Source organism: Aquarana catesbeiana, linkage group LG05 (genome assembly GCF_042186555.1).
Source record: "Aquarana catesbeiana isolate 2022-GZ linkage group LG05, ASM4218655v1, whole genome shotgun sequence".
Lineage (NCBI taxonomy): Eukaryota > Metazoa > Chordata > Amphibia > Anura > Ranidae > Aquarana > Aquarana catesbeiana.
This window is the reverse complement of record NC_133328.1, coordinates 231,885,747-232,029,925: the sequence shown is the minus strand read 5'-3', so window position 1 is coordinate 232,029,925 and position 144,179 is coordinate 231,885,747. Positions and strand designations below refer to the sequence as shown.

Here is a 144,179-nt window from a genome sequence, read left to right as displayed (position 1 = left end):
CTTCTGTCTGGTTATCTGGTCTGATAACCACACCTGATCATCATACCTACCTATAGAATTCAAGAGTTAGGGCTGGATAAATTACAAAGTGCAAGGGTCAAGAGCAGAAATAATGTACAGAGTATAGAAATCAGCAACAGGGGTATTTTATAAAAGAAGTGGGCTTGTGTGCAGGATCATAAGTTGGGCCCAGCTTCTAGAATATAAAGTGAGGTGAGTGGCAAAAATTGGGTGTGGCTTTCACTTTGCTGACTATTGAGTATGGCTTAAAAAGATTTACAGTGCAAGGGTTCAGTAGCAAGTGATGCAGAGCTCAGGAATGGGAAAAAAAAGACTTATTTCAAATTGTGGAAATACGTTTTAGAAGATCTGAAGTTTTTTAGGGTAGGAAAGGTCCACTTCTTTTAGTGCTTGTTCAGAATATCTACAATATTTTAGTGTGCATGCACTGAGGACTGGTGTAAAACCCAAGATGTTATATATTGCAGCTTAACAATCATTAGATGTGGTGGCTGAATTAGTTTTATTTTAGGCTTTTCCCTTCTGTTTTCACCTGGTGATCTGGCCAGTGGCACACGTCCTGTATTAGAGTGCCCCCAATCTGGATAAAGGAGCACAGAAGGCACAGCCGATAGCAGCATGGTCAGTCTGGGAAGGAGGGTAGTGTTAGATGTACTACCAGATTTAGCAACACTAACAAGTTGAAGCCAAACTCATGGAAAACAGGATCACACATTCTCCACACTTCAGCACACTGGACTCCTCTACTTTCTGCTCTGCTGTCTAGAGTCAACATGGGAAAGCAAATGAGGAGGACACGCTCTGACACACAGGGGAGTTCTGACACACAGGGGGCTCTGACACACAGAGGGGCTCTGACACATAAGGGGGGCTCTGACACACAGGGGAGCTCTGACACACGGGGGGCTCTGACACACAGGTGGGCTCTGACACACAGGGGAGCTCTGACACACAGGGGAGTTCTGACACTCAGGGGGGCTCTGACACACACAGGGGAGCTCTGACACACACAGGGGGGCTCTGACACACAGGGGGCTCTGACACACAGGGGAGCTCTGACACACAGGGGGGCTCTGACACACAGGTGGGCTCTGACACACAGGGGAGCTCTGACACACAGGGGAGCTCTGACACACAGGGGGGCTCTGACACACCCAGGGGAGCTCTGACACACAAGGGGGCTCTGACACACAGGGGAGCTCTGACATAAAAGGGGGCTCTGACACACAAGGGGGCTCTGACACACACAGGGGAGCTCTGACACATAAGGGGGGCTCTGACACACACAGGGGGGCTCTGACACACAGGAGGGCTCTGACACACAGGGGGCTCTGACACACAGGAGGGCTCTGACACACAGGGGGGCTCTAACACACAGGAGGGCTCTGACACACAGGGGGCTCTGACACACAGGGGGCTCTGATTCCCAACGTCCATGGAAATTGCAGCATGCTGAAATAATGTTTCCCCATCCTTTGTCCCCAGTCTGCACATGTACAGAGCTCTAAGCTAACACCCCAGCTCTTTGCTTGGAATGTAGGGCTGACAGAGCAGGGGAGGGCTCAATAGACTGACAGGAGGCTGGGCTAATAGGGACAGGTATTTTTTTTTCATTGCACCCAGCTTATTTCAGGCAAATAATATAGTAAGTACACTGCTGTTAGTGAGGCATATCCTGTGTTCAGGATAGGAGACAGCTGGCGGGAGTTAGTTAAGCACTGGATCCCCTCCCCATACACAAGTACTAGATGGATCAGCAGAGAACATTAACAACTGAAAAGTCCCAGTATATATTCCCAACATATATAAGAATTGTTCTTCTCTTTTAGTAAACCTGCTCTGCAAAGTAGAGGGCGGGTTTACAGCACAGCCAGGTACAGATGTAAGGCAGTTTGGAAGTAGTGGAGACTCACATGGAAGAAAGCTGACATCCATCCTGTGAGATCTTCTTGTTGGGAGAGCTGTGTGATGTATGCAGGGACGGGAAGCAATGATCGGGACTGCACTGTTGTGTTATCATCTTGCTCCGCCCACCTGTAGAGGAGCTCTCAGTGTCACCGCCTGATCCAGCCAGACTGATCAGAAATCAACCCCGGGAGAGTGAATTCTTCTCCCTCTGTGCCAGGATGTGGTTGCCGCTGTAGAGAGGAGGCAAGCAATATGTATGGGTGCATCCTCAGCCCACTTTTTGGGCAGGCTGTAGCATTGAGTGAAGCCATAACCTAAATATACTCTGCCCAGATTCCTCTACATACTGCTGCAGGCAACCCAGCGCCCCACCCACACCCGCCCAGGGCAGCCACCCCTCCCGCCCACCCCTTGTACCGGCCCTGCCACATACCTCAATATTTAATCAGAGTAGAGACCAGGTTTCCATTTGATTCATTGTAAAGTACTCCCATGAAATAAAGGGTAGACAAAATTGTCCATAGATGACATCACTCCATCAAATATACAAGGACCCGTCCACACTCAATTTAATAAATTAAATGCCAAAGTGTAATGTTCCACTCTATATAGAAATTAAAGCAATAAGAAAAAGACAAAATCAATATTTAATGCAAACAAAGGCAGCATAGAAATGCTTGTATCGTATAGTGTGGCTTACCCTTCATAATATGATACAAACATACACTGGCTAATGACCACGGCTGGAATGGCAGATCAGCGTGCATGGTGGTCATGGCTCTTTATAAAGAAGGGAAATGGTACTCCCAGCTGAGTCATGTGTCCCCCATGCTCCACCCACCCACCCACATGGTATATGGGGGCATTGGGTGGAACGCTTCTCGGCAAATTTGAGGCGTCGCCGACATGCGGCAGAAGTGACAACAGACGTCACGAACTTCCGGGAACTAAATCACACGTGGAAACCCGGAAGTCGCACACCCGCCATACAAAGATAGGGAGGATGCCAGAATGAAATATATAAGACGAATATATACAAACCAAGAAAGAAACAAACATCACAACCAACCGTGTCTCTCAGATAGGCCTTAGTGCTTTGTACAGCAGGTTGAAGATATTTGTCGATATATTCACCCATTCTTGCTGTAATTGATTCTATACCATTAACAATGCGTAGATAATCAGAGTTCTACAGGCTTCTGGAACCAGATATTTAGCTTCATTTTTGTTAAGTATACCTTTTTTGAGGCCCAATTGGACTACTTGTTCCAGCTCTTTTTTCCATTTAAATATAGGATTTCTGGATAGTGTGCAGTATGTGTTATGATCTTCCAATAGTTTCATCATGCCTTTATGGTATTGTTCGGTGGTTTGAATCACGATTCCACCTCCTTTATCAGAAGGCCTAATAACAAGATTATTTCTTTTAATAAGTTTCTGAATGCCAGTCTTAATGATCCTCGGTTCTTCTCTTTTCTTTATGGTTACATTCTTGATTTCTTCCGTCACCAGGTTCTTGAAAACTTCTGTGTGGGTATTGTCCTTGGGTTTAGGGTTATACGTTGATCTATTCCTCAGATTACTATGTAACACTAGATCTTTTTGTGGAGTGCTGACGTTAATAGGTTATTCAATCAAGTATTTTTTGATGTTTAGTTTTCTTATATACTTTTGTATACTTATATACCTCTCAAATTTATCAAGATTTTTCACTGGTGCATATTTAAGCCCTTTGTCCAGCACTACTAATTCTTCCTGGGTGAGCGGTACGTCTGTAAGATTAAAGATTCCCTCTCCTATGTCTCCCTTTTTCGTTTGTTTTCCCTTTCCTGCTTTGCAGCCTCTTTTCTTGTAGGGCTTTTTCTCCTTGTTTCTTCTATTAACCTTGGAGGATGGTATTCTGTTCCTCTCTCTAAAAAAGATTTATTATGACCCTGTTCATGATGGTGGTCATATTGATATCTTGTGTCTCTATCTGTATCTCTCAAGGGGGCATAATAGTTGTACGTATGGATGGGGGCTACGTTCTCTAGGTCTATATGATACATTGGGTGGACTTCTTCCTTCTCTAGGACCATAGTGTTGGTCAGGGTCAGGGCTTCTATCACGTGGTCTGTAATAATCATATTGTCCATATCGGTTATCTCTCATCTCATAGTTGGTCTGGGGATACGCTGGGTGTCTCTCTTGCCTATATGGCTCATATGGAGGGCCTCTTGCATCTCTTGGTGCGTTGTTAGGTCATGTCTAATGAGGTCTTTTGTTATGATTTCTTAGATTATTGGGCTTTTTCCACCCCTGTTGCATAGTGCGCTGTGAATAAGGGGGTTGTTTCCATGTATTATATGGAGTGTTGTTACTAGGGTGTCTGTATCTGGCATCATTTTTCGAATATTTTGGGGAGTCATTCCTAGGTGTGTAATTGCCCGAATGTATACGAGGGGTAACGTGCCGGGGTGATCTGGGTATAGGTGACAGATCGGAATGGCAAGGGTTAATTTTGACCGCCTTTTCCGGAGTGGAAAATGCAGAGATAGGGTCAGTCTGCCCAATCTTATTCTGCCATTTAAATACCAGATCTTTCTTAAAGTCACTGATATCCCTGGAGAATTTTTTACCCTTTCTCTGCTGGACTTCAGCATCCTATCTGGAAAGGTCTTTGTTCAATTGTGCAATGAGACGTTGAAATTCAGCTGTATCTTTATGTGCCTCTAATTATTCTTTCAATTGTGCTATTGTTTGATCCACTTTTCTAATTTTTTTCTGTTTTCTTTTAAGCAAAAGTTGTAATAATTCAATACCCTTGTCATTGAAAAATCTAAACCACTCATCAATAGATTCTTGGTCTATAAGGCCATCGTTAAGAGGGACGTCCCACCTAAGACGCCTAGGCACAATATTAGCCTTGATGTACCTGTCAAAGGTGGTGACATCCCACCGCATACTGACTTTTTTCTCCATATTATGGCGAAGCTTGCGTACCAAGTTGTCGATAATGCTATCTGGTTTTTTATCCTCGCTGTTAAATACTGCATCTAGGTCAACCTCTCTACGTTCTATAAAGGTGAAAATATCCATGACTGCAGCATGGGTTAATAAAGGTGGATATGTGAAAGTGAATGTGAAATAGGAAAACTCCTATGCTGTCAGAAAGGAATATATAGTATAACTCCAAAAATATAGTATAACTCCGTGACGACCAAAGTGGGAGGGGGGCAGGACACAGAAAGGGGGTGCACTCACTTTTTGAAAATGAGTGTGGGCATCAATCCACGAACGCCGAGTTTATATGCCTCAATGGATGTCTTCAATCAGTCCCCGCTCCTCAATGCTCGTCAAATAGGGTGAGTGTATGTGGAGTATAGGCAGAAAGTGCACATAGCATAATCCCGTATAAAAAACAATTTATTAATTTAAAACAATGTGGTAAACTCACATTTAGAAGTAAACTACAGTACATAGCATCCACGAGCGTCAAGCTCGTCTCCTGCCGTCAGTTTGTGACAGTATCCCGTGCTCCAATCCTGACGCGTATCGTCACGTGACTTCATCAGAGGATAACACGGGGTAAAAGTCAATGCCTTTAAATAGTCTCCACATGATGGATGCCTGGCGGCCATTTTTCCGAAGCCCGTCATTGTAATGAATAGCCTCAGTATTAAACAGAGCCATCGGCCATTTTGCTGGGGTCTCACACACAGGCAGACAGTAAAAGAAAAACTGATAGCCATAAACATAATAAGTGTGAAGCCAACTAAAGTGCACAGCAAAATGCAATCGCTAGAAAGCAGTAGCCCACTAGTGAGTATTGAAATGGGTATAAATACACAAACTGGAAATGCATGAAAAAAGAAACGTAAAAAAGAATAAAATATTTAAAAAATATAAAACAAATATATATAAAATGTGTATATATGTATAAAAGGGAATAGGATTAACAAATGAACTGGACATAATCCAGTAGAGAAACGGGGGGGAGGCAAAAAATGGCAAAATCTGGGGAGAAAAAATAAAAAGGGGGGAAATGGAGCTCGGGGAGTATCACAAACTCACTGGAAGGGAATACATAAATATGACAATAGGTAACAGTGCAGCAAAGCAAAAATGTTGTAGATAACCTAAATGTAGACATACCTATAGGTACATAGACTAAAAAAAGGAAGAAATGGGACTGGATATAAGAAATCGCATGGAGAATATTAGTAGGGATAGTAAATTAAAATTCGCTGAGAAAGCATTTTAATTCAAACTTGATATTAAGCCCTTTAGGCACAAGAGTGTCCATAGAAAATATCCATTTGGACTCGAGTTGACTTAGAATCCTCATTTTATATCCCCCACGCCATAGTCTGGTATAGGGTACAATACACCAAAACTTCAGGTGGCTGGGGTTTCTGTTATGGTATTTTGCAAAATGCCTAGAGACATTGTGTTTGTCAAAACCCTTTTGGATGTTTTGGACATGCTCCTTAATGCAAATTCTTAGCAGCCTTTTAGTGCGGCCAATACATTAACCACTTGCCGACCGCCGCACGACGATGTACGTCGACAGAGCGGCACGGGCAGGCAAAAGGACTTACAGGTACGTCCTTGCCTGCCCGCGGGTGGGGGGTCCGATCGGACCCCCCCGGTGCCTGCGGCGGTCGGCAAATCTCCCCCGGCGATCGGTGGTGAGGGGGAGGCCATCCATTCGTGCCCCCCCCCCTCGCGATCGCTCCCAGCCAATGGGATCATTTCCCTGCCTCTGTAGTGTACACAGAGGCAGAGGAAATGATGTCATCTCTCCTCGGCTCGGTAATTTCCGTTCCGGCCCGAGGAGAGAAGACAGGTATGTGAGTGCACCAACACTACACACACAGTAAAACATGCCAGGCACAGAAAACACCCCGATCCCCCCCCGATCGCCCCCCGATCCCCCCCAATCACCCCCCCTGTCACAAACTGACACCAAGCAGGTTTTTTTTTTTTTTTTTCTGATTACTGTATTTGTGTCAGTTTGTGACAGTTACAGTGTTAGGGCAGTGAGTGTTAGGCCCCCTTTAGGTCTAGGATACCCCCCTAACCCCCCCTAATAAAGTTTTAACCCCTTGATCACCCCCCGTCACCAGTGTCGCTAAGCGATCATTTTTCTGATCGCTGTATTAGTGTCGCTGGTGACGCTAGTTAGGGACGTAAATATTTAGGTTCGCCGTCAGCGTTTTATAGCGACAGGGACCCCCATATACTATCTAATATATGTTTTAACCCCTTGATTGCCCCCTAGTTAACCCTTTCACCACTGATCACCGTATAAGTGTTACGGGTGACGCTGGTTAGTTCGTTTATTTTTTATAGTGTCAGGGCACCCGCCGTTTATTACCGAATAAAGGTTTAGCCCCCTGATCGCCCGGCGGTGATATGCGTCGCCCCAGGCAGCGTCAGATTAGCGTCAGTACCGCTAACACCCACGCGCGCAGCATACGCCTCCCTTAGTGGTATAGTATCTGATTGCATCAATATCTGATCCGTTCAGATCTATACTAGCTTCCCCAGCAGTTTAGGGTTCCCAAAAACGCAGTGTTAGCGGGATCAGCCCAGATACCTGCTAGCACCAGCGTTTTGCCCCTCCGCCCGGCCCAGCCCAGCCCATCCAAGTGCAGTATCGATCGATCACTGTCACTTACAAAACACTAAACGCATAACTGCAGCGTTCGCAGAGTCAGGCCTGATCCCTGCAATCGCTAACAGTTTTTTTGGTAGCGTTTTGGTGAACTGGCAAGCACCAGCCCCAGGCAGCGTCAGGTTAGCGCCGGTCGCGCTAACACCCACGCACGCACCGTACACCTCCCTTAGTGGTATAGTATCTGAACTGATCAATATCTGATCCGATCAGATCTATACTGGCGTCCCCAGCAGTTTAGGGTTCCCAAAAACGCAGTGTTAGTGGGATCAGCCCAGATACCTGCTAGCACCTGCGTTTTGCCCCTCCGCCCGGCCCAGCCCAGCCCACCCAAGTGCAGTATCGATCGATCACTGTCACTTACAAAACACTAAACGCATAACTGCAGCATTCGCAGAGTCAGGCCTGATCCCTGCGATCGCTAACAGTTTTTTTGGTAGCGTTTTGGTGAACTGGCAAGCGCCAGCGGCCTAGTACACCCCGGTTGTAGTCAAACCAGCACTGCAGTAACACTTGGTGACGTGGTGAGTCCCATAAGTGCAGTTCAAGCTGGTGAGGTGGCAAGCACAAATAGTGTCCCGCTGCCACCAAAAAGACAAACACAGGCCCGTCGTGCCCATAATGCCCTTCCTGCTGCATTCGCCAATCCTAATTGGGAACCCACCACTTCTGCAGCGCCCGTACTTCCCCCATTCACATCCCCAACCAAATGCAGTCGGCTGCATGAGAGGCATTTTTATGTCCTCCCGAGTACCCCTACCCAACGAACCCCCCCAAAAAAGATGTTGTGTCTGCAGCAAACGCGGATATAGGCGTGACACCCGCTATTATTGTCCCTCCTGTCAATCCTGGTCTTTGCATTGGTGAATGTTTTGAACGCTACCATTCATTAGTTGAGTATTAGTGTAGGGTACAGCATTGCACAGACTAGGACACACTTTCACAGGGTCTCCCAAGATGCCATCGCATTTTGAGAGACCCGAACCTGGAACCGGTTACAGTTATAAAAGTTACAGTTACAAAAAAAGTGTAAAAAAAAAAAAAAAACACAAACAAAAATATAAAATAAAAAATAATAGTTGTCGTTTTATTGTTCTCTCTCTATTCTCTCTCTCTCTATTCTCTCTATTGTTCTGCTCTTTTTTACTGTATTATATTCTGCAGCGTTTTATTGTTATTATGTTTTATCATGTTTGCTTTTCAGGTATGCAATTTTTTATACTTTACCGTTTACTGTGCTTTATTGTTAACCATTTTTTTGTCTTCAGGTACACCATTCACAACTTTGAGTGGTTATACCAGAATGATGCTTGCAGGTTTAGGTATCATCTTGGTATCATTCTTTTCAGCCAGCGGTCGGCTTTCATGTAAAAGCAATCCTAGCGGCTAATTAGCCTCTAGACTGCTTTTACAAGCAGTGGGAGAGAATTCCCCCCCCACCGTCTTCCATGTTTTTCTCTGGCTCTCCTGTCTCAACAGGGAACCTGAGAATGCAGCCGGTGATTCAGCCAGCTGACCATAGAGCTGATCAGAGACCAGAGTGGCTCCAAACATCTCTATGGCCTAAGAAACCGGAAGCTACGAGCATTTTATGACTTAGATTTCGCCGGATGTAAATAGCGCCATTGGGAAATTGGGGAAGCATTTTATCACACCGATCTTGGTGTGGTCAGATGCTTTGAGGGCAGAGGAGAAATCTAGGGTCTAATAGACCCCAATTTTTTCAAAAAAGAGTACCTGTCACTACCTATTGCTATCATAGGGGATATTTACATTCCCTGAGATAACAATAAAAATAATTAAAAAAAAAAAATGAAAGGAACAGTTTTAAAATAAGATAAAAAAGCAAAAAAATAATAAAGAAAAAAAAAAAAAAAAAAAAGCACCCCTGTCCCCTCTGCTCTCGCGCTAAGGCGAACGCAAGCGTCGGTCTGGCGTCAAATGTAAACAGCAATTGCACCATGCATGTGAGGTATCACCGCGACGGTCAGATCGAGGGCAGTAATTTTAGCAGTAGACCTCCTCTGTAAATCTAAAGTGGTAACCTGTAAAGGCTTTTAAAGGCTTTTAAAAATGTATTTATTTTGTTGCCACTGCACGTTTGTGCGCAATTGTAAAGCATGTCATGTTTGGTATCCATGTACTCGACCTAAGATCATCTTTTTTATTTCATCAAACATTTGGGCAATATAGTGTGTTTTAGTGCATTAAAATGTAAAAAAGTGTGTTTTTTCCCCAAAAAATGCGTTTGAAAAATCGCTGAGCAAATACTGTGTGAAAAAAAAAAATGAAACACCCACCATTTTAATCTGTAGGGCATTTGCTTTAAAAAAATATATAATGTGTGGGGGTTCAAAGTAATTTTCTTGCAAAAAAAAATAATTTTTTCATGTAATCAAAAAGTGTCAGAAAGGGCTTTGTCTTCAAGTGGTTAGAAGAGTGGGTGATGTGTGACATAAGCTTCTAAATGTTGTGCATAAAATGCCAGGACAGTTCAAACCCCCCCCAAATGACCCCATTTTGGAAAGTAGACACCCCAAGCTATTTGCTGAGAGGCATATCGAGTCCATGGAATATTTTATATTGTGACACAAGTTGCGGGAAAGAGACAAATTTTTTTTTTGCACAAAGTTGTCACTAAATGATATATTGCTCAAACATGCCATGGGAATATGTGAAATTACACCCCAAAATACATTCTGCTGCTTCTCCTGAGTACGGGGATACCACATGTGTGAGACTTTTTGGGAGCCTAGCCGCGTATGGGACCCCGAAAACCAAGCACCGCCTTCAGGCTTTCTAAGGGCGTAAATTTTTGATTTCACTCTTCACTGCCTATCACAGTCTCGGAGGCCATGGAATGCCCAGGTGGCACAAAACCCCCCCAAATGACCCCATTTTGGAAAGTAGACACCCAAAGCTATTTGCTGAGCGGTATAGTGAGTATTTTGCAGACCTCACTTTTTGTCACAAAGTTTTGAAAATTAAAAAAAGAAAAAAAAAATTTTTTTTTTTGTCTTTCTTCATTTTCAAAAACAAATGAGAGCTGCAAAATACTCACCATGCCTCTCAGCAAATAGCTTGGGGTGTCTACTTTCCAAAATGGGGTCATTTGGGGGGGGGGTTTGTGCCACCTGGGCATTCCATGACCTCCGAAACTGTGATAGGCAGTGAAGAGTGAAATCAAAAATGTACACCCTTAGAAATCCTGAAGGCAGTGATTGGTTTTCGGGGGCCCGTACGCGGCTAGGCTCCTAAAAAGTCCCACACATGTGGTATCCCCGTACTCAAGAGAAGCAGCAGAATGTATTTTGGGGTGCAATTCCACATATGCCCATGACCTGTGTGAGCAATATATCATTTAGTGACAACTTTGTGCAAAAAAAAATAAATAAATAAATAAATTGTCACTTTCCCGCAACTTGTGTCAAAATATAAAATATTCCATGGACTCAACATGCCTCTCAGCAAATAGCTTGGGGTGTCTACTTTCCAAAATGGGGTCATTTGGGGGGGGGGTTGTGCCATCTGGGCATTTTATGGCCTTCAAAACTGTGATAGGTAGTGAGGAGTAAAATCAAAAATGTACGCCCTTAGAAATCCTGAAGGCAGTGATTGGTTTTCGGGGCCCCGTATGCGGCTAGGCTCCCAAAAAGTCCCACACATGTGGTATCCCCATACTCAGGAGAAGCAGCTAAATGTATTTTGGGGTGCAATTCCACATATGCCCATGGCCTGTGTGAGCAATATATCATTTAGTGACAACTTTTTGTAATTTTTTTTTTTTTTTTTTGTCATTATTCAATCACTTGGGACAAAAAAAATGAATATTCAATGGGCTCAACATGCCTCTCAGCAATTTCCTTGGGGTGTTTACTTTCCAAAATGGGGTCATTTGGGGGGTTTTGTACTGCCCTGCCATTTTAGCACCTCAAGAAACGACATAGACAGTCATAAATTAAAGGCTGTGTAAATTCCAGAAAATGTACCCTAGTTTGTAGGCGCTATAACTTTTGCGCAAACCAATAAATATACACTTATTGACATTTTTTTTACCAAAGACATGTGGCCAAATACATTTTGGTCTAAATGTATGACTAAAATTGAGTTTATTGGATTTTTTTTAGAACAAAAAGTAGAAAATATCATTTTCTTTCAAAATTTTCGGTCTTTTTCCGTGTATAGCGCAAAAAATAAAAACGGCAGAGGTGATCAAATACCATCAAAAGAAAGCTCTATTTGTGGGAAGAAAAGGACGCACATTTCGTTTGGGTACAGCATTGCATGACCGCGCAATTAGCAGTTAAAGCGACGCAGTGCCAAATTGGAAAAAGTGCTCTGGTCAGGAAGGGGGTAAATCCTTCCGGGGCTGAAGTGGTTAAAGGACTCCAATACATAAACTGCTACCTCAGTGTTACACCCAATTAACTAGTTGACATCATATTTGGTACCATTACTGTTTGATTGAAAATAGAACACTTTTTGATTCGGACGTTTAGTACGGGTGCAGGCATAACATTGTTTACAAGGGTAAAATCCCTTACCGGTAAAAAGAAAATAGGCATTTTGCAAAATACCATATCAGAAACCCCAGCCACCTTAAGTTTTGGGGTATTATACCCTATACCAGACTATGGCATGAGGGACATAAAGTGAGGATTCTAAGTCAACTTGAGTCCAAATGGATATTTTCTATGGACACTCTTGCACCTAAAGGGCTTAATATCGAGTTTGACTTAAACTGCTTTCTCAGCGATTTTTAATTTACTATCCTTACTAATATTCTCCATGCAATTTCTTATATCCAGTCCCATTTCTTCCCTTTTTCAGTCTATTTACCTATAGGTATGGCTACATTTACGTTATCTACAACATTTTTGCTTTGCTGCACTGTTACCTATTGTCATATTTATGTATTTATCCTATGTATTCCCTTCCAGTGAGTTTGTGATACTCCCTGAGCTCCATTTCCCCCCTTTTTCTTTTTTCTCCCCAGATTTTGCCATTTTTTGCCTCCCCCGTTTCTCTACTGGGTTATGTCCAGTTCATTTGTTAATCCCATTCCCTTTTATACATATATACACATTTATACATATATATTTTTTATATATTTTTTAAATATTTTAAATATATATCCACTGTATCCACTTTAGCTAGATCTCACTGCAGACCATTCCTGGTGTACTGTTTCTAATATACTTCAGGCAGGCAGTTGATTCAGTTAGGTGCAGTGTATTTAGTATATATATATATATATATATATATATATATATATATATATATATATATATGTATATATATATATATATATATATATATATATATATATATATATATATATATATATATATATATGTATATATATATATATGTATATATATATACACAAATACACACATCCCGGCTTATATATATATTATATACTGTATCCTGTGTAGCTAGATCTGACTGCAGGCCATTCCTGGTGTACGTATTCAAATACACTTTCAGGTAGGCAAGCCAGTCAGGTTATTCAGTGATCTGCAGTGCATAAAATATATATACTGTCTCATATATATATATATATATATATATATATATATATATATATATATATATATATATATATATATATATATATATCCACTGTATTCTAGTATAGCCAAGCCTATATCTTACTGAAGGCCATTGCTGGTGTATTATTTCAAATACACTTTCAGGCAGACAGGCAGGCAGGCAGGCAGGCAGGCAGGCAAGTGATTCAGTGATCAGCAGTGCATTAAATATATATACAGTCTCCAACATATATATATCCACTGCATTCCAGTCTAGCCAAGCCTATATCTGACTGCAGGCCATTGCTGTTGTACGTTTTCAAATACACTTTCAGGCAGGCAGGCAAGTGATTCAGTGATCTGCAATGCATTAAATATATATACAGTCTCCAATATATATATATCCACTGCATTCCAGTCTAGCCAATCCTATATCTGACTGCAGGCCATTGCTGGTGTACATTTTCAAATACACTTTCAGGCAGGCAGGCAGGCAAGTGATTCAGTGATCTGCAGTGCATTCAATATGTATACAGTCTACAACATATATATATCCACTGCATTCCAGTAGGGATGAGCCGAACACCCCCCTGTTCGGTTCGCACCAGAACTTGCAAAGAGGCAAAACATTTGCTCAAACACTGTTAAAGTCTATGGGACACGAACATGAATAATCAAAAGTGCTAATTTTAAAGGCTTATATGCAAGTTATTGTCATAAAAAGTGTTTGGGGACCTGGGTCCTGCCCCAGGGAACATGGATCAATGCAAATAAAAGGTTAAAAAAGGACGTTTTTTCGGGAGCAGTGATTTTAATAATGCTTAAAGTGAAACAATAAAAGTGTAATATTCCTTTAAATTTTGTACCTGGGGGGTGTCTATAGTGTGCCTGTAAAGGGGCGCATGTTTCCCATGTTTAGAACAGTCTGACAGCAAAATGACATTTCAAAGGAAAAAAAGTCATTTAAAACTACTCAAGGCTATTAATGAATTTACCGGTCCGACAATACACATAAAAGTTCATTGATAAAAACAGCATGGGAATTCCCCACAGGGAACCCAGAACCAAAATTTAAAAAAAAATGGCGTGGGGTCCCCCTCAAAAACTATACCAGACCCTTCAGGTCTGGTATGGATTTTAAGGGGAACCCCACGCCAAAATTAAAAAAAAATTGGCATGGGGTCCCCCCAAAAATCCATATCAGACCCTTATCCGAGCATGCAACCTGGCAGGCCGCAGGAAAAGAGGGGGGATGAGAGAGCACCCCCCCCCTGAACCGTACCAGGCCACATGCCCTCAACATTGGGAGAGTGCTTTGGGGTAGCCCTCAAAACACCTTGTCCCCATGTTGATGGGGACAAGGGCCTCATCCCCCCAACCCTTGCCCGGTGGTTGTGGGGGTCTGCGGGCAGGGGGCATATCGGAATCTGGAAGCCCCCTTTAACAAGGGGACCCCCAGATCCCGGTCCTCCCCCCTGTGTGAAATGGTAAGGGGGTACAAAAGTACCCCTACCATTTCACAAAAAAACTGTCGAAAATGTTAAAAATAAAAAAGAGACAGTTTTTGACAATTCCTTTATTTAAATGCTTCTTCTTTCTTCTATCTTCTATCTTCTTTCTTCTATCTTCTATCTTCTTCTTCCTTCGGTTTCTTCCTCCATCTTCTTCTGGTTCTTCTGGTTCTTCTTCCGGTGTTCTTGTCCAGCATGTCCTCCGCGGCGTCTTCTTCTCTTCATCTTCTTCTTCGGGCCGCTCCGCATCCATGATGACATGGAGGGAGGCTCCCGCTGTGTGACGCTTCTCCTCTTCTGACGGTTCTTAAATAACGGAGGGTGGGGCCACCCGGTGACCCCGCCCCCCTCTGACACACGCGGACTTGGCGGGGACTTCCCTGTGGCATTCCCTGTGACATCAGAGGGGGAGGAGGGGAGGCCGCTAAAAGAGGGCAAGCAGACTCTGTGTCTACAGCCAACAGTGCTGGTCGTGGACACAGTGCATCCTCAGCATGTGGCCGTGGGGCATGCTTGTCCCTTTTTTTTTTCAGCTGGCCATGTTGAGCCACAACATGCAGAAGAGTTGGTAGAGTGGATCACAAAGCTGTCCTCATCCTCCTCATCCTCTGTCACCCAGGCTAAGACAAGTTTGGCTGCCAATGCAGCTACCAAAGCAGCCTATTCCATCGGCTCAATGGCATCAGTCACTCCTTCCCTAGCCCCACCATCATGTCCTGAGGAGTCCCCCGAACTGTTTGACCACAGTGTCGGGTACATGCTGCAGGAGGATGCGCAGCATTTTGAAGGCTTGGATAATGGTACCCAGGTTTAGGATGAAGGCAGTAACGTGAGCCCAGAGAGAGGGGGTGCCCAAGAAGGGCAAGAAACTGTCAAGCAAGTTTGAAGAGGGAGGGAATGATGAGGTCACTGACTCTACGTGGGTGCCTGATAGAAGAGAGGAGGAGGCAGAGGAGGCACATCTCCAATGAGGCAGGATGCCCTCCAGGGGCCAGCTTAAGGATAACCAACCGACTGCATTCCACCGCAGAGCTCCGCATGTGCAGGGCGTTGCTGACTCCACTCGTTTTTTCAAAAGTTCTTTGGTGTGGGCCTTTTTTAAGACATGTGCAGAAGATCGGACCATTGCTGTTTGCAACATATGTCTGAAGTGTATCAAGCATGGCCAAAACAGCAGCTGTTTGGGCACCACATGCTTGACCAGACATACTGTATGTAGAGCTCCCATGCAGTCCGTTGGCAACAGTACTTAAAAGACCCACACCAAAGAACAAGGCGGACCTCTACGTGGGTGCCTGATAGAAGAGAGGAGGAGGCAGAGGAGGCACATCTCCAATGAGGCAGGATGCCCTCCAGGGGCCAGCTTAAGGATAACCAACCGACTGCATTCCACCGCAGAGCTCCGCATGTGCAGGGCGTTGCTGACTCCACTCGTTTTTTCAAAAGTTCTTTGGTGTGGGCCTTTTTTAAGACATGTGCAGAAGATCGGACCGTTGCTGTTTGCAACATATGTCTGAAGTGTATCAAGCATGGCCAAAACAGCAGCTGTTTGGGCACCACATGCTTGACCAGACATACTGTATGTAGAGCTCCCATGCAGTCCGTTGGCAACAGTACTTAAAAGACCCACACCAAAGAACAAGGCGGACCTCTCCTTGCTCCTCATCAGCTGTTATCTCCAACCCCACTATACCTTCAGTCCTTTCAGAGACCTGCACTGAGAAGAATGAAGGTGTAGAATTAGGTGTCCCAAGCACTTGCGGGCAATTTGCTAGCGGTACACCAAAATCCGATTGTAGCAGGCAAATTTCCCTACCCCAGTTGCTAAACCATCAAAAGAAATTCAGTCCCAGCCATCCACATGCTCAGCAACTGAATGCTAGTTTGGCTAAATTGCTAGCACTCCAAACTGCTGCCTTTTCAGTTGGTAGACTCTGTTCCCTTTCGAGAATTTGTGGAATGTGTGGCAGGTTCCCAAATGTCAATTTTTTTCTCGGAAGGCCATTCCGGCTGTCTACCGGCATGTGGAAGGCAATGTCTTGGCCTCGTTGGACAGGGCGGTCAGTGGTAAGGTGCCTCATGGTCCAGCAGGCATGGACAGGGACGTTACCTTCTTTCATGGCGCAATGGGTAACCCTGCTGGCAGCTGGGAAGGATGCAGGACAGGGTGCAGTAATGTTGGAGCTTGTTCCGCCACCATGCCCCCAAAATGCTGGTAGTGGTGATTCTGCCACACCTCTCTCCTCCACCCCCTCCTCTTCTTCTTCCTCTATGGCCTCTTCCTATGCAGATTTGTCCTTGGAACCAGCAGTGCTCCGTAGGTGTTCAAGGGGCTATGCAAGCACTCAGGTAAAAAGATGCCATGCTGTGATTGAGTTGGTCTGCTTAGGGGACAGGAGCCACACTGGGGCAGAGATTCTGGCAGCTCTGCAGGGGCAGGTTCAGAGGTGGTTGATGCCATGCCAGCTTCAGCTAGGAATGGTGGTTTGCGACAATGTCACCAACCTCCTCTCCGCCCTCCAACAGGGACACTTGACCCATGTTCCCTTTTTGGCTCATGTCCTTAATTTGGTGGTGCAGCAGTTCTTGTGCAGGTACCCGGGTTTACAGGATCTCCTGAGGCAGGCCAGGAAAGTATGTGGGCATTTCCGCCAGTCATATAATGCCAGTGCTTGGCTGGCTGACCTTCAAAAGGAATGCAACCTGCCCAAGAACTGCCTCATCTGTGACATGCCCACCAGGTGTAACTCAATGTTGGCAATGCTGCAGCAGCTGAACATGCAGCAGAGGGCCATCAATGAGTACCTGTGTGAGTATGGCACCAGGACAGGGTCAGGGGAGCTTGTCTTTTTTCGCCACGCCAGCGGCTAATGATCAAGGATGCATGCACTGTCCTGTCACCAATTGAGGAGGTCACAAGGATGATGAGCAGTGACAGTGCATGCATCAGTAATACTGGCCCTCTTGTCTTCCTGTTGGAGCACACGCTGCATGGAATAATGGACAGGGCACTTGAGGCAGAACACAGGGAGGAAAAGGAGGACTTCCTTGCCTCTCAAGGCCCCCTTTATCCTGACAGTATTCCTGAAGGTCCGCCTATCACACAGGAAGAGGAGGAGGAGGATTGTGTCAGCATGGAGGTGGAGCCTGGCACTCAGCATCAGCAGCAGTCTTCAAGGGATCGTTTTCAGTCCCCAGAAACCCATGGACTTGTACATGGCTGGGAGGAGGTGGCTGCGAATCATGTCATCCTTAGTGACCCAGAGGACTCCGGACCGAATGCCTCAGCAAGCCTACACTGCATGGCCTCCCTGATCCTGCAAAGCCTGTGAAAGGACCCTCGGATTCGTTATATCAAGGAGAGGAATCAGTACTGGCTGGCAACCTTTCTTGATCCACATTACAAGGGTAAGGTTGTGGAACTTATCCAGCCTTCGCAGAGGGAGCAGAGTATGAAACATCTTTGGGAGGCCTTGCAGAAAGGTTCATGCAATGCGTTTCCAGAGCCTGGGAGGTTGCAATTTCCTGGTCCTCCTGGACAATGTGTTGCTGAGGCTTCAGTCACAGAAAGAGTGGTGGAGGAGGTGGCCGTCTGACCGATGTGTTCAGACAATTCTCTAGTCCACAGCCCCAAGGTCTGATTGGTTCCAGCCTCTGATTTACTTGGTGCAGGGATACTTTGGGGCAAGATCAGACTTAGAGACCTTTCCAACCGAAAATCCACTGGGTTACTGGGTCTTGAGGATGGATCACTGGCCAGAGCTTGCACAGTATGCAATTGAGCTACTGGCCTGTCCTGCATCCAGCTTTCTATCTGAACGCACATTCAGTGCTGCTGGAGGCTTTGTAATGATCACAGAGTGCGCCTGTCCACAGACTCGGTTGATCAGCTCTCCTTCATAAAAATGAATCAGTCTTGGATCACTAGCTACCAAGCACCTGATGCTGATGTAACCGATTAATTTTTTATGAATGTGAGATCCCTTGAACACTGCCTATGCTGATGCTGAGTGACTATCCTGTTATGCTGAGTGACTATCCTATTCCTCCTCAATGTTCATGTTGATAGCTTCTAAGAACATTCTTGGTTCTGGGCACCAGCACCAGTGCCTAAAGCACAATTTTTCAGCCCCTGTTTAACAGGGACGTGTAATTACAATTTTTGCTCTAATATTTTGCAGTAGGACTTGTTCCTGTGCTCAACTAGAGTGTCTGTGAGGGGTTGCAGTGTTATGGCACCAGCACCAGTGCTAAGGCCCAATTTTTCTGCCCCTTTTTGACATGGGCACATAATTACAATTTTTGCTGTAATATTTAGCAGCAAGACTCGTTCCTGTGCTAAACTAGAGTATCTGTGAGGGGTTGCAGTGTTGTGGCACCACCACCGCCTCCTAAGGCCCGATTTTTCTGCCCCTGTTTAACAGGGGCACGTAATTACAATTTTTGCTGTAATATTTTGCAGCAGGGCACATTCCTGTGCTCAACTAGAGTATCTGTGAGGAGTTGCAGTGTTGTGGCACTAGCATCAGTGCTAAGGCCAAATTTTTCTGCCCCTGTTTAACAGGGGCATGGAATTACAAGTTTTGATCTAATATTTCACAGCAGGGCTCGTTCCTGCACTCAACAACAGAATCTGTGAGGGGTTACAGTGTTGTGGCACCACCACCACTGCCTAAGACCCAATTTTTCTGCCCCTGTTTAACAGGGGAATGTAATTACAATTTTTGATCTAATATTTCACAGCAGGGCCCGTTCTTGTGCCCACCAAGAGTAACTGTGAGGGCTTACAGTGTTGTGGCAAAACCACCACACCACCACCAAAGGCCCAATTTTTCTGACCCTGTTCAACAGGGGCATGTGATTACAATTCTTGATATAATATTTCACAGCAGGGCCCGTTCCAGCGCCCACCAAGAGTAACTGTGAGGGCTTACAATGTTGTGGCACCACCACCAAAGGCCTATCAGGAACCATGAATCAGAGCAAGACAGAAGTATAGTTAAATCACACTTGTTTAATAATAATAATAATAATAAGTTAAACAGAGTAAGCGTAGTCAAAACAAGCTAGAGTTCAGTAACCGGATCAGGTAGTCAGCCAGGCAAATGTCAGAGAGCCAGAGGTAAACGTAGTAGAACAGCAAGCAGTATCGTTGGTGACAGCCATTTTTAGGTCTCTCCAGAGATGCTTAATTGGGTTTAAGTCAGGGTTCTGGCTGGGCCATTCAAGAACAGTCACTGAGTTGTTGTGAAGCCACTCCTTTGTTATTTTAGCTGTGTGCTTAGGGTCATTGTTTTGTTGGACGGTAAACCTTCGGCCCAGTCTGAGGTCCTGAGCACTCTGGAGAAGGTTTTCATCATGGATATCCTTGTACTTGGCTGCATTCATTTTTCCCTCGATTGCAACCAGTCATCCTGTCCCTGCAGATGAAAAAACACCCCCACAGCATGATGCTACCACCACTGTGCTTCACTGTTGGGACTGTATTGGAAAGGTGATGAGCAGTGCCTGGTTTTCTCCACACATACCGCTTAGAATTAAGGCCAAAAAGTTCTATCTTGGTCTCATCAGACCAGAGAATCTTATTTCTCACCATCTTGGAGTCCTTCAGGTGTTTTTTAGCAAACTCCATGCGGGCTTTCATGTGTCTTGCACTGAGGAGAGGTTTCCGTCGGGCCACTCTGCCATAAAGCCCCGACTGGTGGAGGGCTGCAGTGATGGTTGACTTTCTACAACTTTCTCCCATCTCCCGACTGCATCTCTGGAGCTCAGCCACAGTGATCTTTGGGTTCTTCTTTACCTCTCTCACCAAGGCTCTTCTCCCCTGATAGCTCAGTTTGGCCGGACGGCCAGCTCTAGGAAGGGTTCTGGTCATCCCAAATGTCTTCCATTTAAGGATTTTGGAGGCCACTGTGCTCTTATAAACCTTAAGTGCAGCAGAAATTTTTTGTAACCTTGGCCAGATCTGTGTCTTGCCACAATTCTGTCTCTGAGCTCTTCAGGCATTTCCTTTGACCTCATGATTTTCATTTGCTCTGACATTCACTGTGAGCTGTAAGGTGTTATATAGACAGGTGTGTGGCTTTCCTAATCAAGTCCAATCAGTATAATCAAACACAGCTGGACTCAAATGAAGGTGTAAAACCATCTCAAGGATGATCAGAAGAAATGGAAAGCACCTGAGTTAAATATATGAGTGTCACAGCAAAGGGTCTGAATACTTAGGACCATGTGATATTTCAGTTTTTCTTTTTGAAAAAATTGGCAAAAATGTCAACAATTCTGTGATTTTTCTGTCAATATGGGGTGCTGTGTGTACATTCATGAGGAAAAAATGAACTTAAATGATTTTAGCAAATGGCTGCAATATAGCATAGAGTGACAAATTTAAGGGGGTCTGAATACTTTCCGTCCCCACTGTAACTGCAACAAATCTCGGAGGACATTGTTAATAAATTCGTGGAAAACTGCCAGGGCGTTATGCCCCGTACACACGGATGGATTTTCCGATGGAAAATGTCCGATCGGAGCGTGTTGTCGGAAATTCCGACCGTGTGTGGGCTCCATCGGACATTTTTCATCGGATTTTCTGACACACAAAGTTGGAGAGCAGGAGATAAAATTTTCCGACAACAAAATCCGTTGTCGGAAATTCCGATCGTGTGTACACAAATCCGACGGAAAAAGTGCCACGCTTGCTCAGAATAAATAAAGAGATGAAAGCTATTGGCCACTGCCCCATTTATAGTCCCGACGTACGTGTTTTACGTCACCGCGTTCAGAACGATCGGATTTTCCGACAACTTTGTGTGACCGTGTGTATGCAAGACAAGTTTGAGCCAACATCCGTCGGAAAAAATCCTAGGATTTTGTTGTCGGAATGTCCGAACAAAGTCAGACCGTGTGTACGGGGCATTACAAAGGCTAAAAGGCATTACGAGGTACTCATAATGGCCTGTTCTGGTATTAAACGCAGTTTTCCACTTGTCGCCCTCCTTAATCTGCACGAGATTGTATACCTCTCTCAAATCAAGCTTTGTGAAAACTGTTGCTCCCTTGAGGCGGTCACATAACTCTGTAATCAACAGAATTGGGTAGGCATTCCTAATCTATAATCAATAGAAGATCTCAGTTCACAGCTCTTCTTCTTCACAAAGAAGAAACCAGCACCAGCAGGAGACGAGGATTTGTGGATGAAACCTCGAGAAAGTGCATCTGCAACATACTCCTCCGTGGCCTTATCCTCCAAGACTGACAAAGGGTAAACCGAGCCACGAGGGTGTATGGCACCAGGTTGAAGGTCAATTGCACAATCATACGGCCGGTGTGGAGGTAAACTACCAGCTTGACCTTTGTCAAAGACATTGCTAAAATCGCGGTACTCCTCCGGCAGGGAGGAGAGTGAAGAGGTGCACAGGACCTTGGCTACCTTCTGGAAGCATGTCTCACTGCATTGTGGTGACCAAGAGAGAACCTCAGCACGGAGCCAATCAAAAGAGGGGTTGTGCCTCTGTAACCAAGGATAACCAATAACCAGTGGAAACCTAGGTGAGCAAATAACTTGGAATTGGATTATCTCATGGTGAAGAGCCCCTACAGCCATGGAACCATCTCATGAGTCACATGGGCAGGCTGTAGAGGTCTCCCGTCAAGAGCCTCAATGGCAAGTGGAGTGTCATGCAGCTGCAGCGGAATCAAGTGCTGTGATACAAAGACAGCATCAATGAACAGGCCTGCAGCCCCAGAGTTGATTAGAGCCTATATCTCGATGGACGGCTCAGCCCAAGAAAGGGTGACTTCAGAAAGTGACCTGCCTGGCCACAATAAGGGCACAATCTCTCCCTCCTCCTAAAGGCTCTCTTATCCGCAGAGAGACATGTGAAGCCCAAGTGCATGGGTTCATATTCACTGACCGACTTGGTACCAGGAGGCATGGGAGGTGAGGGAGGCATGGGTGGGGCTGCAAAAGCTTGGAGGCAAATGTACAGGAGGCTTCCGCAAGCACTCCCTAAAAGAGAGTCTTTCTCTGAGTCTGGAGTCAATGAGGATGGCAGATGTGATCAACCTCTCCAGCTCAGTGGGTATATCTCGGGTTGCTATCTCATCCTTGATGGAATCCGAGAGACCATGAAATAAAGCAGCCATGAGGGCCTCATTGTTCCACGCAACCTCTGCTGCCAGAGTAGTGAGTAATGGCGTAGTCAGCAACAGTTCTCGTACTCTGTTTGATGGACATGAGGCACTTGGCAGCAGAAGCGGAGCATGCAGGAATGTCAAATACCCTTTTAAAGGAGGCCACAAAGTCAGGTTAACTCAAGACAATAGGCTTTTGTGTCTCCCATAGAGGGTTTGCGAAGGCCAAGGCTCTCTCAGAAAGCAAAGATATCATGAAACCTACTTGCTTCTGTGCATGGGAAACGCCTGGGGCAGCATCACAGAATAAATCTCAACCTAGTTGAGAAACCCTCTGCATTGAACTGGATCACCCCCAAATCGCCGGGGAAGCGGAGCGGAACCAAACATACCTCTTATAGAGGTAATACTCGAGGCGGGTCCCTGCACAGAGACTGGCGCAGCAGCAGGGACAGCCTGTAACACAGGTTGTACCAGAGCAGCCACAGTGGGAGTTTCCAGGTGAGCTGTGTGACTCAAGAGCATTTGTAATGCTATGGCAAACTGATCCATGCAGTGATCTTGCTCATCCAATCTGGAAAAAATATTACCAACAAGTGGATTGACTGTATCTTCTGAATTCATGGCCTTCGCCTACTATCAGGAACCATGAATCAGACCAAGACAGAAGTATAGTTAAATCACACTTGTTTAATAATAATAATAATAATAATAATAAGGTAAACAGAGTAAGCGTAATCACAACAAGCCAGAGTTCAGTAACCGGATCGGGTAGTCAGCCAAGCAAATGTCAGAGAGCCAGAGGTAAACGTAGTAGTACAGCAAGCAGGATCAGGAGCCAGAAGGAATGTCAGCCGAGCAAGGCTTCAACAGGAACGCAGGAGAAAGTCTCTGTGATGTTGACAAAGGCGAAGGCAGAGATCAAGTGAGCTGCACGGCTTTAAGTAGGCAGGACTGACGAGCAGAATCAACAATCAGCTGGGTAGCTGTGGAGAGAGATGGAAGCTGGCAATTAGTCGACAGCTGAGCGGCCAGCCCAGAGAAGGAAGGGCTGAGCCCAGCCCTGACAAGGCCCAATTTTTCTGCCCCTGTTCAACAGGGGCATGTAATTACAATTCTTGATATAACATTTCACAGCAGGGCCCGTTCCAGCGCTCACCAAGAGTAACTGTGAGGGCTTACAGTGTTCTGGTACCACCACCTAAAGTACAAATTTCTGCAGAGTATATACAGGCGGTTCAAACATCCGACTTACAAATGACTCCTACTTACAAATGGAGGGAGACAACAGGAAGTGAGAGGAAATCTACCTCTAGGAAGGGAAATTCTCTCCTGTAAGAATTAATATGGGAAAAAGGTGTCTCCACTGATGCTTTATTATCACCAATCCTTGTTTCCCTAAAAACCCAAAATTTTCAAAATCCAATTGTCATTGGGACAGAAAGTGAGGTGAAATCTTCTGAACGGGGGCACAGACAGCAAAACAAATGTTACAGGGGTGATGATAACCCTTCCTTATGTTATCTAAAAAGCTTAAAAATAGATTTTTTTGTCTGGAGCTACACTTAAAAAATGTACCTGTTCCAAATTACAAACAAACTTAAGAACAAACCTACAGTCCCTGTCTTGTTTGGACCACCAGTATAATGCAGTTCAGAGTATATAGGGCCTGGGGGCCTCATGTCTTTTCTTTTTTTAATCTGGGTGCGGGGTTTCCCTTAATATCCATACAAGACCCAAAGGGCCTGGTAATGGGCTGAGGGGTTATCCATGCCGTTTTTCTCAATAATTTTCATCCATATCGCTGGGACCCGACATTACATTATAGCCGCAAGCAGTTTTAAATTACTTTTATTCCTTAAAGGAATGTCATTTTGCGCAGGGACTGTTCTAAACATGGGAAACACACGCCACTTTACAGGCATATTATAGACACCCCCCAGGTATGATATTTAAAGGAATATTTCACTTTTATTTTTTCACTTTAAGCATCATTAAAATCACTGCTCCCGAAAAAATGGCCATTTATAAAACTTTCTTTTACATTGATACAAGTCCCCTGGGGCATGACCCAGGTACCCAAACCTTTTTTAGGACAATAACTTGCATATTAGCCTTTAAAATTTGCACTTTTGATTTCTCACACTCGAGTCCCATAGGCTTTAACAGTGTTCGAATGTTCACGCGAACTTTCGGTCCGTCCGCATGTTTTGGATGAGAAAACCAAACTGGAGGGTGTTCGGCTCATCCCTAATGAGTACCTCGTAATGCCTTTTGGCCTTTGTAACGCCCCAGCAATTTTCCAGGAATTTATTAACAACGTCCTCTGAAATTTGTTGCAGTTATGTGTAGTGGTTTATCTTGATGATATCCTCATATTTTCCAAGTCCCTGGAGAGCCACCACACAGATGTCTGTCTTGTGCTTCAGAAACTAAGAGAGAACAATCTGTATTGTAAACTCGAGAAATGCGAGTTCCATCGTGAACAGGTTAAATTCCTGGGTTATGTCATTTCCACTGCTGGTTTTTCGATGGACCCAGAGAAACTTTTGTCCGTTTTACAGTGGCCCCAACCCGTGAATTTATGTCTTCTCCAGCATTTCCTGGGCTTTTCCAACTATTATCGGAAGTTTATTCATAACTTCTCGTCTCTGGTCAACCCCCTGACTGATATGACCAGAAAGGACAGTAACCCACAGAGTTGGTCTCCAGAGTCCATTAAGGCCTTTGAGAGTCTCAAGGCTGCCTTTGTTTTTGCTCCCTTGTTGGCACATCCTGATTCTACGTTACCTTTTATCTTTGAGGTTGATGCTTCTGAGACTGGTGTTGGCACCCTTCTGTCTCAACGTTCTATCTCTGAGAGTGCTATGCATCCTTGTGGCTACTTTTCCAAGAAATGGTAATTTAATAGTGACTCCGCGCAGTGGAGATAGGTAAAAATTTGGTTTAGAACTGCTGCCCCCAGAAGCAATCACCACCAAAGTGGAAAGAGCTGAGCTATAAAAAGGTTTCAGGTGTGGGTGTGGCGCTGTTCTGATTGAAAAATGTGCTCTGTGTTACCCTACTATGTTCACCTCTACAGGGTAAAAACAAACAGTTATGAGTATCTGTGACTCAAATAAAATAAATTGAAAATGAAAGTGAATTAAAAAACAAAATCAACCACTTAAAAAATTGGTGTGTTGGTTTGGAAATTCTTACCATGCATTAAAGTGTTTGGTGTAGCTACCATACATGGTTTACATTGCATACATTGGTGTAGAAAAGTGATGGGGGAGGGGGAGGAAGGGGAGGGAGAAGGATAGGGGAGGGATTGGGAAGAAAAAGGGGGAGGGGGATCCAGTGACAGGTGCTTAAAATAATCCTATTGCGATAATCAGCACTTTAGGTTTGAAATGTCAAATTATAAGACAATAATGATTGAAAATAGTCCCATTAACGTGCACAAGTGAAAAGTAGTGCTGGCAGTTTAATCCTCAGTAAGCAGAAATATTCAGTGCAATCTTCTTAATCTTATTTTCATTGGTGACAGTGTTGTATAAATCTCGTGCTCTTAAAGTGCAGACACTCACCAACTCCTTTCACCCCTGCAGGGGTATCATGCAGTCACAGTCTATGCCACTGTGTGGCAGTTCCTGGCACTCTCAGGCTCGTGTTGGTATTTAACATAGAAGAGAAGGGATGCCCATAGCGTAAAAAACGTTTTAAAAAAGTTTTTATTATCCAAATTAATAGAGCGGTACCCACATATTAGCAGCTCATATCAAGCAAGAAAGTATCAAATCGAACCGTCAACAAGTCCTGTGTATCTTGGAGATGATGCAAGATGTAGGTTTAGGCCACGCCCTAAGCGTTTCGTCATTGGACGTCTACGGGAGCGTGACCCTTGCTACACCTCCTACCCTTATATACTGTGTGGTGTTCGTTCTGCACTTGCGCTTATGGGTCTATTGGCGGCCATTTTGCCTGAGCCTATTGCAGACTGAAGTCCTTTGGTGGCCATTTTGCCTGTGCTCATTGCGGACTGAAGTCCTTGCTTAAGCGATATAGACTGCGGTTACGCAGATAAGGTCGTGGATAGTGACACCACAAATACATTCTCCCTATCTGAAAAGGTGCCGCCGTTACTTCCTGGATGTAAAAGTGAAATATTATTACATAAGCTTACTAGGAGCAGATTTACTTAAAGTCACGCACATTATAACCAAGTACTTTACATGTTAACGGTTATACACAACAATATATATGGAAGCAATATAAAAAATATAAAAAATATATAAAATATATAGAAGATATGGAAAAAATATAGAAAAATATAGAAAAAATAATTAAATCAAAATTAATAAATATAGAAAAAATGAAATATAATGAAGGTAAAAAAATGAAAAATCCATTAAACCATAAAAAACATACATAAAAACCCCTGCTTAAAACTTTACCTATTTCAGGGAATTACCTCGATCACATAAATTATGAGGTATCCGGTAAACCCAGATAGCTCCATGTATTTATATTTATATAGTGTAAAGGTGATTAGTTAAGGGGCTAGTATTTTATTTAAAATTATTGGTCCATATGGGTACCATACAGGAGGTAGGGGGGAAAATGACTGATATAAATATAGTAAGTCCATCAATAATACTGTTTTTTCTACAAAGTTACTTTGTGTACTCTGTAAATGTAGTGCAGTTTGTTCATGTTGGCATCTTTCACATTGGTGGTAGGCCATTAAGGGGTACTCTAGAGTTTATGTTACTAAACATTCGACAGATTATATTTGTTTTTATACATTCAGGGTTCCTAACAGATAGATAGTATGTGTGGCCTTTGCATTCTTTAAGGCTATCTATGGCTTCATATAATTATGTTGGGTATATTTCTTTAGTGAAGGAAGGGTATATGTGTGGGAACCAGGGTCATGCCTGATATGTAGGGATGAGCTTCGCGTTCGAGTTGAACCCATGTTCGACTCGAACATCGGCTGTTCAATTGTTTGCCGAATTGCGAACGTTATGGGCCGTTCGCGCCAAATTCATGTGGCGCGTCACGGCCCATAATTCACTGCGGCATCGCAGTGCATTACTGGCTGATGATTGGCTAAGCATGCACTATGACCCGCATGCTTGGCCAATCACAGCGCCGTCAGTAGAGAGAGCTGTAATTGGCTCAGGGGGTTTAGAACACGTCCCACACTATATAAGGCCGCCTACACGGCGGTCCTGTGTAGTGTTTTCCAGCATGCTTAGATAGACAGAGAGACAGTGTCATTTCATTTGAGTTAGTTAGATTAAGCAGGACAGTCAGTGAGTTAGCTGCACTTACAGTGTATTGTGTACATATATGCATACCAGGTGTTGTATATATATATATATATATATATATATATATATACACTGTATTCAGTTTAGCTAGATCCATTCCTGTTATATTCCTACTGAAAGGCAGGCTTGTCTTGTTACAGTATTTACAGCTACCTGAAGAAAATTGCTGGTGTACTTTTGATCCTATTAGTACCACAGTCAGGCAGCTAGACTATTTAGAGTTAGTGTAGTGCGTCCTCCTCACAGTGTTCAGTTAAAGCTACAAGTTAGTTTAGTGCGACCTCTGCACAGCGTTCAGCTAAAGCTACAAGTTAGTGTAGTGCGTCCTCCTCACAGTGTTCAGCTAAAACTACAAGTTAGTGTAGTGTGACCTCTACACAGTGTTAAGCTAAAGCTACAAGTTAGTGTAGTGCGTCCTCCTCACAGTGTTCAGCTAAAACTACAAGTTAGTGTAGTGTGACCTCTACACAGTGTTAAGCTAAAGCTACAAGTTAGTGTAGTGCGTCCTCCTCACAGTGTTCAGCTAAAACTACAAGTTAGTGTAGTGCGTCCTCTGTACAGTGTTCAGCTAAAACTACAAGTTAGTGTAGTGCGTCCTCCTCACAGTGTTCAGCTAAAACTACAAGTTAGTGTAGTGCGACCTCTGCACAGTGTTCAGCTAAAGCTACAAGTTAGTGTAGTGCGTCCTCTGAACAGTGTTCAGCTAAAACTACAAGTTAGTGTAGTGCAACCTCTGCACAGTGTTCAGCTAAAGCTACAAGTTAGTGTAGTGCGTCCTCTGAACAGTGTTTAGCTAAACCTACAAGTTAGTGTAGTGCGACCTCTGCACAGTGTTCAGCTAAAGCTACAAGTTAGTTTAGTGCGTCCTCTGAACAGCGTTCAACTAAAACTACAAGTTAGTGTAGTGCGACCTCTGCACAGTGTTCAGCTAAAGCTACAAGTTAGTGTAGTGCGTCCTCTGAACAGTGTTCAGCTAAAACTACAAGTTAGTGTAGTGCGTCCTCCTCACAGTGTTCAGTTAAAACTACAAGTTAGTGTAGTGCGAGCTCTGCACAGTGTTCAGCTAAAGCTACCTGTCGAAGGTTGGTGGTGTTTTCCTGATCCTATCACTACCGCAGGCAGCTAAATAAGCTACAAGTTATTTTTTTGCAAGCTCTGCACAGTGTTCACCTAAAGCTACCTGTAGAAGGTTGGTGGTGTTTTCTTGATCCTATCACTACCGCAGGCAGCTAAATAAGCTACAAATTAGTTTTTTGCGAGCTCTGCACAGTGTTCACCTAAAGCTACCTGTAGAAGGTTGGTGGTGTTTTCCTGATCCTATCACTACCGCAAGCCTCTAAGTAAGCTACAAGTTAGTTTTTGGCGAGCTCTGCACAGTGTTCAGCTAAAGCTACCTGTAGAAGGTTGGTGGTGTTTTCCTGATCCTATCACTACCGCAGGCAGCTAAATAAGCTACAAGTTAGTTTTTTTCAAGCTCTGCACAGTGTTCACCTAAAGCTACCTGTCGAAGGTTGGTGGTGTTTTCCTGATCCTATCACTACCGCAGGCAGCTAAATAAGCTACAAGTTAGTTTTTTGCGAGCTCTGGACAGTGTTCACCTAAAGCTACCTGTAGAAGGTTGGTGGTGTTTTCCTGATCCTATCTCTACCGCAGGCAGCTAAATAAGCTACAAGTTCGTTTTTTTCGAGCTCTGCACAGTGTTCACCTAAAGCTACCTGTGGAAGGTTGGTGGTGTTTTCCTGATCCTATCACTACTGCAGGCAGCTAAATAAGCTACAAGTTAGTTTTTTGCGAGCTCTGCACAGTGTTCACCTAAAGCTACCTGTAGAAGGTTGGTGGTGTTTTCCTGATCCTATCACTACCGCAGGTAGCTAAATAAGCTACAAGTTAGTTTTTTGCGAGCTCTGCACAGTGTTCACCTAAAGCTACCTGTAGAAGGTTAAAAAAGGGGAATATCATCCAATTAGGTCATAAAGGTTGCCACCATCCCTGATGCAAGGAAATAAGATAACCCCCTCAAAATAGTAGGTGGGACTTTAACGGCAACGGGGTAGTAAAATACAAATTTTAGGCAGGAAGAGGAGGACTTCCTTAGCTCTCAAGGCCCCCTTTATCCAGACAGTGTTCCTGCATGCTCGTCGGTCACACAGGAAGAGGACGAGGAGGAGGAGGAGGAGGATTGTGTCAGTATGGAGGTGGAGCCTGGCACTCAGCATTAGCAGCAGTCTTTAAGGAATCAGTCCCAAGAAACACATGGACTTGTACGTGGCTGGGAGGAGGTGGCTGCAGACCATGTCGTCCTTAGTGACCCAGAGGACTCCGGACCGAATGCCTCAGCAAACCTACGCTGCATGGCCTCCTTGATCCTGCAAAGCCTGCGTAAAGATCCTCATATTCGTGGTATCAAGGAGAAGGACCAATACTGGCTGGTAACCCTCCTTGATCCACGTTACAATGGTAAGGTTGTGGACCTTATCTTGCCATCGCAGAGGGAGCAGAGGATGAAACATCTTCGGGAGGCCTTGCAGAAAGGTCTGTGCAACGCGTTCCCAGAGACTGGGAGGTTTCAAACTCCTGTTTCTGGACAACGTGTTGCTGAGGCTTCGGTCAGTCAAAGAAGGAGCGGTGGAGAAGGTGGCCGTCTGACCGATGCGTTCAGACAATTTTTTGGTCCGCAGCCCCAAGGTATGATCAGTTCCAGCAACCATCTCCAGCATCTGTTTTACATGGTGCAGGAATACCTAGGGGCAAGATCTGACTTGGACACCTTTCCCACCAAAAAGCCTCTGGGTTACTGGGTCTTGAGGCTGAATCACTGGCCAGAGCTTGCACAGTATGCAATTGAGCTACTGGTCTGTCCTGCATCCAGCGTTCTTTTGGAACGCACATTCAATGCTGCTGGAGGCTTTGTAACCGATCACAGGGTGCGTCTGTCCACCGACTCGGTCGATCGACTGACCTTCATAAAAATGAATCAGTCTTGGATCACCACCAGCTACCAAGCACCTGATGCTGATGTAACCGAATAATTTTTTTGAAATCTCAGATCCCTTCAAAGACTGCCTATGCTGATGCTGAGTGACTATCGTGAGTAATTATCCTCTTCCTCCTCAATGATCACGCTGATAGCTTGTAAGAACATTTTTGGCTCTGGGCGCCACCACCAGTGCCTAAGGCCCAATTTTTCAGCCCCTGTTTAACAGGGGCGTGTAATTACAATTTTTGATGCAATACTTTGCAGCAGGGCTCATTCCTGCATTCCAACTAGAGTATCTGTGAGGGGTTGCAGTGTTATGGCACCAGTACTAGTGCCTAAGGCCTAATTTTCAGCCCCTGTTTAACAGGGGCATGTAATTACAATTTTTGATGCAATACTTTGCAGCAGGGCTCGTTTCTGCATTCCAACTAGAGTATCTGTGAGGGGTTGCAGTGTTGTGGCACCAGCACCAGTGCCTAAGTCCCAATTTTTCAGCCCCTGTTCAACAGGGGCGTGTAATTACAATTTTTTGATGCAATACTTTGCAGCAGGGCTCGTTTCTGCATTCCAACTAGAGTATCTGTGAGGGGTTGCAGTATTGTGGCACCAGCACCAGTGCCTAAGGCCCAATTTTTCAGCCCGTTTATCAGGGGCGTGTAATTACAATTTTTGATGCAATACTTTGCAGCAGGGCTCGTTTCTGCATTCCAACTAGAGTATCTGTGAGGGGTTGCAGTGTTGTAGCACCAGCACCAGTGCCTAAGGCCCTATTTTTCAGCCCCTGTTCAACAGGGGCATGTAATTACAATTCTTGATCTAATATTTTACAGCAGGGCCCGTTTCTGCGCCCACCAAGAGCGATTGAGGACTTACAGTGTTGTGGCACTAGCACCACCACCACCAAAGGCCCAATTTTTCTGCCCCTGTTCAACAGGGGCATGTAATTACAATTCTTGATCTAATATTTCACAGCAGGGCCCTGTGAGGGCTTACAGTGTTGTGGCCACAACAACACCTAAGGCCCAAATTTCTGCTGAGTATATAGGGCAGGCCCCTACTTTCTAAACATCCAACTTACAAATGACTCCTACTTGCAAACGGAAGGAGACAACAGGAAGTGAGATGAAATCTACCCCTAGGAAGGGAAATTCTCTCCTGTAAGAGTTAATATGGGAAAAATGTTTCTCCTTTCCACTGATGCTTTATCACCAATCCTCATTTCACAAAAAAACCCAAATTTTCAAAAAACATTTGTCATTGGGACAAAAAGTGAGGTGAAATTTTCTGAAGAGGAGCACAGACAGCAAAACAAATGTCACAGGGGTGTTAAGCCTTCCCTATGTTTTCCAAAAAGCTTAAAATAGATTTTTTGGCTGGAGCTAAACACGTTAAAAATGTACCAGTTCAAAATTACAAACAGATTCTACTTAACAACAAACCTACAGTCCCTGTCTTGTTTGCACAGCCTGTATACTGCTGTTCAGAGTATATAGGGCCTGGTGGCCCCATGCCTTTCCTTTTTTTAATTTAGGTGCGGGGTTCCCCTTAATATCCATACAAGACCCAAAGGGCCTGGTAATGGACTGGGGATTACCCATACTGTTTGTCTCACTGATTTTCATCCATATTGCCAGGACCCGACATTACATTAACCACTTCAATACCCGCCTATAGTAAAATGACGTCCTCTACTTTTACTACTACTACTTTTACTCTACGTTTGGCGCCATTCCATGATTGTGCGCAATTTTAAAGGGTGATATGTTAGGTATCTATTTAAAAAAAAATTGGGCTAACTTTACTGTTTTTTTATTTTTTAATTCATGAAACCGTTTTTTCTCCAAAAAAAGGCGTTTGAAAAATGATTGCGCAAATACTGTGTGAGATAAAAAGTTGCAATGACCGCCATTTTATTCCCTAGGGTGTCTGCTAAAAAAACATATATAATGTTTGGGGGTTCTGAGTAATTTTCTAGCAAAAAAATGATGATTTTTACATGTAGGAGAGAAGTGCCAGAATAGGCCTGGTATTGAAGCGGTTAAAGCCTCAAGCAGTTTTAAATGACTTTTTTTCCTTTAAAAATGACATTTTGTGCAGGGACTGTTCTAAGCATGGGAAACACGCGCCACTTTACAGGCATACTATAGACACCCCCCAGGTACAATATTTAAAGGAATATTTCACTTTTTTTTACTTTAAGCATCAATAAAATCACTGTTCCCAAAAAAACGGCAGTTTTTAAAAGTTTTTTTTTAATTGATACATGTCCCCTGGGGCAGGACCCGGGTCCCCAAACCCTTTTTAGGACAATACCATGCAAATTAGCCTTTAAAATTAGCACTTTTGATTTCAAACGTTCGAGTCCCATAGACGTCAATGGGGTTCTAACGTTCGTGCAAATTTTCGGTCCGTTCGCAGGTTCTGGTGCGAACCGAACCAGGGGGTGTTCGGCTTATCCCTACTGATATGTGTATATGAAAACCAGATGTTCACATACACTGCAATTCTTAAGTTGTACTAGATACGATACATAATGGTGACAATATTGCCCCCTTTCGCCTTGTGCAGGAAGGGAGTCACGATAATTGTTCTGATCAGACAAAACAGAAATTGATGTTCAATTTTGTTCTACGAGGTATGTATAAGATGGAAGCAAGCTGGCCCCATATTCAGAATAAATACTAAATAAAAAATATATACTATATACTCTGCATATGGAATCAGGAATACGTAAGTATGTATAAGGTGGAAGTAGACCCCATTTAAAAAATAAATAAATAAATAAATATATACTATATATGGATTCAAGAAAGTTGGGGTACATCCCATATGTCATAAAAAATATATACTAAGCTTCCTGAAACAAAATATAATATATAATTAGGGTCAACTAGTACATACACGAACCCCACCGAGGGCATAAAGTGGGTCAGGTGTAACAATATTATAGGTCCACACCCTAGGACCGTCATCTCTAATTTTTTATTAACTTAAAATAATACTTTTTATTTGGTTTGAATGGGGGAAAATGTGCTTGGTACAGGTGATCGTATACTTGTGGTACTAGTGGTTGGTAAGAAAACAATTCAGGTCAACGTCTATGTTCATTCCCATTGGTTGGAGGGTGTCTAACTGGAAGATCCACCTGGTTTCATTTTGTGAAATCCTAATTCTTTTGTTGTCACCTTTCCAGTGCCCCTTAATTTTGTCAATAGCATAAAAGACCCCCTACCTCCTGTATGGTACCCATATGGACCAATAATTTTAAATAAAATACCAGCCCCTTAACTAATCACCTTTACACTATATAAATATAAATACATGGAGCTATCTGGGTTTGCCAGATGCCTCATAATTTATGTGATCAAGGTAATTCCCTGAAATAGGTAAAGTTTTAAGCAGGGGTTTTTATGTATTTTTTTTTATGATTTAATGGATTTTTAATTTTTTTACCTTCATTATATTTTATTTTTTCTATATTTATTAATTTTTATTTTATTATTTTTTTCTACATTTTTCTATATTTTTCTATATTTTTTCCATATCTTCTTTATATTTTTTATATTTTTTATATTGCTTCTATATATATATTGTTGTGTATAACCGTTAACATGGAAAGTACCTGGTTATAATGTGCGGGACTTTAAGTAAATCTGCTCCTAGTAAGCTTATGTAATAATATTCACTTTTACATCCAGGAAGTAATGGCGGCACCTTTTCAGATAGGGAGAATGTATTTGTGGTGTCACTATCCACGACCTTATCTGCGTAACCGCAGTCTATACCGCTAAAGCAAGGACTTCGGTCCGCAATGAGCACAAGCAAAATGGCCACCAACGGACTTCGGTCTGCAATAGGCTCAGGCAAAATGGCCGCCAATAGACCCATAAGCGCAAGTGCAGAACGAACACCGCACAGTATTTAAGGGTGGGAGGTGTAGCAAGGGTCACGCTCCCATAGACGTCCAATGACGAAACACGTAGGGCATGGCCTAAACCTATGTCTTGCATCATCTCCTAGATACACAGGACTTGTTGACGGTTCGATTTGGTACTTTCTTGTTTGATATGAGCTGCTAATATGTGAGTACCGCTCTATTAATTTGGATAATAAAAACTTTTTAAAAACGTTTTTACGCTATGGGCATCCCTTCTCTTCTATGTTAAATACCAACACAAGCCTGAGAGTGCCAGGAACTGCCACACAGTGGCATAGACTGTGACTGCATGATACCCCTGCAGGGGTGAAAGGAGTTGGTAAGTGTCTGCACTTTGAGAGCACGAGATTTATACAACACTGTCACCAATGAAAATAAGATTAAGAAGATTGCACTGAATATTATTTCTGCTTACTGAGGATTAAACTGCCAGCACTACTTTTCACTTGTGCACGTTTATGGGACTATTTTCAATCATTATTTTCTCATAATTTGACATTTCAAACCTAAAGTGCTGATTATCGCAATAGGATTATTTTAAGCACCTGTCACTGGATCCCCCTCCCCCCCTTTTTTCTTCCCAACCCCTCCCCTTCCTCCCCCTCCCCCCATCACTTTTCTACACCAATGTATGCAATGTAAACCATGTATGGTAGCTACACCAAACACTTTAATGCATGGTAAGAATTTCCAAACCAACACACCAATTTTTTAAGTGGTTGATTTTGTTTTTTAATTCACTTTCATTTTCAATTTATTTTATTTGAGTCACAGATACTCATAACTACCTGTTTTTACCCTGTAGAGGTGAACATAGTAGGGTAACACAGAGCACATTTTTCAATCAGAACAGCGCCACACCCACACCTGAAACCTCTTTATACTTTTCCAAGAAATTGTCACCTGCGGAGTACAATTATGAGATTGGTGACAGAGAGCTGTTGGCAATCATTTTAGCACTGAAAGAATGGAGACATCTCCTCGAAGGTACCACTGTGCCGGTTCTCATTCTTACTGACCATAAGAATCTCACATTCTTGTCTGAGGCTAAACACCTCTCTATCAGAAGTGCGTGATGGGCTCTTTTCTTGTCAAGTTTCAATTACATTGTCTCATTCTTACCTGGTACTAAGAATGTAAGGGCTGATGCCTTGTCACAACAATTTTCCTCCACTTCCATGCTTCTCCTGAGAAACCTTGTGACTGCTGCTTTGCCCCACAGAGTCTCCGTACTGCCATGCTCCAGACTTACCATTCTCCCAAGGCTGCTGGCCACCCTGGGAAGAATCAACTCTTTTGGGCAATTTCTCAACAATTCTGGTGGCCTAGTCTACGTGCTGATGTAACTGCCTTCATAGTTGCCTGTTCCATGTGTGCTCAGAGTAAGACTCCAGGACACCTTCCAGTGGGCCTCCTACAACCCATACCCAATAGAGAGAGGCCCTGGACACATCTGTCTATGGATTTTATTGTGGAGTTACCCAACTCCCAGGGAAACACAGTTATCCTAATGGTGGTTGACCGGTTCTCACATTGTATTCTACTTAAGAAGTTGCCCACTTCTAAGGAACTGGCTTCCATTTTTACTCGGGAGATCTTCCGCTTACATGGGCTACCCAAGGTGATTGTTTCAGACAGGGGTAGTCAGTTTGTGTCCCAGCCCAGGCGAGCCTTTTGTGCACAGTTGGGTATTCAGCTTGCTTTCTCCTCTGCATATCACCTGCAGTCTAATGGGGCCGCAGAATGAGGCAATCAGTCCTTGGAGCAATTCCTATGTTGCTATATTTATGACCATCATAACAACTGGTCAGACCTATTACCATGAGCAGAGTTTGCTGACAACAGGGCCTTGAATTCTGCTTCCCGATTGTCCCCATTTATGGCAAATTATGGGTTCCATCCTTCCATGTTGTCTGATTTTTGTTCCGCAGAGTATTCCTGCATTAGAGGAGCAACTCCGTGGTCTTCGTTCCACTTGGGCACAAGTCCAGGAGGCTTTGCAATATGCTAATGATAGGTACAAACTCCATGCTTATCGCAGACGCCTGCCTGCGCCTTCCTACCAGGTTGGGGACAGGGTCTGGCTGTCATCTTGCAACCTCTGACTTCGTGTTCCCTCACTGAAGTTCGCACCTTGGTTTATTGGGCCTTTCCGTATTCTTCACAGGATTAACCCAGTGGCTTACGCATTAGACCTTCCTTCTAATATGCGTATTTCGAATGTATTTCATGTCACCTTATTTAAATCTTTGGTCTGCAACTGCTGTACCACCTCGGTGCCACGTCCTCACCCTGTACAGGTTGAGAACCATGAGGAGTATGAAGTACAGTCCATTGTTGACTCCTGTAGGTTCCTTGGGTGCATAGAGTACCTGGTTTATTGGAAAGGGTACGATCCAGAGGAATGCTCTTGGGTCTCATTTCCGGACGTACATGCCCCTGTCCTCCTCCCTGATTTCCATAGATGTTTTCCCCTCAAGCCTGGTGGCCCTCTGAGGGGGAGGGATCGTTGAGGAGGGGGAACTGTCAGGGCTGCGCTCAGCCCTTCCTTCTCTGAGCTGGCTGCTCAGCTGTCGGCTAATTGCCAGCTCCTATCTCTTCACAGTTACTCAGCTGTTGATGATATCCTGCTTGTCAGTCCTGCCTACTTAAGCCATCCAGTCCAGAGGAGCTCTGTCTTCACCTTGGTCAACATCACAGAAACTTTCTCCTGTGATCCTGTTCAAGACTTGCTTTGCTGACGTCCTTTCTTGATCCAGATCCTGCTTGCTGTTCCACTACATTGATCCCTGACTTCTGGCTTCACTGAATATCTGTTCCAGTTTCTGAAGTTTGGCTATGTTTTGACTACGTTTGTTCTTTTTACTTTTAATATTAAACAAGCTTGATTTAACTGTACTTCTGTCTCGGCTTGATTTCATGGTTTATGACAGTAGGCAAAGGCCATGAATTCAGAAGATGCAGTCAATCCACTTGTTGATACTATTTTTTCCAGATTGGATGAACTGGATCACCGCATGGATCAGTTTGTCATGCAGCTCAGGAGCGTTACAAACACTCCTGAGCCGCATGGCTCACCTGGAATCTCTCACTGTGGCCACCCTGGTACAACCTATGTTGCAAGCTGACCCTGCTGCTGCTCCAGTCTCCTACATATATATACACTGCATTCTAGTCTAGCCAAGCCTATACCTGACTACAGGCCATTCCTGGTGTATATTTTCAATGACACTTTCAGGCAGGCAGGCAGGCAGGCAGGTGATTCAGTGATCTGCAGTGCATAAAGATATATATACAGTTTCCTACATATATATCCACTGCATTCTAGTCTAGCCAAGCCTATACTTGACTGCAGGCCATTCCTGGTGTAATTTTTCTAGTAAACTTCAGGCGGTGTTTTGCTAATCAAATTTTACATCATGCCTGGAAGGCCACCAAGGAAAGGCAGATGATCATAGGTGCTAAAAGAGGGCAAGCAGGCTCTGTGTCTACAGCCAAAAATGCTGGTCATGGACACAGTGCATCCTCAGCACGTGGCCGTGGGGCACGCTTGTCCTTTTTTTCGACAGCTGGCCGTGTTGAGCCACAACATGCAGAAGAATTGGTAGAGTGGATCACAAAGCCGTCCTCATCCTCCTCATCCTCTGTCACCCAGGCTAAGACAAGTTTGGCTGCCAATGCAGCTACCAAAGCTGCCTATTCCATCGGCTCAGTGGCATCAGTCACTCCTTCCTTAGCCTCACCATCATGTCCTGAGGAGTCCCCCGAACTGTTCCACCACAGTGTCCGGTACATGCTGCAGGAGGATGCGCAGCATTTTGAAGGCTCGGATGATGGTACCCAGGTTGAGGATGAAGGCAGTAACGGGGTGCCCAAGAAGGGTTTAACTGGGTTTATATGATTTAACTGTAAACAATAAGCCTAGTGCGCAAAAACCACACTTTCTAATAGAAACGGGAAGCTGCCAACATATAAGAGTATACTGACAAAACTCAAAGCGAATCTAAAATGAATAAATATGTGGTGCTACCTCATCTAAAATTATGATGACAAATAAAAATATGTACTATAGGTGATCCAAAATCAAATAACAATAGGCTGAAAAATCTAGGAAATATCCTATAAATAAATAATATAACAAAAGCATAAATATATGCACAATAATAATAAATCCTGGGACTTCACTATAAAAAGTGCATCAGTGCATGAATTAACAATAAAGTCTTGAAGAAATCAGATCAATAGTGATATCATAAATGCATGTGCAAAACCATAATAACGTGACCTCATAGGTAAAAGTGCATAGTGCATAGATGCCAAAAATAAATGAAAAAATCACAGAAAGGCTTCATCCAATGAAATAATAGTGACAACTACAATGATAAACACAAAAAACAATGTGTAAACTCCTAATAATGCCATACACTGTGTATATAATCAGAATTCCAAAAAAGAGACAAGTAGCTCTAGGTGATAATCTGGAAAAAAATCCCCAAAGTGATAAGAAAATTCAAGTGCAAAAAATCAGTGTAAATGAAAGTATAAATGTGTAATTTTTTGGTCCGCAGCCCCAAGGTATGATCAGTTCCAGCAACCATCTCCAGCATCTGTTTTACATGGTGCAGGAATACCTAGGGGCAAGATCTGACTTGGACACCTTTCCCACCAAAAAGCCTCTGGGTTACTGGGTCTTGAGGCTGAATCACTGGCCAGAGCTTGCACAGTATGCAATTGAGCTACTGGTCTGTCCTGCATCCAGCGTTCTTTTGGAACGCACATTCAATGCTGCTGGAGGCTTTGTAACCGATCACAGGGTGCGTCTGTCCACCGACTCGGTCGATCGACTGACCTTCATAAAAATGAATCAGTCTTGGATCACCACCAGCTACCAAGCACCTGATGCTGATGTAACCGAATAATTTTTTTGAAATCTCAGATCCCTTCAAAGACTGCCTATGCTGATGCTGAGTGACTATCGTTAGTAATTATCCTCTTCCTCCTCAATGATCACGCTGATAGCTTGTAAGAACATTTTTGGCTCTGGGCGCCACCACCAGTGCCTAAGGCCCAATTTTTCAGCCCCTGTTTAACAGGGGCGTGTAATTACAATTTTTGATGCAATACTTTGCAGCAGGGCTCATTCCTGCATTCCAACTAGAGTATCTGTGAGGGGTTGCAGTGTTATGGCACCAGTACTAGTGCCTAAGGCCTAATTTTCAGCCCCTGTTTAACAGGGGCATGTAATTACAATTTTTGATGCAATACTTTGCAGCAGGGCTCGTTTCTGCATTCCAACTAGAGTATCTGTGAGGGGTTGCAGTGTTGTGGCACCAGCACCAGTGCCTAAGTCCCAATTTTTCAGCCCCTGTTCAACAGGGGCGTGTAATTACAATTTTTTGATGCAATACTTTGCAGCAGGGCTCGTTTCTGCATTCCAACTAGAGTATCTGTGAGGGGTTGCAGTATTGTGGCACCAGCACCAGTGCCTAAGGCCCAATTTTTCAGCCCGTTTATCAGGGGCGTGTAATTACAATTTTTGATGCAATACTTTGCAGCAGGGCTCGTTTCTGCGTTCCAACTAGAGTATCTGTGAGGGGTTGCAGTGTTGTAGCACCAGCACCAGTGCCTAAGGCCCTATTTTTCAGCCCCTGTTCAACAGGGGCATGTAATTACAATTCTTGATCTAATATTTCACAGCAGGGCCCGTTTCTGCGCCCACCAAGAGCGATTGAGGACTTACAGTGTTGTGGCACTAGCACCACCACCACCAAAGGCCCAATTTTTCTGCCCCTGTTCAACAGGGGCATGTAATTACAATTCTTGATCTAATATTTCACAGCAGGGCCCTGTGAGGGCTTACAGTGTTGTGGCCACAACAACACCTAAGGCCCAAATTTCTGCTGAGTATATAGGGCAGGCCCCTACTTTCTAAACATCCAACTTACAAATGACTCCTACTTGCAAACGGAAGGAGACAACAGGAAGTGAGATGAAATCTACCCCTAGGAAGGGAAATTCTCTCCTGTAAGAGTTAATATGGGAAAAACGTTTCTCCTTTCCACTGATGCTTTATCACCAATCCTCATTTCACAAAAAAACCCAAATTTTCAAAAAACATTTGTCATTGGGACAAAAAGTGAGGTGAAATCTTCTGAAGAGGAGCACAGACAGCAAAACAAATGTCACAGGGGTGTTAAGCCTTCCCTATGTTTTCCAAAAAGCTTAAAATAGATTTTTTGGCTGGAGCTAAACACGTTAAAAATGTACCAGTTCAAAATTACAAACAGATTCTACTTAACAACAAACCTACAGTCCCTGTCTTGTTTGCACAGCCTGTATACTGCTGTTCAGAGTATATAGGGCCTGGTGGCCCCATGCCTTTCCTTTTTTTAATTTAGGTGCGGGGTTCCCCTTAATATCCATACAAGACCCAAAGGGCCTGGTAATGGACTGGGGATTACCCATACTGTTTGTCTCACTGATTTTCATCCATATTGCCAGGACCCGACATTACATTAACCACTTCAATACCCGCCTATAGTAAAATGACGTCCTCTACTTTTACTACTACTACTTTTACTCTACGTTTGGCGCCATTCCATGATTGTGCGCAATTTTAAAGGGTGATATGTTAGGTATCTATTTAAAAAAAAATTGGGCTAACTTTACTGTTTTTTTATTTTTTAATTCATGAAACCGTTTTTTCTCCAAAAAAAGGCGTTTGAAAAATGATTGCGCAAATACTGTGTGAGATAAAAAGTTGCAATGACCGCCATTTTATTCCCTAGGGTGTCTGCTAAAAAAACATATATAATGTTTGGGGGTTCTGAGTAATTTTCTAGCAAAAAAATGATGATTTTTACATGTAGGAGAGAAGTGCCAGAATAGGCCTGGTATTGAAGCGGTTAAAGCCTCAAGCAGTTTTAAATGACTTTTTTTCCTTTAAAAATGACATTTTGTGCAGGGACTGTTCTAAGCATGGGAAACACGCGCCACTTTACAGGCATACTATAGACACCCCCCAGGTACAATATTTAAAGGAATATTTCACTTTTTTTTTACTTTAAGCATCAATAAAATCACTGTTCCCAAAAAAACGGCAGTTTTTAAAAGTTTTTTTTTAATTGATACATGTCCCCTGGGGCAGGACCCGGGTCCCCAAACCCTTTTTAGGACAATACCATGCAAATTAGCCTTTAAAATTAGCACTTTTGATTTCAAACGTTCGAGTCCCATAGACGTCAATGGGGTTCTAACGTTCGTGCAAATTTTCGGTCCGTTCGCAGGTTCTGGTGCGAACCGAACCAGGGGGTGTTCGGCTTATCCCTACTGATATGTGTATATGAAAATCAGATGTTCACATACACTGCAATTCTTAAGTTGTACTAGATACGATACATAATGGTGACAATATTGCCCCCTTTCGCCTTGTGCAGGAAGGGAGTCACGATAATTGTTCTGATCAGACAAAACAGAAATTGATGTTCAATTTTGTTCTACGAGGTATGTATAAGATGGAAGCAAGCTGGCCCCATATTCAGAATAAATACTAAATAAAAAATATATACTATATACTCTGCATATGGAATCAGGAATACGTAAGTATGTATAAGGTGGAAGTAGACCCCATTTAAAAAATAAATAAATAAATAAATATATACTATATATGGATTCAAGAAAGTTGGGGTACATCCCATATGTCATAAAAAATATATACTAAGCTTCCTGAAACAAAATATAATATATAATTAGGGTCAACTAGTACATACACGAACCCCACTGAGGGCATAAAGTGGGTCAGGTGTAACAATATTATAGGTCCACACCCTAGGACCGTCATCTCTAATTTTTTATTAACTTAAAATAATACTTTTTATTTGGTTTGAATGGGGGAAAATGTGCTTGGTACAGGTGATCGTATACTTGTGGTACTAGTGGTTGGTAAGAAAACAATTCAGGTCAACGTCTATGTTCATTCCCATTGGTTGGAGGGTGTCTAACTGGAAGATCCACCTGGTTTCATTTTGTGAAATCCTAATTCTTTTGTTGTCACCTTTCCAGTGCCCCTTAATTTTGTCAATAGCATAAAAGACCCCCTACCTCCTGTATGGTACCCATATGGACCAATAATTTTAAATAAAATACCAGCCCCTTAACTAATCACCTTTACACTATATAAATATAAATACATGGAGCTATCTGGGTTTGCCAGATGCCTCATAATTTATGTGATCAAGGTAATTCCCTGAAATAGGTAAAGTTTTAAGCAGGGGTTTTTATGTATTTTTTTTTATGATTTAATGGATTTTTAATTTTTTTACCTTCATTATATTTTATTTTTTCTATATTTATTAATTTTTATTTTATTATTTTTTTCTACATTTTTCTATATTTTTCTATATTTTTTCCATATCTTCTTTATATTTTTTATATTTTTTATATTGCTTCTATATATGTATTGTTGTGTATAACCGTTAACATGGAAAGTACCTGGTTATAATGTGCGGGACTTTAAGTAAATCTGCTCCTAGTAAGCTTATGTAATAATATTCACTTTTACATCCAGGAAGTAATGGCGGCACCTTTTCAGATAGGGAGAATGTATTTGTGGTGTCACTATCCACGACCTTATCTGCGTAACCGCAGTCTATACCGCTTAAGCAAGGACTTCGGTCCGCAATGAGCACAGGCAAAATGGCCACCAACGGACTTCGGTCTGCAATAGGCTCAGGCAAAATGGCTGCCAATAGACCCATAAGCGCAAGTGCAGAACGAACACCGCACAGTATTTAAGGGTGGGAGGTGTAGCAAGGGTCACGCTCCCATAGACGTCCAATGACGAAACACGTAGGGCATGGCCTAAACCTATGTCTTGCATCATCTCCTAGATACACAGGACTTGTTGACGGTTCGATTTGATACTTTCTTGTTTGATATGAGCTGCTAATATGTGAGTACCGCTCTATTAATTTGGATAATAAAAACTTTTTAAAAACGTTTTTACGCTATGGGCATCCCTTCTCTTCTATGTTAAATACCAACACAAGCCTGAGAGTGCCAGGAACTGCCACACAGTGGCATAGACTGTGACTGCATGATACCCCTGCAGGGGTGAAAGGAGTTGGTAAGTGTCTGCACTTTGAGAGCACGAGATTTATACAACACTGTCACCAATGAAAATAAGATTAAGAAGATTGCACTGAATATTATTTCTGCTTACTGAGGATTAAACTGCCAGCACTACTTTTCACTTGTGCACGTTTATGGGACTATTTTCAATCATTATTTTCTCATAATTTGACATTTCAAACCTAAAGTGCTGATTATCGCAATAGGATTATTTTAAGCACCTGTCACTGGATCCCCCTCCCCCCCTTTTTTCTTCCCAACCCCTCCCCTTCCTCCCCCTCCCCCCATCACTTTTCTACACCAATGTATGCAATGTAAACCATGTATGGTAGCTACACCAAACACTTTAATGCATGGTAAGAATTTCCAAACCAACACACCAATTTTTTAAGTGGTTGATTTTGTTTTTTAATTCACTTTCATTTTCAATTTATTTTATTTGAGTCACAGATACTCATAACTACCTGTTTTTACCCTGTAGAGGTGAACATAGTAGGGTAACACAGAGCACATTTTTCAATCAGAACAGCGCCACACCCACACCTGAAACCTCTTTATACTTTTCCAAGAAATTGTCACCTGCGGAGTACAATTATGAGATTGGTGACAGAGAGCTGTTGGCAATCATTTTAGCACTGAAAGAATGGAGACATCTCCTCGAAGGTACCACTGTGCCGGTTCTCATTCTTACTGACCATAAGAATCTCACATTCTTATCTGAGGCTAAACACCTCTCTATCAGAAGTGCGTGATGGGCTCTTTTCTTGTCAAGTTTCAATTACATTGTCTCATTCTTACCTGGTACTAAGAATGTAAGGGCTGATGCCTTGTCACAACATTTTTCCTCCACTTCCATGCTTCTCCTGAGAAACCTTGTGACTGTTGCTTTGCCCCACAGAGTCTCCGTACTGCCATGCTCCAGACTTACCATTCTCCCAAGGCTGCTGGCCACCCTGGGAAGAATCAACTCTTTTGGGCAATTTCTCAACAATTCTGGTGGCCTAGTCTACGTGCTGATGTAACTGCCTTCATAGTTGCCTGTTCCATGTGTGCTCAGAGTAAGACTCCAGGACACCTTCCAGTGGGCCTCCTACAACCCATACCCAATAGAGAGAGGCCCTGGACACATCTGTCTATGGATTTTATTGTGGAGTTACCCAACTCCCAGGGAAACACAGTTATCCTAATGGTGGTTGACCGGTTCTCACATTGTATTCTACTTAAGAAGTTACCCACTTCTAAGGAACTGGCTTCCATTTTTACTCGGGAGATCTTCCGCTTACATGGGCTACCCAAGGTGATTGTTTCAGACAGGGGTAGTCAGTTTGTGTCCCAGCCCAGGCGAGCCTTTTGTGCACAGTTGGGTATTCAGCTTGCTTTCTCCTCTGCATATCACCTGCAGTCTAATGGGGCCGCAGAATGAGGCAATCAGTCCTTGGAGCAATTCCTATGTTGCTATATTTATGACCATCATAACAACTGGTCAGACCTATTACCATGAGCAGAGTTTGCTGACAACAGGGCCTTGAATTCTGCTTCTCGATTGTCCCCATTTATGGCAAATTATGGGTTCCATCCTTCCATGTTGTCTGACTTTTGTTCCGCAGAGTATTCCTGCATTAGAGGAGCAACTCCGTGGTCTTCGTTCCACTTGGGCACAAGTCCAGGAGGCTTTGCAATATGCTAATGATAGGTACAAACTCCATGCTTATCGCAGACGCCTGCCTGCGCCTTCCTACCAGGTTGGGGACAGGGTCTGGCTGTCATCTTGCAACCTCTGACTTCGTGTTCCCTCACTGAAGTTCGCACCTTGGTTTATTGGGCCTTTCCGTATTCTTCACAGGATTAACCCAGTGGCTTACGCATTAGACCTTCCTTCTAATATGCGTATTTCGAATGTATTTCATGTCACCTTATTTAAATCTTTGGTCTGCAACTGCTGTACCACCTCGGTGCCACGTCCTCACCCTGTACAGGTTGAGAACCATGAGGAGTATGAAGTACAGTCCATTGTTGACTCCTGTAGGTTGCTTGGGCGCATAGAGTACCTGGTTTATTGGAAAGGGTACGATCCAGAGGAATGCTCTTGGGTCTCATTTCCGGACGTACATGCCCCTGTCCTCCTCCCTGATTTCCATAGATGTTTTCCCCTCAAGCCTGGTGGCCCTCTGAGGGGGAGGGATCGTTGAGGAGGGGGAACTGTCAGGGCTGGGCTCAGCCCTTCCTTCTCTGAGCTGGCTGCTCAGCTGTCGGCTAATTGCCAGCTCCTATTTCTTCACAGTTACTCAGCTGTTGATGATATCCTGCTTGTCAGTCCTGCCTACTTAAGCCATCCAGTCCAGAGGAGCTCTGTCTTCACCTTGGTCAACATCACGGAAACTTTCTCCTGTGATCCTGTTCAAGACTTGCTTTGCTGACGTCCTTTCTTGATCCAGATCCTGCTTGCTGTTCCACTACATTGATCCCTGACTTCTGGCTTCACTGAATATCTGTTCCAGTTTCTGAAGTTTGGCTATGTTTTGACTACGTTTGTTCTTTTTACTTTTAATATTAAACAAGCTTGATTTAACTGTACTTCTGTCTCGGCTTGATTTCATGGTTTATGACAGTAGGCAAAGGCCATGAATTCAGAAGATGCAGTCAATCCACTTGTTGATACTATTTTTTCCAGATTGGATGAACTGGATCACCGCATGGATCAGTTTGTCATGCAGCTCAGGAGCATTACAAACACTCCTGAGCCGCATGGCTCACCTGGAATCTCTCACTGTGGCCACCCTGGTACAACCTATGTTGCAGGCTGACCCTGCTGCTGCTCCAGTCTCCTACATATATATACACTGCATTCTAGTCTAGCCAAGCCTATACCTGACTACAGGCCATTCCTGGTGTATATTTTCAATGACACTTTCAGGCAGGCAGGCAGGCAGGCAGGTGATTCAGTGATCTGCAGTGCATAAAGATATATATACAGTTTCCTACATATATATCCACTGCATTCTAGTCTAGCCAAGCCTATACTTGACTGCAGGCCATTCCTGGTGTAATTTTTCTAGTAAACTTCAGGCGGTGTTTTGCTAATCAAATTTTACATCATGCCTGGAAGGCCACCAAGGAAAGGCAGATGCTCATAGGTGCTAAAAGAGGGCAAGCAGGCTCTGTGTCTACAGCCAAAAATGCTGGTCATGGACACAGTGCATCCTCAGCACGTGGCCGTGGGGCACGCTTGTCCTTTTTTTCGACAGCTGGCCGTGTTGAGCCACAACATGCAGAAGAATTGGTAGAGTGGATCACAAAGCCGTCCTCATCCTCCTCATCCTCTGTCACCCACGCTAAGACAAGTTTGGCTGCCAATGCAGCTACCAAAGCTGCCTATTCCATCGGCTCAATGGCATCAGTCACTCCTTCCTTAGCCTCACCATCATGTCCTGAGGAGTCCCCCGAACTGTTCCACCACAGTGTCCGGTACATGCTGCAGGAGGATGCGCAGCATTTTGAAGGCTCGGATGATGGTACCCAGGTTGAGGATGAAGGCAGTAACGGGGTGCCCAAGAAGGGTTTAACTGGGTTTATATGATTTAACTGTAAACAATAAGCCTAGTGCGCAAAAACCACACTTTCTAATAGAAACGGGAAGCTGCCAACATATAAGAGTATACTGACAAAACTCAAAGCGAATCTAAAATGAATAAATATGTGGTGCTACCTCATCTAAAATTATGAGGACAAATAAAAATATGTACTATAGGTGATCCAAAATCAAATAACAATAGGCTGAAAAATCTAGGAAATATCCTATAAATATAAAACAAGATAAGTGCAGCGCAATGTAACAATGAATGAAGAAAAGTCCCCAAAATAACACTACAAACAGATGAAATCTGTTTTTCAATGGCCAGAGGAGATGCAATCCAAGAGCGATAAGTATATGTGCTTACCAGAGGCTGTGGACCTCTGCACAGCAGAGGTCAAACTCACGTATATCCCCTCAGGGATGATGGTGTCCTGGATACTATCACTGGAGCCAGGTATCGAATCCTGATGTCAACAGATGAAGGTAAGCTTCCATAGGAAAAAACCCCAACGTCTATAAGTATCCGGATCAGAGTGTCACAGGCATCCTGGGTACATCCCCGGTGTCAGCAAGTAAAAACACAAAGAGAAATCTTCTCTAAGAGTAATCCGTTTATTTGAATAAAAGTTGTGTGGTAACAACCACTTATTAAAAGCGCTCACGGGCGCTGAAGCATACAGTCTCTACAGTACACAGTCGGGCTGCGGTGCACAAGCAGACCCGACAAACAGACGGAGGCAGCGGGTGACGTCCGATGATAAGCTCCTCCCCCCGTACGCGGCGTTACGTCCTATTGGACTTCGTCAGCGAGGGGTGGAGCCTGACGTACACCCGGTGTATTTATATGATGAATAGACGGTGTCCACGTGGGCTCAGAGTTCCAGGAAGTAAAGAAGCTTCCTTAGCAACCGGGCCCTGGTGACAGCGCGTCTTTTAAAAACCGCAGCTATACCTAGGTAAATTTGTGCTGTGCGGATCAATAAATATATGGGGATGCCCTGTTGTTCGCCTATTATAAACCTGGCAAGCCGCCCTACAGGTAATACATTATTGTATTACAATAATACCATTTGATAAGAATAAAAGTGAAAAAAATCAAAACGCCATCTAGTGATAGATCATGAGAAGGTCATCCCAGTCTTCTAAAACGACAATGTTTACTAAAAAAAGAAATACAGACGCCATCTAATGATAAATAAAAGGAAGCTTAACTTCATTTAGGTACAACAAAAACATATAAATTAAAAATCAGCAATGTCTTCTAGCCAGTAAGAACATGCCTCTCCCATAGGGCACATATAATAGTCACAGCTAAATGATGACCAATGGTGGAAATCTACGTAGGTAACACACACAGAAACAGAATAAAGGATAAAATATTAATTAAAATAAGTAAAAATGATGGCAAAAATGCTATCCTACTAGATAAAACGCCTATCATAACTGGACAAGATGCACCTAATACCAAAGTAGTGTAAGAAGCATCCTCTACCAAAAGGTAAAAGTGACCACAACCATATATCTACAGTACCATCATAACTAAAAATTGGAAATAAAACAATTAAGATCCAATTCTATGTTGTGTCCTAGTGGCGATAAAGTACGTAGTTCATAGATCCATCTTGATTCAGCTTGACTAATCTTGATAATTTTGTTATCTCCCCTCCAATGTGGTTTGTATATTTCTATGCCACATATTTTTAATAACGAGGGATCGCTGTTGTGGTATTTAGCAAAGTGTCTGGACAGACTGTGCTTATCAAAACTCTTTTTGATGTTTTGCACATGTTCCCTCAGCCTCTTCCATAGTGCTCTCTTGGTCCTTCCAATATATTGAATTCGGCAGGGAAATTCCAATAAATAAACAACTCCTTCACTACGGCATGATATAAAATCTTCTATTGGATAGCTCTGTAGTGTCACAGTTGAAGCAAAATTCAATTTTTTCTTTTTATTTTCTTTCGTATGTCGACATGCATAGCAATTTTTGCATGGATAGTATCCCTGTCCCTCGAAGAAAGAAAACTTATTTTTAATCAGGGGATCCAGAACATTTTTAGCCAGCCGGTCTCTTAAAGTTGGAGCTCTTCTGTACACGAATTGTGGTCTCTCTGGAAGGACAGTGCTCAGATGTCGATCTGTCCTAATAATGTCCCAATGTTTTTTAAAAATTCTCTTGATTTGTTTATACTGGACATTAAAATCCATAATGATAGGTATACTGTCTTGATGAACAGTATTTTTGTTGCTATCCTGTATTAATACATCTCTATCAAGTGATGCAACATCACATATTTTTTCTTTAATAAATTCGGCCTGGTATCCCTTTTTAACAAATCTCTCTCCAATCATTTTTGCTTGTTCGAGGAACGCTTCTTTTGTAGTGCAATTCCGCCTTAGTCTGATCAGCTGACCCTTGGGTATGTTATCTAGCCATAGGGAGTCAAGGGGTAGATAGCTATTCATGTCAACAGTTTTGAAATAAATCTGAGTCATCACTTTATTTCCTTCTTTCCTTATTTCTAAGTCTAAAAAGTTGATTTTCTCCTCACTTATTTCCCAAGTGAGTTTTATGTTTCTGTTATTGGTATTCAGGTTGAAGCAGAAATCCAACAGGCTTTCTCTATTCCCACTCCAAATTACTACAATATCATCTATATATCGTTTGAATAGTAATAGCTGGTATGGTGTATCATTATAGAGTACTTCCTCTTCCCATTCCGACATATACAAATTGGCAACGCTGGTTGCATACTTCGCACTCATTGCGATTCCGCAGATTTGCTTATAATAATTATTATTATGCCAAAAGTAGTTGGAGTCTAGACTGTATCTTAAGAAGTCTAGAAGGAATCTCCTCTGTTTGCATTTTAAATTGCTCAGACTTCTCAGGGCCCATTTGGTCGCTTGTACAGCCTCATCATGATTAATAATCGTATACAGAGATGCGACGTCAGCAAGTTTTGGACAAAGGTCTAAAATTTGCCCCAAAAAAGAATCTTAATCAATTTAGTGCCTATGTCGATATTAACAAATTCATTAGAAGTCTTAATATCAAAAAGTATATGCTTAGCAATCCAGGAGAAGGAAGAGGAAGAGCCCTACCAGACAATAACGGTATTTTATTCTGTGATCTCAGGAACAAATCTCGATTCAATCCTCCAGCTGGAACGGATGGGCATGTGGATGTCTTTAAGAAAATGATTTTGAATGATCTACAGGATCTAAAAATTAAGAGTGTGTTTGATCCTGGAATGATAAAAAGTGGGATTAAGAAATTAGAAGCACGAAAAGATATCGTAATAAGACAGGCCGATAAGGGAGGTGCAATCATTATCCAATCAAAAGCCGACTATAATGAAGAACTCAATCGCCAATTGAATGATACTGGGACAGATCAGATACTACCAAGCAATCCGATGATGAGATACAAAAAAGAATTGGCTATAGTCATACAGAAGGGTTCTGAAAAAGGCTTACTGAATAAAAAAGAAACTATATACTTACAGCCTAAAACATGTAGGGTACCTGTCATCTATACATTACCCAAGATCCATAAAGATAAACAAAAACCCCTGGGTAGGCCCATAGTGAATGGGACCAACTCGGTGGGTGCGCAAGTTGGGGAATATATTGATTGGTTCCTACAACCAGTAGTAAAAAAGACAAGATCTTATTTAAGAGATACAAAACACCTTATCCAACTCCTGAATGATATCACTTTGACCGATGGACCAATCTATCTGGCAACGGCTGACGTCGCATCTCTGTATACGATTATTAATCATGATGAGGCTGTACAAGCGACCAAATGGGCCCTGAGAAGTCTGAGCGATTTAAAGAGCAAACAGAGGAGATTCCTTCTAGACTGCTTAAGATACAGTCTAGACTCTAACTACTTTTGGCATAATAATAATCATTATAAGCAAATCTGCGGAATCGCAATGGGTGCGAAGTATGCACCCAGCGTTGCCAATTTGTATATGTCGGAATGGGAAGCGGAAGTACTCTATAATGATACACCATACCAGCTATTACTATTCAAACGATATATAGATGATACTGTAGTAATTTGGAGTGGGAATAGAGAAAGCCTGTTGGATTTCTGCTTCAACCTGAATACCAATAACAGAAACATAAAACTCACTTGGGAAATAAGTGAGGAGAAAATCAACTTTTTAGACTTAGAAATAAGGAAAGGAGGAAATAAAGTGATGACTCAGACTTATTTCAAAACTGTTGACAGGAATAGCTATCTACCCTTTGACAGCTGTCATCACTCCCTATGGCTAGATAACATACCCAAGGGTCAGCTGATCAGACTAAGGCGGAATTGCGCTAACAAATCGAGAGAATTTTTAAAAAACGTTGGGACATTATTAGGACAGATCGACATCTGAGCACCGTCCTTCCAGAGAGACCACAATTCGTGTACAGAAGAGCTCCAACTTTAAGAGACCGGCTGGCTAAAAATGTTCTGGATCCCCCAATTAAAAATAAATTTTCTTTCTTCGAGGGAAAGGGATACTATCCATGCAAAAATTGCTATGCATGTCGACATAGGAAAGAAAATAAAAAGAAAAAAATGAATTTTACTTTAACTGTGACACTACAGAGCTATCCAATAGAAGATTTTATATCATGCCGTAGTGAAGGAGTTGTTTATTTATTGGAATGTCCCTGCCGAATTCAATATATTGGGAGGACCAAGAGAGCACTATGGAAGAGGCTGAGGGAACATGTGCAAAACATCAAAAAGAGTTTTGATAAGCACAGTCTGTCCAGACACTTTGCTAAATACCACAACAGCGATCCCTCGTCATTAAAAATATGTGGCATAGAAATATGCAAACCACATTGGAGGGGAGATAACAAAATTATCAAGATTAATCAATCTGAATCAAGATGAATCTATGAACTACGTACTTTATCGCCACTAGGACACAACATAGAATTGGATCTTAATTGTTTTATTTCCAATTTTTAGTTATGATGGTACTGTAGATATATGGTTGTGGTCACTTTTACCTTTTGGTAGAGAATGCTTCTTACACTACTTTGGTATTAGGTGCATCTTGTCCAGTTATGATAGGCGTTTTATCTAGTAGGATGGCATTTTTGCCATCATTTTTACTTATTTTAATTAATATTTTATCCTTTATTCTGTTTCTGTGTGTGTTACCTACGTAGATTTCCACCATTGGTCATCATTTAGCTGTGACTATTATATGTCCCCTATGGGAGTGGCATGTTTTTACTGGCTAGCAGACATTACTGATTTTTAATTTATATGTTTTTTGTTGTACCTAAATGAAGTTCAGCTTCCTTTTATTTATCATTACATGGCGTCTGTATTTCTTCTTTTAGTAAACATTGTCATTTTAGAAGACTGGGATGACCTTCTCCTGATCTATCACTAGATGGCGTTTTGATTTTTTTCACTTTTATTCTTATCAAATGGTATTATTGATCCACCACTAGATGGAGCATGATATTTCATTTATATTTTAACCTTACATTATTTTAGTATTTTTCCATACACATTTCTGAGATTTATTATTGATCATGTTTTTATTATCCTTAATATTTCTATGCTATTTTGTATGATCCTCAGATATGTCGTATTTTGTCTGCAATATCTATGCAATTGTTTTAATGATCTGGCGCTGTGCTGGCAACGCTCGTTACTATATTGCTGGCTATGCGACACCTGACTCCTTGACCCTTTGATAAAATCACGTGTGGTGTGACGCAACGCGTCAGGGAGGAGCCAGGTGCCGCTGCTTCCGGGTACGGCTGAACCTGGAAGCCTCTGCTTACTGTGGAATGCATGATTCTCTGTGTAAGTTACTGCTGTTTTTGTGAATAAAATCCTTTACATATTACACTATGGAGCCATCCCTTCTGTTTCCTATGATCCATCTGAGGACTTGTGAGGATACCCATTGAAGTGCTGGGGAGTGTTAAGCTGTGGCCAGTTTTATCCTTGTCCCGGGAGGTTGATACAACAACCAGAAGCCTGTCTCCTTTGTACTGCTTCACTACCTGTGGGCACACACTCGATTCGGCCCATTGGGGGGCCACAACTTCAGGTGAGAGGCTGGGGGAAACATTCAGTGCACCCTGGGACCATATTGGATTGTTTTTTGGACACTGGCTGTTGTAGAATTCCATCCACTGCACTTGCACTTTTTTCCATCATTTTAAAAGACTGTCACTTGCACCTTGGTTATCATTTTTAGAAGATCTGTACCTTACTGATACCGGGAATTGCACGCTATTAATTTATTGCATTACACTCCATGTTTTGCTTGGACATTTGTTTGTTTTTTTATTTATTCTATTTATTTCGATCTATTCATTATCAATATTTTTTGCACATTAATACTTTCATTTACACTGATTTTTTGCACTTGCACTTTCTTATCACTTTGGGGATTTTTTTCCGGATTATCACCTAGAGCTACTTGTCTCTTTTTTGGAATTCTGATTTTTTACTTTCAAAATCTTTTATTGGTTTTGTACAAAAACAAGAAAATATATAAGATGAAAAACAATACAGGATTTGAAATCACATATCATGTAACATCCTCTGATACATAAGATATGCCTGCTGGGGCTAGAGCATTAGCATTTATAAGGCACATTGAATATGATTAACTATGGTGTATAGGAATCAATGCTTGAAACCTTGCAACTGATGTAAACATAGGACGTGTTCCCTAGGGGGATTATCTGACGTCTAGAGAGGCACTAGGGGATCCCACCGGCACCCCTAACGGGATCATGCTGTGCACAGTGTGAGCCCCCCTCCTCTCCTGACCAGGGATTGACCAAGGGCCCTAGGGTCTCAAAGATCTATATAATAAAGCAGTGGAGATTACCACCTATCCGAGAGAAACGAGCTACGAGATGAGTAATGATTGTCTCAAAATGAAGGAAAACTGGTCAGAAAACACAATACAGTCATTACCCGCTGAACTATCCTAGTTCCCCCAGCAGAGGGACTGGATCAATCAAAAATACATTTGGAAGGACAGAAAAGAGGAAGAGGAGAAAGGAAAAGAGTGAGAGGAATGTTAGCCGTCCGTCTGGAGGGGCCCCCGCCTCATAAGTTGACCCCTGTTAGTTTTGGGGTGGGACTCCTGGTATGAGAGAGATGCCGACGAAATTTGCCCAGGGCTCCCATATGGCTTCAAATTGCTTAGTTTTGTCATCTAAGATGCTAGCCAGTTTCTCTTGGGCCATGATCCATGAGATTTTGTGGATAGCCGCTTTCACCGAGACTTTGGGCTGTTTCCAGGCCTTAGCAATGGTGAGTTTTGCACCTAAGAGTATGAAGTGTGTCAGTTTGCGTGAGCTCTTCGGCATCCTGGAAAAGTTGTCATTAAGAAGAGCTATGGTTGGGGATTTCGGGATTTGGATCTGAGTCGTTTTCCTTATCAGGGAAAAAATCTTGTTCCAGTAGGGCCTTAGTCTGGGGCATTCCCACCATACATGGGCCATTGTGCCCACTAGCTGACACCCTTGAAAGCACCTGGGGTCAGCTGTTGGGTACATTCTGGAGAGCTTGACAGGTGTGAGGTGCCACCTTGTTAAAACCTTAACACCTCCTTCGATTAAGGAAATGTTTTTAATGCCTTTAAAGGCTCTGTCGAAGGAGCATCTCCATTTAGAGATCTCCCATTCAAAGGCTAGATCCCTCTCCCAGTCCAACATAAAGGGGGTTTTTTGGGGGTGCAAGGTTAGTGACTGGTAGATGACGGAGATCCCCCCTCTCTGTTCAAAGGAGCGACCACACCATAATTCGTATGGCGTAAAGGCGTTGTGTGAGGGGATTTCCCCTCTCCAACGTTGACAGAGGAAATGTCTAATTTGGTGGAATCTGAAGTGCTCAGAATGCGGAATTTCCAGTTGCCTTATACCTTGCTCCAAGGAGATAGGACCCTCATTCCTGAAAAAATGTCCGATTCGATACAGTCCCTTGTCCAGCCACCAACGAAAAGCCTTAATATCTAACCCAGGGGGAAAGTCAGGGTTATTGAAGATGTGTGCTAAAGGAAGACATCTAGAGATTAATGCCGAATTTTTTCTTAGATTATCCCATATATGGAATGATTGAGATAAGGATGGGGAGAGAATTGGGGGTCTCTGTTTGGGAGGGGTCCAGAGGAGATAGTCCAGGGTGTATGTGGGGACAGCCTGTCGCTCTATTTGAATCCGGTCTGGTTTCTCTGCCCTGGAGTAAACCGTGGACAGTTGGGCCAGCCTGGCCGCTTGAAAGTACCAGTGAAGCTGAGGAGCCCCCATGCCACCCTGGTCTCTTGGAAGGAATAGGGTTTTTTGTTGAAATCTATGTCCTCTCCCCCCCCAGATAAATTTGGTGATCTTCTTTTGGAAATTGGAAAGGTGTTCTTTGGTTATATTTATCGGGATGGCCCTGAAGAGGTATAGCAGTCTGGGAAGAAGAGTCATCTTCACAGCATGAACTCTGCCCAGCCAGGAAATTTCACCCTTGGACCAAGCTCCCAGATCAGCTGTTAATTTCCGGTACATTAGCGGGAAATTTAGGGGGTACAGTTGTTCTGTTCTAGCTGGAAGTTTGATTCCTAAATAATCTATCCATTGGTCATTCCATTTGAAATCAAAGGAGCTTTTAAGAGCGGCAACCGTACCCGACTGCAGGGAGATGTTTAAGGCAGAAGATTTAGAGTAGTTCACCTTGAGGCCTGAGGTGCTCGAGAAATCTTTCAATAATTTACATAAATTAGGGAGTGAAGTGATAGGGGACGTTATGAACAGGAGCATGTCATCGGCGAAGAGCCCACACTTGTGGACTTGTTCCCCACAGGATACGCCGTGAATGTTGGGGTTTGATCTAATTGCTATTGCCAGTGTTTCGATGGCCATAGCAAAAATGAGAGGGGAGAGAGGGCAACCCTGTCTCGTCCCTCTCGTTATTTGAAGGGGTTTGGAGTATTGTCCCTGCAGTCGGATTATTGCCGCCGGGTTGGAGTAGAGGGATCTTAGTATCCCTAGGAAGCTAGCCCCGAAACCCCATCTCTCCAGGATGGAGAAAAGGTAAGGCCATTCGATCGAGTTGAAGGCCTTATGTAAATCTAATGACAACAACATACCTGCTTGTTTTGGGCCCCCATCCCAATTTGATTGGAGAATGGAGACAATGTCCACCGCTCTCCTAATTTGATCTGGACCCTGCCTTCCTGGGATGAAGCCTACCTGGTCTTTGTGAACGTACTGCTTGATAAAGGAGGCTAGTCGGTTGGCTAAGATTTTAGTGAGTATCTTGAGATCGTTATTGATAAGGGAAATGGGCCTATAGTTCTCTACTTCTTCGTGGTTCTTATTCGGTTTGGGGATTACTGTTATGAAAGCCGTATTCAAGTGGGGGTCCAATGGGGATCCCGTTCTCTTAGAGTTGAAAAATTTGGCCATGTGTGGGGCCAGTATATCCCCAAACTTTTTGTAATAAGGGACTGACAAGCCGTCCGGCCCAGGGGCCGAGCCTGTCTTGAGGTTTTTGATAACTTCCTTAATTTCGTCTGAGGAGAAGGGCTCCTCCATCAGGTCTCTGTGGTCTTTGGAAAGGGATGGCAGTTTGACATTCTCGAGGAAGGAGGCGGTCGAACTGTCGCTCTGTGTTTGCGTGGCTTTGTATAAGCCTGAGTAGAAGTCATGGAAAGCTGTCATGATTTTGGATGGATTGGCCGTGGGGGGTTGACCCGCTATGCGCACTTTGGGGAAAGTGCGAGATTGGAAATTGGGGGAGAGTTTCGCGGCTAGCATTGTCCCGACTCTGTCTTTGTGGCAGTAGAATTTAGCACCGTTCCATCTAATGTGTTTTTCAGCTTTTGCCGTTAAAGCTAGGTTGAGTTCCAGTCTAATTGTGTCTAATTTGTCATTGAGGTCTTTAGATGGGGATTTTTTATGTTCGGTTTTTAAAGCTATATATTTTTGTTCCAGCCTGAGAATGTCTATCATCCTCTCCTTTTTAACTTTAGTGGCTAATCTGATAAGCTTGCCACGGACCGAGGCCTTGTGGGCTGCCCATAGTGTTTCGGGGGAGATGTTACCCACATCATTTAACCGAAAATATTCCTTAATCGCATCCGCTACTAATTTGGCTTGAACTGGATCCCCCAGGAGAGACTCGTTCAGTTTCCAGTAAGAGCCACCACTACGCGATAGGACATTTTTCAAAGTCAGGAGGACCATTGAGTGGTCCGACCAGACTATGTCTAGGATTTTGGCTTTGGTGGCAAGAGGGATGAGATTAGTCTGGATAAGAATGTGATCTATCCTTGCGTAGGTCTGGTGGGGCGAGGAGAAGTGAGTAAAGTCCCTGGAGGTGGGATTCAGTTCCCTCCAAATATCTGCTAACCCCTGGGAGTGAATCATTTTAGCTATTCTGGTGCTTAGTTTGGTGGGGCGTGTAAGTTTTCCTTTGAGAGGGTTAGTTTTGTCTAGACCCTGGTCAAACGCTACATTTGAGTCCCCACCCCAAATGACTTTCCCCTCCAGGAGGGGGCCAAGAGTTGCAAAGAGGTTCTGGAAGAAGGATGCTTGACCCTTATTAGGGGCGTAGTAAGAGATTATGGAGTATAGTACTCCCTCCAGAGTGCCCTTTACAAGGATGAACCTACCCTCTGGGTCTTTAAGGTCAGAGATATGGTTAAATTTGCTATTTTTAGAGAAAAGTACTGCTACCCCTTTGGTTTTGTTTGGTGCGTTGGCCATGAAGAAAGATGGGTAGAAGGCGTGTAAGAACTTGGGACTGTATCGAATCGGAAAGTGCGTCTCCTGAAGGAGCACTACATCCAGTTTGAGGGATTTATAATGGTCTAAGGCAACCCTTCTTTTCCTGGGAGAGTTGAGCCCCTGCACGTTGTGAGAGGCGACCCTAAGGTCCATGCCCTTAGACACTTGATCAGTGATGGGAACAGAGAGAGGAGTGATCACCGGCCCAGCAGCCGCCTACCTTGTGATGGGGAGAGTTCCTTGAGTACGAGAAGGTGGACGGGTCCGTGCTATAGTAGCATGCGGGAAGGACCGGGGAATCTCCAGACGGCCAGCTAGGAGAAAAAGAAAACGTGAGAGGAAGAGGAGGGAAGAAGGAGGAGAGACAAGTAAATAAAAAAAACAACAACAATAATGACAAAAACTGTAGCGACAAGGGTCTTCTAGAAGGACCCGTGGAGGATAGCGGTATGTCAGGCCGCTTAAACTCCAATTTAAGTCTTCCCTCGTCCATATTGGCCGAGAGAAGTCTCACTCTTCGGGGGCACAGTGGTTGCCCTCGAGGTGAGAGGAGGCGCATGGGTACCACCCCGGACCCATGCTTCTAAGGAACCGTAACTATATACTATTTGCATAATGTGGTGTAAGATCTTCATCTCAATAAGTGCAATTTGTTACTGTTATTTCAGTACAGTAAAAACTTTCGTGGAGACTGTAAAAGGGATTCAAGCAGAGCTAAGAACCCAAATAAACCTGATAATAAAAAGTAACAACGGGGAGAAGATAATTAAATGTCATGGGAGGAGCATGACCATCTACCTTAGGTGACCTGCAACCTGGTACCTGGATCTGAAAAGGAAATTAGTTATTGAGGGCTATGAGGAACTGAGGTCTCAGTGTTATAAGTCTCAGATTGGGATGGGAAGAGAACTCTCTTCCGCCTTGAAAAGGCCAAGGGATCGCAAGAACTGTTCTCCGTAGGATGGACACTTCAGGGGATTTCATCCGTAGACGTAGTCCCATCTGTAAAAGAAAATTAAGTTCAATGACCTGTGTCCGAGGCCTCGTTGGGGTCTTGGGATTGAAAAGAGGAGCGTTAGCTCATTCAAAGAAGGGGGAACGTCCCCCACAGGAAAGAACGTGGAAGGCCTGGGTTCGTAAGAAGGGGGTCTTCTTGCTCCGTTAAGGGGGCTTGCCATCTTTGCTCCTCTTAGAGGGGCCCTTGATCCAGAGAGGTGAAACTGGGCTGCCTGGGGGGGGCGTTTGGTTGAGCCCGTGGAAGATGAGGAGAGCTCCATGGGGGCTTCCTGGGAGATCAGCTTGAGGGAGAGGAAAAGTTTTTCACCTTCCGGGAGATTGGAGAAAGTGTGGGTCTTGCCTTGTATGGAAAACTTTACCGCGAAGGGGAATGTCCAGCGGTATTTGATGTCTCGTTCCAACAACAATGACAGGAGGGGTTTGAAGGTGCATCTTCTTTGGATGGTGGATTGAGCGAGGTCCGCAAAGACCTGAATTTGGTGACCCTGGTGTTGGAGCTTGGGCTTCAGGCGAGATTGTCTCATTACCTCCTCTTTTACCGCGTAGAAGTGCGGTTTAACTATTATGTCCCTCGGGGACCCGTCTTTCCTCGGGGGACCCAGGGCTCTGTGCACCCTATCCAGCTCCAGCCTATGCGGCGGGATGTTGGGGATGAGGTCCGAGATAAAGTCCTGCACCGTGAGGGGGATATCCGTGAAGGATTCAGGAAGGCCTCTAATTCGGAAGTTGAACCTCCTAGACCTGTTCTCAAGTTCGTCAATTCTTGATAGGGCCGTTTCTAGCTGTTCTTGGACTGACTGGAGGTGTGCGGCGTTCTGGTTGGTTCTGGCGACTGTATGGTCAATTCTGTCTTCCATCGCCTCCATCCTAGAGCCCAGGTTAGAGAGGTCTGATTTAATAGCATTTGTGATCTGGGAGGCAGTGTTGGCTATGCCCTTTTCTAAAAGGGTAGAGAATTTGGAGAAGAGCTCCTCTTGCATGACAGATATGTCCTGAAATGTGTATCCAGGTGGGGAGCCTGCATAGGAGGAGAGGTGAGGGGGTATGCCTGAGGGAGAAGCGCCATCTTCCCCCTGCTCACTGCTGTGAGAGTCTCTGAGAGCAGCCTGTGGAGCTTGGTGCTGGTGCATGCCCTGGTGCGCGGTCTGGAGCGTGTTGTGGCCTCCCTGTGTTGCCTGGGCATAGGTCAGGGTCGGAGGGGTGAGGATGGGACGCTGCTCTGACCCCTTGTAAAGTGAGGCTGTGTGAGGCCTAGCAGTGTCCCCGTCGGCGGCCATCTTGGTGGACCCGTCCGCCGCCACCGCTGCAAATTGCGGGCCCAGATCTCGGCGGGCTTGTGTGCCGGCCATCTCACCGTGTTTACCCGCTGTTCCGCGAGCGGGGGGAGTGCTTGAGAGCGTCCTCCTCCTGCTGGGGCCGGGGATATGCCGCTCGTCGGTCCGGGGTGGTGCGGAGCTCCGGGCTTAGGCGGCCATTATGGAGCTCTCGCGCATGCGATTAAAATTCTGATTTTATACACAGTGTATGGCATTATTAGGAGTTTACACATTGTTTTTTTGTGTTTATCATTGTAGTTGTCACTATTATTTCATTGGATGAAGCCTTTCTGTGATTTTTTCATTTATTTTTGGCATCTATGCACTATGCACTTTTACCTATGAGGTCACGTTATTATGGTTTTGCACATGCATTTATGATATCACTATTGATCTGATTTCTTCACGAATTTATTGTTAATTCATGCACTGATGCACTTTTTATAGTAAAGTCCCAGGATTTATTATTATTGTGCATATATTTATGCTTTTGTTATATTATTTTTTATAGGATATTTCATAGATTTTTCAGCCTATTGTTATTTGATTTTGGATCACCTCTAGTACATATTTTTATTTGTCATCATAATTTTAGATGAGGTAGCGCCACATATTTATTCATTTATGATTTAACTGTACTTCTGTCTCGGCCTGATTTCATGGTTTTTGACACCACCAAAATGGACTTTAAGCAATATGTGAAGCGCATGGAGCATACTTGCGGATGGAGGACTTTGAAGATACTACAGATGGCCTTTGCAAGGCTTTAAAATCCCAGGAGGAGATTAACCACACAATTTTAATTCAACAACAATATACCAGCAGGAGGGCATTGAAAATAGAAACTGCTGCAACAATATTCCAATCAGGGGCATACCCGAGTCTGTGAACAATAAAGGTCTTGCATCTGCGGTAACATCCATATTCAATCAACGCCTTCATAAACCTAAAGATGTACACATTGAATTAGACCAGGTTCATCACACTTCTGGCCCTTGAAATCCCGACCTCCTTTGTGAGAGATACTTTGTGTAGAGTTCACTTTTACAAGATTAAGGAAGAAATCATGCCAGCATTTAGGACACCATCCTGTTTGACGACACGCTGGTCATGCTTCATTCTGACCTCTCCATGAGACGAGGATTGAACTCAACTACTACAGGATTGCCATATCAAATACTCCTGGGGCTTCCCTTATCTTGTCAAAAGAAGTTTATTGAGTATACAATGTTATAAAGATACATAAAGTAAGTTTACAAGGATCTATAAAGTAAGCTCATTGTTTTACAGTAGGGTTTATATAGGTAAATATCATGAAATTTCAAATATTAAACATTGGGTTCACGTAAATCTAAATTAAAGATATATATCATTTCCTTAGTTACTTTTGTAGGTATTTAAATGATTTATACCTACTATACATATTGTTTACAAGTAGAGTGTATATAGGTCAAATAAATTCTGATAATGAGCTTTAATCGTAAGGTGGAGAAAAGGAAAGAGAAAGAAGAAAAAGGGTTGAAAGGTAGAGGTATGGTCCGCAAGGTTGTCCCGCTCGTCAGTTTATTATTCTTTTTAGTTCTCTTTGAAGCCTTAGAATGGGTGTCTCTGTAAGTTATTTAATCTGTTACCATGGCAACAGGACAGAGTCATTGAAGTTTGACAGGAACTGTTGTTTTATCCAAGGATGCCAAAGTTTTTCAAATTTTGGAATTTGATTTTGATCGATGGCTACCATCTTAGCATGGGACATTGTATTATTCATTCTGTGAATTGTTTCTGCTAGTACCAATGTAGGAGATTTCCATGCCTTGGCCACTGTTTGTTTTGCAGCCGTTATTAGTTGGATCATAAGTTTGAATTGAGAGAGTGTTAACCATTCCGGTTTTAGATTAAGTAAAGTTAAATATGGATCTGGTTGTATTTTTTTTTAAATATTTTAGATGCAATCACGAAGACTTCCTTCCAGAAGGTTTGGATTACTGGGCACGTCCACCATATGTGTAAATATGTGCCTATTTCTGGGCATCCTCGAAAACAAAGAGTTGAGGTATTAGGTGAATATTTTGCCACTCTAGCGGGTACAAGGTACCAGCGAGTTAGGACTTTATAATTTGTCTCCAGTGCTAAGATGTTGGGTGAAGATGACTTAGATGTGAGCCATATGTTAGACCAGTCCGTGTCTTCTAAAGTTCGTCCCAGGTCCTCCTCCCACCTCTGAACGTAAGAGGGTCTATTAAGATTTGCTACTCCATATAATTGATTATAAAGTGATGAAATTGTACCTTTAGCAAATGGATCTTTTGTACAGATTGATTCAAAAATGGATAATTGGGATAATGGTGTATCCCCCTTTAGGAATGGTGTATAGAAATTTTTGATTTGGAGATATCTAAATATCTCAGATTTTGGTAGATAATATTTTTCTCTAAGCGATGGGAATGAAAGGAATGATTTAGATGCTATGAAGTCATTTAGTGTCTGAATGCCTGATGTTGTCCAAGCTTTAAAAGAATTTGGGTAGATCCATGCCGGATAAAAGGCCGGATTTCTGATAAAAGAAAGGAGAGGATTGTGTGGAGATTGTAACTGATATTTGGTTTTTAGTTTATCCCAGAGAGATAAGAAGTGTTTAGTTATGGGATTCTGAATTTTAAAGCGGTCTTTAGGATCAAGCCATAATAAATTTTATATTAATAGAGGGTCATTTTCTGAAGCCTCTATAAATACCCATAATGGGATTTCCTGTTTTGCATGGTATTTGGACAGACTGGCCAAATGCGCAGCTCTGTAGTAGTTAGTAAAATTAGGGTATCCCAGGCCTCCTTTATTTTTGGGAAGATGTAATGTGTGTATAGGTATACGTGGTTTAGAAGAGCCCCATATAAACGAAGTTGCTCTTTTTTGTACTATTCTCAAAAAATAGGAAGGAATTGGAATAGGGAGGACTCTGAATAGATAAAGCAATTTGGGTAGAATAGTCATTTTGATTGCATTAATCTTCCCTATCCAGGATAAAGGAAGTTGCGACCATTGTTTTATTAGATTTGTGATCTGTCTTAATACAGGAGGATAATTGGTTGAGAATAAGTCAGAATGAGATGCTGTTAAATGAATTCCAAGATATGGGATTGATTTTTCTGCCCATGTGAATGGGAGTGCAGCCCTAGCTGGGATCAGTTCCATGTTTGTGAGTGAAATATTAAGCACTAGGCATTTCTTAGGATTAATCATAAGGCCGGATAGGGCTGCAAATCCATCAAGAGCTGGTATTAAGTTAGGACCAGAGACCTGTGGTGATGATAGAAAAAGTAATATATCGTCTGCAAATATACATAATTTGTGTGTAATACCTCCTACTTCAATGCCAGTTATAGTTTGGTTTGTTCTGATGTATTGGGCCATGGGTTCGAGTATAAGGGCAAATAATAAGGGAGATAATGGCCAACCCTGTGGGGTACCTCTTTCGATATTAAAGGCTTCAGATTTGTATCCAGCATATTTTATATAGGCTTTGGGTTTATTATATAATGCTTTGATCCATGTTAAAAAGTGGGGTCCAAAACCCCATTTTTGTAATGAATATTGCATATATTGCCAGGATACTGTGTCAAATGCCCTCTTAATATCGAGAGATAGAAAACATAAAGGGATTTTCCGTTTTTTAGCAATATGTGCCAATAACACTGCCCTGCGTATATTATCGCCTGCCTGTCTATTTGGCATGAAGCCTACTTGATCTCTATGTATTAATTTTCCTATAATGCTATTGAGGCGTTTTGCTATTATTTTTGCTAATAATTTAATATCGAGGTTTAACAGAGAGATAGGCCGATAATTCACACAGGAAGTATCATCAGAAAGGGGTTTTGGGATCATACAAACAATTGCCATTAGTGTTTCTTGCTGAAAAGAATGTCCATCTAGAAGTTTGTTAAAAGTTTCAGTGAGAATGGGAGAGAGTATTTCTGAGAATGTTTTATAATATAAAGCCGAGTAGCCGTCTGGGCCTGGTCTTTTGTTAAGTTTTAGGTCTTTTATGGCGTTAGCAACTTCATCTATAGTTATAGGCTCATCCAAACTGCTTTTTTGATTCTGAGATAACTCAGGTAAGGTTATTTTTGAGAAGAAGGATTCAGCTTCTGTAGGATTAAATTCATTGTTTGTCTTGTATAAAGTTGCGAGATGTGAGTGAAATTTATGGACTATTTTAACTGGATTACAAGTGTAAACATTTTTTGATAATTTCAAACGTATTGGTTTGAAAGATTTGTTAGTTGAATTTAATGCCCGAGCCAAATTTGTACCTGGTTTGTTTGTATTCATGTAGAAATTGTGTTTGGAGCGTTTGAGGGATTTATCAACTGACTCAGTGAGAAATAGATCGTATTCCAATTTAGATTTTTCCAGATGAGATTTTGTACTCTGAGATGGATTATCTTGAAATGATATGTAGGCTGCATTAAAATTGAGTTCTAGTTTTTTTGCTAGATTTTTGCGTTCCTGTTTAAATAGTGTCATTTGTCTTTGTATTGTACCACGCAAGACAGGCTTATGAGCTTCCCACAGTGTTATTGGGGAGATGTCTGTTGTATTATTAATTGATATGTATTCCTTTAAAGCTTGTTCAATGGCCATCTGATGTAGTGGGTGTTTGAGCATTATGTCCGGTAAGTACCACGTTGGGTCATGCGCTTTTGGTATGGCTGAGGCTATAGTAGTGTATACTGCATTATGGTCAGACCACGGAATCGGAATTATATCTGATGCAATAATTTCTGGTATCATTCCTATTGTTAGAAAAATATGATCTATTCTGGTGAAGGTTTGATGAGGGTGCGAGAAATAAGTGAATTTCTTTTTCATTGGGTTACTTTCTCTCCATGAATCTACCAGATTGTATTTGGAAAGAAGTTGAGAAAAAGGTAATCTAGAGGTTATTTTGGATGGTGTAAAAGGTGATTTATCTAGAAATGGGAGGAGGACCTGGTTCGAATCCCCACACATTATCACTGTTCCTATTTTGTGTGTATTAATCACTTGTAATATATGTGAGAGGAATGGTGTAGGTTGTTTGTTAGGAGCGTAGTAGGAAATCACCGTGATTGCTGTATCCATTATATAACCCATGAGTATCAGGTATCTACCTTCTGGGTCTTTAATTTCTGATGATAAGGTGAATGGTGTGGATCTGTGAAATGCAATTAGAGTTCCCCTTTGCTTGGTACAGGCAGAAGCCGTGTAAATTTGTTGATAAAAAGGAGAAATATATTTTGGAGTAGAATCTTTGGTGAAGTGTGTTTCTTGGAGGCATACTATGTGAGCCTTCTTGTTATGGAAAGTACGGAAGGCTTTGGTCCTTTTTTGAGGGACATTTATTCCCTGAACATTCAGGGAAAGTATATTCAGTGGTGCCATGGCAATAGATCAAATAGTTTTGACTTACTTTTTGTTATGCAGAGCTGACTGCGCAGATCAACCTGTGTGGACTGAAGAGATGAATAGATAGAAAAGAAACCAGTAAATTCTAGAGTAAAGAGTAAACAAAAAACATATGAGATTAGATGATACATTGTATAAATTATTTTTTGCAAGTAATCACAATTTACCCGTGAAAGAGAATAAATATCTCTCTCAGGGGAATAAGTGCCTTCGTCACACTCCCACATAATATGGTTGGGAGAATGAGAAGGGCTAATGGGGGTACACGGATCTTCCGCTTACAGGAGAGAAGTGCTATGTCAAAAGACATCAAAATGATGTTTCATTAATTGGAGTGCAGAATATAGTTTTTGTTGAAATTATTTATTCCAGGGTGGTTGTATATGGTTAGTCTTGCCCTAGGCTAAATAATTCAGTTATAAAGGTACTGTTAATAACTTTGGTATTGATGAAGATAGTTTGAATTATTTTGGGATTTTAACCCTTTTAGAGTAAACAATTACATATTTTATTCATATGTAACTGTTTAGATATGTTAACTCATAAAATTGAGGTTGTATTGCTTCAGATTAGAATAAACAAAAACATAATTCTAGGAGCTAGTTAGGTAATAATATATTTGTTTTAAGAAAAGAAAGAAAAAGCTTCCATTACTTCTGGATTATTGAACATATTTGTCCTAAAAAGTAATAAATCTATTGTTATTACCTGATAATATATAACTGAACAAGAAATTCCTTATTTCACTTATATATTCTAAGGCTATATGAATCAGAAGTAATAAGAAATATAACTGGAATGTAACATGATCCCACACAGTGTGTGACTATCAGAATGCAGTTACATTCAGTTATAAATATAGGTTTTTTTATAGAGAACCATCTCTTAGTATAATAAATGAAGAGATATCAGGAATTAGGATGTCAGTCCATTGAATCTTCTTGGTCCATGGATGATGTGGCATAACGGCCTCTTTTGTGAGAATGATGATTCCCATTTTGTTCTGAAATTTTCTGAGTGCTGCCTGAAGGTGAATATGATGCCATTCTTCTGCGTGTGGGGGTGTTGCTGCTTGTGGGTTCTGTCAGATTTAATTTTAAAAGGGTTTGTTGTAGTTCATCTGCTGATCTGCTTCTGTAAATTGTACCTTGGTAGTTAAATCTGATTGAAAAGGGGAAACCCCATTGATACATAATGTTGTGGCGTTGCAGTTCCATTAGTTGGGGTTTCATGGATCGTCTTTTAGTAATAGTAAGTTGGGATAGGTCAGCAAAAATTTGATAATTGTGTCCTTGAAAATTAAGTTCCTTTTTTTCTCTTGCAGCAATTAGTATTTGTTCTTTCGTTCTGTAATAATGAAATTTTGTGATTATATCACGTGGGGGTCCATCTTTCTTTTTGGCTGTGAGGGCTCTGTGTACTCTGTCCAGTTCTAAACGTTCAATAGGGATATCTGGCTTTAGTTCTTGTAATAGAGCAGTAATAGTAGATTGCAGGTCTGTCACAGTTTCAGGTATTCCCCTTATGCGCAAGTTTGAACGTCTGGCTCTATTTTCGTAATCTTCGAGCTTAGTTTGAAGTATTAAATTCTCTTTTTTTAATTGTTCCAATTCTGTTATATTTTCTTGGGTTGTAATTTCAATTTCATCAATTTTTATTTCTAAGGCTGCGGTGCGGTTTCCCAGCTCTCTTATTTCTTTGGTTAGGCTTTTTTGTTATTTGGTCTGAGGTTTGTTTTAAAGCCTTATGAAGCATCTTTTCAAATTGTAATAATATTACTGGGGATTCTGAGGAGGCTTGTGGAGAAGTTTGTGAGAGGATTTGTTCTGTATCTGACTCAAATGGAGAGTCTTGCTGTGACATTTTCTGTCTGTGAGAGCGCCCTGATGCTGTATCTTGTGAGGTGACTGGAGCTGCTTCAGCTGCAGTGAGTGCCTGTGAGCTCTTTGTGAGGTGATTTTTATTTCTGCCACGGTTTCCTCCCAGTACCATATTTCCTGCCCAAACTTTCACAGTTTGTTCCCTGGGGCAAAAAGGTTCAAATGGATACCTTTTGAGCCTGCAGGCTCCGCTTTGTCCTTCTCTTCTCTCCTCAGCGGTGTGGAGCTCTAACAATGCATGTCTGCTCCGCTAGGCTCCGCCTCCTGCCCCCCGGGGCTTCCCTTTCAACTACAAGTCCATCACAAAGGTAAATCTGCTGTATTCCGCACTCTCTGTGATCTCCTGAATTTACTTGGGACTTTTGAATTGCCTCAATTCTCTCTCCCAGATTGGACTTTTGTTCCTGCAGCTCCTAGCCTCCCTTTTGTCCCCCAATGGCAACCACAGAGTAAGAAGAAAATACCACAATCTACTCCTCAAATAGATCCGGATGACTGATTACTATCTGTGCACTACTTTGAGCTCTATTTGCCTTTGTACCAGATGTCTGCCGTCTACTTATAACTGCACCTTAGTTTTCCTCAAAGTTCCCTTTGGTGATTTTTCATAGTACAATCTTGCAGGACTTTTCCTGTGTTTGTGAGTGGCAAGGCTTATGTCTAACCCTCTTTTTTGGGTTCAGTCTTCTAGATTTAATGTTTGACATACTGTATCTCAGTGTGAAATGGGGACCGTGAGTGTTTGGACGTGTTCATGGCTGCACTAAATCTTAATGATAGGGGTATAGCCCTGAGCTATGAGGCTAGTTTAACCTCTATTCATTTTCTCGATCTTGAGATAATGGTGGTTGACCAACATCTAGAATTTAAGACTTACTTCAAGCCTATGGACCAAAATGGATACATTCCGGTTGATAGCTGCCATCAGACACAATGGCTTAAGTCGGTTCCTCATAGTCAGTTTCTGTGGCTATGCAGGAACTGTACAAGGATTACTGATTTAAAAAAGACACATTCACCTCAACTGTTACAGTACACATCTACCCTATGAGAAATTTCGCCACTCGTGCCACAAAATTTATTGTTTTTTGTTGTTGACCCGTCCCTGCAAAAAGCAGTACGTGGGTCGCACATTAGGACATTCTCAACAAGTGTTAATGAACATCTGGCCAGTATTAAAAATGGAAAAATCAATCATAGTGTACCCTGTCACTATTTAAAGTTTCACAATAAAGATCCTACTGGAACACATTTTCAGATCATTGATAAGTTTGTTCCACTGTCCCCGTCTTTGCGGCATCTCTTGTCTCGAAACGTACTAGATATATGAGCTTAAGTCCTACTCACCATTCGGAATGAACGTGGAGTGGGACATTAACTCTTTTATCAATCAAGCTTAATTTTTCTTTTGGGTCTTTCTTCATATTTTGTTTATATGTTGTTAAGCCCCACAGGTTTATTTGTCTTCTTCACAATGTCTACATTAGGGATGAGCTTCGAGTTTGAGTCGAACTCATGTTCGACTCGAACATTGGCTGTTCGCAAGTTCGCCGAACAGCGAACAATTTGGGGTGTTCGCGGAAAATTCGAATGCCGCGGAACACCCTTTAAAAGTCTATGGGAGAAATCAAAAGTGCTAATTTTAAAGGCTTATATGCAAGTCATTGTCATAAAAAGTGTTTGGGGACCTGGGTCCTGCCCCAGGGGACATGGATCAATGCAAAAAAAGTTTTAAAAATGGCCGTTTTTTCAGGAGCAGTGATTTTAATAATGCTTAAAGTCAAACAATAAAAGTGTAATATTCCTTTAAATTTCATAGCTGCAGGGTGTCTATAGTATGCCTGTAAAGGGGCGCATGTTTCCCGTGTTTAGAACAGTCTGACAGCAAAATGACATTTTGAAGGAAAAAACCCATTTAAAACTACCCGCGGCTATTGCATTGCCGACAATACACATAGAAGTTCATTGCTAAAAACGGCATGGGAATTCCCCACAGGGCAACCCCGAACCAAAATTTAAAAAAAAAATGATGTGGGAGTCCCCCTAAATTCCATACCAGGACCTTTAGGTCTGGTATGGATATTAAGGGGAACCCCGGCCAAAATAAAAAAAAAAGACGTGGGGTTCCCCCTAAATTCAATACCAGACCTGAGGGGAACCCCGCGCCAAAAAAAAAACGGCGTGGGGTCCCCCCAAAAATCCATGCCAGACCCTTATCTGAGCACGCAACCTGGCAGGCCGCAGGAAAAGAGGGGGGGCGAGAGTGCGGCCCCCCCTCCTGAACCGTACCAGGCCACATGCCATCAACATTGGGAGGGTGCTTTGGGGTAGCCCCCCAAAACACCTTGTCCCCATGTTGATGAGGACAAGGGCCTCATCCCCACAACCCTGGCCGGTGGTTGCGGGTGCGGAGCGGCCCGGAGAAGAAAATGAAGAAGAGAAGAAGAGAAGAAGGAAGAAAAGAAGAAGAAGAAGATGAAGAGAAAAGCGGGAGCCTCCCCCCCATGCCATGGGTGCGGAGCGGCCCGAGTAAAAGAAGATAGAAGACGCCGCGGAGGAGATGCTGGATGAGAACGCCGGAGGAAGAACCAGAAGAACCAGAAGATGAAGGAAGATAGAAGAAAGAAGAAGCATTTAAATAAAGGAATTGTCAAAAACTTTCTCTTGTCATTTTTAACATTTTTGACAGTTTTTTAGTGAAATGGTAGGGGTAAGTACCCCCTTACCATTTCACACAGGGGGGGGCCAGAATCTGGGGGACTTCCAGATTCCGATAAGCCCTCCACCTGCAGACCCCCACAACCACCGGCCAGGGTTGTGGGGATGAGGCCCTTGTCCTCATCAACATGGGGACAAGGTGTTTTGGGGGCTACCCCAAAGCACCCTCCCAGTGTTGAGGGCATGTGGCCTGGTATGGTTCAGGAGGGGGGGGCCGCACTCTCGTCCCCCCTCTTTTCCTGCGGCCTGCCAGGTTGCGTGCTCGGATAAGGGTCTGGTATGGATTTTTGGGGGGACCCCACGCTTTTTTTTTTTTGGCGCGGGGTTCCCCTTAAAATCCATACCAGACCTGAAGGGTCTGGTATGGAATTTAGAGGAAACCCCACGTCATTTTTTTTTTTTAATTTTGGCCGGGGTTCCCCTTAATATCCATACCAGACCTAAAGGGCCTGGTATGGAATTTAGGGGGACTCCCACGTCATTTTTTTTTTAAATTTTGGTTCGGGGTTTCCCTGTGGGGAATTCCCATGCTGTTTTTATCAATGAACTTCTATGTGTATTGTCGGCAATGCAATAGCCGCGAGTAGTTTTAAATGGGTTTTTTCCTTCGAAATGTCATTTTGCTATCAGACTGTTCTAAACACGGGAAACATGCGCCCCTTTACAGGCATACTATAGACACCCCCCAGCTACAAAATTTAAAGGGATATTACACTTTTATTGTTTGACTTTAAGCATTATTAAAATCACTGCTCCTGAAAAAAAGGCCGTTTTTAAAACTTTTTTTTGCATTGATCCATGTCCCCTGGGGCAGGACCCGGGTCCCCAAACACTTTTTATGACAATAACTTGCATATAAGCCTTTAAAATTAGCACTTTTGATTATTCATGTTCGTGTCCCATAGACTTTAACGGTGTTCGCGTGTTCGAACGAACTTTTTTCCTGTTCGCATGTTCTGGTGCGAACCGAACAGGGGGGTGTTCGGCTCATCCCTAGTCTACATCAACATTTATATTGTATTTAATTTTCCCAATTCTATGTGGCAAACCAACTTTTATTGCTTTGTACATTGATTTCTTTACCCATAATTGTTTTGCTATGTTCTATTTGTGCCTGTTTGTGAATTATATGGCATTTTTAGCGCTTTGTTCTTTTTTGGCCTCCTTGACATTATCATGACTGTCCAGTGGGGGCGCATCGGTCACACTGTGTTAAGGCAGACACTGCGTGGCTGACTTTGCCCCTACTCACTTGTTTAGATGGTTGGGAATTTGACATTGCCGGTCTCGTTATTGCTGTCAACAAGTATGTCAGCTGATCCTTCCTCTGTCTCGTTTCGACACGTGACTTGGCTGGTTCCGGCAGCCGTGATTACTTCCAGCCACGTGACCAGCAATATCAGGTGGTGATCACATGCTCAGAGGATCTCCTTCTCAATGTGACTAGATTGGTTCCAGTGGGTGGCCGTGACCACTTCTGGCCATGTGAGCAACAACATTCAGTTGCGAACACGTTCCCAGATGATCTCCTCTTATTGTTCCTTTTGGACAGATGACCAGGCAGTGTGTTGATTGGCTAACGCTGATCATACATAAGATTGTCATAGGTTTATGTGTGAATTCCTTTTTTTGTATCCTATTTTGGTCATGTAATTTTTGATTTCCGGGGCCAGGATTGGTCCAAGTTTGTCACGTGGCCACATATACCTGGTTTTTGCAGGCTTTACAACGAGGTGTTTGCCTCGTGTTAGCCACGCGATTTCTGGGTAAAATTAGCATATACTTCTGGGTTATTGCGGAGCAGGTTCCCAACTCAATGTGATCAATGTTCTTCTTTATCATTGGTTCCCATATTGAGGCTTGGAGTCCATACGGTCAGGTGACTGTTCTTTCTTCAATCACTGGCCTCAGAATTACTGAGGTCTAATTGGTCCTCAATTATTGGTCTTTTATTCCTATGTAGGCTATAAATACAAGCAATGTGGGGGAGCTGTTGAATGCACCAGTTGAAGTCCTTTTGGACAAAACGCGTCAGAATGGCTTACCGCTCTCCACATTGCCCTGAATTTTAGTCTGTGATCACAGTTTTTACTCTTATTGCTGTATGCCAGTTTTTAGAAATAAAAAAACCCAATTTTTTTGACCTACACCATATGGAAGCATTTTTTCTTTACATAACCATCTGGATGAGAGTTGCCTTGTGGTCCAGCCAGTCTTTCCACACCTAAGGTCCAGCCCTGGTGTTCCTTCCATTGGAGGTTCAGTTGGGTGGTTGGAGGTCCTGGATCCCTTGGAGTTTCGTTTACCTGCCAATTTCGGCACCCTTGCCTTTATGACTCGTTGTCACTGACATTCGAGTACATCTGTTCTGGTAAGACCCCTTTCACACCGAGCCGCCCATAGCATCGGCGGTAAAACGCTGCTTTTTTTAGCAGTGTTTTACCGTCAGATTTGCGGTGCATTTTGGCCGCTAGCGGGGTGCTTTTACCCCCGCTAGAGGCCGAGAAAGGGTTAAAACCACCCGCAATGCACTACAATAGCGGTGTTTTGCCTGTGGTATCACATTGCTGCCCCATTAATTTCAATGTGGAGGAGCGGTGGAGGAGTGGTAAACACACCGCTCCTTCACCGCTCCAAAGAAGCTGCTGGCAGGACTTTTCCTGATGTCCTGCCACTGCACTGCTCCAGTGTGAAAGCCCTCGGGCTTTCACACTGGAGACAATGGAGCAGCTGTTTGAGAGCAGATTGCAGGCACTACTTTTAACGCTATAGCACCTGCAAAAACCTCGGTGTGAAAGGGGTCTAAGAGTATATATACTTCTCTTTTTGGTTGAAGATGAACCATCCTTGATGCTTCCAATGCCGGACAGTGCTTATTTCATCTTTGATTCATCATCATTTGGTGGTTGACGCATACGGACTTTTTTTTAAAGACTTCCACTTATATTGGACTTTTTCACATTTCCATTTATGTCACTTTTGCATATTTGATTTTTGCATTATTTCATTACTGTATATATCAATATGTGTGTTCACTTGTTAGCACTACAATGCCTACCATCCATGTTTCATATGTTTGTCACATTGTTTGTCACGGGACTAATACTCACCGAGGCCGAGATGCCGAGAGCGGCTCGCCCTTACGACCACGCGCACCCAGACCCCTGAAATGGGTACAGAGAGCTGGGGGCACACGGAGGCACGGGCTTCCGGGAGGTAGGAGGTCCGGGGATAGGAAGCGGGTGCTCTGGAATCTGTAGGCGGGACCAGGAATGAGGACTGAGCCTAGGCAGAGGCAAACTGTAATTACAAACAGAGGTTAATGTGAAGCAGGCAGATCTAACAGTAGGAAGTCCGTTAATGCAGGCCAAGATCAGGGGTATCAGGCAATCAGATAGAGACAAGTCCGTAATACAGGCAGAGGTCAGGGTATCAGGCAATCCAGCAGAGTAGTGGTTAACAAGCCAAGGTTTGATACACAGAGACAGGCAGGTAGTGGGTTAATCCGGTAGAGTAGTTAGTTAACAAGCCAGGGTTTGGTACACAGAGACAGGCAGGTAGTGGGTTAATCCGGTAGAGTAGTTAGTTAACAAGCCAGGGTTTGGTACACAGAGACAGGCAGGTATCAGGATATCACAGGCACAGGGAGACAGGGAGAGCTGACGACGAACCAGCAACCCGACTGGGCACTGGAGCCGTCAGAAATAGTCTCCATGCCCGGCGAGCGCGTCAGTGTGACGCGCTACCGGGCACCCGCACGGGCTACGGCACGCACACGGGGACCGCCGTGCACCCGCGCGCGCCGCACCATCAGGCCGCGAACGGGTGTGCGGCGAAGCGCCAGGCCACCGCGCATGCGCCCCGGAGCCCGGCGAGCGGAGACGCTCCCTGGCTCCTGACAGTGCCCCCCTCCTAAGGGCGGACACTGAACGCCTAGGCTAGCCATCAATTCTGGATGATCTTGGTGGAAAGTTTGGATTAACCGTGGGGCATGCAGGTTCCTAGCGGGTTCCCAAGAATTATCCTCAGGTGGGTAACCCTTCCACTGAATCAGATACTGTAGCTGCCTGCCCTTCTTCCTACAGCCTAGAATGGACTCCACTTCAAATTCATTTTCGCCATCTATTCTGACTGGAGGAGGCGGAGGCTCTCTTCTTCCCAGAAAAGGGCTAGGCACCACAGGTTTCAACAGTGACACGTGGAACACAGGATGGATCCGATATGTCTTGGGGAGTGCTAGCTCAACAGCCACAGGGTTAATGATCCTCTTGACTTGGAACGGACCGATGAACTTGTGTCCAAGTTTCCGAGATGGCCACTCGGAGGTAGGGACTATGCTCTGAATTGGATCATGGACAGGGTCAGGAGAATATGGGCACTTGGAGGTAGGGACTATGCTCTGAATCGGATCATGGCAGGGTCAGGAGAATGTGAGCACTCGGAGGTAGGGACTATGCTCTGAATTGGATCATGGACAGGGTCAGGAGAATATGGGCACTCGGAGGTAGGGACTATGCTCCGAATCGGATCATGGAAAGGGTCAGGAGAATGTGAGCACTTGCAGGGTAAGGATGTCAGCAAGTTTTTCCCGCTTTTTGGAACCGAATCCGAAGGTACCAAAACTGGTTAATTTAGTTCTAGAGGCCACCCTGCTTTTAATGAAGGCAATGGTTGTCTTCTCTACTTTGTAGACTAACATGTATAAAATATTATACATGTTTATTAATGATTATGGTGCACAATTTTTGCCTAGATGGAAGCGAGAGGAAACGTATCTGTCATTACTGGTTACTGAAGTATTGTCTGACTGAGGGATGTAAGGAAGGAGGGGGCATGTGTATTCCAAGAATTGCAGCTTGAATGTGGCTGATCTATGGGATTTGAGAAGGCACAGAGTGCATACAGTGCATGGTTCAGTCTCTTCTTTGAAGTACATCCTCCAAATGTCGGGTCAGCTTCTGCTTGTCCTGTGCCTGTTCACATAACTGAAAAAGGGTACGTGCCCGTCTCTGAGGTGGGTGCAGTCTTTTCAGAAGGTACATACAACAATCTCTTCTGAGCTGGGCACACTCATGCATCTCTGCAAAGTTATAAACTGAGGGCAGGCGGTCCAGAGTCAGCAGAGAGTCTCGCACTAGGTTTTCCAGCACGTACTGTAGACCAGGTAAGAGAAATTGTCCAGCTGCAGCCAATGTGGAAGACAGAGGTGACTGGACCAGCTCCTGTTCTGGTTCCAGCTGCTGCAAGCTCTTCAAAGTAGGACACAATGAGTCTTGGGAGCAGCCATGAAGGTAATGTAGCAATGGTAGGAAAGCACTGACTGGAATCTCTCGAACACGTACCTCACATTGCTGGGACTCGGCATAACCACCTTGTAGCATAGCATGAAATACATCTGAGCTTTTACAAATCAACTCCCGGCTACCTTCCAGTCGTTCACCCCCATCAAGTACAAAAACAATATCCCCTTGACCCTGAGAAAAGAGCTTCAGGTAACAGCAAGTGAAGGAAGTTGGTGAAGAGCTTTTAGGAGGTGCTGGTGAATCCTGGGGTGTCGATATAGAGGACGGGAATTCCAAAGCCTGGGGTGTCGATATAGAGGACGGGCATTCCAAAGCCTGGGGTGTCGATATAGAGGACGGGCATTCCAAAGCCTTAGGGGTCAGTAAAGAGGACCGGCATTCTGAAGTCTGTGGTATCAATATAGGTGACCGACATGCCGAAGCCTGCGGGGTCGGTAAAGAGGACCGGCGTTCTGAAGTCTGAGGTGTCAATATGGAGGACCGACATGCCGAAGCCTGCGGGGTCGGTAAAAAAGACCGGCGTTCTGAAGTCTGAGGTGTCAATATGGAGGACAGGCATTCTGAAACATGGAAATAGTATACGGGGTCCACAGAAATCATTAATGACTCCAACACAAGACGAATGGCTCCATCTAGAAGGTTCTGTCGGTGTGGAGAATCTTTCCTATAAATAAACGGCAGGCAGAGGGCGCACTGTTGTCGGTCATTCTGAGGGCCGGACACCAACATGTGACTCACCAGTCCCACCCCAAAGGAGGATGCGGCCTGGATACAGAGATTACGCATCAGAATGTCACCAAGTTTTCTGGCTCTTTTGGGGTGTCGGCTCCTCTCCTTCTCATCTCCATCTGGAGACTCCTGAAGAAGCAATCTTGCTCGCAATGTGCAGATGCTGCCGGTCCGGATGAAAGCTTGTAGGCACAACGGGTCACAGGTTAGGCGTTGCAGAATTTGAGCAGCTTGATCTGAGGGGTTGGGGTGGCAGGTGACATAGGTCGGACTGTCGCCTGCGTTGCTTCTCTTCGGAGGTTAGTGGACCCCGAACCAAGCCGAGCTGCACTGGTTCGACCTCGGGGCCTGGTGTAACAGCAACCGTAGTTGAGGTTGGGGTCTGTGCGGAGTGGGGTCTTGGTAATGCCCAGGTGGGTCGTGGACCTTGGAAACGCTCTGAGCGTCGCTCCCGTAGTCGCCTATCAAGTTTCGTGGCTGCCTGAATGAGTTCTTCCAGGGAAGCAGGGGTTTCCATCCTAGCTAATTCATCCTTAAGTGACTCGGCCAGGCCTTGGCGGTATTGATAGCGTAGGGCCGGCTCGTTCCAATTTGTATCGGCCGCCCATTTACGGAACTCCACGGTATAGTCCTCAATAGGTCGTCTTCCTTGGGAGAGATGGTGCAGGATGGCCTCAGCTGTAGCCATACGCTGCAGATCATCATAGAGCTGGGACATACTCTCAAAGAAGGCCTCGATGGTGTTCAAAACAGGACTGCTCTGTTCCATCAAGCTGTGGGCCCACGCTTGGGGTTCTTCGGAAAGTAGGGAGATCGCAAATCCCACCTTAACGATTTCTGAAGAGAAGGTTCTCGGTTGGAGAGCGAAGTAAAGGGAGCAGGCATTCTTGAAGGCCCTAAACTTCTTACGGTCCCCCGAGAACCGTTCGGGTGTAGGGACCCTGGGTTCCGGAAGTGCCATGACGACAGTGGGGTTAGCGGAGGCCTGCGGAAGCGGACCTCCACTGCTGAGTGCGGGAGCTGCGGCTGCGGAGGGTAGTGACCCTGTGATCTGCTGAAGACGGTTATCAATTTGGGTATAACCTTCCTGCAATTTCTGTACCGAGTCCGCAAGAGTAGATACCTGTTGGCACAGGATCTCCAGAGGAGAGCGCGCTCTGTCGGCCTCGGACATCTGGCTGGTTCGTACTGTCACGGGACTAATACTCACCGAGGCCGAGATGCCGAGAGGGGCTCGCCCTTACGACCACGCGCACCCAGACCCCTGAAATGGGTACAGAGAGCAGGGGGCACGCGGAGGCACGGGCTTCCGGGAGGTAGGAGGTTAGCGGGTGCTCTGGAATCTGTAGGCGGGACCAGGAATGAGGACTGAGCCTAGGCAGAGGCAAACTGTAATTACAAACAGAGGTTAATGTGAAGCAGGCAGATCTAACAGTAGGAAGTCCGTTAATGCAGGCCAAGATCAGGGGTATCAGGCAATCAGATAGAGACAAGTCCGTAATACAGGCAGAGGTCAGGGTATCAGGCAATCCAGCAGAGTAGTGGTTAACAAGCCAAGGTTTGATACACAGAGACAGGCAGGTAGTGGGTTAATCCGGTAGAGTAGTTAGTTAACAAGCCAGGGTTTGGTACACAGAGACAGGCAGGTAGTGGGTTAATCCGGTAGAGTAGTTAGTTAACAAGCCAGGGTTTGGTACACAGAGACAGGCAGGTATCAGGATATCACAGGCACAGGGAGACAGGGAGAGCTGACGACGAACCAGCAACCCGACTGGGCACTGGAGCCGTCAGAAATAGTCTCCCTGCCCGGCAAGCGCGTCAGTGTGACGCGCTACCGGGCACCCGCACGGGCTACGGCGCGCACACGGGGACCGCCGTGCACCCGCGCGCGCCGCACCATCAGGCCGCGAACGGATGTGCGGCGAAGCGCCAGGCCACCGCGCATGCGCCCCGGAGCCCGGTGAGCGGAGACGCTCCCTGGCTCCTGACATTGTTTATGTAGCGGATTTTCTCTTTTTACGTAAAGTTTGTGTAGTAACCTCCATATTGACATATCTCAGTGTTGATCTCATACTGTATACCTTGGTTATTGGTCTCTTTTTAAAGGTCTCTATATGGCGATTTATCGTTATTACCTGTGGGGACATTCTTGTTATTCCACACCCCCTTCCCTTCCCACCCCTCTCCTTCCTCTTTCTTATCCTCCCTACCATGTCTTTCTTTCCCTACCCCTCCTTCCCCTACCCTTCCTTTCCTCTTTACTCACCCTCTCGTTGATCTCAAGCCCCACTGTTCTGATTGTAGGAGACCTGTCTTGTTGCCTAATGTATAATTTCCTTGTCAAAAAAGTTTATTGAACATACAATAATATAAAGATACATGAAGCTCGTTTACAAGGATCTATAAAGTAAGCTCATTGTTATACATTAGAATTTGTATAAGTATTTAACTTGAAATTATATAATAAAAATTAGGTACACAAAACCTAAAATAAAGGTGGAAAGTAATACATCAATTTCTTTTAGAGTTATTTAAGAAAGCTATATCACCTATAGATATTAACTGTTGGTAATATGTGTACAGATCAGATGTATTCTGATAAAGAGCTTTGATCATGAGGTGGAGGAAAGGAAAGAAAAGGAAGAAAAAGGATAGAAAGATAAAGATATAGTCCACAAGGTTGACCCGCCCGTCATGTTATTGTCCATTGGCTTCTTCCTGAAGCATTGCAATGGATGTTTCTATAAGTTACTTAATCTGCTACCATAGCAAAAGGACCGAGTCATTGAAATTTGACAGAAATTGTTGTTTTATCTAAGGATGCCATAATTTTTCAAATTTTGGGATTTGGTTATGATCGATAGCTGCCATCTTGGCATGAGACATTGTGTTATTCATTCTTTGAATTGTTTCTGCCAGAACCAATGTAGGGGATCTCCATGCCTTGGCCACTGTTTGCTTTGCTGCCGTTAATAGTTGGATCATAAGTTTGTATTGAGAAAGTGTTAACCATTCTGGTTTCAAGTTAAGCAAAGCTATGAATGGGTCAGGTTGTATTTTCGTTTTGAATATTTTAGAAGCAATCACAAAAACTTCCTTCCAGAAAATTTGGATTAATGGGCACGTCCACCATATATGTAAATGTGTGCCTATGTCTAGACACCCTCAAAAACAAAGAGCTGAGGTATTAGGTGAATATTTAGCCACTCTGGCAGGTACAAGATACCATCGGGTAAGAACTTTATAATTTGCTTCCAATGCCAAAACATTGGGCAAGGAAGATTTAGATGTGAGCCATATACTTGACCATTCCGTGTCCTTTAAAGTTCGCCCCAGATCCTCCTCCCATTTCTGAACGTAAGTAGGTTTGTTAAAATTTGTGACTCCAAAGAATTGATTATAAATATATGAAATTATTCCTTTAGCAAATGGGTCTTTTTCACAGGTTGATTCAAAAATGGATAATTGGGACAAGGGTATATCCACATTTAGGAATGGTGTGAAGAAGTTTTTAATTTGGAGGTATCTAAATATTTCAGAGTTTGGTAGATCATAGTTTTCTCTAAGCGTTGGAAATGGAAGGAATGATGTAGATGTAACAAAATTGTGTAGTTTCAGAATACCTGAAGTTGTCCAAGCTTTAAATGATTTTGGATAGATCCATGTCGGATAGAAGGCCGGATTTCTGATAAAAGATAGAAGGGGATTGTGTGGAGATTGTAATTGATATTTAGTTTTTAGTTTATGCCAGAGAGATAAAAAGTGTTTAGTTATGGGATTATGTATTTTAGAACGGTCTTTGGGTTCAAGCCATAACAAGTTTGATATAGATAGAGGATCACATTCTGAAGCCTCTATAAATACCCATAATGGGATTTCCTGTTTTGCGTGATACTTGGAAAGACTGGCCAAGTGAGCTGCTCTGTAATAGTTAGTAAAGTTAGGATATCCCAGGCCTCCTTTAGTTTTGGGAAGATGTAATGTGTTATTGGTATACGTGGTTTGGAAGAGCCCCATATAAATGAAGTTGTTCTTTTTTGCACTAGTCTCAAAAAATAGGAAGGAACTGGAATAGGAAGAACTCTGAATAGGTATAGTAGTTTAGGTAGAATAGTCATTTTAATTGCATTAATCTTTCCTATCCAGGATAGAGGAAGTTGTGACCATTGCTTTAATAAGTTTGTGATCTGCCTTAGTAAAGGAGGATAATTGGTTGAAAATAAGTCTGAATGAGATGCTGTTAATTGAATTCCAAGGTATGGGATTGATTTCTCTGCCCAGGTAAACGGGAGTGCAACCTTCACCGAAAATATTTCCAGGTTTGATAGTGAAATGTTGAGCAATTGGTATTCCTTAGGGTTTATCATAAGGCCGGAGAAGGCTGCAAATCCATCAAGGACAGACATTAGATTTGGACCTGAGACCTGTGGTGATGATAAGAAAAGCAGTATATCATCTGCAAATATTCATATTTTGTGTGTAATGCCTCCTACTTCAATGCCGGTTATAGTATGGTTTATACTAATGTATTGGGCGATGGGTTCGAGTAAAAGGGCAAATAAGAGGGGAGATAATGAACAACCTTGCCAGGTACCTCTTTCGATATTAAAAGCATCAGATTTGTATCCAGCATATTTTATGTAGGCTTTGGGTTTATTATACAATGCTGTGATCCATTTTAGAAAGTGAGGGCCAAAACCCAATTTTTGTAAGGAATAGTGCATATATTGCCAGGATACTGCATTGAATGCCCTCTTAATATCGAGAGATAGAAAACATGAAGGGATTTTTCGTTTTTGAGCAATATGTGCCAATAGCACTGCCCTGCGTATATTATCGCCTGCCTGTCTATTTGGCATAAAGCCTACTTGATCTCTATGTATTAGTTTACCTATAATACTATTAAGGCGTTTTGCTAATATTTTTGCTAATAATTTAATATCAAGATTTAATAGAGAAATAGGCCAATAATTTACGCAGGAAGTATCGTCAGAAAGGGGTTTTGGGATCATACATACAATTGCCATTAGTGTTTCCTGCCGAAAGGAATGTCCTTCTAAAAGTTTGTTGAAAGTTTCAGCTAGAATAGGGGAAAGAATCTCTGAAAATGTTTTGTAATATAGTGCCGAATATCCGTCTAGTCCAGGTCTTTTGTTAAGTTTTAGATCTTTAATGGCATTAGCAACTTCCTCTATAGTTATAGGTTCTTCTAGACTGTTTTTTTTGTTCTGGGACAAATCAGGTAAGGTCATTTTTGAGAAGAAAGATTCAGCTTCTGTAGGGTTAAATTCTTTATTTGACTTATATAAGTCTGCAAGATGTGAATGAAATTTGTGAACTATTTTGACTGGATTGCTAGTATAAATGTCTTTTGATAATTTGAAACGTATAGGTTTGAAAGATTTATTAGTAGAGTTCAATGCCCGTGCCAAATATGTGCCTGGTTTGTTTGTATTCAATGTAGAAATTTTGCCTAGAGCGTTTGAGGGATTTATCTACTGATTCCCAAATGAGATTTTGTACTCTGAGATGGATTATCTTGGAATGATATGGAGGCTGCGTTAAAATTTAGTTCTAGCTTCTTTGCAAGAAGTTTGCGTTCTCTTTTAAATAATGCCATTTGTCTTTGTAGAGCACCATGCAAAACAGGTTTGTGAGCTTCCCATAATGTTATCGGGGAAATGTCTGGATTATTGTTGATTGATATGTATTCCTTTAAAGCTTGTTCAATAGTCATGCGGTGTGATGGGTGTTTGAGCATTATGTCCATGTCCGGTAGGTACCAAGTTGGGTCATGTGCTTTTGGTATTGTTGAGGCTATGGTTGTGTATACGGCGTTATGGTCTGACCAAGGAATCGGAATTATATCTGACGCAATAATCTCTGGTATCATTCCTATTGTTAGAAAAATATGATCTATTCTGGTAAAGGATTGATGAGGATGTGAAAAATAAGTGAATTTCTTTTTTATTGGATTACTTTCTCTCCAAGAATCGACCAGATTGTATTTGGAAAGAAGTTGGGAAAAAGGTAATTTAGGGGTCGTTCTGGATGGGGTGAAAGGTGATTTATCGAGAAATGGGAGGAGGACCTGGTTTGAATCACCGCACATAATCACCGTTCCCATTTTGTGCTTATTAATCACTTGTAATATGTGCGAGAGGAAAGGTGCGGGTTGTTTATTAGGAGCGTAGTAGGAAATCACAGTGACTGCTGTATCCATTATATAACCCATGAGTATTAGGTATCGACCTTCTGGGTCTTTAATTTCTGATGATAATGTGAATGGTGTGGACTGGTGAAATGAAATTAGGGTTCCCCTTCGTTTGGTACTGGCTGAAGCCGTGAAAAATTGTGGGTAAAAAGGGGACATATATTTAGGTGTGGAATTATTGGTGAAATGTGTTTCTTGTAGGCACACAACATGGGCCTTCTTGTTATGGAAAGTACGGAATGCTTTGGTCCTTTTCTGAGGAACATTTATGCCCTGAACATTCAGGGATAGGATATTCAATGGTGCCATGGTAACAGATCAAATAGTTTTGACTTACTTTTTATTAAGCCATGCTGACTGCGCGGATCAACCTATGTAGACTGAAGAAATGAAAAGGTAGGAAAGAATCCAGTGGAGTCTGGAGTGAAGAATAAACAGAAAACATATAAGATTAGTTGGTACATTGTATGAAGTAGTATATGTAAGTAATCGCAAGTTACCCATGAGAGAGAATAAATATCTCTATCAGGGGAAAAGGTGTCTTCGTCAGGCTCCCACATATTATGGGTGGGAGAATGAGGAAGGCTAATGGGGGTACATGGATCTTCCGCTTACAGGAGAGAAGTGCTATAATAAAAGGCATCATAAAGATGCCTCAATAATTAGAGTGCAGGATACTTAATATTTGTAGAATTAGTTGTTCTAAGGTGATTGTATATAGTTAATATCACCTTATGTTAAATAATTCAGTCAAAAAAGTACCATTCATAACTTTAGTATAGATAATGAATCATTTTATAATTTTTGGGAATTTAAACCTATTAGAATAAACTATTACATATTTCAATCATATGTATTTGCATAAATATGATAATTCATAAGTTTAAAATTGTATTGATACTGATTAGATCAACAGAAATCAAAAGTAGGGGAAGTATTTAGGTAATAATATACTTATATTGTGAAAAGAAAAGAAAAAGCTCCTATTACTTCAGGATCAGTTTTTGCACGTTTGCAACTAAAAATAATTTATCTGTTATTGTCTAAATTGGACAACTGAATAAAGTGTTCCTTATTACATTTTCAGATTTTGAAGCTATTGAAACCAGTAATAATAAGAAATATAACTTGAATGTAACTTGATCTCACATAGTATGTGAATATCAAGATAAGGTTACACTCAGTTATATTTTCAAATCTCGTAGAGAACAGTCTCTAGGTGAGAATGTTGAAGAGATACTAGGATTTAAGTTGTCAGTCCATGGAATCTTCTTGGTCCATGGAAGCGGTTGCATAACAGCCTCTTTTGTGAGAATGATGGATTCCATTTTGTTCTGAGATTTTCTGAGTGTTGTTTGAAGATGAGGATGACGCTATTCTTCTGCGTGAAGAGGAATTGCTGCTTGTGGGTTCTGTCAGATTCAATTTTAAAAGGGTCTGTTGTAGTTCATCTGCAGATCTACTCCTGTAGGTTGTACCTTTGTAAGTAAATCTGACAGAAAAGGGGAATCCCCATTGATACATAATATTGTGACATTGCAATTCCATTAATTGGGGTTTCATGGAGCGTCGTTTGTTGATAGTAAGTTGGGATAAATCAGCAAAAATTTCATATTTGTGACCTTGAAAATTCAGTTCCTTTTTTACTCTTGCAGCTGCCAATATTTGTTCTTTTGTCCTGTAGTAATGACATTTTATAATTATATCACAAGGGGGTCCATCCGTTTTTTTGCCTGTAAGGGCTCTGTGAACTCTGTCTAGTTCTAAATGTTCAATTGGGATATCTGGCTGTTCTTGTAATAGAGCCGTAATTGTAGATAGCAAGTCTGTCACTGTTTCAGGGATTCCCCTTATGCGCAGGTTGGAACGTCTGGCTCTATTTTAATAATCTTCAAGCTTCGTTTGCAGTATAAAATTCTCTTCTTTTAGGTTTTCCATTTCTGTTATATTATCTTGAGTAGTATTTTCAATTTCATCCATTTTTATTTCTAAGGCTGCGGTGCGGTTTCCCAGCTCTCTTATTTCTTTTGTTAGACTGTTTGTTATTTGTTTTAAAGCCTTATGAAGCATTCTTTCAAATTGTGACAGTAATGCTGGGGATGCTGAGGAGGTTTGTGGTGAGTTCTGTGAGAGAATTTGTTCATTTTCTGACTCAAATGGGGAGTCTTGCTGTGACATTTTCTGTCTGTGAGAGCGCACTGAAGCTGTATATGGTGAGGTGACTGGCGCCGCTTTAGTCACGGTGTGCGCCTGTGAGTTCTTTGTGAGGTGATTTTTAGTTTTGCCACGGCTTCCCCCCAGTACCATTTTTTCTGCCCAAACTTTCACAGTTTGTTCCCAGGGGCAAAGAGGTTCAACTGGGTACCTTTTGAGCCTGCAGTCTCCGCTATATCTGTTTCTTCTCTCCTCAGCGGTGCGGAGCTCTAGCAATGCATGTCCGCCTCGCCAGACTCTGTGCATGCGCCCTGCCTAATGTATAATTTCATTATTGTGATCTGCACCTTGTTTTGTATTTTATTTTTGAGCTATAATGGTGTTGCCCCATGGGCCTATCACAATCCCCCACCTAGGCTATTCAGTGCTGCTGAATATGCACTGTTATGTTAATAATGTACAGATGTGTTTTTGGTTATCTTTCCCCATTATTTTTGACATGATATTGCCATCTAGTGGTGCCTCCAGCTGTGTTTTTTTTATTATGCTGTTCCATTTTTGATTGAGATGTTTAGTTTATATACAGAAGGCACCCCATGACCCTCTTCTTCTAAACTTTTCTATACATCTCCCTTAGTCCTCTTTCTTACCTCTTTTCCTTCTGTTTCCTTCTTTTAATTGCTCCTGAAAGACTTCTTTTTGATTCCACTTCCATTGCATGATGGCGGATAAATATTTTATGACTCTGTTACAGGAAACTAGGGATGAGCCGAACACCCCCCTGTTTGGTTCGCAGCAGAACATGCGAACAGGCAAAAAATTTGTTCGAACACACAAACACCATTAAAGTCTATGGGACACGAACATGAATAATCAAAAGTGCTAATTTTAAAGTCTTATATGCAAGTCATTGTCGTAAAAAGTGTTTGGGGACCTGGGTCCTGCCCCAGGTGACATGTATCGATGCAAAAAAAAAATTTTAAAACAGCCGTTTTTTTGGGAGCAGTGATTTTATCGTTGCTTAAAGTGAAACAATAAAAGTGAAATATTCCTTTAAATTTCATATCTGGGGGTGTCTATAGTATGCCTGTAAAGTGGTGCATGTTTCCTGTGTTTACAACAGTCCCTGCACAAAATGACATTTCTAAAGGAAAAAAGTCATTTAAAAGTACTTCCGGCTATTAATGATTTGTCGGGTCTCTGCAATGCACATAAAAGTAATTGAAAAAAATGGCATGGGATTCCCCCACAGTCCTTTACCAAGCCCCGAACCAAAATTTAAAAAAAAAAAATGTGTTCCCCCCAAATTCCATACCAAGCCCTTCAGGTCTAGTTTGGATATTAAGGGGAACCCCGCACCAAAATTTTAAAAAAATGGCGTGGGGGTCCCCCTAAAAATCCATACCAGACCCTTATTCGTGCACACAACAGGAAAAGAGGGGGGGACGAGAGAGTCCTGAACCATACCAGGCCACATGCCCTCAACATGGGGAGAATGTCCCCATGTTGATGGGGACAAGGGTCTCATTCCCACAATCCTTGCCCGGTGGTTGTGGGGGTCTGCGGGCAGGGGGCTTATTGGAATCTGGAAGCCCCCTTTAACAAGGGGACCCCTAGATCCCGGCCCCCCTGTGTGAATTGGTAATGGGATACAAGTACCCCTACCATTTCATAAAAAAATGTCAAAAATGTTAAAAAAGACAATAGCTGTTTTTTGACAATTTCTGTCAGATTGCGATAAGCCCCCCCGCCCGCAGACCCCCACAACCACCGGGCAAGGGTTGTGGGAATGAGGTCCTTGCCCCAACAACATGGGGACATCCTCCCCATGTTTAGAGCATGTGGCCTGGTATGGATCAGGAGGGGGGCGCTCTCTTGTCCCCCCCTCTTTTCCTATGGCCTGCCAGGTTGCATGCTCAGATAAGGGTCTGGTATGGATTTTTAGGGGGACCTCCACACATTTTTTTTTAATTTTGGCACGGGGTTCCCCTTAAAAGCCATACAAGACCTGAAGGGCCTGGTAATGGACTGTGGGGGAATCCCATGTCATTTTTTTCAATGACTTTTATGTGTATTGCAGAGACCCAACAATTCATTAATAGCCATGAGTACTTTTAAATGACTTTTTTTCTTTAGAAATGTCATTTTGTGCAGGGACTGTTGTAAACACAGGAAACATGCGCCACTTTACAGGCATACTATAGACACCCCCCAGGTACAAAATTTAAAGGAATATTTCACTTTTATTGTCTCACTTTAAGCATTATTAAAATCACTGCTCCCGAAAAAATGGCCATTTTAAAACTTTTTTTTGCATTGATACATGTCCCCTGGGGCAGGACCCCGGTCCCCAAACACTTTTTATAACAATAACTTGCATATAAGCCTTTAAAATTAGCACTTTTGATTATTCATGTTCGTGTTCCATAGACTTTAATGGTGTTCGCGTGTTCGGACAAATTTTTTGCCTGGTCGCATGTTCTGCTGCGAAACAAACAGGGGGTGTTCGGCTCATCCCTAGTAATAATACATACTGCCTTACCAGTATAGATCCTCATGCTACCTCTTCACTTGAGAAATGTCTTTCAGATATGGAATTTGTATGCACTATCAATGGCCGGAAACCTGGCAAATGCCCTGGCCTTGATGGCTACCCCCCTCCCGAGTTTATAAGGTATTTGCTCTACTTCTAGCCCTAGGCGAAAGCCTTTAATACTATTGATAAAACTCACCTTCCATCCTCACAATTATAAGCTAATAACATTTCTATTATCCCCAAACCTGGTAACAATCCCTCCCTAATGTTGACTCAGCTAGCTAATCAGTTTTCACCAGTCTTACTTAGTATTATCCACAGTGATCAGGTGGGTTTTGTGCCTGGTTGAAAGGCTAGGGACAACACCAATAGGACCCTCCATCTTATCTCTTATGTTAGAAAACACCAACTAAAGGCCTGTCTGCTTTCTGTTAAAGCTGAAAAGGCCTTTGACAGAGTGAGTTGGGAGTTCCTACACTTGTCCCTCCAGCAAATAGGTCTAGGCTGCAATTTTATCAACAAAATACTCTCTCTTTATTCTCATCCCTCTGCATCCATACTGGTGAATGGTCCCTCTTCTGATTCATTTTCCATATCTAAAGGTACCAGATAGGGCTTCCCTCTGTCCCCTCTACTTTTTGTCATCACCATTAAACATCTGCCGCAGGCCATTAGGCAGAACCCTTCCATCACTGGTATACAAACCCTGACATTGCATCATAAACTTTCTTTGTATGTGGACAATCTTCTCCTCTGTATTTAACAACCCCATATCTATATTCCTTTTTTCTTACAGGAATTTCACACATTCAGAATATTCAGTTAATTTAAATTAAATATGTCTAAAACTGAAGCATAGCATTGAACATCTTCCTTTCTCCTCCAACATTGACCCAGCTCCACTCAAACTTCCCATTCCAGTGGAAGCAAAAGGCATCTCTTACATGTGTATAGTGGTCCCAGCTAATCCCTTGGATCCCTACGTACTTACCTTCTGCCCTCTTTTAACAAAAGTCTACAAGGCTTCGGAATCTTGTAGTTTCTCCCCTAAATCCTGATTTGGCAGGATGAACGCTTAAAGATGGACATTCTCCCCAAATTACTTTACCACTTTCAGATGGTCCCCATATCTCTTCTTAAATCCTTTTTCTATACTTTACACACCCTTTCCATTTGATTTATATGGAATTGTGGATTTTCCCATCTATGCTATAAACTCTTACTAAAGGTATACTAAAGCTCAAGCCAGAGTTGGTCTTCTTGATTTCGAACTGTATCATTCAGCAGCCCTTCTTTCTCATATGTTGGAATGGTTTCTTATTTGCAAGCTCTACCTTGGAGTCTTATTTGTTGTTTTTTCAGTCTTTATTAACCCACAACAATATTCCCAGTCTAAATATCAGTAATTATGTCACAGTGGTTGTGTGGCACTAACGATCCTAGAGAGATAAAGATAATTAATAATGAAAATTTAAAAAAAATTAAAAATACAAGGCATCCTATAATATTAGGACCAGTTATCTCTATTGGATTATGATATATTACCTCATATAGGAGTCCACTAGAATCAAACCTCATCACACATCAGAGAGTGATTTTCTATTTTATTTCTTTCTTTTTCCCCAATTTTTTAAATTTAATTTAAAGGAACACACAAACCAAGCATGAAGTCTCACTCTCTTCTCTATCATCCCACCTCCTCCCCAGAAAGACTGCGAGGGGTCTCACATGTCGATTTATGTCAGGATCTCAACGAGGATACTCATCGATAGTCATCCACATATTGTAGTGTACACAAAAAGGCCATCAATGGCAACCATGTTTCCCTAAATGGGTCCTCTCTACAATAGAGAGACGGTGTCATGTTTTCCATTGTTCTGATTTAATCTATTATGGAAAACCATTGTTTTAAAGTTGGTATAGCTGGACGCTTTCATATGTCAGGGATGCATGCCCGGGCGGCATTCAACAGGTGCGCTTCCAAAGAATTTTTATACCAACATAAAGGCATCGGGTTTAGGTAAAAAAGATATCCCATGTGGTCTGATCCTAGGTCAAGAGATGTTTATTATTTCATCACTTTCCCCACCTCCTTCCAAGATTGATTAGGCAACAGACACTGCCAGAAGATATGTAAAAATGTGCAGGGTTCTTTGCTACAGCGCCAACAAAACTTGGAAACTGGAGGATAACATTTATTAAGTAGGGACGGGACCCTATACCAACTAGATAAGAGCTTATAGCCCTGTTCCTGAAAACAGATTGATATAGATGATTTGTGGGCCAAAGAGATAATCCTGGTGATTTAGCTGACCTGAGAACAAAATTTGCAAATCTGACTCTCATCGGTGGATATATGAGGGGATGTAGCCTTCCAAGGGAACAATAAGCTGTTTATATAAGACTGACAGCAAGTGCAGTACATACTTGCCATCTGCCCCTTAGAAAGGGTTTTGAGAGGGCTGAAATGTCTTGGTTTGACAGCCAGCCATTGGGGGTGACAAAATGCATACACCTTGTCCTACCCACTCTTGCCAACCCTCGTATCTGTTAATTGTCTGAGCCGGGCAAAAAATCAGGATTCTAAATCACTGGTATCATTGTGGATGGATAGTGAGAGAGGCCTTTTAGGGAAAATGTATGAGTAATAACTTCAACTGTGGTGCCAATCATAGGATGAGACTTTAGCCTACGATAGTATTTTGGTGCGACCCAAGGAAGGGCAGATAGAGTGATCGGTGTAGCTTGTTCAATTTGTGCCCATAGTTTAGTTTGGTAAGATATGCACCATGTTTCCACCCTGGATAGGCATAAAGGTGTATGATAACAGATTAGGTGGACCAATTCCACCCTGCTGTTTAGGTAAAATAAGCAGAGTGGTGAAGTCTAGCCACTTTATTACTCCAGATGAATTTGGACAACGTAGTCCGGAGTGAACGAAAAAAAGATTGCGTAAGTTTTATTGGTAGCACCTGCATTGGATATAAGATATGATAAAGCGTTGTCATCTTAAATGCATTGAATCTGCCAAACCATGTAAGAGTAAGTGTCTACCACAGTTGAAGATATATTTTGGACAATAACGTACAAAAGTTAGTCTTGTATAATGAAGCTGTATCTGCGGTAAGTTTGACACCCAGGTACTTTGTATAATCGGTAATGACATTGTAACTTAGTGATACATTCCCTAGAGAGAGAGAGAAATACTCATGGCTTCTGATTTAGCATAATTTATGGAGAAGTTGGACAGGTACTCGTAGTGGGCAAAGAGTTGAAGTAATCTAGATAAAGAAGACTCCGGCTCTGTAATAAAGAACAAAAGGTCATCTGCATTGGCAGCAATCTTATGTTCTGTATCTGAGACCTGTAGCCCCTGGATCATAGAGTCCAACCTGACCATTAGGGATGAGCCGAACACCCAGAACATGCGAATGGACCGAAAGTTTGCGCGAACATTCGAACACGGTTAAAGTCCATGGGACTCGAACATGAGAAATCAAAAGTGCGAATTTTAAAGGCTAATATGCAAGTTATTGTCCTAAAAAGGGTTTGGGGACCCGGGTCCTGCCCCAGGGGACATGTATCAATGAAAAAGAGAGTTTTAAAAATGACCGTTTTTCCGGGAGAAGTGATTTTAATGATGCTTAAAGTGAAAAAATAAAAGTCAAATATTCCTTTAAATATCGTACCTGGGGGGTGTCTATAGTATGCCTGTAAAATGGCGCATATTTCCTGTGTTTAGAACAGTGCCTGCACAAAATGACATTTCTAAAGAAATAAAAGTCATTTTGGGGGGTGGGTCCAGCAGCAGACCGAGGGGGACATGTGGACACAGAGCTCCACAGATTTGATTGCAATCCACTGCCATCCTGGCTGCTAACATCTTGGATGAGCCACCAAATTTAGTCTAGAAGCCACTGGACATCCCATGACTTCGTCCCTGCCTGTATTGAGAGGCCCGGTGGGTCGATCGGGGCTTCCCCCGGTCCGCTCTACACAGCCCAGGTCCGCCACCATTATGCAACCTACAGAGCCTCCCACGCTGCCCTGCCGACCCACGGATGATCCCTGTCACAGCCCCAGTTTGAGGTGAGGTGCTGTTTATCCCCCCATCTGACCCACGGCTGGCTCTTCAGCACAGGGTCCCGCCGCCATCTTGCGGCCCTACAAAACCTCCACCATCCCCAGCCTAAAATTCCACGAGCGGCGGGGGAAGCGCAGGCCCATTTAGACGCCCCTGGCCTGCATCTAGGGGGATAGTTACGGGACTGTGTGCCCGCGGAGGTCTGCCTGGGTGTCCCTGCTGGGTGATCGTGTACATTAAAGATCCCGTTGCCATACTGCGGCCTGCAGGCCCTCCAGCATCCCTGGAGTTCTGAGGTCCGCAGATTGCCCTTCTCCAGCTGTGATAAAACCCCTGAAGTCAGCAGAAGAATTGTGTGCAGACAGCGGCCTGCCTGGGGCCCCCTGACAGCCAGCCTTCTGCACCAGCATCACACAGCCTCCCTGAGGCCTTGGATGTCAGCCTACAGCTTCTGACCTTGGTACAGTACTCCATAGGGGCCATCCACATAATCTGTGCAGAAATACTTGAGCCCAAGAAGCAAGTTTACTTTCTACTTTCTTCTGTTACTTATTTGCTGGCCTTGCAGCTTACCCTCTACTGTACCTTCAGCAGGCTCTTAAAGGAACATACCCCTCCCGAGACTCTAGCTATCTCTAGTGCACCCTTAATAAGCAAAATAGGGGTGCGCACGTGCGACTAGCACCGAGGGTAGACATGTTTTAGACCCACTCTGATCCCCGCTCCTTTTCTAAGGGATCCTGCACCGCATCGAAAGTTTCCACAGCCACAGGATTATTATTATCAGCTGCCTCCGGACACCTCCGGGCACTACATGGGCAAAGTAGGATTTCAGAAGAACATATACCAAGGTTTTATCCCGCCATCGACAACAAGGTCTGCACAAAATATGGAGCGATTTCTATACAGGCCGCAATCCCCGGCCTTGAGTGCGCCCACAGATCCAACAGATGCCGCGGATCTCCTGGCCTCCACACCAGGTATTTTTCACATTGGCAATACACCCCAGCAGACAAACCCAGCCGAAACGGTCACAGTGACAGTTTTGGACTTGAAACTACAAACACTTTTACAAGACTTAACACGCAATATAGCTAAAGAGGTTGGGAAGATTGCTCAGGAGCTCAGGGGGGAGATTGATCAGCTTGGAGAGCACACTGCCACTCTGAAAACTAAATTTGACGAGACTGTACAATATATGCATGCACTGGAGGAAGAAAATGCATTTCTTAAACACACAGTTTCCCAAATACAACTCCAACAAGAAGACTTAGAGAACAGAGAACGTCGTTCAAACGTAAGGATCCGTGGAGTTCCTGAGACAGTCAATGATAAAGAGCTATGGGTATATCTACTTAATCTTTTTGTCATGCTGGCTCCGCACATACCTGATATCGATTGGCGCCTAGATAGGGCCCATAGATTTTTGGCTCCAAAACCTCCTCCTCTCCTGGAGAGACATAGTAGTTCACTTTCACTATTATGAAATTAAGGAAGCTTTAACAGCAGCTACATGCAACAAAAATCGCATTGACTTCAAGGGCTCCAAAATCCAGATCTTCAGTGATCTCTCCCCATCACTCTGGCAAAAAGACGCAATCTTCGTCCAGTCACGGCACACCTCCAACTGCATCAAGTCCCCTATAGATGGGGTTTCCCATTTCGGCTCTCAGCATCCAAAGATGGCACACAATATTCCATCAGAGATCTCCATGAATGTGAAGCCTTCATTCGAAATTTGGGCCTTCCACCTGTTCTAGAAGAAGAACTCCAGCTTCCCTTGTCTAGGCCTCCAAGTCCCTTCAGGCCCCAGCAGCAATTTGGACCCCGGTACGTCGGAGACAAGAGACGGCTTTCTCTACACCACAACACTCCAATCAACCTAGACCCCCCACCTGAGGCCCCAAAGCTCACCTGCATTACACCTCCATGTTTCTGTTTCCCAGATACCCAGGATCTCGGTTGATTTCTTCAGGTATCTGCGGGGAGTGTTCTCCCCTACTTCCCTTCCATCTTCTGTTATGCTCAGTAAGCCCAGTTTGTTACAATTTTTTTTTTCCCCACACATATGTTTTTCCATTTTGGAAGGCTTCTGTTCTCCTTTTAGCCCTCATCGTGGTTCCAATCAGTGGTATTATGTTCTGAACAATGTTAACTGTTAAATGTCCGAGGCCAGCTATTACTTAGAGGAGTGGGACACAGGCCGCCACTCTAGCTGACCGTCATGTCCATCTACATGTCCAAGGTCTCCCACCTTGGTCCCCTGAAGGTTTTTTTTCCTTCAGGCTTTCAAAACACATGTTTCAATTTTTTTCTTTTTTTCTTTTTATTTTTTTACGCTTTCTTCTTGCTAAACCTCTCAAATTTTTAATTAGTCCTTTTTTGACCTGTTTTTGTTCTGCTGTTCTGCAGAAGGTTATAAACTCACTACACCTTGTCTTGATGTTCAAAAATGCTGATGTGTATACATATCTTCGAGTCCTCCTTGGGTTGGAACATCTCTTACCCATGAGTTATGTTAAAATATCATCTGCTTATCACTCTATGCTTGAAATATGGTTTTAAAGATAGTTTCTTGTAATGTCAAGGGCTTGAATTCCTTATGAAAACGCTGGCTGGCTTTGAAGGAATTCAAATCCTCTGGAGCTGATGGTGATGGTTCAGGAGATGCATTTCCACCCAGGGGGCTCCTTTAAATTTGCTTCCAAACTATTTCCCACAGTATATATGGCCTCATATCCATCTGGAAAGGCTGGAGTGGCCATAATTAAGCGTTCTTGTCCTATAAGGATCCTAGCCTCAACTCTGGACCCCCGGGGTCGGTATGTCCTCCTGAAGTGTACCCACCCGAATACCTCCTTCACCTTAGCTAATATTTATGCACCCAATACGGGACAGGTTGGTTTTCTCGCTGGAGTTCTTGATCGGCTGCGTTCTTTTTCTCAGCCTTTCACGATCGTGTGCGGAGATTTCAACATTTGTATGTCTCCTAGTAGGGGCAAACCCTGCCTTCCCAAGTTCTTAAATTGTCTACCTCCTTTCGCAAATTAATTCGCTCTCACAATCTTTTTGATGCATGGAGAGTAAAGCACCCTACTCAGCGTCAAAATACCTTTTTCTCCCCTCCACATAAGTTGTATTCTCGATTGGACCATTTTCTAATATCCGCCCCCTTGCTACCCAACATAGTCTCTTCGTAGATAGATCCTATTACATGGTCTGATCATGCCCCTATCACCCTGAGTATGATGCTCAACACCGCATCACCCAAAACTTGTCATTGGAGACTCAACAAATCTTTTCTGTGGCATGTCGAAACTAAAGACAGGCTTCTTAAGAAATTAGAGGAGTTTTTCCATTTAAATGTAGGCTCAGTCTCTGATACATCTACTGTATAGGAAGCCCATAAGGCGGTTTTTAGGGGTGAGTGCATCTCGGCCGGCTCACGCTTGAAGCATGATTCTATTCAGCTGAGGTCGGAGCTTGTGGCCCAGCTGGGGACAGCGGAGGCGCGGCTACTCTGTTTCCCTACGGTGGGTCGCTTGCATGCAGTAATTGCTATCCGCAATCGTATTAGGTCTGTAGATATGAATAAAATCTCAAAGTCATTGTTATGGTCTAAGCAAAAGTTTTACGAGTATGCACACAAACCGCACAGGATGCTTGTCCATAGGCTTAAGCCCCGACCCTTTTTATCCATCCCTGACCATATAGTACAAATAGACGGCACACCTACACACTGTCCTCAGACCATGCTTTTGGTGAGTATTATAAAAAACTCTACAACTGCTTGAAAACGGATTCACAGGCCTAGTTTTCACAAGACAGACTAGACTCCTTCTTGTCATCGGTACATCTTTCAAAACTATCAACAGACCAACGCTCCTCACTAAACCAATCTATTTCTGTTGAAGAATTAACTGAAGTAGTCAAACATCTTCCCTCACATAAAGCCCCAGGTCCAGACAGCCTCCCATATTACTATTGCAAGACATTTTTACCGACCTTAACCCCACATCTGTTATCCTTGTTTTCCTCATTACTCCAGGGCAAAATACCGCACTCTTCGTTCTTACATGCTTTCATAACTGTTATCCCTAAACCGGGTAAAGATCCATCCCGATAAGTATCGTCCCATCCCCTATTAAACTCAGACTATAAAATTTTCACCAAGATCTTAGCGAACAGACTCTCCCTGCTTTTGCCAGCACTAATTCATAGAGATCAGGTGGGTTTCAATCCCACGAGACACGCACAATTGACCTCATAGACCTGCTCACCAAAACCAAAATTCCTACTTTAATACTTAGTTTAGACGCCCAGAAAGCATTTGATTGCCTTAGTTTGCCGTTCATGTTTGCGATACTAACTCGTTATGGATTCTCGGGCCCCTTTATTCATGCTCTTCGGGCCTTATATTCGAAGCCCACATCACAAGTGCAACTCTCCTCCCACCTATCACGTCCATTTTCCCTCAGCAATGGAACGAGACAGGGATGCCCCCTATCGCCGCTGCTCTTTATTCTTAGTTTGGAGCCTTTGGCTGCGGCCATACGGAAATGCCCTGACATTAGAGGCGTTCATCTTCGATACACGGAATACAAGTTATCCTTATTCGCAGACGACGTCCTTCTTACTCTCACTCACCCACACACCTCCTTGCCACAGCTACATAACATATTAACTAATTTCGGTGACCTCTCAGGGTTTAAAATTAATGCTGCTAAAACGGAAGCATTACCCATTCATATTCCCCTAACCCTCCTATCTTCCCTCCAAAGCAAGTATAATTATCATTGGTGTTCTCAGTCACTTAAATATCTGAGGGTTCAAATCACTGCCTCTTACGACTCTCTGTATCGGGCCAACTTCCCTCCCCTGTTTTCAGAAATTAATCGTCTGCTGACTCACTGGACCACCCTACCCCTATCCCTTCTCGGGCGTATTAATGTTCTTAAAATGTCCATTCTCCCTAAATTATTATATCTGTTTGAAACGCTACCAGTGGCAGTACCACTGATGCAGCTGAAATCCCTTCAAAGGAGGTCCCTCTGCTTTATTTGGAATAATGCCTCCCACAGGCTGGCAGGGTCGGTGGTCCTGGCCCAGAAAAGTAGGGGGGCTGGGTGGCCTAGACTTCATCAAATATTATTATGCCTCACACCTGAGAATTCTTGCCTCCTGGACCTCCCGGAAGGCCCCAAATAGGTGGGCGGAAATAGAAATGAGTGTCACAGCCCCGGTCCACACTTGCTATATGCTTTTGCCTTCTTCTGCCCTTCATATGCCCCAGTTACGGAAAATCTGTTTAGCCCCAATGCTGTTCACGTTGTCTATATGGAAAAGATGTTCTGAGCGTTACTCCCTGTCTTCATCGTGCCCACCACTCTTGAATATCCTATTCAACCCAGACATTCCAGATAGCCTTTCCTATGAACGTATGCTACCATGGACCCAGGCAGGAATTTTCCAACTACAACATTTTGTTAACCCAGTGACACGACATTTATTGACTTTTCCTGACTTGCAAAGAATGCATCAAATTCCCCAAAAGCTCTTACATTCATACTTACAGATTAGACACTTTTTCTCCACTAGATCCCCTCCTTTGACTTTGGAAAAGCCAACAGACTTTGAGGCCCTATGCGCTAAAGGTCCTTATGAGCCCCAAATGATCTCTACCATCTACAAAATGTTGCACGAGGCTGTTCCTATGACGGTTAACAACCACCACTACATGAGGAAACGGTCTCCGATCTTGCAACATGACATCTCCTTGCTGGACTGGGGGAACATCTGGGAGCACACTTCCAAGATTTCTCGATGTGTGACCTATAAGGAAACTGCATACAAAGTCCTGATGCACTGGTATAGGACCCCAGATATTTTGCACGCCCACAATCGATCAATCTCAAAACAGTGTTGGAGATGTAATAGTGCAGTGGGCTCTCATTACCATATCTTTTGGGAATGCCCCCCGTTCACCAATTTTGGCTCAGAGTCCAGAATTTGCTAGAAACACTAGTTGGCGGCTCCGTTCCTTTAACGCCCATGCAATATTTGTTAGGTCTCCCTTTCCCTGGTGTCTCTAAGGCTCTGCGCAGACTGATGTCTTTCATTTTACTGGCTGCCAAACGGGTCATCCCTAAGCTATATTTATCCACCTCACCCCCAACTCTCCCACAACTGCTCACTACTGTGGCTGACATATGCAGAATGGAACATCTGATGGCTGTAGTGGAGGGCACGGAGCAGAAATTTTCTTAAACATTGTCAACATGGAATGATTCTATATATGGTTCTGAAGGCAATGAACCTAGTTAGTTAATCTCAGTTGCGTTCATATGCTTGTGTGATTATACGCTAAATACATACCCTTATATATAGTTCTTGATGTGGGGTTATACAGTAGGTTTTTATTGTTTCTGCAACTTCTTCACAGATAGGGTAGGAAGATGTTACAGTTTTTTTCTTTATGGTTTTGAATTCCTCTCTTCCAATCAAGTCTACAGTTTAACATCGCTATACCTTTATTTGTACAATTAATGTGTGCCTTGTAATTTTCAAAGACAGTATATACCTGTATTACTTCAAAATGTAAATGTTTTACATGTATCTTCTTTTGTATGATTTGCAAAAACGTATAAATAAACAATTAAAAAAAAAAAGTCAGTTAAAACTGCTTGCGGCTGTAATGTAATGTCGGGTCCCGGCAATATGGATGAAAATTATTGAGAAAAATGGCATGGGTAACCCCCAGCCCATTACCAGGCCCTTTGGGTCTTGTATGGATATTAAGGGGAACCCCCCACACAAATTAAAAAAAGAAAAGGTGTGGGGCCCCCTATATACTCTGAACAGCAGTATACAGGCAGTCCAAACAAGACAGGGACTGTAGGTTTGTAATTAAGTTGAATCTGTTTGTAATTTGGAACAGGTACATTTTTTAAATGTACCTCCAGCCAAAAAATCAATTTTTAAGCTTTTTGGATAACATAGGGAAGGGTTATCATGGCCCCTGTAACATTTGTTTTGCTGTTTGTGCCCCTGTTCAGAAGATTTCACGTTACTTTCTAAATTTTTGAAAATTTGGGGTTTTTAGAGAAACAAAGATTGGTGATAAAGCATCAGTGGAGACACCTTTTTCCCATATTAACTCTTACAGGAGAGAATTTCCCTTCCTAGGGGTAGATTTCCTCTCACTTCCTGTTGTCTCCCTCCGTTTTGTAAGTAGGAGTCATTTATAAGTCGGATGTTTGAAAGTAGAGGACTGCCTGTATATACTATACGGCCTGCCCTATATACTCTGCAGAAATTTGGGCCTTAGGTGTTGGTGGTACCAGAACACTGTAAGCCCTCACAGTTACTCTTGGTGGGTGCTGGAACAGGCCCTGCTGTGAAATATTATATCAAGAATTGTAATTATATGCTCCTGTTGAACAGGGTCAGAAAAACTGGGACTTTGGTGGTGGGGTAGTGGTGTTGCCACAACACTGTAAGCCCTCACAGTTACTCTTGGTGGGCGCAGGAACAAGCCCTGCTGCAAAATATTACAACAAAAATTGTAATTACATGCCCCTGTCAAACAGGGGCAAAAAAATTGGGTCTTAGGCAGTGGTGGTGGTGACACAACACTGTAACCCCTCACAGATTCTGTTGTTGAGCGTAGGAATGAGCCCTGCTGTGAAATATTAGATCAAAAATTGTAATTATGTGCCCCTGTTAAACAGGTGCAGAAAAATTGGGCCTTAGGCGGCGGTGGTGGTGGTGACACAAGACTGCAAAGCCTCACAGATACTCTAGTTGAGCGCAGGAACAGGCCCTGCTGTGAAATATTACAGCAAAAATTGTAATTACATGCCCCTGTTAAACAGGGGCAGAAAATTTGGGCTTTAGGCACTGGTGCTGGTGCCACAACACTGCAACCCTTCACAGATACTCTAGTTGAGCGCGGGAACGTGCCCTGCTGCAAAATAATACAGCAAAAATTGTAATTACATACCCCTGTTATACAGGAGCAAAAAAATTGGGCCTTAGGCGGCAGTGGTGGTGGTGGTGCCACAACAATGCAACCCCTCACAGATACTCTAGCTGAGCACAGGAACGAGCCCTGCTGCAAAATATTACAGCAAAAATTGTAATTACATGCCCCTGTTAAACAGGGGCAGAAAAATTGGGCTTTAGACTCTGGTGGTGGGGCCCAGAACCAAAAATGTTCTTAGAAGCTATCAACATGAACATTGAGGAGGAATAGGATAGTCACTCAGCATAACAGAATAGTCACTCAGCATCAGCATAGGCAGTCTTCAAGGGATCTTACATTCATAAAAAAAATAATCGGTTACATCAGCATCAGGTGCTTGGTAGCTGGTAATCCAAGACTGATTCATTTTTATGAAGGTGAGCCGATCAACCAAGTCTGTGGACAGGCGCACTCTGTGATCGGTTACAAAGCCTCCAGCAGCACTGAATGTGCATTCAGATAGAAAGCTGGATGCAGGACAGGCCAGTAGTTCAATTGCATACTATGCAAGCTTTGGCTAGTGATCCATCCTCAAGACCCAGTAACCCAGTGGATTTTCAGTTGGAAAGGTCTCCAAGTCTGATCTTGCCCCAAGGTATTCCTGCACCATGTAAATCAGACGCTGGCGATGGTTGCTGGAACCGATCAGACCTTGGGGCTATGGACTAAAAAATTGTCTGAACGCATCGGTCAGATGGCCACCTTCTCCACCACTCTCTCTGTGACTGACCGAAGCCTCAGCAACACGTTGTCCAGGAGGACCAGGGAATTGTAACCTCTCAGGCTCTGGAAACGCATTGCACAAACCTTTCTGCAAGGCCTCCCGAAGATGTTTCATCCTTTGCTCCCTCTGCGAAGGCTGGATAAGTTCCGCAACCTTACCCTTGTAACATGGATCAAGAAGGGTTGCCAGCCAGTACTGATTCCTCTCCTTGATACCACGAATCCAAGGGTCCTTTTGCAGGCTTTGCAGGATCAGGGAGGCCATGCATCGTAGGTTTGCTGAGACATTCAGTCCGGAGTCCTCTGGGTCACTAAGGATGACATGATCCGCAGCCACCTCCTCCCAGCCACATACAAGCCCATGGGTTTCTGGGGACTGAAAACGATCCCTTGAAGACTGCTGCTGATGCTGAGTGCCAGGCTCAACCTCCATGCTGACACAATCCTTCTCCTCCTCCTCTTCCTGTGTGATAGGCGGGCCTGCAGGAATACTGTCTGGATAAAGGGGGGCCTTGAGAGGTAAGGAAGTCCTCCTCTTCCTCCCTCTGTTCTGCTTCATGTGCCCTGTCCATTATTCCACACAGCGTGTGCTCCAACAGGAAGACAAGAGGGACAGTATTACTGATGCATGCACTGTCACTGCTCACCATCCTTGTACCCTCCTCAAATGGTGACAGGACAGTGCATGCACCCTTGATCATTACCACTGGTGTGGCAAAAAAAAAGCCAAGCTCCCCTGACCCTGTCCTGGTGCCATACTCGCACAAGTACTCATTGATGGCCCTCTGCTGCGTGTGCAGCCGCTGCAGTATTGCCAACGTTGAGTTCCACCTGGTGGGCATGTCACAGATGAGGAGGTTCTTGGGCAGGTTGCATTCCTTTTGAAGGTCATCCAGCCAAGCACTGGCATTATATGACAAGCAGAAATGCCCACAGACTTTCTTGGCCTGCCTCAGGAGATCCTGTAAGCCTGGGTACCTGCACAAGAACCGCTGCACCACCAAATTAAGGATGTGATCCAAACAGGGAACATGGGTCAAGTGTCCCAACTCAAGCACCGCATGGCATCTTTTTGCCTGAGTGCTTGCGTAGCCCCTAGAATGCCTACGGAGCAACGCTGGTTCAGAGGACAAATCTGCACAGGAAGAGGCCATAGAGGAAGAAGAGGAGGGGGTGGAGGAGAGAGGTGTGGCAGAATCACCACTACCAGCATTTTGTAGGCGTGGTGGAGGAACAAGCTCCAACATTACTGCACCCTGTCCTGCATCCTTCCCAGCTGCCAGCAGGATTACCCAGTGCGCCGTGAAAGAAAGGTAATGTCCCTGTCCATGCCTGCTGGACCATGAGTCAGCGGTAATATGCACCTTACCGCTGACTGCCCTGTCCAACGAGGCCAAGACATTAAAATAAAAATAAAAATAAGTGCAGAGCAATGATAAAAACTATAAACTGATAATGATTCCAAATGAATCCAAGTTAAATAAGTATCAAATGTCCATAAATGTAATCCCAATAAGTGTAGAATTCCAATATTAAAATCGATCCTATGTAAATTCATCCAAAGAACACTGAGCGCGCTTACCAGATGCTGTGGACCTCTGCGAGTAGAGGTCAAACTCACATATATCCCCATGGGGATGATGATAATTCCCAGATGGTGTCTCTGAAGGGTTAAATAAAACCTGGAGAATCAGCTGTCCAAGGGGGATAAATCCGCTGTCCAACAGGAAGATATCAGAGATGCAGGACCAGGTCAGCGGTAATGAGCATCAGATGTAAGGGAAAAACGACTCCAGTGTAAATATAAAAAATGAAAAGTACAATCTAAGTGCACTCCGTAGTTTAATAAGAAACAGTCACTGACAAGAAGTAAAAAGGAGCTGCTGTGTTTTCATGCATATAGCGCACCTGAGCGCTCATTTTTACTTCTTGTCAGTGACTGTTTCTCATTAAACTACGGAGTGCACTTAGATTGTACTTTTCATTTTTTATATTTACACTGGAGTCGTTTTTCCCTTGCATCTGATGCTCATTACCGCTGACCTGGTCCTGCATTTCTGATATCTTCCTGTTGGACGGCTGATTTATCCTCCTTGGACGACTGATTCTCCAGGTTTTATTAACCCTTCAGAGACACCACCTGGGAATTATCATCATCCCCTATTATTATCATCAGCTGTATGCTACAGCTGGGGGAACATGACTGCCAGTTTCTTGTCCTTCTTGGGCACCCCCTCTCTCTGGGCTCAGGTTACTGCCTTCATCCTAAACCTGGGTACCATCATCGGAGCCTTCAAAACTCCTCCTGCAGTGTCACGTACCTTACAGCGGATCCTGAAATGATGAGGGTGGCCTCTTGCACGGTTCCGTTCCATTATCCATTATAGGCTGGATAAGTTCCGCAACCTCCGTAGTTTAATAAGAAACAGTCACTGACAAGAAGTAAAAACGAGCTGCTGTGTTTTCATGCATATAGCGCACCTGAGCGCTCATTTTTACTTCTTGTCAGTGACTGTTTCTTATTAAACTATGGAGTGCACTTAAATTGTACTTTTCATTTTTTATATTTACACTGGAGTCGTTTTTCCCTTACATCTGATGCTCATTATCGCTGACCTGGTCCTGCATCTCTGATATATCTTTCTGTTGGATGGCTGATTTATCCCCCTTGGACGACTGATTCTCCAGGTTTTATTTAACCCTTCAGAGACACCACCTGGGAATTATCATCATCCCCGTGGGGATATATGTGAGTTTGACCTCTGCTCGCAGAGGTCCACAGCATCTGGTAAGCACACTCAATGTTCTTTGGATGAATTTACATAGGATCGATTTTAATATTGGAATTCTACACTTATTTGGATTACATTTATGGACATTTAATACTTATTTAACATGGATCCATTTAGAATCATTATCAGTTTATAGTTTTTATCATTGTGCTGCACTTATTTTTATTTTACGGTTTTAGGCACATGTGATTACCTTTAGTGTTCAGCTTGCATATTAACGTTTATAATTGTTTGCGCTGAGGCCAAGACATTGCCTTCCACATGCCGGTAGAGAGCCGGAATGGCCTTCTGAGAAAAAAATGGCATTTGAGAACCTGCCACTGAGGTACCACACATTCCACAAATTCTCAAAAAGGGGCAGAGTCCAGCAGCTGAAAAGGCAGTAGTTGGAGTGCTAGCAATTTAGCCAAACTAGCATTCAGCTGCTGAGCATGTGGATAGCTGGGACCGAATTTCTTTCGCTGGTTTAGCAACTGGGGTAGGGAAATTTGCCTGCTACAATCGGATTTAGGTGTACTAGCAGATTGCCCACAAGTGCTTGGGACACCTAATTCTACACCTTCATTCCTCTCATGGAAGGTCTCTGAGAGAACTGAAGGTATAGTGGGGTTGGAGATCCCAGCTGATAAGGAGCAAGGAGAGGTCTGCCTTGTTCTTTGCTGTGGGTCTTTTAAGTACTGTTGCCAATGGACCGCATGGGAGCTCAATATATGTCTGGTCAAGCATATGGTGCCCAAGCGGCTGCTGTTTTGGCCACGCTTGATAAGCTTCAGACATATGTTGCAAACAGCAACGGTGCAATCTGCTGCACAGGTCTCAAAAAAGGCCCACACCAAAGAACTTTTGAAAAAACATGTGGTGTCAGCAGCGCCCTGCACATGCAGAGCTCTGCGGTGTGATGCAATCGGTTGGCTGTCCTTAAGCTGGCCCCCGGAGGGCATCCTGACTCATTGGAGATGTGCCTTCTCCTCCTCCCCCTCTCTTCTATCAGGCACCCACGTAGAGTCAGTGACCTCATAATCCCCTTTCTCCTCACCACTGGAGCAAACCTGGCAGTATGCTACAGCTGGGGGAACATGACTGCCAGTTTCTTGTCTTTCTTGGGCACCCCTTCTCTCTGGGCTCACGTTACTGCCTTCATCCTAAACCTGGGTACCATCATCGGAGCCTTCAAAACTCCTCCTGCAGTGTCACGTACCTTACAGCGGATCCCAAAATGATGAGGGTGGCCTCTTGCACGGTTCCGTTCCATTATCCTTGGAGGTGGGTACAAGGAGTGCAAGGGCAACGAAAGGGTGCAGGTGCCTGCAGGCAGGAGGCTGGAACTTGGAGACTACAGGAACCTCTGCTGAGGAGATGTGGAAACTGATTACCAGACATGTTCAGCGGGAGCCAGATCAGGATCAACTGCAAAGTCAGGAACAGGCAGGAGTCGGCAACAGGCTGGCAGTGGGGTACCGAATCAGAAGGCAAAACCATAGTCAGGAACAGGCAGAGGTTGGCAACAGACTGGCAGCGGGGTACAGAATCAGAAGGCAGAGCCGTAATCATAAGTCCAAGCCAAGGTCAGTATTGCATGTAGAGGCAGGTTCAGCGGGCAGGGGAGATCCAAGAAAATGGTCAGAAGATAGCCGGGTTCTCAGGAACAAGGTCAATCAGGCAGAGTAACAACAGGAACACAGGGACAAGCTGAAGACGATCCAGCACTGATGCTAGGCAGACTCTCTGTTTATATAGGGTGCTGTGTGCCAGGATTCACGGCAGCGTACGTGCGTGCGTGAATGCGTGCATGCACGAATGTGTACATGCACATTAGCGCATTAGCATCTTAGTGCATTATCGCATGCTCGTTGGCACTCACGGGTGCGTGTTAGTGCGCGTGCGCATTTGCATGGAGATGCTATTGGGCATGCTCACTCTGGATCTCATTTGTCTCCGGCTATGGTTCCGTGCATGCACATTAGGGTTGGCAGCTGCTGCACGGAGACAGGTGCTTGCTGTGTGAGTTCTCTGACATGTAGCATGTACCTGATACTGTGGTCGAACAGTTCGGGGGACTCCTCAGGACATGATGGTGGGGCTAGGGAAGGAGTGACTGATGCCATTGAGCCAATGGAATAGGCCGCTTTGGCAGCTGCATTGGCAGCCAAACTTGTCCTAGCCTGGGTGACAGAGGATGAAGAGGATGAGGACGGATTTGTCATCCACTCTACCAACTCTTCTGCATGTTGTGACTCAACACGGCCAGCTGCCAAAAAAAAGGACAAGTGTGCCCCACAGCCACGTGCTGAGGATGCACTGTGTCCATGACCAGCACTATTGGCTGTAGACACAGAGCCTGCTTGCCCTCTTTTAGTGGTCTGTGAGCTTCTGCCTTTCCTTGGTGACCTTCCAGACATGCTGTAAAATTGGATTAGCAAAACACTCCCTATAGTTTACTAGAAAAATTACACAAGGAATGGCCTGCAGTCAGGTATAGGCTTGATTAGACTAGAATGGAGTGGATATATATGTAGGAGACAGTATATATATCTTTATGCACTGCAGATCACTGAATCACCTGCCTGGCCTGCCTGAAAGTTTCATTGAAAATGTACACCAGTAATAGCCTGTAGTCAGGTATAGACTTGGCTAGACTATAATACAGTGGATATATAAATTTGAGACTGTATATACTGCACTGAAGATCACTGAATCACTTGCCTGCCTGAAAGTGTATTTGAAAACGTACACCAGGAATGGTCTGTAGCGAGGTATAGGCTTGGCTAGACTAGAATGCAGTGGATATATATGTAGGAGACTGTATATATATTTTATGCACTGCAGATCACTGAATCACCTGCCTGCCTGCCTGCCTGAAAGTGTATTTGAAAACGTACACCAGGAACTACCTGCAGTCAGATATAGGCTTGGCTAGATTAGAATGCAGTGGATATATATGTAGGAGACTGTATATATATATTTTATGCACTGCAGATCACTGAATCACCTGCCTGCCTTCCTGCCTGAAAGTGTATTTGAAAATGTATACCAGGAACTACCTATAGTCATATATAGGCTTGGCTAGACTAGAATGCAGTGGATATATATATATGTTGGAGACTGTATATATATTTAATGCACTCCAGATCACTGAATCACTTGCCTGCCTAAAAGTGTATTTAAAAATATACACCAGCAATGGCCTGCAATCAGATATAGGCTTGGCTAGGCTAGAATGCAGTGGATATATATATGTAGGAGACTGTATATATATTTTATGCACTGCTGATCACTGAATCACCTGCCTGCCTGCCTGCCTGAAAGTGTATTTGAAAACGTACACCAAGAACTACCTACAGTCAGATGTAGGCTTGGCTAGACTAGAAGACAGTGGATATATATGTAGAAGTCTGTATATATATTTTATGCACTGCAGATCACTGAATAACCTGCCTGGCCTGCCTACCTGAAAGTGTATTTGAATATGTACACCAGGAACGGCCTGCAGTGATATATATATACTAAATACACTGCAGCTAACTGAATCAACTGCCTGCCTGAAGTAAATTAGAAAGAGTACACCAGGTACGGTCTGCAGTGAGATCTAGCTAAACTTGATACAGTGGATATATATATATATTTACCAGTCTGACTGTATATATATATTAAATACACTGCAGCTAACTGAATCAACTGCCTGCCTGAAGTATATTAGAAACAGTACACCAGGAATGGTCTGCAGTGAGATCTAGCTAACTGAATAAACTGCCTGCTCAAAGTAAATGAAATGACACTCTCTCTCTCTATCTCTCTCTCCGCTAGCAAAACACTACACAAGGCCGACGTGCAGGCGGCCTTATATAGTGTGGGGCGTGGACATAACCCGCTGAGCCATAATTGGCCAAAGGCACTCTGCTTTTGGCCAATTATGGCTCTCTTTGCTTACGGCTCTGTGATTGGCCAAAGCATGCGGGTCATAGTGCATGCATGGCCAATCATCAGCCAGCAATGCACTGCGAAGACACAGTGCATTATGGGGCATGACGCGCCGCTCAAATTTGGCGCGAATGCCCCATGATGTTCGATCTTCATTGAACGATCGAAAAGCCCATGTTCGAGTCGAACTCATGTTCGACTCGAACTCGAAGCTCATCCCTACTGACCATGCAGAGGAATGGTCCTAGAGTTAAAATGAACATCAACGGGGAAAGGGGACATCCCTGTTTTCTCCCATTGGACAGGGAAAAATACTCTGAAAGCTTTTCGTTTACCTGGACAGCTGCAGTAGGACATGTACTCTATATAATGCCAGAATCCAGGACTGCATATGTGCTCCCAGACCAATATGCTGTAGGGTGGACCGTAAAGATTACCAATCCACCCGATCAAAGGCCTTATTCGCATCTGTTGATAAAAGGAACATGGGTCGGGATCCTGATCAGGCAGAATAAATCAAATCAATTGCCCTTGTCGTGTGGTTCCTGGCCTCTCTCTAGGGGACAAAGCCCACCTGGTCATCGTGAACCAATTGAGAAATATGTGGCAGTAGCCTATTTTCTAAAATATTTGTGAACAGTTTTAGGTCCACGTTTAATGTGGCTATAGGCTGGTAATTCCCGCATTGTATATAGTCTTTATCCAGCTTTGGAATAATTGTGATGTGTGCCCTTAAGGTGCCCACCGGCAGCCCATGTTCAGGCGAGGTAGAATTGTAGCCCCTTTTGAAGTAAAGGAAGAGAGCGTCTCGAAAGGTTTTATAGTAGTTAACAGTTAACCCATCTAGGCCTGTGGCCTTTCCAGATTTAGAAGTGTCTAGTGCCATATCTAATCCCTTTTTTGTTATAAGAGCTTCCATGTCCTCACTGACCTCCATAGAAAGAGAAGGCACACCTGAAGAAGATAAGAATGTGGAAATCAGATCTGCATGGACAGAGCACTGCTGAGTTTTAGGGCTATGAAAGTTATAAAGTCTAAGATACAAACTGTGTAATTCCTGAGCAATAGCATCTGAATCTGACACCATAGTGCCCGATTGTCAGAAACCATGAATCAGACTGAGACAGAAGTACAGTTCAATCACACTTGTTAATCACAGAGTTTAGGAATCAAAATGGATAGTCAGACAAGCCAAAACGTCAGGGAGCCAGAAGGAATGTCAGCCAAGCAAGTCTTTAACAGGAACACAGGAGAGCATCTCTAGAGATGTGACCAGGGCGAAGGCAGAGATCATCTGGACTGGACGGCTTAAGTAGGCAGGACTGACAAGCAGGATCATCAATAGGTGATTCACTGTGGAGATATAGGAGCTGGCAATTAGCCGACAGCTGAGCGGCCAGCTCATAGACCTGACACCGATGAAACAGTAATTTGAGTGATTAAAGGTTTCAATTGTGACCCTTTCAAAGCCCTAGCTAGAAGAGTTCCAGGTTTGTTCCCATACACATATAAAGACTGTTTAGAGCAATGCAGTTTCTCCTGATCTTCCATATACATCAGTCGGTTGAATTGCTGTCATAAAGAGAATAATTCTTTCTGTGATTGAAGGGCGAGATTTCTTTTGTGAATAACCTCTGTTTAATCCTTGCATATAAAACAGCAGTTTCAGAGAATAGCGCTTTCTTGAATTTTCCTATGAATTTTAAGGGGAACTCCATGCCCAAAAAAATAATAATAAATGGCGTGGTGCCCCCCGAAATCCATACCAGACCCTTCTCAGTGCATGCAGTCTGAAAAACAGGATGGGGGGGTGGTCGAGCACCCCCTCCCCCCGAAGAACCATATTAGGCCAAATATATATTGTAATATTGGGGGTTATTTAGCTTCAATGTAGAGTGCAGTGAGCTGAGTCTATGCCAGTTATGCAGTTTAAGGGCTTTTTTGGCCCAAGTTTATTGAAGTAAAAGAGAAAAACAGTCCATCCAAGGACAGGGATCCGTCACAATATATATATTCTACACTGACTACACTGTATATATATATACAGTATATACTAAACTGCCTGCACATCACTAATTAACCTGCCTAATCTAGCTCAAGTTCTCTCAATCTCCTCCATGTATCACAATACATATGGCCGCCGCGTAAGCAGCCTTATATAGTGTGGGGCACCCTGCCTTTGGCCAATCATGGCTCTCACAGCAGATCGAACTGTAATTAGCCAAAGCATGCAGGTCAGGTGATTAGCCAAAGCATGCAGGTCAGGTGCATGCTTTGGCCAAAGAGCAGCCATCAATGCACTGCGAACTTGTAGGGTATTAGGGAGCACTCCACAGCGCTCAAATTTACCGCGATTTATGTTCGGTTTGTTTGCGAACAAATGAACACCCGATGTTTGAGTTCACAGACTGCCTTAAGCACAGTTGGAGTTTCTAGAGACATTCATCTTATTACCATCTCAGTGGTCCTCCACAGTCTCCAGGCAGTCATCTGCCCAGCTCATCCACACCCTGCTGGCAACCTGTGCTTTTTTGGGCACCTACTGTTCCACTTTCAGAGATATACTGCACTTAGCCACAAGGCTCTGCATATTGGCCTCGGATCAGGTACGTGACTGAATGGAAGAAATGCTAGCCCTGGACTTTTTCGAAAAAACACAAGACCCTCTTGTTTTTTTGGATCGGCTTTTCCTCCTCAGTTGCCATTTATTCATTTTTACAGAGACCAGCAGATGCTCCCACTCTTACCCCCAGAGATGGCTGAAGGCGAGAACACACAACCGAGTCATAGCTTCTCCTTGTGAGGGCTTTTTTTCTTTTTGTATACCACCCCATTATGCAGTTCGATATTGCTTAGGTATTCTAATGCCGTGTACACACGACCGGACTTTTCAACAGCAAAGGTCCGACGGAACGAATCCTCTGGACAATTCGATCATTTGTGAGCTTCATCGGACCTTTGCATGTTGAAAAATCGGACGGACTTTAGAAATAGAACATGTTTCAAATTTTTCCGACGGACTCGAGTCCGGTCGAAAAATCAGTTTGTCTGTATGCTAGTCCGACGGACAAACAACAACGCAAGGGCAGCTATTGGCTACAGGCTATAAACTTCCTTATTCTAGTCTGGTCGTATGTCATCGCGTTCTAATCAGCCGGACTTTGGTGTGATCGTGTGTAAGTCTGTTGCGTCGGAACTCCATCGAAAGTCCATCAAAAAGTCCTTCGGAGTTCAGTCCGTCGAAAGTCCACTCATGTGTACACGGCAAAAGTCATATCTTCCAGGATCCTTCATCTTCTTTCTCTTTTTTCTCTCCAACTTTATGCTCCCTCCTCCTTAGATTTCTGTATCTCTTTTCTATTCTCTACTAGCATGAATCAACAATGTCATGATTAGGGATGGTGTTTATGTTCGGGTGGAACATGAGTTCAACTTGAACATTGGCTGTTCGCCAGTTCACCGAACAGCGAACAATTTGGGGTGTTCGCGGCAAATTCGAAAGCCGCAGAACACCCTTTAGAAGTCTATGGGAGAAACCAAAAGTGCTAATTTTAAAGGCTTATATGCATGGTATTGTCATAAAAAGTGTTTGGGGACCTGGGTCCTGCCCCAGGGGACATGTATCAATGCAAAAAAAAGTTTTAAAAACGGATGTTTTTTCGGGAGCAGTGATTTTAATAAAGCTTAAAGTGAAACAATAAAAGCGAAATATTCCTTTAAATTTCGTACCTGGGGCATCTCTATAGTATGCCTGTAAAGTGGCGCTTTTTTCCCGTGTTTAGAATAGTCTGACAGCAAAATTACATTTCTAAAGGGAAAAAAAAGTCATGAAGTAACAGCGGTGTCGACTATAGTGAATTGTCTATGGGAGAAATCAAAAGTGCTAAAAGGGTTAATATGCAAGTTATTGTCATAAAAAGTGTTTGGGGGACCTGGGTCCTGCCCCAGGGGACATGTAGCAATGCAAAAAAGTTTTAAAAACGACTGTTTTTTCGGGAGCAAAATTACATTTCTAAATGGAAAAAAGTCATGAAGTAATAGCGGTGTCGGCTATAGTAATTTGTCTATGGGAGAAATCAAAAGTGCTAATTTTTGAGGGTTAATATGCAAGTTATTGTCATAAAAAGTGTTTGGGGACCTGGGTCCTGCCCCAGGGGACATGTATCAATGCAAAAAAAAGTTTTAAAAACGGATGTTTTTTCGGGAGCAGTGATTTTAATAAAGCTTAAAGTGAAACAATAAAAGCGAAATATTCCTTTAAATTTCGTACCAGGCACATCTCTATAGTATGCCTGTAAAGTGGCGCTTTTTTCCCGTGTTTAGAATAGTCTGACAGCAAAATTACATTTCTAAAGGGAAAAAAAAGTCATGAAGTAACAGCGGTGTCGACTATAGTGAATTGTCTATGGGAGAAATCAAAAGTGCTAAAAGGGTTAATATGCAAGTTATTGTCATAAAAAGTGTTTGGGGGACCTGGGACCTGCCCCAGGGGACATGTAGCAATGCAAAAAAAAGTTTTAAAAACGACTGTTTTTTCGGGAGCAAAATTACATTTCTAAATGGAAATAAGTCATGAAGTAATAGCGGTGTCGGCTATAGTAATTTGTCTATGGGAGAAATCAAAAGTGCTAATTTTTGAGGGTTAATATGCAAGTTATTGTCATAAAAAGTGTTTGGGGACCTGGGTCCTGCCCCAGGGGACATGTATCAATGCAAAAAAAAGTTTTAAAAACTGCAGTTTTTTTGGGAGCAGTGATTTTAATAATGCTTAACGTGAAACAATAAAAGTGTAATATTCCTTTAAATTTTGTACCTGGGGGTGCCTATAGTATGCCTGTAAAGGGGCACATGTTTCCCGTATTTAGAACAGTCTGACAGCAAAATGACATGTGTAAAGGAAAAAAAGTCATTTAAAACTACTCGTGGCTATAATGAATTGTCAGTTCGACAATACACATCAAAAGTTCATTGATAAAAACAGCATGGAATTTCCTCACAGGGAAACCCTGAACCAAAATTAAAAAAAAAAATGCGTGGGGTCCCTCTAAATTCCATATCAGGCCCTTCAGGTCTTGTATGAATATTAAGGGGAACCCCGCGCCAAAATTTAAAAAGAAATGGTGTGGGGGTCCCCCTAAATTCCATACCGGATCCTTCAGGTATGGATACCAGACCCTTCTGGTATGGATATTAAGGGGAACCCCATGCCAAAATTTTAAAAAAATGGTGTGGGGGTCCCCCTCAAAAGCCATACCAGACCCTTCAGGTCTGGTATGGATTTTAAGGGGAACCCTGCACCAAAATTTTTTTAAAAAATGGCGTGGGGTCCCCCTAAAAATCCATACTAGACCCTTATCCGAACATGCAACCTGGCAGGCCACAGGAAAAGAGGGGGAGACGAGAGAGCGTCCCCCCTCCTGAACCGTACCAGGCCCTGGCACAAAAAAAGTGTCAAAAAGGTTAAAAAACACAAGAGACGGTTTTTGACAAGTCCTTTATTAGTTTCTTCTCTTTTCATCTTTTTCCCTTCTCCCCATCAACATGGGGACAAGGTGCTTTGGGGGGCTACCCCAAAGCACCCTCCCAATCTTGAGGGCATGTGGCCTGGTACGGTTCAGGAGGGGGGGGATGCTCTCTCATCCCCACCATCTTTTCCTGCGGCCTGCCAGGTTGCATGCTCGGAAAAGGGTCTGGTATGGATTTTTGGGGGGCCCCACTCCATTTTTTTTTTATTTTGGCACGGGGTTCCCCTTAAAATCTGAAGGGTCTGGTATGGATTTTGAGGGGGACCCCCATGCCATTAAAAAAAAAAAAAAAAAAATTCATTAATATCTATACCAGACCTGAAGGGCCTGGTATGGAATTTAGGGGGATCCCATGCCATTTTTTTTATTTTGGCACAGGGTTTCCCTTAATATCCATACCAGACCTGAAGGACCTGGTATGGATTTTAGGGGGACCACCACCCATTTTTTTTTAATCTTGGTTCGGGGTTCCCCTGTGGGGAAATTCCATGTCATTTTTATCAATGAACTTTTATGTGTATTGTCAGGCCGACAATTCATTATAGCCACAAGTAGTTTTAAATTACTTTTTTTACTTTAGAAATTACATTTTGCTGTCAGACTGTTCTAAATACGGGAAACATGCGCCCCTTTACAGGCATACTATAGACACCCCCCAGGTACAAAATTTAAAGGAATATTACACTTTTATTGTTTCACTTTAAGCAGTATTAAAATCACTGCTCCAGAAAAAACGGCTGTTTTTAAAAAAATTTTTGCACTGATACATGTCCCCTGGGGCAGGACCCAGGTCCCCAAACACTTTTTTATGACAATAACTTGCATATTAACCCTTAAAATTAACACTTTTGATTTCTCCCATAGAAATTCACTATAGCCAACACCACTATTACTTCATGACTTTTTTTTCCTTTAGAAATGAAATTTTGCTCTCAGACTGTTCTAAACATAAGAAAAAAACGCCACTTTACAGGCATACTATAGACACCCCCCAGGTATGAATTTTAAAGGAATATTTCACTTTTATTGTTTCACTTTAAGCTTTATTAAAATCACTGCGAAAAACGTCCGTTTTTAAATCTTTTTTTTGCACTGATACATGTCCCCTGGGGCAGGACAAACACTTTTTATAACAATAACTTGCATATAAGCCTTTAAAATGAGCACTTTTGATTATTCATGTTCGTGTCCCATGGACTTTAATGGTGTTCGCGCGTTCAAACAAATTTTTTGCCTGTTCGCATGTTCTGGATGCGAACCAAACCGGGGGTGTTCGGCTCATCCCTTGTCATGATATATTAATTTGTGTGTTTTTGCTGCCTTGGGCCCACGCTCCTGTTATAACCTGTGTGCAATTACCTTTTTGTCTTCATTACGGGACAATGGGTTTGGGTAATATATATTGTTTTGTCATATATTTTATATACTGCTTGATTGTGTATTGTCTAAGTATACTCACCTATTGTATTTTTGCCCTTGAGGCCTCATTTTCATACATGTTTATGTGGCTATGTTTTCTTATGAATCTCTATATTTTTTTTATACTTCTGTCTTTTTTGAAAATCAATAAAAAGATATTTGCCTTTGAAATTTATTTTTCTATGCACAGAAAAATAAATAAATTGACCTTTTGAGCAATATAGGTCTGTTTACCCACAAGAAAAGGTTCATGTGATCCCCGCATAAGATCTCACATAGTGATCACAAAATCAGAAACCATGAAGACTGGTTGCTGATCTTTAGTAACAACTGGCAGCTATCAGTAATAGTGTAGTCCTAGCACTAAGAGCATAGGAGGGTAATTGATCTAAAGACTGTGGTCTCAAACTGTAGTGCATGTGCTTTATTGCTGAATGCCATATTTATTTTGTGTTGTTCTAGTTTATAATCCTTTTTGGCAGTCTAGTGGTAAATCCTGGGATTTCTTTTTTCTAATTTGCACAGCTCTTTATTTCTAGACGATATTTCATAAAGACAGAATTATGTACAAGTTTAGTAGGAAAGAACACCAATGTCCTCTGAATACTGCTTTATAAGATTGCCTTCGAACAGAGAGCTGACTTTTTAGGTGAAACTAGGGAAATAAAAATACCCCCTCAAAAGGTTGGTGGGACTTTAACGGCAACAGAGTAGTGAAAAACAATTTTATTTGGTACAAAAATACAGAATACAAAATAAAGAAATAGAAATATACATAAAGTAATATATAACAAAAAAAGGCTAAGAAGATATATTGGTATGCAATAGTAAAGATACTAGTGCGGTCTTCCACGTGGACCTACGCGTTTCGGGACTGAACAGAAGGTCCCTTCATCAGGGTAAACTTGTGGGAAGAGTCACACTACATAATAGGATCCAGATTTAAGATTTTTTTTCCTTAAATCTGGAAGACCACACTAGTATCTTTACTATTGCATACCAGTATATCTTTTTAGCCTTTTTTTGTAATATATTACTTTATGTACATTTATATTTCTTTATTTTGTATTCTGTATTTCTGTACCAAATAAAATTGTTTTTTACTACTCTGTTGCCGTTAAAGTCCCACCAACCTTTTGAGGGGGTATTTTTATTTCTCTGTCCCAGGGATGGTGACAACTTCTATGACCTAGTTGGATGGTTCCCCTTTTCACTTTTTAGGTGAAACTAAAATGAATAAACTAACATAAAATAAAAAAGTTCTAATATGACTTTTTTTTTAACCATAGTTTTTTATTGGTTTTCATAATGTATAGTATAAGGTAAGTTACAGTGAGTACAGCATGTTAGATATACAAAGTGATAACAAAAGATAGAAGGTCAAGGGTTAAACAATGCTTCAAATATGCAGGCTTCTCATGGAATAGTAGTAAATGGCCTCAATAGGAGGTAGAACCTGTCACCCCATCTGGGTACTCACTGTTAGCAGGTTCTTGGTTGAACGTTAGTACGCGGCCTGCCTCTGACCCAGATGAGGGTCTCTGGAGTTCTATATCGTAAGTGCATATGTATAATGGTATTAACTAAGAAACAAAACAAAAAAAAACTCTTGCTATTGATATAATGCAACACATATAGTATAGCTATGGGTTATAGTAGGTAACAGTAATAGTAAACATTGTATTAACTGAGAGGAGCAAGACAGGTAAACAGGGTTACATCAATCGGATGCTGATGGGAAAGGGGTGTCAGTTGTGTGGGAGATCGTTCATAGGGGGTTTGAATTTAGGGTGTTTAAGCCAAAGGTCCCAGTTTGGAAGCTAGGAATTTGGAGGTGGGCTTTGGCGTGCATGAATTCCATCAGGCAGTGGTTATTTAGGAGTGTGATTATTTCCACACTGGAGGAGGGTAGAGGGGATTTCCAGTTTTTGGCTAGGGCTAAGCGTGTAGCAATAAGAACATGGGAGATAATATTCAATGAGGGTCGAGGCCAAGATTCCAAGTCAAGGCCTAATAGTACCATTTGTGGAGTCAGGTGTACAGGAACTGATAATATGGAGAGGAGAAGTTTGGAGAGCATAGACCATAGTGTATTTAGGATGGAGCAGTCCCACCATATGTGGAGTGGGGTACCCAGGGATCCACAGTTTCTCCAGCACAGATTGCTTGTAGTTGGGTATATGTGGGCAAGTTTGATTGGTGTGAAGTACCAGTTGTGGTATATTTTTTGGACTGTTTCCCAATGAAGTAGGCATTTGGAGAATTTGAAGTGAGCGATGCCATTGTTGGGGAGTGTAGGTGCGTTGTAGTAAGTGTTCCCATTTTAGCACCGTGGGGGATTTGAATGTTGGGCAGGTTTCGGTGAGGAGTTTGTAGCAAAATGAAATTCCTCATTGGTGGGATGAGGTAAGATTGAAAAATGTCAGCATGTGCAATGTAAGTAGGCTTTTCGACCACTGTATTTTAGAGAGAATCGATCGTGTTCTAAGGTATTTGAAAAAGTCTTTATGATCTATGTGAAAGGTGGTTTGGAGAGTATGGAACGATTCGAGAATGGAACCCTGATAGAGGATTCTGATATTGGGGATGCCCATGGCTGTCCATTCAGAGACATTGATGTCAGGGGTGAGGATGTGGAGAGCTGTCAGTGGTATATGCTGGAGCAGGGTTGGTCGGATACCCTTGGAGGTTTGTATGGTGGCCTTCCATACCCGGATGGTGGCATTAATTGTGTCCAGGAATGAGTGGGGCTCGTGATGTTGCAGTAGGAGGGCACACAGGATCAGTTTGGAGTGGGAGGTGAGTGCTGCTTGCTCTATTTGTAACCATGTGTTTCGTTGAGCAGTGTTCCACCAGGTTTTGGCCTGGTCAAGTATAGTTTTATAGTAGCCCGCTAAGTCCGGCGCTCCCATCCCACCAGCAGTAACCCGTTTGCAGAGAGCGGTGCTTTTGAGTCGAGAACATCTGCCGCCCCATATGAATGTGTTAATTATGGTTTGCAATTGTACTATTTGTTGTCTAAGGAAGGGTATGGGGAGGGTTCAGAATATATATAGGACATGGGGTAGAAGGAACATTTTAGCAAGGGCGATTCTGCCTGCCCAGGAGGCAGTTGGGAGTTTGAGGTCTTGTACAGTTATTTGTAGTTTGGCAGTGAGATCACTAAGGTTGAGATAACGTATGTTTGATGAGGGTGTGGTCAGTTGTATGCCCAGGTATTTAAGGGTGGAGTTAGGCATCCACGAGAAGGAGGTGCAGTTGGTAACAGCTTGTTTGACTTGTTGGTCCAGTCCTATGCCTAGCATGCTGGATTTGGAAAAGTTAATTTTATATGGAGAAATTTAGCTGAATATATCCAGGGTGTTGTGTAGTGCGGGAAGTGAGGTGACAGGGTAGGTTAGGGAGATGATAACATCATCCGCGTATAGTCCAATTATGTGTGTTTCTTGTGCCACTTCTATTCCTCAGATAAGCGGGTTGCTTTTAATTGATTGGGTAAGGGGTTCCATGACAAGGGCGAATATCAGAGGTGAGAGTGGGCATCCCTGACGTGTCCCATTGGAGATATAGAAAGGGTCTGAGATAGCCCGGAAGTCAGTACTCTAGCGCTGGGGGAGGTGTAGAGGTCGAGCATTGCCTGTAGAATGGTCCCGGTAAAGCCAAATTTATGGAGGACAGCAGTTAGGTAGGACCAATCCACTCTATCAAACGCCTTCTCTGCATCAAGGGAGATGAGCAGAGAAGGCATTTGATGATGTTCCACCCATTGTATCCGGTCGATGAATCTACGAGTGCTGTCTGAGGCCTGCCTGCCAGCCACAAAACCCACCTGGTCGATATGAATTAGTTGCGCTTTGATGTCAGATAGTCGTGTGGCCAGGAGTTTGGCAAATAGCTTGGTATCAGTGTTTAGTAGGGAAATGGGTCTGTAGCTGGCAGGCTGGTCAGTCGGTTTACCCGGTTTTGGGATGGTGACAATGGCAGCTTGGATGGATTCTGGTGGAATGCAGCCTGTGTTTGCGATAGAATTGAAAGAGTGGCATAGGTAGGGGGTAAGGAGATCAGAGAACGTTTTATAATATTCATTATTAAACCCATCAGGGCCTGGGGCCTTATGCAGTGGAAGGACGTTGATGGCTGCTGCAACTTCCAATGGGGAGAACGGGGAGGAAAGCTGGAGGATTTGTTCTTGTGAGAGAGTGGGGAGGTGAAGGTTGGTGAGGAAATCATCTATATCAGAGGATGAGGGAGGTAAGGCCGAGCTAGTGCTGGTGAGATTATATAATTTGGAGTAATAAGAACCAAATTGGTCCACAATGTCTTTAGGGGTGATATGTTTTGTACCATGGTGGTCTGTAAGGAACGGGATTTTAGATTGTATTATTTTGCGTTTGAGTTGTTTAGCTAGGTATGCTCCAGGTTTGTTGTGATCAGAATAGATTTGTAAGCAGAGGCGTTTGAGGTGATAGTCGAAGTTAGTGTGGAGGTGATCACTGAGGGCTTGTCTAGCTGCTTGCAGTTCAGAGGTGAGCAGAGGGGAGGGTTGGGGTTTATTAGCTCGTTTGAGAGTACGTACTTTATCCAGGAAGTTTGTTTGTGATGGAATTATATTGTTTCTTTTCGTGGGCGCCTAACTTGAATGCCCACAAGGCCTCTAATGTAGGCCTTGTGGGCATTCCATAGTAAGGTGGGGTTATCCACTGATCCTTCATTTGTGGTGAAACATTGTTGTAACTCGGATAGAATCTGTTTTTGGTAGAACTGGCGTGCAATAATAGAGGTGTTCAGTAGGGATGAGCTTTGAGTTCAAGTCGAACTCATGTTCGACTCGAACATCGGCTGTTCGCCAGTTCACCGAACATTTGTACCCCCTTACCATTTCAGGCAGGGGGGAGGGCCAGGATCTGGGGGTCCCCTTGTTAAAGGGGGCTTCCAGATTCCGATAAGCCCCCCCGCCCGCAGACCCCCACAACCACCGGGCAAGGGTTGTGGGGATGAGGCCCTTGTCCCCATCAACATGGGGACATTTTGTTTTGGGGGGCTACCCCAAAGCACCCTTCCAATGTTGAAGGCATGTGGCCTGGTACAGTTCAGGAGGGGGGGCGCTCTCTCGCCCTCCTCTTTTCCTGCGACCTGCCAGGTTGCGTGCTTGGATAAGGGTCTGGTATGGATTTTTGGGGGGACTCCACGGCAATTTTTTTTAATTTTGGCACGGGGTTCCCCTTAAAATCCATACCAGACCTGAAGGGTCTGGTATAGATTTTGAGGGGGACCCCACGCCATTTTTTTTTTTAAATTTTGGTCTAGGTTCCCCTGTGGGGAATTCCCATGCCGTTTTTATCAATGAACTTTTATGTGTCTTTTCGGACCGGCAATTCATTAATAGCCGCGTGTAGTTTTAAATGACTTTTTTTCCTTTGAAATGTCATTTTGCTGTCAGACTGTTCTAAACATGGGAAACATGCGCCCCTTTACAGGCATACTATAGACACCCCCCAGGTACGAAATTTAAAGGAATATTACACTTTTATTGTTTCACTCAAAGCATTATTAAAATCACTGCTCCCGAAAAAAACGGCCATTTTTAAAACTTTTTTTTGCATTGATCCATGTCCCCTGGGGCTGGACCCAGGTCCCCAAACACTTTTTATGACAATAACTTGCATATAAGCCTTTAAAATGAGCACTTTTGATTATTCATGTTCGTAACCCATAGACTTTAACGGTGTTCGTGTGTTCGAGCAAATTTTTTGCCTGTTCGCAAGTTCTGGTGCAAACCGAACAGGGGGGTGTTCAGCTCATCCCTAGTGTTTAGCCTCCAGATAGTATTGTTTTTGTTTGTTAGTGCTGGGAACAGCCTCATTGATATGGGTGCATGGTCGGACCACGTGATGAGGCCAATTTTAGTATCTTGGACCATTTGCAGGGTATGCTTGTCAGTCAAAAAGAGATCTATCCGAGAATAGGTTTGTTGCGTGTTGGAAAAAAAGGTATAATCTCTTTCGGTGCCATGATGACACCTCCAGGGATCATAAAGGTCTTCTGATTGTAGCAGGGAGGCGAGAGAGGTGGAGCTTTTGCGGGCAGGGTTGGAGGTGTCTAGCGAGGCAACAATTTGGTTGAATTCTCCGAAAATGATCAGGGGTCCTTGTTTGAAGGGTTCCAGCTTTTTCAATAGTGATTTGTAGAAGCGGTGTTGATTTGTATTGGAGGAGTAAATGTTAGCAATGGTGATGGTTTGGTTATTGATAGTGGCATTTAAGATTATGAATCTGCCATCCGGGTCTATGTCTGTGTGGACTGGTCGGAATGAGACTGTGGAGGGTACAGCAAGCATAACACCTGCTTTTTTTTTGGTGGCGTTGGCGAAGTAACAGTGAGGTTATTGTTTATGGGAACAGGAAGGGGTTTGATGGATGCAAAATGGGTTTCCTGTACACATAATATGTCAGAGGTGTGTGCTAAAGCTTCTTTCCACAATAAACTTATTTTGTAAGGGGAGTTTAGGCCCTTTGCGTTAATGGATTTGAAGGTGATCGACATATCGGGAGGTGGATAGCCAGTGGAGGTAGGGGAAGAAGTGGGCTGCACCCTGTTAGTGAGTATGTATGGGGGCGGTTATGAGGGGGTAGACCTGTAAGAGGGAGTCACATTGGTTAAACTGAGTTAATACTCTAACTGTAGACAAATACACCTATGAAACAGTTGATAAAACCTGTAAGAAATGATGGTAAGTTATGAACTTAGAATGGTACAAACAAAAAAGAAACAAAAGAAAAACAAAAGACGCAGCAAAGTGTCTTCCAAGTGCTTGGCACTTTTTTCCTCTGGGGAAAAGAGTACGGAGTGTACATAGTGGTACGCTCATCAGGGACAGAGATGAGGTAAAGTAGTGCAGGTTAAATTGCACAAAATTTTTTCCAGGGGGCACTTGCTGGAGTAAGGTAGGTATTCTTTATCTGTGGGTGGAAGCAGGAGCATGGCGCCTGGGACCTGAAGTAGACAAAGTTGGTGGGGGCCGCTGAGGCATTGGTTCAGGTGGTGGAGTGGTGATCAGGCCCCAGTTGAGCATGCGCTTGATACCATCTTTGGGAGTGAAAATGGTGGTACTCTGGTTCTGGTGCGTGACTACCAGCTTGGTAGGAAAGCCCCATTTGTATGGGATGTTGTTTTTCCTGAGGGTTGTGGTGGTTTGCAAGAACTCTCTTCTTTTTTTTTTTGAAAATTGACAATTTTTATTAAGTTTTTCATAATAGAACACATATAGAAAATTAAAGTACAAGGTAATACATAATAAGGTGCCGTAGTCATTTCCAGAGGAGAGCCCAGCTCTGATAACAGTCGTAACATGGAGTTAGAGTCAATGTACATATCTTGTCTGAATGTTAGATAAGAGGGTGAAAAATTATAACAGGTGGACTGACTCTAGATTTATACCACTGGTTGTATACCTTGTACATCTTAACAGAAAAAGGAAAAAGAATAAGAAACCAAAAAAAAAAAAAAAAAAGAATAAGAATTAATAGAAAAAAGTGTAGGAATAGAAATTATTGAGAAGAATTGAGAGGAAGGGGGGTTAGTGGAGAGTCCAGGGTGGGATAAGTAGACTTGGGTAGGGGAAGTAGGAAAAGAGGATGAAGGCAGTGGGATCGTACCCCATCCCAGGAGCCCAGTACCCCCTCACCAGAGGGAAAAACCAAGCCCCCTAAGGCCGTCGCATGGCAGATTAAGTTATGGGGTTTTCAAAAAGGACCCATAGTTCCCATACTTGGTTATGTTTTTCAAGTTTGTCATTTAAGGAGGCCGTGAGATATTCCATCCTTTTGACCTCCCTGATCCTAGAGTGCAGTTCCGGCATCGAAGGTGGTTCCCTCTGTTTCCATTTTAATGCCACCAGACAGCGTGCGGCTGTTAATATATGTGATAGAAGTTTTTTGGATCTTTTAGAGAGGGAGATTGGTGGGAGACCTAGTACAAAAACCTTCGGGTCGAAAGGCACCCCCGGACCAAGGATGGCCTCCAGGAGAGAGTGCACCAACTCCCAATATGGTACAATCAGGGGGCATGTCCAATAAATGTGGTATAGCGTTCCCCTATCCTTATGGCACCGCCAGCAGCGAGAGTCAGTCAATGGATACATGGAGTGGAGCAAGTCAGGGGTCCGATACCAATGGAACAAAATCTTGTATTGGTTCTCTTTATATAGCGTACACATAGAGCTTTTGGTGGCTTGAGACCAAATGAGTTGCCATATGTGGAGAGGAAGGTTTGCACCCAAGGCTCGCTCCCATTTACCCATGTATGCATGTCGGGGACCCTCTGGTGAGAAATCACGCGTTAGGAGCTGATAGGTTTGGGAAATCATGCCTTTAGGGGATGAGCTCTCCAAGCACAGCTTTTCAAAATCAGTTAGCGGGGAGAAATGGAGGTCAGGGACTAAAGATTGTGCATAGTGTCGTATTTGTAAGTAGCTGAAGAAGGCCTGTTTGGGAATATCAAATTCTTTTTGCAAATCTTGAAATGTCCTTAAAATGCGGGTCTTAGGGTCTATCAGTTGGCCATAGCGGAATAGGTTCCTTTCCATCCAGAAATGGGACATCTGGGAGGTCAGACTATCCGGGATGTTGGGGGTAAATAAGAAGGACGTGACCGGTGAGGAAGGGGTGGTAAGGGGATGTGCCGATTTTGCTCGCCTCCATAGCTGATGTAGGAGGGACATTGGTCCCAGCAACTGCAAGTTTTCAGAAGCCACATCAGAACTCCACAATAGTGAGTTCGGATGTATAGGGGCTAACCATAGCTTTTCAATTTGTGTCCAACGATTGTAGGCGTGCAAGGTACACCAAGAGGCTACAGGGCGTAGTTGAGCTGTCAGGTAATATTTGATTATGTTAGGGAACGCTAGGCCTCCTTGGTTGCGGGGGGCATAGAGAACCGATTTAGCAATCCGGTGTCCCTTGTAGTTCCAGAAAAAATTAATCAGGTCGCCCTGCAGTCTCTTTAGGTGTGTGGCTGGGATAGGTATCGGAAGTGTCTCAAATAAGTATAGCAGTTGAGGTAGGATCATCATTTTAAGGGTAGCTAATCGTCCAAAAAGGGACAATTTTAGGGGTTTCCATTTATTCAGTGAGGCTCTAATAGTGGCATATATGTGGGGGAAGTTGGCTTTATATAAGGAATCGTATGTGGTCGTGAGGTGGACTCCTAGGTATTTTAAGGAGGAAGTTTTCCAGGAGTAAGTAAATGCTTGCGCAAGGGCCGCTTGTGTTTGGGGAGGCATATTAATAAGGAGGGCCTCTGTTTTAGAGTTGTTTATCTTATATCCCGATAAGTCACTGTATCTATCTAGTTCCATATGTAGATTCGGCAAGGAGATGTGGGGTTGCGTGAGTGTAAGGAGAACGTCATCGGCGTATAGGGAGATTTTAAAGTCTCTGGTTCGAACTGGGATGCCATGTATATTTGAGTTTTCCCTGATATGGGCAGCTAAGGGTTCTATGCAGAGGGCATAAAGGAGCGGTGAGAGCGGGCATCCCTGTCGCGTCCCATTTGAAATCGAAAAGGTGTTGGAAGTTGCGTGTTGAGTACGCACCATGGCTGATGGGGATGAATATAAATGATGAATGGCTCGCAAGAAGGGCCCCGTAATTCCGGCTCGCCGTAGGGCAGCAAACAGGAAAGGCCAACTTAGCCTGTCAAAAGCTTTTTCTGCATCGAGGCTGAGCAGTAATGCCTCTACTTTGGTCCTGTTTGCTACCTCTACCAGGTCAATAACCTTGCGGGTATTGTTCCCTGCTTGCCTCATGGGTATGAAGCCTACCTGGTCTTTATGGATCAGTGATGGCATGAAATTGTTTAATCTATTAGCTAATAATTTCGTAAAGATTTTAAGATCAGCGTTAAGTAGCGCAATAGGTGTATAATTTGAAGGCAAGCTATGATCTTTGCCAGGCTTGGGAATCAGCGTGAGGTTGGAGTTTTGCATATCTCGTGGTATGGGTGTCTCAGACAGAAATGAATTAAACAGTGTTGTCATATGGGGGAGTAGGTGCGGTAAGAAAGTTTTGTAGTACTGATATGGAAGCCCATCAGGGCCTGGGGCTTTGTTGTTTGGGAGCGATTTAATTGTGTCTGTAATCTCTTCCTCTGTAATGGGGGAATTTAGTGTGGTCAAGGCGGAGGGGGTGAGTCTCGGTGTGTCGCACTCTTCTAAATAGGAATAGATTCTTTGGGATAGATCTTGTGGGGGAGGGTTGTGTGGAACGTCCGGATTATTATACAGGGTCGAATAGTAATCATGGAAAATCTGGGCAATCTTGGTGGGATGTGTTTGGGGAGTGCCCATTCGATCGTTAAGATGGGTAATGGAGGTAGTCGCGAGTTTGTCCCGCAGTTGTTTAGCTAATAGTGTGTGTGGTTTGTTTGCCTTGTCATAGTAGGTTTGTCGTAATCGTATTAGCGCCTTCTCAATTTTACCCACGTCTATATCACTAAGGCCGGCCCGTACCTGTACAATCTCTCTAAGGGTTTTTAAGGACGGAGAGGAGAGCAACCTTGCTTCCAGTTGTTTAAGCTTAGCCAGTAGGGCTATGCGAGCCGTGTTAGCATTCCTCTTCAGCGCCGTGGATAACGAGATACATTGGCCCCTGAGGACCGCTTTGTGACCCTCCCAGAGAGTAGCAATGGAGATCTCTGGTGAACTGTTTTCTGCAAAATATAATTTCATTGTTTTTTCCAGGTCCTCCCCGGAAGGGTCATGTTTAAGCAAAAAATCATTCAGTCGCCAGTGACATGTACGAAGGGTTCCCGGGGATAATGCCAGAGACAGGGTTATTGGGGCATGATCCGACCATGAGATGGCTTGTATGTCTGAGTTCTCATGAGCTCTCAGGGTTGGGGCGTTTACAAAAAAATAATCTATGCGTGAGTGGGACTTGTGCGGGTGGGAGTAAAAAGTGAATTGTTTAGCTGAAGGGTTTGCAGTTCTCCAACAGTCAAACAGGGCATATTTCCTGGTCAATTGGCGGAAGAGAGAGCACCGTCTCTCGAGGGCCTTGGGGACCTGTCTCTGTCCGAGAGAGTGCCTGTCTAGGCAAGAGGAGAAGGTCAGGTTAAAGTCTCCGCCAATGACCAGGTACTGATGGGGAAATGCAAATAGTCGTTTATACACTTTAGATAGAAAGGAGGTTTGGTTAGTGTTAGGGGCGTATATATTACAAAGTGTAAGGTCAGCATTTTTCCACGTGCCTCCCAGGATGATATAGTGTCCTAGGGGGTCCGAAATTAGTGATTGTAATTTGAAAGGGGAGTCTTTTTTGAATAAAATAGCCACACCTGCTCGTTTACGAGGATTAGAAGCAAGGTATATCTGGGAGTAATACTTAGTGGCGAATGCCATATTATCAGTCTTAGTGAGATGTGTTTCCTGAGTGAAAATAATGTCAGCTTTAGATCTTCTAAATTCCCTTAGGGCTAAGCTTCGTTTGGTGTTGGAATTGAGACCTTTCACATTTAATGATAATATGTCAATCATTGGGTGGTAAAAATATAAGAAGCTTTAGCTTACCAAGATGAGTGGAATACGCTTGGATGCAGGGGAGGATAATCGAGTGGACTTTCAAATAAGGTACATACCCAACCAGGAACATGCTCCTACGGGCTAGGTCTGGGCTCCAGAGGCGGGGGGCACCCACAGTACACCAGATTACAGGGAAACAGAGAAGAGAGAAACCAGGGGTAAAAGAATAAAAGGAGAAGTGGACGACAAAGAAGAAAAAAACAAAGGTTAGTATAAAAACAAGTAGTAACCAAATGAAGTTTAACCCACTCAAACAGAGTGGTGGGTTGGAAACCCTCGGAGGGCCCCCCCCACGTGGGGAATGAAAACATTACTCTCCACAGGGGTTATAGGGGAAGCCATTCGAAGGTCTCCCGGGGGAGGATAGGACAGTCCCAAAATGGCCGCTATCCCCTCCCAGATCCGCCTGTAGTTAAGTAAATATGCAGCACACCGTAATGGAGCAGCAAAATAAAGAAGAACTTTCTTTTAACAGTTAGTAACCAGATAACCATGTGATGTAGACCAAGGTAGCAGATAAACTCAACTAATGCTGTTTATGCTCAGTGATGGGCCTACCGCCCCAATATTGGAAGTGTTGGTAGGGTACAAACCCATCAGCCCTGTCCAGTAATTCTTTAGAAACCCTGGGATGGGCAAGGGCCATTAGGTACCTATGATAGTACATTCTAGTGGGGTAGAGGATGGGAGGACAGGGAGGGGAAGGAGGGGGTGGGAAAGGGTAAGTGTGAGGTGAGGGGGGGGGGAAGGGCCAGGATAACGAGATTGAAGGGAAGGGGGAGAAGGGGAGAGAGGGGGGACCCCATTGATAATTTGTGAGAGGTGGAACATAACTGTAGCATATCAGCAATAATCTTGTACCTTAAAGTTGCATAAGTGCTAAATCTTTAACCCGTATTTCCACCTAGTGGAATTGAAAAAGTAAAACTTAGGGACTAGCCCTCTGTGGAAAAAACAAGAAAAACAGCTTATTTCCTGAGCTTTCAGCATGCTAAGCAGTATTCGTAACATCTCTGCTAGTAACTTATCCTGATGTGGAGCTTTTTGGTCAGCAAAAAGAAAAAGCAAAAAAAAAAGAAAAGGAAAGTCATCTCTGGTAAGTATTTGCCGAGGGGCTGTTGGGATGTGGCCTCTGTCGTTTTCTCCCGTTCACCTGAACCCAGGGCTCCGGACGAAGTGGTGGAGTGGGTAGGGGGTCCCACCTGGGTGTGGGGGGAACCGGAATGTCCAAGTCCTTACAGAACGAGTGGAGGTCTTCCGGGTATCGCAGTGTGGTGGATCTCTCATCTTTCTTTGCTGTGAGGCTAAAGGGGAAACCCCAGTGGTAGCGAAAGTCATGTTCCTTTAGTGTTGTAAGGAGTGGCTGTAGGGAGCGTCTTTGCTGAAGAGTGATCCAAGACAAGTCCGGGTACAGCTGTATAGGGGCTCCATCGAAATCAATGGTACGCATGTTGCGCGCTTTTCTCATTATATCTTTAGGGCGTAGTTATGGACCCTGCAGATTACATCTCTTGGTCTTGGGCCTGGCCCTCGGGGGCGAAGAGCGCGATGGGCTCTGTCCAGCTTGACTCTTTGATTTTCCGGGCGACCCAGAACGTTGTTGAAGATAGCTTGCAGTGTGACTTGCAAGTCCTCGTCATGGGTCGCTTCTGGGAGGCCACGGACTCTAATGTTGTTGCGTCTGCCTCTATTGTCAAGATCCTCGAGATGGCGTTGAAACTCTCTAAGTGCCGAAGCTTGCGTGGATAATTGATCATGTATATGAGTGACTTCCATCCTTGTATCGTATGCTTCTTCTTCTATAGAATGGACCTTAGCAGACAGGTGGTGTAAATCCGTGCGGAGCATGTTAATTTCAGATCTACATGTGTCACGTACCTCTTGGATGAGCATACGAAAGTCCTGTTTCGTGGGCATGCAACGGACATAATCCCTCCAGGAAGTGCATGCATCAGGTTCAGGGTCAGGGTCCATTGTGATATGGGCATGTGGTTCCTTCATAGTAATGGAAGAAGTGTCCAGTGGGGAAGGCCCCCTCTGTAGTGCATGTGGAGGGGTCTTGAAATTAGACTGTCCTGCGTGCACTTGAGCTGCGTGAGCTACATGTGTATAAGCTCCCTGCAGCTCTTCAGGCCGCTGCGGTGAGGGAGGCCTTGCCGCCATATTAGATTCCTTGTGCTGCAGGGATGAGGATGATGACTTGTCCCTTGTAGCCTGGGGTCTCTGTGGCAGGGAACTTGGGTCCCATTCCTGGGCTGAGGATTCCCACAAAGGAGAGGCTTGGCCTGCACTTAGCGTCGGTGTAGGCCCCAATAGGCAGGGAGGAAACGGCTGAGACAGGCTGCCAAGTGTGTCACCCATGTGGGATAGCATAAGGCCGGCCTGGGTGCTAGTAGGTGGGAGCGGTGGGCGATCGGGTAGCAAATCGCCCTCAGAGGCATACCTGTCCGTTCGCTTTCCCGGAGAGAGCCGCGGAGGAGAGGAGGAGAGGGCCGCTGCATATGACGGTGGAGCCGGCGCTGGCGCCATCTTGGCCTCGTGGTGTCCTGCCGGAGCTCCGAGGCCAAAGTACTCCGTAATGAGGGGCGGGGGAGCCGAAGAGGATCTTGTGGCATGTCCCCTGGGTTCCGGGTCTTTAGCCTTGCGAGGTTTACCCATGTTTTCGGTGCTTTTTAGCTGCTTTTAGCTGTTTGCAGGCGGATCTGGTCAGGAGCTCTAAGGAGACACGTCCGCTGCGGAAGCCATCCAAGCCACGCCCCCACTCTCTTCTTTTTTGAGCAGTGGCAGCCAAGATGTCAGCGTATAGGGACACAGAGGAGTAAGGATCAGGAAGCGGAGAGGTGGATCTGGCAGCCGCCATGATCTTTTCTTTTATTTGGAAAAAATGGATGCGTGCGAAGACATCTCTAGGCACAGATGCAGGGAGGTGGTTGGGTTTGACGAGTCGATGTGCTCGGTCAATGATCATGTCATTTTGGCACAGTTGAGGTATAAGTGTGAGGAATAGTTGTTGTATGTAGGGGATCAGATGTGGGGGTTTAACCGACTCTGGTACCCCTCTAAATTTAATGTTATTCCTCCTCGAATGATCTTCTAAATCCACGACTTTGGCTTGCAGATATTGAATTTCCTCACTGTGGTGATCATGGGCATCTGCCATTTCGTTATAGTGTGCTCAGTGAGCTGTTTTTCAGTATCATCTGTGCGGTCTTTTACTTGATCAATTCTAGAGTGAAGTATAGAGATCGATGATCTTAATTCATTACGGATGTCATGTTGTAGTGATAACAGCATGAGCTTGAGTGTATGCTCAGAGGCTGGCTAGTCAGATGCAGGCAGTGCAGCTAGGGAGTCAGTTTGTGTGGCAGATCAGGGCCTGTAGTGGCTGGGGTATCCCAGTGCTGCTTCTTAAGCAGAGGAGCTTGGTGGGTGAGAGGGCTGGAGATTGTACAGCTCTCTTACCTCTGTCAGTAGGCGAGGGCTGAGAGGATTCTTCTGTGGGGATTGAGCTGTCCATCTCATCAGTGCTGTGTTCTAGAGAGCTCCCAGACTCAGTCAGAGAACTGTGTGGTGTCACGCCGGCGCCATCTTGGGTCATCAGCATGTCTGCTCTCTTGAAGTAATCTGTGAGGCGGCGGGGCTGATGTAGGCCAGTTTGTCCACTCCTGGACATACAAATCGAGTACCTGATGGTTCCGCTTCCCTCCAGTAAAGCAGAGAGGGGGGATGAGCTAATATTACGTGCGGGATGTTGCTGTTTGTCCTTTGGCTGAGTGGAGCTGAGGCATTAAGCGGCCATCTCAGTCCGCGGCTAGCCATGCCCCCCCAATATGACTTTTATTTGAGGCTATACATTGTTCATTTCTCTTAAATGTTGTATTGGCTTGGTGTCATATGGTGAGTAGTGTCTAATAAGTTGAGAGAATTAGTAAAGTAGTATTTAGGGGTAGATTCATTATAAATAGAAGGTCTACTTGCTTGTAGGAATGTAATAAAAAAACAAGAATAAATGACGTTTAAAACGAAGAATAAAAAAGTATTATATTTTCAGTCATTAGATGTGGTAGCCACAATAGTTTCCATTTTCTTTTTTTTTTTTTTTATTTACAAACTTTTTTTGTGGTATTTGAGCAATTACATAGAGAGTGATATAGATATAAAAATAAAATAAAAATTCCATAAAAGAAGCAAGCTACAGGTTTTTTTGGTAAGCATCTCTCTACATAGTATTAAAATAAGAAATTACAACCGAGGCCATCCCTGACACATCGCTTCTGGACATGTTCCTTCATATCCATCTTTTGGGACCAGGTCCTATCTTACATTTTCGAAGTTACCCTACTAAAGCTACCTAAGGACCCGCTGCTGCTCATCTTTGGTCACTGGGACCCTCAACTACTGCCATGGTCCCAAACTACAAATACGAAAACCAGTGGAATCTCCAAAAAAAACCCTCCCACAAAGACTGGTCTTTGATCTGTCTCCTACTTGCACGGAGGATCATATTGAAACACTGGACTTCATCACATTCTCCTATTACCGCTCAAATCAAACGAGAGCTCCTTCTCCTACTATTTAAAAACCGACTCAACACCGACTTCAAACATGAAAAATCCAGCTCTCGCATCTTTTCCAGGTGGCAAACCTTCATGCTCTCAGCACTCTCTCCAGAAGAACTAGCTGACCTCGATCAATATACGTTCTCATATTACAGCAACTCTACCTTCAAATCCAGGGGACATGGACTCCCCCAATGGAAAACCCACAACCAGTGGTCTTTAGCTCCATCTAGACACAACCTGCAACACGAGTCTCTCCACAGGTTATCTACCCAACAGTTCCATCTATCTCTACCAACAGTGCGAAGAAACCCACCTCAAACTGGTCATGGTGCCCCCCCTCTTTTCTCACTTTAAGTCACATTACCTATTATACCTCCCTCCCCTCTACTCCACCCCAACCACCCCTCCCACCTCCTGTTGTTCCCCTTTGCTTCATCCTGCAAACCCAGGGTTTTACTGTAAACAGATATTGTAAACAGATCCATCCAGGTATCTCCTTTTGATGATCACTATTGCCTGGTCGTGTTATGTACATCTCCTTTACAGTAGTTATCCCACTCTGGTATATATGTCTACAACCCCTAGATTGTTACCTTACTCACCAAATAATATTCTGTAAAATGTTCTTACAAATGTTTTTTTCAATATTTTCGGTTTTTATATCTCAATAAAAACTTTTGAAAAAAAAAAAAAGAAATTATAACATTAACAGAAAAAAAGACCAAGAATAACAAAGTGTGGATAAACAATATTACATCTGCATATAGGATGGCTTGGCATCTTACCGAAAACTATGCTATCAAATTTGTTAAGAGAGTGGGAATACTGATAGGAAGCACAATTCTTATGAGTGGTTCTAACACAGGTAGCAGAGCTAGATAGGGAGGAGTCTTGACCATGGTGGTTACCTAATAGGCTGACCAAGAGTCCCATTTGCAGTCAAAAATGTGCATGGAGTCCATAAGAGTATGATGTATCCTCTCCATGATTTTATTAGATTCCATTTGGAGAAGCACCTGGGACCATGGAACCGATGGGGACCACAAGTTAAGAGCTATAGCCCAGTGAATAGCGCTAAATAGTGTGTGAGTCAATTTTTGACAAGGGGGTGAGACCTCTGGGAGATCCGCACACAAGATACGCATCTGGTAGGTCAATGTTATAGATGTGCCTGTTATCTGCAACACCTTCATAGAGGTCTATTGCCATAGAGACCATAGAGCTGTACAGCTCCAAAATGTATGAAGGAGTGTACCCCTTTCACCACATCCCTTAAAGCATGTTTCCGGGATAGATGGGTAAATTCTATGTATCTTAACTGGGGTGTAGTACCACCCGGTATGAAGCTTAACCACAGTCTCGAGAAAAAAAAAAACCTTTTTGGGACTTTAAATGAGGCATAAGAAAAGTATAGTCAATTGCCTCCACCCCTATTAATATAGCAAAAAGAGAAAGGTTGGGACTTTAAATGAAGCATGCAGCAGGAATGCAACAAGGACACTGTGTACTGATAACAATGTATTTATTCCACATAACAATGCACATACTCATGGCACACATACAAGTATAAAATAAATAACAACAAATAAGTTGCTATATTTACAAGTGAATAAACATGGTAATGGTACAGGGCTTGCAATATGCAAAATTCATCAATCCATGTTCTCATATATAATAGAAACCAACATGATTAATGTAGGCAGAAACCATCCAAACATTAGTAAGAATAGATTAAGAATCCATGTTCTACACATCTGAATGTAGCATCTGAAAGTGCATTGTAAACATCTGAATGTAGCATCTAAAAGCTTAATGTGTTTCATGGAATTATATGCATTCATCAGGAGAAGATGCAAGGAGAATGTCTAAAAAATGAAGATAAATAAACACTCTCAAAATAAAGAGGTTAGTTAAAAATATATAAATATTATATAGGCAGAGGATAATAGAGCTGAAACCTCTCCTCATGCTTACACAATGACTATGGATGTAACATATAGTCGTGAGCACCGAAGATAAACTGCGCACAGCGTCTCTCCCGGGAGCTGAGGCGGTATAAACCGCAAAGATATACAGAACAGATGTACCCAGGAATGAAATCCCCATGGAACAGCAGATGGCATGTTGTACATAAGTAGGGGCATCTGGGAGTAAACATAAAAAGAAAGAAAATTTGGGTAGTGCTAAGTGGTAAATAATTATTGTATTAAATGTACTAGGGATCCAGTGAGTGAGAGAGTAAAAGACCAGTATTGGTGGAGAGTTTGAGCCCAGATATACAAACAAAGTGCAAAAAGTATGCATAATGTGAAAGATAGGTCCAACCAATAAGGGACAGATGTAAATGTGTATGAACAAACTAATTCACCAAAAGAAATACAACAGGGGAAAATGGAGAAAAGGGGAAACTATCACAGGAGTTACCTTGTGTTGCAGCATCAAACATGATGCAAAGAGTGAATGGTATACCTAGAGCTAAGAGCTGAACAATCAGCCCATCCCCACTGAAGGGAAAATATATACTGAATGGTGATTGCGGTTAACCACCAACACCACACGCAAGTGATTAGAGGGTGGGCGTTAACCCCTGAATGGAAAAAACATTCGGCAGTTACATTACCCTCATGTAAACGCTGATGTAAATGCCGACAGCACTGGCACCAAAACGTCAACAGGTCAATGTTGCATGTCCAGTGCTGGCAGTGGGGTGTTGATGCACAGTCTGCCTCAACCCCCCAAAACTGTGAGGGAAGGGGGGACCCTCAGTGCACATCGCAGCTCCCGGGATAGAGAAAACCACAGTGAACCATGGTGTCCACAAAGATAGTCCATCAGATGGCACTGAGGTGTAAAGGATATGGAAAATGTGTATCAATGTCGGGAATATTGAATGCATGATCAACACCCTATCCTATATCATAGCCCAATTAGTTACAAGGGAAAGGAAAGTGGAAATTGTAACACATAAGTGTCTGTGTCAGATTTTGCTCTCCATGCATGCATGCTTCCATCCCTATTCTATTGAGAAAGAAAAAGAAAAAAACACAGTCTCTTTAATGGCAACAGAGCATGTACACTTATGCATGTTGGAGACCATGTCAATCCAATCTTCTGCAGAGTGCTCTTGGCCAGTTTCCACCTCCTAGCCCAGCATTGCCATGGACTTTGCAGTAGTATGGTGGTCATTGAGATGTTGGTAAAGGATTGAAATGTTCCCCCTATCTCTAGACCCCTCTTTACATAGATTTTTAAATGGTATCCTAGCCTCATCCCCATCCTGAGTAAGGATGTCTGTAAAGAAGTAGCAAATCTGTAAATATTTATAAAATTCAGAGCTGAGGAAGGCATAAGTTTGTTGAAGGTGTTCAAAAGAGCAAAATGAGGTGCCCTGTAGCAAAGTCACCGGGCCGTGTGTAGTCCAACTGGCAAATTCTAGACCTGCGTTGAAAGATACAGGGAACTTAGGGTCACCTAAATAGGAGGCCAATCTGGGAGGTCTAGAGAGAAGCCCGAACCTTTCTTTATAGAGTGTCCAAAGGTAAAGGGACTGGCTCATGATTCTGTTTAGTGGTGCAATAACTCAAGGGCTGACAGAGCGTGACCATAGGAGGCCCGGAAGGTAAAATGGCATTATCGAAATCCTTTCGAATTGGAGCCATGGTATGTGAGCTGGGGGAGAGTGCCATTGTGCTAATTGTATCAGCCCTGCTGCCAGAAAGTGTTTCCAGAGGTCCGGACAACCCAGGCCCCTCCTGGCTTTGGCCCTATACATCAGTAAACAGCCCAAATGAGGTTTCTTATTCTGCCAAATAAATCTGAGCAATTCAGCCTGTATCACCTTTATTGTTGAACGAGGTACATATAGTGGTAGAGAGCTAAAAAAGAATAGCAATTTTGGTAGGATAGACATTTTCACAGCTTGTATTCGTCCCAAGAAGGAAATTCAATATGAAGACCATTGGGTGAGCAACCTTTTAATGTTGGAAAAAGCCTGTGGGTAATTATGCATATACATTAGTTTTAGAGAAGGGGCCAAGCGAATCCCTAGATACTGCAGGGTACCCGTGCTCCAAGAGAACTCAAATCTGTCTTTGATGGAAGTCAGTAAAGGATGTGGAATATTAATCGGCATGGCAATGCATTTAGATGGGTTCATTCCTAAACCTGAGTTTATGGAATGTGTCTAAGGTGGTGAGAAGTTGGGCAGGGAGATAAAGGAGTCAATTAGGAACAAAAGGACATTGAAACGTTGGAATGTATGTCTTTCAATTTCTGGCGTTTTCTAGTGGTGGCTAGTGGTGCGCAGTCATTTTGGAACAGGAAGGAGCCATCCCCAACTGTTCCCACAAAGTTGGGAGCATGAAATTGTCCAAAATGTCTTGGTATGCTGATGTCTTAAAATTTCCCTCCACTGGAACTAAGGGGCCATGCCCAAACCCAGGGAAACAACCCCACACCATAACCACATTCCCTCTAACATATCAGAAATTAGATGAATGGAACTCTCTTAATAGTTCTGGGATCTTGTCTTCAAGTCCTTACCCACTAATACCTCTAGGAGGTTATCCATGATTCAGCCCAGGTAAGTCCCTGGCCTTTATCTGCTCTATGGTTTAGATTTGCTGTTTAAATTTAGATTTACATTTGATTTAGAGAGATTTGCTGTTTAAGGTTCTCGGCCCAGGAAAAGCTTCAGATTCTAAATAATTAAAGACTTTGGTTTAGGCAGTTGCCTATTAACTACTTTTTTTGTTACAAAACCTCTGCCACCTGTGAGATCCTTGAACTCACTGCCCCCCTTGGAGACCCGCTGTGTGCCGAAAACAAAGCCCGAGCATACACTGTCAGTGATGTATGAATTACTTTTACACTTATCCTCAGTGGTCACAATTTATCACAATACAGAGTGGGAGAATAAAAATCAGATGGACACTTTCTTCCCATCAAACAAACAAGCTTCTCCAACTATCTTACACCTCCTCCATTAACACAAGAACCTAAGAATCTTGTTATAAACTAATGACCCAGTAGTACAGAGTCCATACTAAACTTTAAAAGATATACCTACAAACATCAGATCTCTGCTGGGAGGCAATAATCAGAGAGATAGATTCTTACATACTTTATGGAAATGTCCTAAACGTGCTCAGTTTTGGAGAAGAGTCAGTGCGCAAATATCCCACATCTTTTATGCCCACAGATGATTCTTTGGCCTATTTATCCATAATGCACCTCCAGACATAAAAAGCTTATAGGAAGAGTCTTTTTCTGCACCTCCTTAATGAAGATTAGGAGCCCAGGTGATTCAAGCTACACTTTGGGGTTGATTTGCTGGAGGCGGGTCCGCTCTGCACTACGGGTGCACTGGGAGGTGCAGTCGCTGTAAATCTGAGGGGAAGATCTGAAATTATTATACAGAATTTATATAGCACCAACAGTTTGCGCAGCACTTTACAACATAAGGGCAGACAGTACACTTACAATACAAATCAATACAGGAGGGATCAGAGGGCCCTGCTCCTTAGAGCTTACAATCTAGAAGGCAGGGTCAAGTGGAAACAAAAGGTAATAACTGTGGGAGGTGAGCTGATGGAGAAAATGAAAAAACAGTTGTTAGGTATGGTTGAACTGGATGGACTTGTGTCTTTTTTCAACCTAACTATGTAAGGCAGCCAAAGGCCTTAGCCTTTGGAAGAAACTCCAACCGCTGACCATTGCTGACTGCATTAGAAGGGTCAAAATACCATCACAGAGACTAAATGTTGGTGTTTCTCCTAGAAGGGAATATATGATAAATGTAAGGGATATGTACATCTTGGATAAACCACCAAAACAAATGTTCCACAGTGGCTTCCCAACCACCTACACTTATGCTACGTACACAGATCGGAATTTTCGTCGGAAAAGCCTTGGATGGTTTTTTTGATGGAATTCTGCTCAAGCTTGTCTTGCATACACACGGTCACACCAAATTCCGACAGTCAACAACGTGGTGACGTACAACACGTTCGACAGCACTATAAAAGGGAAGTTCAATACCCAATGCACCACCCTTTGGGCTCCTTCTGCTAATCTTGTGTTTATTTCGTGTTAGTAGAAGTTTGGTGAGAGACGATTAGCGCTTTTCAGCCTCGTGCTTTTCAGATCGTTACTGCTCTTCAGTTTGTGCTTGTGGGTTTGTATCTGGTTTTCAGTGCATATAGTCAGTTCATATCTGTTTTTCAGTGTGTTCTTGTCTGCTCGTTTCTGATTTTCAGCTCACTCTTCACAGGCCTTTCTGTTAGTACGTTCTGATTAGCTGACCATTTTGAGGCCATGTTGCAGTTACGTACTCATTGTAGAGTTCATGCTGTGTGGGGGCTTGGTGTTGGGGTTCTTGCATTGACCCATGCCCAGTCCATGAACAGGGCGGGGAGGAGTTCATGGACGAAGAACTGGTTACTCCAGCATAACCAATTCTGTCATATGCCTTTGTTGCGAGGGGGTCCAGGAGAATAACCATGATGATTTCAGGAATTTTCTCCGGATGACGGACCCCATTTTTCACCATCTGTTGGCTTTGCTGTCCCCTTATATTATGAAGCAGGACACCTGCATGCGGAAAGCAATCACTCCCGAGCAGAGGCTAGTCGCCACGTTGCGGTACTTGGCGACAGGGGGAAGTCTACAGGACCTCAAGTTCTCGACAGGCATCTCCCCCCCAGGCTCTGGGAATCATTATTCCAGAGACCTGTTCTGCCATCATTCAGGTCCTACAGAAGGACTATATTAGGGTAAGTTTTCTCCTTTAACATCATATTCTGTGTATTTCATGTATGCTAATGTTTTGTATTTCTTTCATCATTCCCTAATTACCATGATTGTAATATGCTGTGAATGTCCCCTTTGTGCCAATGCATGCTGTAAGCTTTTAATGCTCCTTTTTTGGCCTACATGCATATTTGCCTTCACTAACCTCCCCAGCATGCTATCCTGGGCCCATATACACCTAGCCTAGTCACTTAACAATGTATTTTGTCAGCTCCATTGTAGTGCTTTACCCTAAACACCCCCTAAAATGTGTCCAAATGTTATTGTTGTCCTTAAATTCAGGCAGAGTGCCAGAGGCTTTTTTTGGGGGTCATTTATAACCCTCCCCCCCTAAAATTTTTCCAATGGGCCATCAGAGGGGGTGAGGAATCTGATAAGTGGACCTTATCTTTTTGTCTTTAAATATTTCTTAAAATAAATGTTATACTGATGTTGGTCAAGAATGTTTGTGTCTAATCTGCTTGCAATGTTATGTGCAAAAGTACTAATATATTTTTTTCTTTTTAACACCACAGTTTCCTTCAACGGATGTATAAATGGCTGCTGAGTGTCCTCTCCTTACATTACACTGAATCAAGTTTGCAATTCAAACACATCTAGACAACAATGTCCTAAACTTCTTTTAATACAAATTAGCATGACCAAATGTAGTTAACCCTGTATCTGCCAAAAACATTGTATTTAGTTGGCAAACGAACAATGTTTACTGGGACCGATTACTGTGCCCACGAACATGAAAGTAGCCATTTAAAACTGTACAACAGTAAAGAAAAGCACATGGAGCAGCATGCAAGTAATAATAATAATAGGGACACACGACAACTACTTACTTTTTAGAAGCAGTTTCTTGATCCTTCTGTACTGATCCTGCTCCCTCAATTTCAGGTCTGACCAGCGTTTCCTCAATTGTTCCTTGGATCGTTGTACCCCAAAATTCCTGTGCAGACTACTTTAGACATGATCTTGGCCTTTCTCACATTTGGGTTTAGGTAAAGTCCATACTTCCCTTCATAGTCTGCCCACTTCAAGATGTCCACCATCTCCACCATCTCTACAAAGGCCATATTTGAGGCCTTAAATCTCCTGCGGGATCGTGACATTTCTGGCTCCGGGCTTTCCTCCTTGTTACTGCTATTACACACCTGCTGTGTCTCCGTCATGTTCCTCTCCCACTGCGATGCAAGAGAAGGGGCAGGGAATATTCTAGAAAGAATGTCAGGGGTGGGCGACGCGGGCAGAGTTTCACGCATGCACAGTGTATATAAAGCTAACACACGTGTGCCGTACCTACGTTCTGTGTGCGGAGGAAGGAGGACCGGAAGCGCCAAACGCTCTAGCGTAGGTAACATTTTAACTTGAGACATCAGTGGCCTACACTGATTCGAGATTGAGGCCTATATTGGGATAAGATTAGGAGAGTTTAGCCAGATATTAGTGTTTTTGTCTTGTGTTTTGTCTTGCAGCAAATATGAAACAATTCAAAGACCCTGAATTCATGGGCCAGTTCATAGACAGATACAGGGATATGAGAAATTTGTGGGAGGTTAAAAACCCCTTATATCGAAATAAACCAGCTAGGAAGGCATCGCTGGAGAAACTGCTGCAATTTGTGAAGACGCAGGTCCCTGACGCAGACATCGAGTTTGTGGATAAAAAAATTGGTAGCTTGAGAAGCACGTATAGGAAGGAGAGGAGCTTAATAAGGTCCATTCCTTAGACGACGTCTTTCTAAGATGAAACGTACGTCAGAAGGTTGATGAGCTGACGTCATCGCTGTGTGTCTCGTCTCAGACAGGTGTTCGTTGGCTGGCCGGCTGCTGATATTTTAATCCATGGTTTTACATTTTGCTATCTACATAAGTGCAATACTTTATTTAATAAACTGTTCATACTTACTGATTTGCGCTATGGAGAGCCGTGTTTTTATTCTTTGTGGGTCCTCCCTGCTGCCTGTACACTGATCTTTCGGATGGAGCTACCCTGATGTGCCTGTCTGCCTGGTTATTCTGGTATCCTCTCTCCATATTGTTGATCCTAATAGGACGCCATTACGATAGTGTGCCTGAATATATAAGCTGTTTCCCAGCTTGCTACTGGTAAGCATTCAATTTATCTGGTGGCGGATTTTTTCTCACGTGGTGTTATTGGAAGGATTTACCCATTTCATTGCACTTTATGGTACTTTTTTTGAATTCACATTTGGACTTTATTATTTTATTGACTTATTATTTTTTATTCATACACAGTTATGTTTGTGTTTTTTCTTATACTATTTCTGTGATCCTTCAGAGATCCATTCACAATCTGGTCACAGCGCGGTTCCTACCCACCCACTTAATAAGGTCCAGGCTTCCATGAAATCAGGAGCAGCAGCAAAGGATGTGTATGTACCCAGTCTGTGGTACTACAACAGAATGCGTTTTCTGGAAGACCAGATTGAAGGCAGGGAATCACTTTCTACACTTCCATCCACCCTTCCCTCAACCCCAGCTGAGGCTTCCGAGGACCAACCTGGGCCTTCCATCCTGGAAGAAGTTGAGGAGCCCAGCTGGAGCCAGGTATAGCATTTTTTAACATAATTATTGTCTAAAAATTATTGTTGTTAACTAGATGTTATTATTGATAACAAATGAATGATTTAAAGTGGTTGTATACCTTTTTTTTTTACTTTTACCTACAGGTAAGCCTATAATAAGGCTTACCTGTAGGTAAAAAAAATATCTCCTAAACTTGTACGGTTTAGGAGATATTCCCCTCGCAATGAGCCGCTGACTGCAGCGGCGCATGCGCACAGGGGATTCTCGGCAGACAGCCCGGCAAACTCCGGAGCTTGCCGGACAGAAGTCTCCCACGCGCATGCACGGGAGTGAGGACATCGCGGCTCTGGCCACTCACAGCGCCGGAGCCGCGATACCCGGAAGACACGCCGAGGGGAAATGTCAGCTCCCTCAGCGTGGACCATGTGAGATGTGCCTCGTTCTAAGGTAAGTATCTCATAATGAGCTAGTTATGCCTTTTCCCTTGCAGGTGTAGAAAAAAAAAAAAAAAAAACAGCGGGTATACAACCGCTTTAACAAAAACTGTTTTACATATCAATAGACAGTAGGGGCCAAAAATGATTGGGACAAGAATGAAAAATTCTGGGCTCAGAATGATAGTCTTTTCTATTTATTAACATTCAATTTGCAACAGTCATGAGCTGAAAATTGTGTGTGATTGATGAACCAAAAACTAAAACAATGTCCCTTTTTCATACACAGGAAGACCTCAGCCAGGACGAGGCTCTGGAATGTGACAGACAGGAGGAGGCGGGGGTAAGTGTCAGCCAGGAGGTGGCCAGGCCCAGTAGCCTCACCCAATCCCAGGTGCCTCCGCTCTGTCTTACAACAAAAAAGGCCAGGAAGGGGAGTAAAATGGAGGAGACAGCACTGGGCCTCATTAAGGAGGCCTGAAAACACCCCCTGATGCTGAAGAGGCCTATGGCTGCTATGTAGGTGCAAAATTGCAGCAAATGGAGGAGGCCATGCCTCATCTGTGAGAAGATTATTTTTCAGGCCCTTCATAAGGGGTTGAGGGGCCAAATGACTGATAACATGCACTTATCTGCGCTCGCCCATCCTCCTCCTGACACAAGTCCACCTCCAGAGCCACAGCCTTCAAGGAAGGCTGCAGGGAAAGCTGTAGGGAAGGCTGCAGGGAAGCATGGAGGGAACGCTGCAAGGAAGACATGAAAGTGATGGCCTGGGTTCAGTCTGGTCTGACAGAAGATGCAGGCTGTTGTAGTACCACAGCCTGGGGACATATATGTCATCTGCTGCTGTTCCTGATCTCTGGGAGTCCTGGACCAGATTGTGCTCCTTAATATTTAGACTTCTCAGGCTACCAATTTTTATTTACAAAGAGTTGATATGTGCCCTGGGGTACAAAGGCTTTGCAAATTTAAGCAGTTTCTCCAGCGTTGCCTTCCTCTTCATTTTGTTTTGAGCCAGAATAAATGAAGATTTTTTATATGAAAATACTTGCCTATGTGTTTTTCTTCAAATAGGACAGTTTATTTGTGAGTAGGCAGGTACATTTCAAAAATACAATGTCAAATTAACAAGGGACACCAACCAAACTCCTTGAGCTTTAAAAATACAAGATAATAATCTTGTTGTGGAAACTTGACACACACAAAAAAAAAATATGGATATCACTAGAAAATAATTTAAAGGGGTGTGGCCTGGAGCGGCATGGGATAGGACGCTAGGCAGCTGAGCTCCGCCGACACTCTATCCTTTAGAGCATATACTGGGATAATACCCATAGATAAAGACCCCAAAACGACCCTCACTGCACTATACAGCTACCGGGATCATGTCACCGCCGAAAAAGCTGGCTATAGCGACCTCCAAGCTTGATCAGTACCGCCGCCAGGAGAAGTAGAAAGAATCCCTTGGACAAGATGGCGAGGCCACGAGGGGAGAGGAGGCATCTGTTAATTCAGACACAGCAAAGGTACTGGAAGCTATCAATGTGTGTCAGGAAGCTGTTGCTGTGTGTCAGTCTACACTCACAGCTTGGATTGAAGAAGTGAAGGTAGATATTTCCCTGGTGAGGCAGGATTTTTAGAAACTGAGAGACAGAGTCACTGAGGCTGAGACCCATCTGAGCATAGTGGAGGACTCCCTCCCCCCTCTCCAGCATTCCACTGAAGCTATGCAGTTGCAAGTTAATCAAATCCTGCAAAAGCAAGATGATTTAGAGAACAGAATCAGATGCTGTAACCTCAGGTTCATAGGTCTCCCTGAGGGGGTAGAAGGGGTGACTCCACTACATTCCTGGAAACACTGCTTTACGATACCTATGGCAGAGAGGCCTTCTTCCCCACATTTGTTGTGGAACAGGCACACCGCATGTCGGGCAGACCACCACCATCTGGGGCGCCCCCGCGCACATTTATCGCCAAATTTCTTAATTTCAAAGACAGGGATGCAGTACTTCGTCTCAGCAGAGAAAAGGCAACATTCCCTTCGGGAACAAGATGGTTGCTGTATTCCCAGACTTTTCGGCGGAAGTACAACGCAAGCGCAAAACATTCATTGAAGCTAAACGACGACTCCGCATCAAGCATATAAAATATGCAATGCTTTTCCCAGCTCATTTGCGCGTAGAGGATGAAGACCGCGCTTACTTTTTTGAGGATCCGGAGGCAGTAATCTCATGGCTGGAGCAGAGGGAAGTACGCAGATAAGTAGCCTTGTCCTTTTACTCTTTACCTCAAATTTATTATGCCTTTCATGTGCATTTGCTCTGCACCTTTGAATATTTCTATATAAAGAAAGGGGGCAACGGTCTGCATTTAGACATTGCTCTCTGATACTGTTGCTCCCAAGAGGCAAGGTGCTGCACTCTACCAGTGACTATGCCTGGAACAGTTTGCATGTCTACTTGAACGCAGCGATTCCTTGATGGCTGAAGACTTCACAGTCACATTGCACCATCTCTTGGAACCATTACTCAAGGCTTACTGAAGGACCAACCCCCTAACATGTATACTCACTTTGGGGTATGAATATGAATATGCTATATATTTGTTCTCTAAAATGTTTACTTAATGTTTTCCCTCGGCGGAGGGAAGCACCATGCCTGTGAGCTCACTATTGTAGTGAACACAGTCCTACTCAGTGTTACGTTATGTTGCGTAAAACTGCCCCAGTTTACAACCTGAGACGATATGCACAGATTATTGCTGTAGTGGCTATATTTGCGGCTACTACTGAAGGGTTAAATGTACTGCTCTTAATGGCCTTTTCATGTGTTTTTCTAATCTATTCAGTTCTATTCTCAGATTCGACAATGTTCATGCCATGTTGGCAGTTCGGGAAAGCAGCCCACACCCGTTGGGGGCAGTGCAGGGCGGGGAGGGGGATTTTATGGTTAATAATGTTACAAGGCAAAGTCTTTTATTGTACACAGATCTGTTTTTTTTGGTATCATACCAAAATAATGACATTGCTGCTGACAGTCGCCTGTTGGAGACCGTTTCTAGCAGCATTTACTTTTAAGGGTGATCTGAACTCTGGAGCCGCATATTATAAGCACATCGCCCCATGGCCTCATTGAAATTAGTAATCTGGAATGTGCGTGGGGTTAGGGACCCAATAAAAAGGTCAGCTGTTTTTGCTCAACTTAAAAAAGAAAGATCAGATGTGGCGGTATTTGTGGAAACCCATGCAGAAGGTTCGGTACAGAGGACACTTAAACGCCCATGGATGGGATGGGCATACCACTCTGTACATACCACACACTCTAGAGGAGTATCGATATTAGTTGCTAAGACCACACACTTTGAGCTCCAGGGTTCAGAGATGGATCCAACGGGTAGATATGTTTTTTTGAGAGCTAAAATACATGGAGACCCAGTATTATTACTGGCATTCTATGTACCATCTCCATTTCAATTCTCTATCTTGAATGAGTGGTTTGATTTCATGGCTATGCATCCTAATGTGCCAGCGATATGGCTTGGCGATTTTAACAATGTGTTAGACCCAACACTAGACAGACTGGCTGTATCCCTTTCTCCCACTACCCCCCACCGCCCAACAAGATTTGCAAGGCTCCTTAATGACTTTAACCTAGTAGACACGTGGAGGTATAAACACCCCACATTACGGGCCTACTCATGCTTCTCCACCTCACATCACTCTATGTCCCGCATAGACCTTATTCTTTTATCCAAATCACTACTCCCTAGATTTCTGGATGTGGGATTTTCCCCTAGATCACTCTCTGATCACTGCCCGTACTGGGCCACACTCTCCCTACCACATACCCGACTCCCAAATTCATGGAGATTGAACCCCTTCTGGTTAACTTTCTTTCCAGAAGATGATGATCTCGCTACTGAGTGGGAACAATTTTTTGTGATTAATGGGGAATCTGCATCACCACAAATAGTTTGGGAAACA

The 144,179-nt window shown here is 43.5% G+C and overlaps 1 protein-coding gene across 1 annotated transcript; it reads right to left on the bottom strand.

Annotated features, from left to right (window-relative positions):
- Positions 1–75,227: 75,227 nt before the first annotated feature.
- LOC141145983 (uncharacterized) lies at positions 75,228–127,304 on the bottom strand. The gene is made up of 6 exons (XM_073632767.1): positions 127,057–127,304; positions 121,557–121,654; positions 118,106–118,629; positions 115,757–115,859; positions 107,907–108,286; positions 75,228–77,179 (listed from the first exon to the last, which is right to left on the bottom strand). Exons 1-6 carry the CDS (start codon positions 127,302–127,304, stop codon positions 75,770–75,772), a joined length of 2,763 nt encoding a protein of 920 aa, XP_073488868.1. The 3' UTR covers positions 75,228–75,769.
- Positions 127,305–144,179: the final 16,875 nt, after the last annotated feature.

Coding starts and splice junctions, on each gene's coding strand:
- LOC141145983 (XM_073632767.1), bottom strand. CDS start 127,304: ATGCGTACCATTGATTTCGATGGAGCCCCTATACAGCTGTACCCGGAC. Junction 115,860..118,105: donor AACTAATTCATATCGACCAG/GTGGGTTTTGTG, acceptor TTTGTTTCTTAG/TTAATACCATTATACATATG. Junction 77,180..107,906: donor AATTGGTTCACGATGACCAG/GTGGGCTTTGTC, acceptor TAACCTCCGAAG/AGAAGCAACGCAGGCGACAG.